This window comes from Epargyreus clarus, unplaced genomic scaffold, assembly GCF_041222505.1.
Source record: "Epargyreus clarus isolate Ecla_fem2 unplaced genomic scaffold, WU_Ecla_fem_2.2 ptg000010l, whole genome shotgun sequence".
In the NCBI taxonomy this organism is placed as follows: Eukaryota; Metazoa; Arthropoda; class Insecta; order Lepidoptera; family Hesperiidae; genus Epargyreus; species Epargyreus clarus.
The window spans coordinates 2,091,584-2,210,700 of NW_027332218.1; the positions used below are offsets into that span (position 1 = coordinate 2,091,584).

Genomic DNA, 119,117 nt, shown 5'->3' on the forward strand with positions numbered 1-119,117 from the left:
ACTTAACCACCAATATAGAACCGAATATCATTTTTAAAAATTTAGTATTAGATTAAAATTGCTGTTATTGTATATCTTATTTTCGTATTATAAGAATACACAATAATACTTTATTTTTAATAAAATTGAAGTGGGAAATGAACATGAAGATTTTGAAGGTGGTAGAACCCTTTGTGGTCCGACTCCGGTGGCACCACCGCCACACCTATTTCTACCTAATAACAGCAATGTTAAGCGCTGCTGTGTTCCGGTTTGAAGGGTGTGGTAAGGGAGACAGACTTTTTCGAGGCGTTCCAGCTTAGTCCTCAGGGGTAGCGGCGCATCTGTGGCCGACCTCAGGTAGGAATATCTAATCCTATCTGGGGTTGATTACAGATGTCCATGGGCGGCAGTAGCCACTTACCATCAGGTGGACTGCATGCTCGTCTGCTACTCCTATACTATAAAAAAAAAAAAAAAAACATGATCTACTCCATATAGTGTGAAGTCCTAAGGTGCGTTGCTAGCTTTACAGATTAAATTAAAGTCCTACCACTATATAAACGCTCAACGTCTATATAATCGCACCCGTTTGATTACATTAACACTTAACCAACAATACAGTTAAGTAACTTAAAGTTGTAGGTTAACAAGTTAAGTTTGGAGCAATTTGATCGCAATACACCGGTTAGGAGCGATCAATCAAAAAGTTAGCGCCATTCTATTGAGAAGGCTATCTAATTCAAACGAGGCTTTAGAGGTTGTATTCAACAAATTATAACTTACTAATTATTGAATATATTTTCATAAATATTTGTTACTGTATAACTTTATTTTTGGAAAATAATAATTAAATTCTTACGATTAATATTTTTGCTTTAATAACCCGACATATAATTATAGACCCCAAGACAATTACACACACTTAGACACACACACACATATAAACAGACAGAAATGAAAATTAAAATTAAGATTTTTTAGCTGGAAATCGAACCCAAACCTTGCGTGGTCTACCAACACGATGTAATCTCCAAAATAAAATCAATGTATCAATCATATAGTTTTCACACTTTCATAGGACAAAAGTAAGTAAGTACTCGTATATCGATGTTTATGTTTATGGCAATTCTACACAAGAGAAATAAGATTTCTCAAATCTGAGACCAGATTGCTATCTGAAAAAGCTATTTGCAGTTCGTCTTGCGAAAAACATGTCTGAACATACTGATAAGACTGAGACAAATTGGTATTTAGATAAAGTAAAATAACTCGTAAATGGTACAATAAAATTCAACGTCTATAAGAAGTTATAAAATAAACCGTATCCACACGCTCGGCATTTGCTGCACACTCCAAACCTCTAAACACAAATGTGTAGACGCATCGCAATCGCTCGCGGTAAATAGCATATACGAGTAATATAATAAAAAGCTCACACCATAGGATCGGCTACAAACGTTTGCTACATAAAGTTTATGTAGGTAGACTTGATTTATGTCATAAACTACACACTCCACTATAAAGTTTATCCACACGTTTTAGTTTTTTTACAATATAAAAGTAACAGACGAGCATCCAGTCCACCTGAAGGCAAATGGCTACTGGCGCCCATAGATATTTATGTTCAAACCCGATACGATTAGATTCTTACCTGAGTTTGGCCACATATGAGCTGCTTCCTTCTGAGGACTAAGCCGTAAAACTTCGGAAAAGTATGTCTCCCTTACCTTCAAACCACAATACAGCAGCGCTTAACACTGCTGTTATTAGGCAGAAATAGGTGGGGTGGCGGTGCCGCCAGATTCGAACAAAGGGTTCTACCACCTTCAAAACGTAGTAACGTAGTTCATTGAACTTTTAAGTTGTAATGAATAGATGAATAGATCCTTTACTTTTTACCGAACTAAATAGAAGTTGCTGAACAGTTAAGTATAACCGAAGTTCGCGTGAACTGCAAACTTGGATACAACTAACTAATTAAGCCACTATTTCTGAAACTATCAGCTGCTAATCTCTGCGGTAGAACTTTATCTTTTTCAGTCTTATATCTTCACCAGCTTGAAGTAAACTGTTTTTTTTTGTAAGTAATATAGAAGTAGGGAACGAGCAAGCTGTCCATCTGATAAGTAGCAACATCTGTAATCAACCCCAGTTTAAATTAAAGTTATTCTTGAAATTGACCACATGCATAACTTCCTTGAGAACTAAGTTGGACCGCCTCGTATAAGTGTCTCCCTTACCACACCAGACCAGAACACAGCAACGCTTAATACTGTTGTTATGAACCATAAATAGGTGTGACGATGCTGCCTTCAAAATCTATGAAGAAATCTAGCACCATTTACTGTTTTTGGGGAGTATTGTTCTCAGTAATTATATGAAAATACCTATGAAAATATATAAAAAGCAAGTTACAAAATATATTTTCTGACTAATGTAAAAATACTCTTAAAGCAGCTGTACTAATTTAACCGGAACTTTCACGAAATTATAGAAGATTTTACGGAAACCACGTATTTTATTTATAATATAGGAGTAGCAGACGAGCATGCAGTCCATCTGATGGTAAGTGGCTACTGCTGCCCACGGACATCTCAAATCAAACCCATATAGGATTAAATATTCCTATCTGAGGTCGGCCACAGATGCGCCGCTTCCCCTGAGGACTAAGCTTGAACGCCTCGAAAAAGTATGTGTCCCTTACCACACCCTTCAAACTCAGAAAACTCCAGTGCTTAACACTGCTGTTATTAGGCACAAATAGGTATGGCGGCGGTGCCTTCGCTGTCCAAACACAACAGGTTCTACCAACTTCAAAGTGTAAATTATTTAGACCGCTAAACTATTAAGTATAAAAAATATATAAGTATTTTACTTCGTAATGGCTAAAACCGCTCGGGTACTCGTTAAAAATATAACTTCTTTTTAATTAAAAAGATGTTACAGGAAATGAAGTTATCGGCCATTTTCCTCTTTCCTTTTCGATGGAAACTGGATGAGATTCCCTCAGGATTTTCATTCATTGCTTATTTTTATCAAATAGAGTAGAGCGATCACGCCTAACATTTAAGTGCCCGCTGTTACAGGGATATCTGTAACCAACTCTGTTTTAGGGTTCTGTAGTGAAAAGACAAAAAAGAACCCTATTACTTCCGCAGTCTGTCCGTCTGAGGCAATGTTTAACCGTAATAACGTGGCAAACAAGCGCGCAAACAAGTTGATGGTAAGTGGCTATTGCCATGAACAACTATAATCAACCCCAGATAAGATTAGACTTGAAGTTGGCAACAAATGCGTTGCTACCCCTGAGAATGTTTCAGATTTTTCCACCTAACAAATTAAGCCCACTACTGGGCGTAAAGTTTATTTAAATCCCGCTTAGCAGTGCGTTCCAGCCTTTTCTCCACTTATACTCGTATATTAAAAGACGCTTTCTACACTCACAGCCTCATACTAGAATGCCTTATATCATGGGTGCCGTAGACACGTACATAGATACACAAACCCACCCAGAACATAATTCTAAATTCATCATTTAATCTGTCTGCCCGGAATCGAACCCGGAACCCTCTGCGCGTCAGACGGCAGACCGGTATGGTGACCACTCCGCCACCGCGTTAGTGGTCCCTATATTCAAAATCCCGTAAAATATTTAAACCCTGAAACAAAACTCATATCAATCGAAACCCCGCACGATACAAACACAATATAAAACAATAAACAAAACAAACAAAGTGGAACAAACAGAGCTCATCTATTCGATTCACTTCTAAACCCCGATATATTCGCCATTGTGTTCATCCAAGAAAATGTATAGCCAAGGTGACCAAGTGTAAAGATTTTCTAGGATTTTCCCTGATAACATTAGTTCATAATTATCACTACGTTTTAAACTACGGTTCACGTTTTTAACTATCACACGTTTTGAACTTTGTGGTTCGACTCCGGCGGCACCACCGCCACACCTATTTCTATCTAATAACAGCAGTGTTAGGCGCTGCTGTGTTCCGGTTTGAAGGGTGTGGTAAGGGAGACAGACTTTTCCGAGGCGTTCCAGCTTAGTCCTCAGGGGTAGCGGCGCATCTGTGGCCGACCTCAGGTAGGAATATCTAATCCTATCTGGGGCTGATTACAGATGTCCATGGGCGGCAGTAGCCACTTACCATCAGGTGGACTGTATGCTCGTCTGCTACTCCTATATTATAAAAAAAAAACTTAGAATGTAAAATGACATCTGTAAGTTGACCATTTGTATTTCCCTCAGAAATTATAATTAAGTTGCAAATTTTGACCACAAATATTTTGACCCACAGATACTAACAGAGCAATTTTTTTTTCTGTCATAAACATTCACTGTCTTATTTATTTTTCTTTATTTAAATCTCACCTTGTTTTTTTTGTTTCATGTCAATGTCTATCTCTTAGTGTATTGTATTACAAAATGCTTATTTATTTACTCTTTATTGGCCATGTTTAAAAACAGTGTGGTACAAAAGGCGGACTTAATGCTAAATAGCATTTAGCAAATTAAAAAATATTAAAAATAAATTATTATCACAGTAACCATATATCAGGAAAATTCATTGCCAATTTGACAAGGAGGTTGTATTTTAAACGTCTCAAAAATATGCATGGATTTCATGATACACAAATACACAAATCAGAGCAATTTTGTCCTAACTGCAGTCCTGTATTTTACAACAAAACCTGGTGCTAATACATCAGGCGATAAAAACTCGATTATGGCGGTCGCGTGCCGCGCGGATTCTCGAAATTGTTATTATTACCGTTACACTACTCCCTTAGTGATTGGAAACGGTTGAAGAACGTTATATACATGAAGATGGCCTGTCCCTGTAGCTCATAGAGCTATGATATCCCCTGTTGTAAGAGGCAACTCAAAGGGGCTACCGAGCCAGAGAGCGGTAAGAGTGTGAGCTCGAATTGTCATAGACCCACGGAGGACGATGTTATGTCTGTAGTCTGTACCCTTACCAGGAGTTTTTACGTTTCGACAAATATGACTGTTTTGGTATTTGTTTACGTATTTGCCCATACAAATTCCAATCAGCGCCCCTAGCGGATTATGTCAGAACTAGGAAATCGTATTGGCCCATACTTATACAAATACCAAAACAGTCATATTTGTCGAAACGTAAAAACTCCTGGTAAGGGTACTGGTTACATAGGGTTGTAAGTACCTAAAGTTGTCGGATAAGCGTGATGATGTCCTGGGCAAAGCCCGACAGGGCTGAAGCGCTAAATGGACTCCGGCTCATTCCGGTGGAGATCTCTAAGCTCTGTAAGCCCTGTATATAGGAAGACCATCGGGTAGAATGAAAATTGACGGACGAGATTGACGGACTACTTGTTTTTTTTTATATATGGAATCAAATGAAAGGGGTTTTTGAGAAGACTTCAAAAATAACAAAATGATGTTATCAACACCCAACAGCTCGTTCTTTAAGACTGTTTTAAATTTACCTAAATGTAAACAAAAATAAAAACAAAATATTTCAGATTTGTTTGTCTAACAGAACGCTATGTAGGATGTCTCTTTAACCACAGTTGAAAGACAATCTTAGTATTATGACTAAAACATACTAAGATTGTCTTAAAACTATGCGGTTATAATAACACAATGTAACGATAATCGCTCAATTTCCTTTCTGTCCGTTAACCCTAGCGAGATAAGTCACGACCGTCGCTTGTTTGTTCGTCATTATCTCCGTAATTAAACTGTGATTGCTTAGTGGTTATGGTGGAAATTCAGTATTGATCCGAGTTATAAGTCTATGTCTGAGAAATAAGATATAGATGCGGTAACTATGTGCACGAACGCGGTCAATATATGGCCCCGCGCAGTACGTTTGTGCACACGTGATAATAAATGTAAATATATGCACGTATGCAGTAAATATGTAGACGAATGCGGTAAATTTTAATATAATATTAACCAATCTAGTAAATGTACCACGATGTAATACACAAATGAATCATATGACATGTATTATTATTATCAGATGTAGTGCATACTACTATGGTACTTCAATAAAAAAGTCTAATATACACTAATATTTTCTAATTATCATTTAATAATCATAACTCAATTTCCTTTCTGTCAGTTAACCCTAGAGAGAGTAGTGGTTAGAAATTCAGTATTGGTACGCTTTCCAATCCTGTATCCTTTACATCTGAAAAAGCAGTAAGTTATGCAGTAAATATATGCACGTAGGCGGTAAATATGTGCCCACGGTAAGTATATGCACGTATGCAGTAAATATAATGCACATACAGTATATGACATAAATATATGACAAATTCAGTAGATACATGAACGAATGCGTTTTGTTACTCTTATCTACATAAATAAATAGTCAATTCTAATTAGTACATGGCTAGTAGAATATCAATCTGAATTTTTTGTATCAATGAATATTGTCAATACTGCCTATTTTTGAGAATCTCTGTACGATTAATCGCACGCACAGATATGATATATGGTCAGATTATATCCGCTCGCCGTCCACTGTCCTGGGTCCGATTAGCCGCAGGTAAGCCGTCTGGCTGTTCGCTTGTTTATTTGTTATTATCTCCGTAATGTATATTTACATCGTACATTACAACTGCCATCATAATACGATCTGATAAAGATTTTTTTTAAATTAACTATAAATAAATAGAAACTCAACTGCTTTAAAATATACCTATGTCACTCCCACAATTTAGACAAGACATACATATATACATACATACACTCAGAAATAAGTATAATGCCTTAGTAATCGAATAAAAGAGCATCTTCACGACCAATGATCACGCATAAATGCGGTAAATAAGTCAAATTAAATCCGGCCGCTGTTTTCCGGGGTCCGATTAGCCGCAGATAAGCCGCGCCGCTATTCGCTTGTTTGTTTGTTATTATCTCTATACTTGGGACGACGGTCTTAGGAGTTAGTTCGTAAATATTATATTTCTTTGTGTTTGTTGTATTTATTTTCGTCTAGCCTGCAGTCGTTAGGGAACATCCAAACCCTTATTAGTTTTATTATTATTTAATTATGACTTTTCACTTGTTATTTATTTTACATACGCTAAATAATATTTCAGTACATTATTCTGCAGGCAAATACAGTTACATACTTAAAACGACAATTTTTTGTAAAAACAAAAACCAGACTACTTAAAAATATAATCTATGTCACCCCCGCTTGTAGGCGAATCCAACGACATTTTATTAAAATACGAAAAGCCAGGGTTGTAACTACTAAAAAATAAGACATAGATACATACACTCTACAAACATTACTCTTCACAATAAATAAGCCAAATTCAGTCCGGTCGCCGCCGTCCGGGGTCCGATTAGCCGCAGATAAGCCGCCCAGCTGTTCGCTTGTTTGTTTGTTATTATCTCCGTAATTGGGACGACGGTGTACACTTTGGGCTGAGGTCGTAACGTAAATATTATATTAATTGGGGATTAAGGCGCCTATTCTCGTCTAGCCTACATTATTATAAACAAAAGCTTAGTTTCATTTATAAATCTATCATGCTAAATATTTATTTATAATTAGAGGCGCTTTAAATTAATTTGTCAAAAAAACTGGCAACTTATGTATTTAGCAAACATGTACGAAAAGAAAGTAGTAGATGATGATGCTCTTCCTTTCCCGAGTATTAACTCATACATCCACGGGTATATCCCACACATACACATTATTTACCACGCTACAGTCTCTTCGCGACTCATACGATTTTTCCTATGAAACGATAGGATACAAATGACACACGTGTCCCACCTGCACATATAAACTGTATACACTCGTTGCAGTCTATTAGTCTTATGCGTGTGCGTATATAACGATAGGATTTAAATCACCACCATCACTACTATTACCGTGTTTAAATGGTAAGCATGCGAATGGGCAACAGGAAAAATGCCCTAAGACAAATTCAGTCCACCCGCCGCAGTCCGGGGTACGATTAGCCGCAGATAAGCCGCGCGGCAGTTCGCTTGTTTGTTTGTTATTATCTCCGTAATTGGGACGACGGTGTTCACTTTGGGTTGAGATTGTAACGTAAATATTATATTAATTGGGGCTTAAGGCACCTACTCTCGTCTAGTGTTTATATTAGGTCAGCTATCGTCATTGTATCAACTATGTATTTCACCATTTTTTTAAGTTAAAAAAGTTGTCCACCTATTACTGTTCCATTGTTGGACACGGGATTTTCAGAGTGAGGGGCTTTGGCCATAGACCACCGCGATGCCAAGTGTGACTTGACAGATTTTGAGAACTTTTTTCTAAAAAACTCTCACATGCCGAGATTTTCTAATGATTTTCCCCGTTAAAGAAAGTAATAATAATTTCAAAACACTATATACTTACTTTGTTTAAAAACAAAGATTCGAACTTCAGACCCTACAATTTTCAGGTCGAGTAAACCACTACGCTATAGCCGCTTTTACTGCAAGAATAGTAACACAATAATACTATTTTTTCATTAAGTGTATTACAACTATATCCTCATGTAAAGGTGTAATCAAACATATTATTACAGATATTACGACCACCGTCTACGCACCCTTCCTGAAAATATTTTTACAACCCTTTACAATTCAGCTAAAAGGGAAATAGATGTGTGAGCCGCAATGCGTAAAAAGATTAAGGGAACGTAAGGGCGGTGGTGAAATAATTATAATAAATTCAAATTCCGTGCATTTTCGAGCGTATAACGTGTTTGAGAAACAATTACTTTTTTTGAGAATTTTCAAACGACAGACAAATACTTCAAACCTGTTTTTATCGATAGATATTTCTGATCATATTTTTTTTTTCAAAATAAGTAACAGACGAGCACGCATTCCACTTGATGGTAATTGGCTACTGCCGCCCATGGACATCTGTCAACCAACCCCAGATAAGATTTGATTCCTACCTGAGGTCGGCCATAGATGCGGCGCTACCGCTGAAGACTAAGCTGGAATGCCTCGGAAAATGTCTCCCTTACCACCTTCAAACTAGAAAAAAGCAGCACTTAACACTGCTGTTATTAGACAGAAATAGATTTGACAGAAGTGCCGTCAGGGTTGAAGCGCATAGAGTTCTAGCACCTTCTTCCTGAATCACTGAAATCGAATATAATCTTTTAAATATCCGTTAAATCTTTTCTTACCTTAACCTTTCTTTTGTGAACGAACAATTGGATCAGAATCAAACAGAAGGAATGTTTGCCAGCTGACTCAGATTTTCAGATATTCCGAGATTTTCTTGCATTTCCACAGTCTAGTATTAAACGATTTAAAAAAAAAAAGAAATGAAATGTCTGCTACTTATTTTTAGGCTGGTTGAATTAAAATAGGATTGGCCCTGTGCTGTGAACACACAAAGACGCTTTCTAAACTCACAACAGCCCCGACTAGGATTCCTTGTCGTAGGTGCTATAGAAACATACAAAACAGAAATCTAAATTCATCATTCAGATATCTGCCTGACCGGGAATCGAACCCAGAACCCTCAACGCGTCAGACTAGATGCAGTCACAGTTGCTTTTGGATATCTGTCACCAGAGTACCCGCCAATGCATCGCCGGCTTTGAAGAAAAGCACTTTTTGCATCTTTCTTTAAGAGCCCCGTGTCACAAACATAAAGTTATTGAAGAAATAAATGTATTTTCCGCAGCATAAAAAATAACTTAATAAAGTTTTATCTGCAAAGTATTTGCACGATTCGATTCTAAGGATTTCGGATGCGGGCGCCTCGAATGTTTGCACAAACTTCGCCGTCGCTCGCCGCAGGAAATCCACCTTTATTTCCTAGTAAAAGAGTGTAGCATTACTGCATAGGTAAGTGTGTTGGATATATTCGTGATTATTCGGTTCAAAGCACTTCGTTCTGGACGGTAGAGGGCGCTACGCGAACAGCTGACAAAAGAGTGTTTCTGGTTTGAAACTTCAGTTTGTTCTACTTTTGAAGGTAGGATCTTATATCAGTAGAATCTGCGTGGCCTCCTCTAAAGAGACACTACTACATAAAGAGGTAACATTACACACTGTTATATTATTATAATACATATATGATAAGAAGGATATGAAAGACAAATACAATTTATCTAAGTTTTTAGAGTAGTAACGTATCTTCAGGTCTGCAGTAATATGTACGAATTTATTTTAAAGAGAAAGAGTTTAAGGACCACATTGAAATAAACCGCTACAATATGAAATATACCTCTACAGTTTGAAAAATACCTCTACAATTTGAAATATACCTCTACAATTTGAAATATACCTCTACAGTTTGAAAAATACCTCTACAATTTGAAATATACCTCTACAGTTTGAAATATACCTCTACAGTTTGAAATATACCTCTACAGTTTGAAATATACCTCTACAATTTGAAATATACCTCTACAGTTTGAAATATACCTCTACAGTTGAAATATACCTCTACAGTTTGAAATATACCTCTACAGTTTGAAATATACCTCTACAGTTTGAAATATACCTCTACAGTTTGAAATATACCTCTACAATTTGACGGTGAAACGGACGACTATTTCGTCTATTTAAAATTGACACCCCGCAATCTTACCGCCCGGGAGCTTAAATTGAGTTGCAAAGTTCTACATAAAATATAGGTAAAGTATATAATACAAAAAAACCTAATTTTGCCGCCCCCAAACCGTGCCGCCCGTAGCGCACGGCCTCCGGCACGCTACGCCTCAGGCAACACGGCTACGCTTTTGTGGGTATAAGCCCATAAGGTTACTACCCTTTTTAGATCCTACTACTATGCAAAACACTCCTCCCTATGTGGGAAATTAGTAATAGAAATGACTTCTTAGTGTCAAAACCCAAATAATAAACCATTCAACTTGTATACCACATTCCAATAAAATAATTTCAGTTTATCAAAACTACATCTCCAATAAAGTTCAAAGCCACCGCCGCAACCCTTACAAATGAGCATCAAATCTGCCCGCATTCGGTTTACATAGTTTCGTCCAGTTTGGCTATAAATGAGAAAACGGGGGGCGTGGCCTACAATCCTATTTCGAGGGTATTTTGGCAAAACAATTTACTCTGCCCACGAACGTCATATTCCGGGAAGTAGCTCAGGCTTAATAGCTCCTACTGTGGTTCCTCGATTGGTGCATTCAGGTTTTAGGATTCCGTAGCCAAATGGTAAAAACGGAATAAGACTTAGCTGTCTGTCCGTCCGTCTATCCGTCTGTCATAAGGCTATATCTCCGGAATCGTAATAGATAGACACATGAAATTTACAATGGATGCATAACGGTGGCAGCTATAACAACAAATACTAATTTTTCGATCTTAGTGCTAAACCGTACTAGGAAAACGGTTGAAATTTTTACAATCTGTTTACTGCTATAAATAGTTGAAAATAATAAAATGAATAAAAATAAGTAAAAATAATGGTAACTTGCTTGTACGGAAGGCTCCATGTGCGAGTTCGACTCGTACTTCGCGAAATATTACTCGACTGTGGCGAGTAATGTTTTTCGAGCATATATGTATGTATTTGTGTACGTGTGCATATATATATGCTATTTTTTCTTTCTGAGGGGAAAAATATAATTACGTACCATAGGGGTCAAGATGTTTAGGGCCCAGTATGTCGGGCTTGGCCTGGTAAATCGATTAAAAAACTGTCCCTTACGTCTCTACTATCATTACTCCCAATGGGATAACTGCTAAATACTAAAGGTCGAAAGTTACACTTTACAGTACTGATATAAGACTGGGTGATGATTTTGGTAGAAAAGAAGAATGCGGAATTATTTATTTAACAGCAAGTTAAAAATCAATAAATACTTGGATCTTCAACTAGTAGCGGTACTTGAAAGTGAAAAGGTGGTTCGACTTTACGCTTACTTTACTTTCGAGTTACATGTGACATCGGTGCAAATAAGAACCAGTAGTAGGAGACACCAAAACATTCGGTTTTCATTAGTAGTTCATATTAGTCATAGAGGAAGTGCCAGAATAGACTCCTAACAGGTGATGATTTAAGGAGAAAGCCATTATTGTTTCTTTATGAGGCATGGTCTCCCACTAAAAAGAGAGAAGATCTTAAACATGGTGACTCATTACTGATGATTAATTACTAAAATCAATTAATGACTTAAATTGAAGAAATACGTGTCTCAGATTCCAATCTTGAAACCAACTTGATTAAAATTTGAAGGTGGTAGAACCCTTTGTGTTTCGACTCCGGCGGCACCACCGCCACACCTATTTCTGCCAAATAATAGCGCTGCTGTGTTCCGTTTTGAAGGGTGTGGTAAGGGTGACAGACCTTTCCGAGGCGTTCCAGCTTAGTCCTCAGGAGTAGCGGCGCATCTGTGGCCAATCTCAGGTAGAAATCTAATCATATCTGGGGTTGATTACAGATGTCCATGGGCGGCAGTAGCCACTTAGCATCAGGTGGACTGCATGTTCGTCTGCTACTCCTATATTATAAAGAAAAAAAAATCTGAATATCGTGCCTCAGATTCTAACCCTGGACCCCTGGATAAACCGATTTTCTAACCAGTTCTTAATGTTTTTTGGGTTCCGACTTCGCTTAATTATAAATGAGTACGATGTTACACAAGCCGCGGAATTTCTCTGAAGTCGATTTCAACTCGATATCTCCCTCAGCATCCCTTATATGTAAATTTGTGTTAACCGCAAGTGTTCCAACTTAGTCTTTGTTTTGCCAATTTATTTGGGATTAACTTCTGGTTTTATTTTGGACATGATTGAGTGCAGACCAAAGCCGTGATAGGTTAGTAGTTGCAACTGTTTTAATTAATGAGTCTTAGGTTCAAATCCTAGGCATTTTTGACTTTTCAAAGTTATATGCGTATTAGAAACGATTACTTTATTTAACGTTGAAAAAAACCTCCTGAGGAAACCAATAGGCCTAAGAGTTCTGTATAAAAATGTAAAAATAATAAAATAAAAATGTATAAAATGTTTAAATGCCTTTGAAATCTACCATTACGCATTTAGCCAGCGCGGTGGACTTTGGCCTATACTCCTGAGAGAGTCTGAGAGGAGACCAATACCCTTACCATGAGTTTATACGTTTTGACAAATATGACTGTTTTGGTATTTGTTTACGTTGTCAAAATGGCGCTTTATGTTTTGTCTCTCTTTTTTGCGAACATGTGAGGCAGACAAAAAGACTTGAGCACTTACTTATTGTTACTTTACTCAGTCTACTGAAGCAAACGGAACATAATAATGTATTGAGTAAACGTAACGTAAAATTGTGGGATGTTTTGAAAACTCATGGTAAGGGCACAGTAGTGCCCAGCGGTGGAACAATATAGGTTCAAGACACGAGTGCAAAATAAAATAGACCCTAATGTCCCTAATATGACTATGCTCCTAGATTATCACATAATTGTAATTTTCAATATGTATTTCAAAGATTGCAACTTTAATAGTTAATACCAAATTTCCAGCTAGGTTAGCAGGTCATTAGCGATTAAATTCAGTCATTTGGTTGTGGCACTGGTACACAAAGTTCAATCATAATAAAAAAAATATTTCCTTTTCGCTGCACCCACAACAGCTAAAGCTCATACACAAAACGATCGGTCGATGGATCTCTTATCCTCATAACACGCCTTATTAACAAATCAATCTATCCACTTTGCCAACCAAAGATTGAAACTTAACAAGTAGGTACTAGTATGCAGAAATTGTCAAATCGACGGATCCTACGTATACGTTGCACCAGGCAAATGATTTTCACAACTTTACAGTAGAGCGATTTGAATGTTCTAATGCGTGTAACTTTAACATTATTCAACGTACATAGTTAAAATGGTATAATTGAATCCTTTTGAAAAAAAAACTGCATTATACGTGAATAATGTTAAAGTTAAGTATATCTTCCTTAGCAGCGCTTACCTGCTGTTATTAGACAGAAATAAGTGGCGGTGCCGCCGGAGTCGAACCAAATGGGTACAAAATAGTATTTTCGGTGTAAACTTTGAGCACCACTGCTCCCGTTGAAGCGTTAGTCACAATTAAGCGTCGGTCACACTGGTAATCCCACATCGCTCTATAGGCAGCGCTCGGTTTAATTAAAATGGATTACTGTGCATTGGAATTTCAATCAATACTCAAATTCATACTTTCATGTATATCGGTGGTCGACTATTACTGTCCCAATGCTGGGCAAGAGGCTCTTAGAGTGAGGGGGATTAGGTTATAATCCACCGATGTCCCTGTAGTCCCGGGAATAGAATAGTGCTACGGTATCCCCTGCCTGTCGTAAGAGGCGACTAAAAGGGGGTTGTCGGCATTGCGGGCGGCAAGAGTGGGAGCTCGAACCGTGCAGCAAGCAACCCCGGGAAGGACGGCGGTATGTGTGGTCGCATTCCGTCGTAAACACCAGATGGTGTGGGAGGAGCCAAAAGTGCTCCTCCCTGGGCAGAGCCCGATCGGAGGATCGTGCTTGGAGGACTTCGGTTGTGTTCCTTCGAAGATCCCGGAGTTCTCCAACAAGCGCTAAGGACGGCCAACGGGGGGTTTTTGTGCGGTAAAAATCCCACATAACCCGGGGTCGCTCCCAAGTCGTCGTGTACCTTTTGAAGGTTTCCCCCTCGTACACAAAAAAAAAGATTATAATCCACCGTGTTATCTAAGTACAGCTATTCCTATATTATAAAAAAAAAAGTTTGGAATCTTTACACACCTTTGGTATTTTTTCTTAACTTCTCCGTCGTCTAACTTCCTTAAATTCTACGATTTAATCTCGTGTCATTTAGTCTTAAGTAGATCTCATGGAAATCTATAATAAATCAGAAATTAACAAGGGGTTTACCAGAAGTCTATCACAGATGGATTGCCTGTCCTGTGGACTACGATGGTTACCTATACGTATTTCAGCCCTACACCCTTCCACCGAATACCTGCTCAGTATAATCACCATAAAAATTACACAGAACATATGTAAAAAATTCAAATAGCTTAAATTAAAAATATAAATAACTAGCTGACCCGGAAAACGTTGTTTTGCCATATAAATAAAAAAAAGTTAAGGGTGAACAACCCTTATCACTTAGGGGTATGAAAAATAGATAGTAGCTGATTCTCAGACCTACTGAATATGCATATAAAATTTGGTGAAAATCGGTAAAGCCGTTTCGTAGAAGTACGGTAACTAAAATTGTGCCACGAAAATTTTATTTATAACATTAAATTAAGACCTGTAAGGTTAAAAAATGTCCTTGTAAGTAATATGGCTTCTCTATGAAATTGTAAATAGATATACTTCTCAAAAAACCTTTAATTTGATACCCATATCACAGGGGTGCATTTTGAAGGTGGTGGAACCCTTTGCGGTTCGACTCCGGCGGCACCACCGCCACACCTATTTCTGCCTAATAACAGCAGTGTTAAGCGCTGCTGTGTTACGTTTTGAAGGGTGTGGTAAGGGAGACATACTTTTCCGAGGCGTTCCAGCTTAGTCCTCAGGGATAGCGGCGCATCTGTGGCCAACCTCAGGTAGGAATATCTAATTCTATCTGGGGTTGATTACAGATGTCTATGGGCGGCAGTAGTCAGTTACCATCAGGTGGACTGCATGGTCATCTGCTACTCTTATATTATAAAAAAAAAACAATAATTGATCGACTGATAAAATCAGCTAAACATGAATTGTCATAAAAACCAACTGTGTATACAAAGTTTCAGCTCAATCGGTCGTTTAACTGTTTTATAATTCAGTTGCAAGTTGCAACCTCACATACACTAAAAAGCAAGTTAAATAAACTTTTAAAAACAAATTAAGCACGAAAATAACTTGCGAACTAAATAGAATGATTTACTTTTTGACAGCATTTAACCGCATTGCTTGCTCCCCAATATAGCTTCACCAAGTTATTCAAGAGCCAATCAATTGTGTCAGGGAAATGTATATAAGAGATAAAATGGAAATGTATGGTTGTATGTAAAAAATATAAAGGTGGTAGAACCCTCTGTGGTTTAACTCCGGGAGTACCTCCGTCACAGCTATTTCTGTTTCTGTTTATTATCAGCATTTTTAAGCGCTGTCGTGTTTGTGTGTGTGATTTGAAGGGTGTGGTAAGGGAGACATACTCGTACTTTACACTTTATATTGTCCTCCTAAGTTCTATATATTCGAATGGAGCTCACGGACACACTGAAATCTGTATAAGCAGTAAAATAAGACATTTTACCTTTTAATAGTTTTGAATAGCCACACATTAGTATTCTTTGTACCGTCGATGCCATACACTCCCATAAATAAATAAACAAACCCGATCCAGTTAAGAATATATATTTTTTACAATATGGTGACGCATATACGCTAAACAACACCGCAGAATAAATCTAAATTCACTGTTCTAATGTCTACTTGACCGATTATAAAACCTAAATCGTACGGATTCGAGTACTTCCTATGCAATATGAAAATTCTTATACAGAGGCAAAACCTGGACATGAGCTAGTATACCAAAATGTATGAATAAAAGAATAAAGGATAACCCTAAAATCGTCACGTAACGTTTAATGGATGCATCTAATTGGCTTCGATAGCCAAATACGATCTATTTGAAATTCAGAACTTAGTTTGGAGTTCAATTCTGGCAAAAATAAATTCGTCTCGTCTGCGGCTGAGCTGATAATCAACGCAGTGGGTTAGGACTGTGTTCTTCGAAAGCTAAACGATATTATTGCTATAATTTAGAGGGTAAATCAGAACGCACTAGCTATACACCGCTTTTACAAGTTTTTTTTATAATATCTCCTATATTAGCAGACGAGCATGCATTCCACCCGATGATAAGTAGCTATTGCCGCCCATGGACAGCTATAATTAACCACAGATAAAATTGATTTCCTATCAGAGATCGCCCACAAATGCACCGCTACCCTTGCGTACTAAGCTAGAATGCCTCGGAAAAGTATATCATCCTGACCACACCCTACAAACCAGATCACAGCAGCGTTTAACACTGCTGTTATTAGGCGGAAATAAGTGTGTCGGTGGTGCCGCCGGAGTTGAAGCACAGAGGGTTCTATCACCAAATACACACATACGGTATAGTCCGCGCCAAAATTCTAGTCCGCTCTGAAGTTATTCCGTAACGTAAGGGCACACTAACGCAGCTATGTACCCGTGGGCGAGAGCGGGCAACGGACGGGTGCCGGGAGGGTCCCGACTTCCCGAGATCTGCAATTTGCTGCGACGAGACTTGTATCTATATTCGGTGCGGACTAGCATTTTAGCGCGGACTATACCACATAACTCATACTTCACTCTGTTCAATATATCACACTAATAGGCATCTAGTATAGTGATGACTTCTTAATCTTGATTCATATGATAGGACGGCTGTGATATTGACAGCCGATTAATTGCTCTATTATCTTTGACATAGGTCTGTACCACAATAAGGGTTAAGTGTACTTAACACTACGTGTACTCCTGTAGGACTACCATGAGTTTACAAAAGTATTACTCGCTAGCGACTGCGTAAAATAAATGTATGAAAAATTGTACAGCGCCTCTGGTGGTTACTCGTAGAACTAAAATCCGTAGTGACGTAACTCGATACGTAAAAAACCTATCGAAATCAAATCGCTAGCGAATGTCATTATGATCTATTGCCATACAAATTCGGTCCCATGAGTCATTAATTTGACAGACGTTGTCAAGAAATACCGTAACGATAGTAGTTATGTTATTCACTAGCAAAATGACAATAGTTTTCTATTTACCATTTCTATAGTGGCGTTTCTATGCCAACTCATGGTAATGCTACTGAGGCACAAGAGAACGTATAAGGATATAGGTATTATGCTCGTTTGTTTTATTTTTCAGAGGTAAAGAATGTTTTGGTACAATGGAAATGGCAAACTTGTACATACTCATTCATGAAAACATTGGCTTCAAAACTATGTAAACTAGAATTACTTATATTTGGTAATTTGCAGGTGCTAAATTGGTTGTATTTTAACCGAATGTAATAGCTAATGTTTTTCGAGCGTAGATATATATGGCTCATTGTTTGACACGACCTGCAACTCAAATGTCTTGACAAATTTTGATCTGACGCGTCGTTGGATTAGTCAAAATTATGGAAGTGTCATAGCCTATATTTTAAAGCATTCGTGATTTTTTTATGATGACGTTTCATTGACTTTCGTTATTTCTTTGTTTGTAAAATAATCCTTTATGATAAATACATTACATAGATTGATAATTAATAACAGGCGTAAGTTGGATGTCCTTTAATAAGTTACATAATATGTCTTTCCATCCTAAACTCACACACCAGACACCTCACAAAAACTAAACCGCGCATTAGGAATCCTGAAAAATCCAAGAGTTCAGAATCAGGGCCAGCGCATCAATTACCTGAGCTGGAACGATTTTAAAAATAAACTTAGTTCCCGGAGGACTGGGTCTGATTGCCAGGGAATTTCCGGGAATACGCCGGGAATGCGCCGGGAAGCCGGAGTTTGCGACGCCCGCTTGCGCCGCTGACTCGGCGATGTATGTCCGGTGTTACAAGTCTTAAGCTTAAAGCGATTTTACTATTGTAATATAAAATTTCATTCTTCAGTACTTAGATAAAATAGATTTATTAATAATGTGCTTTAGAATGTCTCAAAACCAATCGGTCGATCGATTTGTGTGTAAGAACCCTAATTATATAATGCGTCGGGATGCAGCAGCCAGGATACAGAAAGACCGAATTACTTATATATAGATATACGTATTTAATCAAAACAGAATATTACATGTTTTGGATTAAATCTAACCTAAATTAAAACTAACTATCCTAAGTGGTGACTTGCTGGGACAATGTTAGCACCCAGAGTGCATTCCCATGCTCGGGACTGTACGATGGAAACGGAGCGGTGGTGCGGAGTCAGCGTTTCCACGGCACGGGGGCGGTGCAGGATCGGATGTCTTTCTAGTAATTTTGTTTAAGGTGAATGCCTAATTGTGTGCGTTAAGGCCAATATATAACACCCTTATACATAGGTACATAGCCGCATTGTTGTATTTTTGTTCCTCATTTGAAAACATAGCCAATATTGATTTAATTACTTTTTACTTTGCCATTATATTAAAAATGTGTTTTTCTTAAATGTTTCTTTTTTTATATTACATTGAATTTCAAGTTTTTTGAAATGAAAAAGTCTAGTTGGCACAAATTGTTGAACTAAGCCTCCGCTGCCTGTTTGCCATAGGGCTCTTGATCCATAATAAATAGAGATAAGTGAAAATCTGATGTAACGGCACCCCCTGTGCAAGCTCGACTTGCACAAGGTCATTTTTTGTAATGTATTAATGTATCCTATTGCATAAATTTAAATGGGCAGAAAGGCAAATAGATATACCACTATTTTGGATTACCACTTTGATGCCATTTAATTCGTTCAAATTAAATTTGGCGCCTAACATTACTATTAGAAATATGACACACTTAAAAATGATTGACATAAAGTAAAAATTGTATATTATAAAAAGCGTCACGAAATATCCTCATATTTTGTAACTAGTCCACAAGTAGACGAAATAAAAAATAATAATATTGTTAGGAATGATGGTAAGAGTAAAGAAATTTAATTGTCAAATGCGGGTATTAAATAAAAGTGGGCGTATAAAAGGGCACTGTAGATCGTCTGTAGTGGGTCGGTGGGTAATTATTTTCCGATCTTTGTAAAAAAACGTTACTATTCCAATTTTGTTGCTCATTTGCGTTTAATTGTTTTTCTGTTAATTTATTTTGAATAGTTAAGGTTCTCGGCTCATAAAAAGCTGGTTTTTAAATAATTTCCTAACAATTTAAATAAAAATAATAATATCCGGTTACCGCTCATACTTGTACCACACGTGAACGAATTAGCGAACAATAGCGCACTGTTTACTTCAAAGTTGGAGTCTGTAATAATGTGAAATTTATAACGCCGAGCTACGAAAAGTAACGCAAAAATATTCAATACGCGCGGAACACGAGGCATTCCATCTTAGTTACTAGATTTTTGTATACTTAGTTAATCTTAGTTATTAGGCAGGCGGGCTACGTATCAAAGTAGTCATCTTCGCGTATGAAAATTTGCAACATCAGAGGAATACGGAATTAAAAACTAATATTTTATTTGATCCTACAATAATTTCATATAAGTTTATGTTGCAGTCGAAACTCTTAACAAGTCAAAAGTACGCGTAATTTTGTCTACTGGTATTGATGTCCATGGTCACATGAACGGTATTCTCTTATAAATATTTCTGCCTAATTTTATCTTTTAAAATTTATGAAAAGTGCCACCTTCATCTTCATATAATCCTTTATTTATAATTCATAGTTCGTCTATTCTATTCAATATTCTACACAAGAATACCGTCAATCAACAAAATTGCTTGTAGGAGATTACGATAAGTCACGAAAAGTCTGAAACGTTTCATATTGTGTTTATCTCAATATAAAGTAAGTACTAATAAAAATAGTAGCAATCTAGAAATTCTAACGTGATTTTTAAAGATTACCGTCATTCAACAAAATTTATCAAAGAAGATTACGTTAAGTTGAAAAATCTACGCGTAATTTTAAATTTTCGAAATAAAACTTCAAACAAACAGATTAATTTGTCAACACACGATAAAGGGATTTGTCAAGAAATGACAGCCGAATTTGTCATTTGTTTCATATATTTTATTTATATTTTCACACGAGTTTTAATGAAATGTTTACACATTAATGTTTCAATAAAGGTTGTGATCCAAAATAGTGGTATGGTATTTCTATCTCGATTATATTCTAATGTGTGACCGAGAAACATACAAAAGCCGCCATATTCTTTAGAAACATTTTATAATCCACCACATTTTTCCTTTTATTAGCGTAACTTTCAAGGGTTTCCAAAATGCATATTTTTTTATTTTTTTATAATATAGGAGTAACAGACGAGCATACAGTCCACCTGATGGTAAGGGGCTACTGCCGCCCATGGACATCTGTAATCAGCCTCAGATAGGATTAGATATTCCTACCCCTGAGGACTAAGCTGGAACGCCTCGAAAAAGTCTGTCATATGGTATAGTCCGTGCCAAACTACTAGTCCGCTTCTAATATAGAAACGAGTCGCGTCGCAATAGCAAATTGCAGATATTAGCGGGATGAAGATCCGCTGCCCACTCTCGCCCGCGAGTACATAGTTGCGTTAGTGTGTCCTTACCTTACGGAGTATATGCCTATGGTATATGCTAACTAAGCCTGCGAGCAACAACTTCAGAGCGGACTAGCAGTTTGGCGCGGACTATACAAAAAGTTGTAATAAAAATCTCTTACTTCAGCAGTAACTCAGACTACCTATTTAATAACAAATGAAAGAATAAACATTTAAAAATAACCTCTATCATTTAAAAACTGTAAGTTATTTATTATAAAAGTAAATGTAAGCAGACTTATAACATTTTTTATTTAATCTTTCGTTGAAATGTCTACTTTGATCGGCGCCAGTCCTATTAATTCGGATATATTTTGCCAATTCTTTGCATCTATGACTACCATTAGATCAGATTCTAAATATGCGGCTTCCACTGGAATCAAATAAATAAGTGTTGATTATAAATAAAATCAAAAATGAAAAAATAAAAAAGGCGCGGAATGACAAAGCAAAAATAAATCTTATTTATCTGTGAAACATATCCAAATAGGACAGGATGTATAGTCCGCGCCAAACTGCTAGTCCGCTCTGAAGTTGTTGCGAGCAGGTGTAGTCATACAATTTGGTATGGCGACGCGATTCATTTCTGTATTCAGAGCGGACTAGCAGTTTTACGCGGACTATAAATGGCCACTGCAGCTCATGACATCTGTTGTCTACACCAGATAGAATTGTAGTCCTATCTGAGGTTGGCTACAGATTAAGCTTTCCTTTAGAACTAAGTCGGAATACCTTGTAGAAGTGTCTCTCCCTTGCCAATCTAAACCAGAACACGGCAATGCCCAATACGAGTGTTAATAGGAAGAAATATGTTTACCTATAATAATGGACCACCGCATTTATTTCTAAGTAGTAACAGAAGATATAATTTACAACTAACCTCGCATTTGATTAATCTTATCAACAATCCTTTTTAAATTTGACAATTCTTTCTCAATGGCTTCTTTCGCCATGTTAAAGAAATCAGGATCATCCAAATATTCTGACAAAAAATTCGTTTTATCCATTTTTATCGCAATAAATTGAATATTTTATTACGCTCTAAGTTTCTTTTTAATTGCCACAGAATGTCTGAGTATAAAAGCAATTCGCGGTTTTTCTTAAGTCTTTATTTTTTTATATAAATAGATTATGACTTTTATATCATACTGACTTCGTAAAAACTTTAAGATACAAAATGATATTATTGAAATTTAAATAGCAAAATAATATTTTGGTACCTACAATACGACTTTTAAATAAATACTGACATATTTAATAGATTTATTTTTACACGCTTTTTATTAGCTTCACCTGTATGTTTGTATGTTTGTTTGTATGTTTGTAACCGACTTCTTTGGGCGCGATTTTGACCCACTTTAAACGGCCAGATTTTGTTCAAACTTTGTAGATTTATTTCACAATTATACTATTTACTGTTCCTTAATTGATTCCTAGATTCATTTAGATTTTCTACTTTTTAGTTAATTTTATCATAAAAACGTGTTTTTTAGTTTTTTGAACTATATTTATTTTTATGCTTTGAATTTAAATGTCATTCTACCGTATACGCTTAAGAGATTAAACAATACAATATTTTTTTACTTTACACAATTTACAATACCAATGGAAATGTTACGTATATTTTAAATATTTTACTAAAAAATATGCGCATAATTAAATGTTATGCATAAAACAATTAGTTACACAAATAGCAACACTGCAGCACTTAACAAAATCGTCACCAGTGAGTGGCGGGAACGTAACTTTTTAAATGGAAGTAGGTCGATCGATGCAAGCAATTGGCGGCAAACAGCCGAAAAGCACGTAGACCATTGAGAAACAGCAATAAAACGGTCCGTTCCGATAAATCAGTGCAAATAGTCGAACAATGATGCCAATCATCGAGCCGAGCGGACTAAATCTGTTTTTGGATGAGTTTTGGTATGTCGCGTCACTGACTGAATGTCATTGGATTTATAAATACGATCAGCTCCAGAAATAGGTGGCTACAGGTTTTCCAGGCGTACCGACTAAAATAAAGTAGCCTGGATTCGGTTAACAATATTATTGTCTTGGCTACGGAGCGATAGGCGGCGGTCACAGTGAGTTTACACTTGGTTCGCGTTGAGATAAAAACATAAAAATATTCATCGATTGTTTTTATTTTTGTGTCTATTATGGATGACGATGATGTTCAGCAGTTTTCGTTGCGCTGGCACAACCATCAGGTAGGTAAGTAGTTATTTTTTTTACACCCAGAGACATCAGGTACACTATTATACAACTTTTACGCACACATCCACGCTTACATATAAATATGCTAAACGCTAACAATCGTACTCATAACGTTATTTTATCGTGTGATTATTATAAATAAATAATGCTTTGTGTATTTCGGTTCTGTATAAAGCTTTTAAAAAGCTAACTATTTATACTTTTAGTAATAATTTAATATATGGTTCGCTTTTAGTTAAGTTAACTGTATTATCAAAGTAATTATGGTTACGTTAATTATGTTTAGAGCTTAATAAGCATTAATGTACACTTATGTACCCACTACTTACACAGCGTTATAATGTTTCATATAATACTTGAACAATGTAATAAAACACAATGATTAAACTCACAACATTTTATTTATGTGCTAATGCTAGCCGAAAATATTTATGGCTAATGTAATTAAAATATATATATATCGAGAAACATTCTTATCTACGACGCACACATAGGAACATTCAAACATAATTTTTCAAACCTACATACTCAAATTATAATAAAATTATTCATATTATATTGATGTACCTGTGTCTCAGATTTCAAAATACTTTAGCCTACCTACTGCCTTGCTACCGAGCCTATTTAGGCAGAAGATAGACCTATTTATTAAGTTATAGAAATTAAGCTGATTTCCTAATATACCTGCACATTAGGAGGTCAACTTAATTTCTTTACAAACCATTTGAAATTCTAATAACATACGAGACCCTACAACAAACCCATTGATATAAATATCGGACTTTACAGGTCCGGGATTCGAATCCCAGGGGCTCACTTATGTTATTTCAAAGTTACGGCAACCTTTTTATATTCCATCGCTGGACACACGTTTCCCTACAACTAGAACAATGCCTGTAACATATATTATGCCACTTGGTCTATCAAATTCTTCTATAATAGTACCTATGTCTCTCATAAGGTTTTGGTTAAGAAAGTTATAAAAAACTCTGAAGCATATAAGTTTGATTGACATATCTTACTTTACCTTTAGATGATTAATTTCTAATTAAAAATAAATCCATTGGAGCAACGTGGGAGAATTTGCTTCAGAAATCTCTAAACATGTTATTTTCCACCTAAAACATGATAACATTAATTACTCAAATTAATGATTATCATTTAACAAAAGAACCACACTCATTATAGTCGTACTTAGTTTCAAATGACAATTCTATTTCGAGCAATCAAAATTATTTACATAGCTTTACAAATAAATAATGATTGATGGAATCGTAGCAATTACAATCTCACAATTATTTTAATCAAATCCATATCGAATATGAAATAATGATTGTCCAAACTTGCCTTTTCCAATTATTCGAACATTAAAAATCCATTAATGTTAGGCCTCCACGCACTCTCAGTTTTATTATTTTTAGTGACAGTATTTAATATTGAAATTATTTAAGACTAGTTTTTGCCCGCGGCTTCGCCCGCGTTTAAAAGAAAATAATATGACATACTAACATACATAAAACTGAAAATTCGTAACTTCATTGGAATGACAGTGGCGCCATCTGGCGAAAATTGGTCGTACCAACTCTGAATCTTTCGTGTGCTCATGAACAACAACTTTGCTAAAGATTATCACTTGATCAAATGCATAGTTTACGATTCAATTCTTACTAATATCGATTAAATCAATTAAAATAATCGACTTTTTGATTCTCCGATTAATCGATCGATTCTCCGATTAATCGATCGATTCTCCGATTAATCGATCTTGGATCGCCATCCCTAGTTTCCGTGGGATTTCCGGGATAAAAACTATCCTATGTCCTTTCTCGGGTCTCAGACTACCTTTGTACAAAATTTCATTAAAATCGGTACAGTGGTTTAGGCGTGAAGAGGAGACAAACAAACAGACAGACAGACAGACATAGCTACTTTCGGATTTATAATATTAGTAAGGAAGTAAGGATTTACATTATCATACGCCTAAATCACGTAGGTACGTATATTTAGAAACTGGTAGAACCATTATAGTTTAACTCCTGTGGTACTACTGCCACACCAGTTTCTGCCTAATAACAGCAGTAATTATTAAGCGCTGCTGGTTTGATGGGTGTGGTAAGGGAGACATATTTATCCGAGGTATTCCAATATAGTCCAAAGGGATAGTAACGCATTTGTGACCGACATCAGGTACTTAGAACTCAAATTTTAATTAGGGTTAATTACAGATCCATGGGTCCAGTAGCCATTTCCTAGGAGGACTTCTACCCGTTTGCAACAGTACATTTAAAAAAAGAGCTTATACGAGTACGAACCCATACATCATGACACGTCATAAAAATTGATGAAGCATCTTACGTTATTTTTTGCTAATACAATCCCTATCATTCATGGAAATACAAAATATATCCATTTCTTTCCATTATGAGTAATGGAAGTCATTGTTAGGATAAATTAAAGCAGGATACCATAAATTTTCACAACGTCGTGACTTTTTACGATGTACGTCGTAGATTTCCACGACAACGTAGCAACGCATCTCGACATATCAAGCGACACTTCAGTCTCATTTATTATTTATGTCTATAAAATAATCTGATAGTTACCTGAAGGTGGTAGAACCCTTTGTGGTTCGACTCCGGCGGCACCACCGCCACACCTATTTCTACCTAATAACAGCAGTGTTAAGCGCTGCTGTGTTCCGGTTTGAAGGGTGTGGTAAGGGAGACAGACTTTTGCCGAGGCGTTCCAGCTTAGTCCTCAGGGGTAGCGGCGCATCTGTGGCTGACCTCAGGTAGGAATATCTAATCCTATCTGGGGTTGATTACAGATGTCCATGGGTGGCAGTAGCCACTTACCATCAGGTGGACTGCATGCTCGTCTGCTACTCTTATATTATAAAAAAAAAACACTTAAATACTTAAGGTGGACCGCATGCTCGTCTGCTACTCTTATATTATAAAAAAAAAACACTTAAATACTTAATTAATATTCTATAATGTTACCCAAAATAATTAAACTTTAACAAAAGCAAATCTTACTTAAACTCAACATCTAACGCTTACAAATTACTTTCTGATAAGAGATAAGTAATTACATTCAATGGTCTATTATATTCTAAATAATGTAATGAAAGCCAGAATTATTTAAACACTCGACATCGATAGACTACAAATTATTTCCGGTACTCAAACATGTACGAGTAGGTAATGTCGCGGCCATACTCAAATAGAAAGTCTTTATTTTGGCAAAAATAAAATACCCATAAGAAAAAACGGAAATTGATGGCTTGATAATTAATCAAATCAAATCAAATACTCTTTATTGTACCCCATAAAAGAAGATACATATAAAAATAAACAACTAATTTAAAATACAATACAAAAGGCGGTCTTATCGCTAACCAGCGATCTCTTCCAGACAACCTTTAGGTAAGGAGTTATAGTAGGGATGAATAGAAAAATAGGTAGGGTTCAAATAATAATAATAAATATAATTATAGGACTAAGATAGCATAAACATGTTGGAATAAATAAAATATAGCATACACTAAGCACCAGTAAAAGAAGGAGACTAAAATAGAATGGGAGAGATGATTGAAAAATAAAATAGCAAAGGAAAATAATAATAATAATATTAAAAAATAAAAATAAACAAAATTAAGAAGAAGTAATTATTAAAACCAGAGTTATAGTTGTAAGTAATTAATGTAATAATTTCACTTGTAACGGAGATCACTGCTATAGAAATAGCCTTGCTAGAAATCTTTCTGAGAATCGGGCAATATGACAATATGACCAGTACCCTTACCATGAGTTTTTACGTTTTGACAAATATTAATGTTTTGGTATTTGTTTACGTATTTGCCCATACAATTTCCAATCAGCGCCCCTAGCGGATTACATCAGAACTATAGTGTCAGTAACGTTACATTAAATGTCTAAATTGTCAAAATGGCGCTTTATGTTTTGTCTCTCTTTTTTGTGAACATGTGAGGCAGACAGAAAGACTTGAGCACTTACTTATTGTTACGTTTACTCAGTCTACTGAAGCAAACGGAACATGCGCTGTCTTCAAGAAACTGCAATATCGCCGCCGTACTGTGATGGCGGCAAGCATTGCACTAGAAATTGCCACAAAACTAGCCTATTTACGCGTCCTTCTGTACTTATAATAAATGTACATATATTCATGTACATATAATACTGTACATATAATAAATAAATATAAGTAAATCTTGTCCTTTTCGTATAGCTATTTATTTATTTTGGTTCGGTTCGCATAATTTCCGACAGGATTCTGTGTGTTGTTTACAACACCCAACCATAGAAACATAAAGTACATAGCCGCCTAGAACAGGGTTAATTTGTTATCAGGGTGTTTACGTGACCTGGAATTGCACATACAATAAAGTAGACAACCGGCAAATATATTACACCTCGCTTCATTTTTATTGAATTATGTCAATAATCTTTACTTAAGTTAACCAACTTGAATAAGTAGCAGTTTTTATTGACAAAACCTAACTTAAATTTGCGCCACAACTCTAATACTAACTCTAAACCTGACAAAAACTTCTTACAGTAAGATTAATTATTTATTGCTTGTTCATATATTATTATTTTTTATAATATAGGAATAGCAGACGAGCATGCAGTTACCACCCACCTGAAGGTAAGTAGCTACCGCCGCCAATGGACATCTGTAATGTACCCCAGATAGGATTAGATATTAAGCTGAAATGCCTCGGAAAAGTATGTCTCCCTTACCTCACCCTTCAACTCAGAACACAGCAGCACTTAACATTGCTATTATTAAGCAGAAATAGGTGTGGAACCACTAAGACCCCTAGCAACAAGTTTAATTAGTTAATCATAAATTATTGATTACTTGATTATAAATTATTTAGGCATTTCAAATATCAACCGAACACGATGGCTGCGACATGCGGTCGTCAAATGACAACAGTAGTAGAATATTTATAGATCCATTAGTGCTATTGTTAGTAAACTATGGATTAGATGAGGTTGGTAGTAATCTTACACTAATGAGAACTTATAATTGGTTCAATAAAGAATGTTATCCAGAATGACGGTGTTTCTATTTACGTCGTCGTTTATAACGTGTGAGTGGAACATGAGCGACATTATGAGTATCAAGTTTTATTGGACCAAGTTATATGTAGATTCTGTTAATCATTCCGTTTGAAAACAAAAACTGTTTGGTGAAGATCATCATTTTCTGCTACTAAACATTAGTTAATATTTTTAAAATTAAACTAACTATATAAAGTACTTAAAATCTGTATTTTTCTGTATGCTCGCTATTTTCAGTTTTTTATTTCCTAGATTTTATTCTAAAACTAAAACACACGGACATATACATTTACTTATTACCAGAACCGGATTAACCCTGTATGGGCCTATAGGCAATACAATTTTCGGGCCCCTTTTCTTTACCTACTCGGACTGACTAAATCATGTGATGTATTGTTTTGCCTTCTACTTACATTCCTGAATACAAATCCTGATATAGGCACGGATGACGTCCTAAGAGCGGGTTCGGACATACTCAGGCTCTATGCGTGCTCAACGCGCTCACGGACTGGATGGCTGCGTGTTAGTACAGAGTAACCCGCGCACCTCACCCGTAGAATACGCGTACGTTTGATTCCGCCCTAAGTCTAGGTGTTTTCTATGTATACATAAAAATACATTCAGCGGCGCCTACTCGCTGCGTTCGGAATTTTTTAAATACTTTTGATGTATGTGAAAATCGTAAGTCTTCAAACACGGAGCACTCCCATTTTTTTTAAATTAACCTTACAATCGCAAAACTCACATATTGCAATTAACGTATTTCGAAAGCTTTGGAATTATTACGTTACAAATTATCATCACGCTATGGAAGCTTACAAAACGCACCCAACAAATCGGGGAGTCCCCCAACGTGAATGAAGTCCAGCTGCATTCCGAAGGATTATATTAGTTCTAATATTAGATACTAGAAGAGTAGATGGTTCTGTATGTATAAAGTGTTACATGCGTTGAAAAAAAAGAATAGTATTGTTGATTATCATTTTCGATCCATAAAACTTTTTTTTGCGGACTGCAGTGGGCCCGTGTCGATCCTGGGCCCCTAGGCAATTGCCTACTCTGCCTTAAGGTTAATCCGGCTCTGCTTATTACATATATTAAGTATACAATAAATGCTTACTACTCTAATAAACTATAATTTTCTATATTATACAATGATAAAATAAAAGAGACAAAAGAACAGAAAGTAAATACATATTTAAAATCACATGGATTTTTTAAAATTGCTTAAAATAAGTACATACATATACAATTGCATACATTTACTAACAATCCTAGGACATAAGATAATTGTAAAATATTTGGGATAATTAAAAAAATTAAACTACTACGTAATATATAACAGCTTTATACATAAAGTACATAAGGCGTATAAATATTTGCTTTAAAATAACAAAATGTTCAGCTTATTAAACTTAAATTAAATCGTTCTACCGCATTTATGTCGTTAAATTTGTAAATACGTAAAAAATTAAAAGCAGAGTAGCTAATAAGGTAATAAATTTGATTTTAACCTAATTTTTACTTTAAGTATATTTTCGGTGCATTTTTTACATAGGTAACAACAATATAATCACGTGTAACATGATAAACGATCATAATCATATAGCAAAGCGGTAGGAAATCGGACGGGTGACTACTTCATACGTACTTTAACATTTATTAACAGCAGTAAAAGTACCTTTTTTATCGAGGGGGAAACCTTCAGAAGGTACCCGACGACGTAGGAGCGACGCCGGGTTATGTGGGATTTTTACCGCACTAAAACCCCCCCGGTGGCCGTCCTCAACGCTTGTTGGAGAACTCCAGGATCTCCGACGGAACACAACCGGAGTCCTCCAAGCGCGATGCCCCGATCGGGCTCTGCCCTAGGGAAACAGTTTTCGCTCCTCCAGCAGTAAAAGTACCTAAAGTAGATGAAACTTCTAGGTTTCATCCCAAGCTTCAAGGACGTTTAAAAACACACAAACATAGGGTAACCATAATTTACTCCTCCGTGCATGGTGCATGGTGCAGAATGATACTTTAGGTCTTATACATGGAGAAAATACTTAAGGCCTACTATAGTTTACCCTCCCTCAACGTTTGCACCGACACAATTGCGAAATTTAAATGAAAATGAATAATATGCACCGAAAATATACGTAACAAATTCGTGATCAAAGAAAACTATAGAATCCTAATATCACACTACATATTTCAACAGAGCAGTGTGATTGGCGCTTTGGGCCGTATGCTCAGCACTGGTGCCCTGAGTGACGTCACGCTCAGTGCCAGTGGCACTTGCGTCAAGGCTCACCGCTTAGTGTTGGCGTCATGCAGTCAGTACTTCGCGCAATTGTTTAAGGTAACCAGAGTAACCTCACACTATTGTCCTATCGCTACGCACGAGTTTCCTCTCAGAAAAGAGTTTTTTTCATAATCCACCGAACTGGCCAAGTGTGAATGGGTAAACTTTACAAACCTTTTGCAAACTTAAAAAAAAAAGAATTCTCGAGCGTGTTGGTTTTTGCAACATGTTTTACTACAAAGTATATTTTTTACGCACTTCGAAAACCAGAACCAGAACCAAACCAGTTACCTCTTAATTCTCAATTACCTCTTAAGAAAGTTTGATTGGGGGCCCAATTTTCAACCCCTAGGCCATCACCACCATGTACAGAGTGCCTATGCCAGAATGCCTGACGTAAAAACAGTGACGGTCCGATAATCATATGATAAAACAAATTATGTGACATGATCCTCAAAGATGATTTGCGTCAAGGCTCATTTCGTCTAAGCCTTTTTTCAGTTCATAATTCGCAATTGCTTAAACTAAGCAAAATCTACATCGCATAACAATAATTACATGGAAAAATAAATTATGTCATTATTATATTAAACCAAGCACTAAGATGCTAAGTGCACTTCCTTCAAGACTCTTCACTTAGACAGGTTCTTGCAATAAGTACTTGGCAGAAGTTTTAATATATTAATTACATATTGCACTTCTGAGCACTCTGTTTAAAGTTCTGACATAAAAATAAAGTTAAAACAAATTATTATTACTGTTGTAGTTTGGAAATTGGTGTTTTATTGCCTTTATCTTTTTATTGTATCGTAAATCCCAGCCAATTTCTTACAAGCATTATATGTATAGGGATGATATTTAGTTTTTTATCGAAGTAAGACCCTAGTCAGAAAACTCTTTAATAGTTAAAAGTCCCTATAACGTCCTAAGAATTATTTTCATGACAAGAAACCAACAACCGAATAATTCCATAATAAACACTAATCGGCAGGAAATCGAAACGGAAAACAACACGCTGGTCATCGTGCTAGGATGCGAGGCAGTCGAGCTGAACCTCCTCCTCACCTTCATGTACACTGGAGAAGTCACCGCCTCCAAGAAGAACCTGCCTTCCCTCCTCAGACTCGCCCAGACCCTCAAAGTATCAGGATTGACCGACTCCAACACAGTGAGTAGGTTGTTTTAAATTTTGAAGTTTTGATACTAAATTTTGATACATCAACCTATTACTATCTTACTCCTGGGCCCAGGTAAGAGACCTCAGAGAAAGATAAGTTGAGCCATAGGTAACTGTGGCCAAATGCGAATTGGTAAACTTCGCACACCTTTGAGAACCTCGGACCCCAAGATTGAGTACCTAGACAATTTCAAATCAATTCATCTGAGTAGGCAATTCATCTCCAGTATGAAGAAGTGAAGTTGCTTAAATGTATTGCTATTGAGACCTAAGTGCGGTGGAGATTTCTCATTAATTACAGATTACCATTACGTAGCAACATGCCATTAGGTGCAGCATGTTTATTTGTTACATTAACTTCATAAAAACTAACATCTAGCTCCTTAGAAATAATTACCAAACTTGATGAGATCTCTCACTCTAAATTATAATAAATATTTGAATTTCCCATTTCAGAATTCCACACTAACCCCAACGGAGCCAGACCAAACTGACATTATCGAATCACCCACAATCTTGGACAAAGATGAACAACCAGATTTCCTCGCTTCAGAGAATTCTGACAGCAATAAAGTGAATTTCGAAACGCAAAATGAGATACGGGAACCGGAATATACTGACACAAGAGTCGAAAAGGATAGGCTAAGCAAATTGCATCAGATCGTTCAGAATTTGTACAGCACTCACAAGATAGGTAATGTAGCGGCTGCTGTTTCGACGCCTACACATAATCTAGACGGTAAGATGTTTTCATATTTTTCTAATTAGATGATAAAAATAGTAAACTGTTATGTAGCTCACTGTCTACCTGATATTAAATAGTCACAGCTTATCGACTACAGTATGTCTGTCATCGATATCACGACATGAAACTGGCTCAGGTTGATAAATAATAGATGTGTTGCTTCCTGCAAGGACTAAGCTAGTATGTCTATTTTGCCACAGGCCAAAACCAGCAAAACAGTACACTAACCTACACTATGTATTGTAATAAAGAAACTGACATGGGAGTAGGTACCTCCTCTAATTCTTGGTTGTTTTTTGCTACCCAAAACTATACAATTCTTTGTTTTAAAAATACATACACCTGCTGCTGTGTTCTGGTTTCAAGGGAGACGTAAGGGAGACATTCTTTTCCGAGGCATTTTAGCTTAGTTGTCAGGGGTAGCGGCGCATCTAAGGCCAACCTCAAGTAGGAAACTAAACTTATCTGGGGTAGATGTTCATGGGCGGCAGTAGCCACTTAGTAGCACCATCGTGGACTGGATGCTCGTCTGCTACTCAAAATAAATAAAAAAACATTTGTTTCTGGATTTGCCACTAATTTATTAGATTTAGTATTAGCCAAAACAAAACAATTTCAAATAAACACTAAATTGTATAGTGTGTGTATTAAAATTTTGAATAAAACATATATTCCAGAATTAACCGAGTCGTACGACAGAAAGTGGCGAACCAACAGCTCAGTGTGCACTATATGCAACAAGCGGCTCAGCAACCAGTACAACCTGCGCGTGCACATGGAGACGCACGCGGGGCGGCGGCACGCGTGCCGCGCCTGCAGCCACGTGTCGCGCTCGCGGGACGCGCTGCGCAAGCACGTCGCGTACCGGCACGCGCCACGGGACCGCCGGGACGTGTGATGCGTATGATTTAGGCTGCCTGGCTACTGTCGCTTGAATAACTGATAGAGTCCGCGCCAAACTTCTAAGCCTGGCCACACAGAACGCGTATCCTAGTGCCGCGCTAGAGCGTTAGTCCTAGAAGTAAATCCTTTTTTTTTTGTTTTGGTTTACGAGGGGGAAACCTTCAAAAGGTACCCGGTGTCGTGGGAGCGACGCAGGGTTATGTTGGATTCTTACCGCACTAAAACCCCCCCGGTGGCCATCCTCGGCGCTGCGTAGAGGGCTCCGGGATCTCCAAAGGAACGCAACCGGAGCCCTCTTAGCGCGTTGCCCCGTCGGGCTCCGCCCAGGTGAGCTTGGCGCTCGCCACACTCGCGGGGCGCGCTGCGCAAGCACGTCGCATACCAGCACGCGCCGCGCGACAGGCGGGACGTGTAATGCGGGCGGTGCTGCCTGGCTACTGTCGCTTGAGTAACTGATAGAGTCCGCGCCAAACTTCTAGTCCGCTTTGAATATAGAACAGTCGCGTAGCAACAGCAAATTGTAGATATTAGCGGGACGAAGACAACGCGGCACCCCTCCGGCACCCACCGCTGCCCGCTCTCGCCCGCGGGTACATAGCTGCTTTAGTGTTTCCTTACGTTACGGAGTATATACTAATCAAACCTGCGTGCAATAATTCAATAAGTGCAATAAGTACAAGCGTCATTCAATCCTTGTAATGACGCTTGTACGTAAATCTGTAAAAAATATAACACTCGGCGACAAGAACCGCGACAGCCGTGCGCGTACGCGCCGTAGTAACTCGGCGCTAAGTGCGGCGTCAGGATTTTCTTCTAATGGTAATGCCTAGCGCAACGTTGAAATACGCGGTCTGTTTAGCCAGGCCTTTAGGCCCCTCAACACAGAGATCTTTACAAACTACGCGATTGACGCGAACCATAAGTCGACTACTGTTGCTATCCATTTATACTCGTACCTATGTACAATGTACATATTCGTATGGTTCTCATTCATACCTATGGTTTGCAACTCGGCCGCTTAGCTTGTAAATATCTCTGTGAGAGAAGGACCTAAAGCTGCCCATTGGCTACTATCGTCTGAGAAACTGGTAACTTTAGCAATAGATCCAACAAATGCTGCTAACTTGTCGCTTAAACAGCAAATTCGGGCACCCCCGAATCGTAGCGACTTCAATTGTCCAGTCGCTTAAGTGATAAAATTATAGTCGATTTCAAGTGATAGTAGGCGTTAGCCGGTCAACTTAGATAAATACACAAGCATTATAAAAGACATAGGCCGTACACGCTTCACTATAGTAACCCACCAAGAACTAGAGTTTTCGAGAAACATATTTGGTTAAAAAACATGGTTTTTCTTCGTCCTTTTCACCTAGGTATATATAAAGATTTTTACGAGGATTACTTTTGATTAGAAATTAACGTGTGTATGGCCTTATACAAAATTAAATATAGTAAATGTAGCTCAAATATTATATTTGTTAGGTGTCAATGTTTATAAATGTTTTTACAGTCTGTACACTTATGTTCAAAGAAAAATGTTCTTCCTTTCTTTTGCACATATTTTACTTACTATAATGCTGTCTTCTTCTATCTCCTAGAAAAAGGTGAGAGGGCAAGACGTTATTTGTGTTGTGATACTCCAGAACTGATTCCCAACTGATCCGCGAAAAATTAAAATATGGTTCCCGAAGTAATTAAAATTTTAATTAAATTCGTTTTGTTATGATGCCAGAAAGAAACAATTTTTCTGGACCAATTAATTGTTACTTGTTTTTACGGTGAAGGAAAACATCGTGAGAAACCATTAGAATCTTCCATAAGCTTAATAATAACGAAACGATTTTCGGTTGTTTCGTGCGCGGACGAGAAACCGCCAAACGCATAGAATATAAAAATACAAGTAAAAATGGTAGCTATTTTCGTGACTCGACTTATTTAAAAAATTAGCTTGTCTTCACTAACAAAGTCTATTTTTATGGTGAATACTGGATGACGCGACAAAAAAGTAAAAATGGGATAAAAACGGAAAATAGCGGAGAAAATAAACATCTTTTAAAGAGTTGCTAGAGTTGGTCACACTGGTTCTCACTCTTGTTCTTTTAAATTCTTAAATAATGGTAATACACAAAAGGACTACAAATCCACACTTGGCCAGCATGGTTCCTTAATGAAATTGTAATTGAGTAATTGAATGAAAAGTACCTAAAGAAAGATTAAGGGGAAAGTCAGGTATCGATAGCGATATGCTTAACACACGGAGTTATATTATTAGATGTTGGTATGTGTGACGTTCCAAATTAGTCGTCAGCGCGAGGAACGCATCTGTGATCAACTTTAAATAGGACTCGTGTCCTACTTGAATTTGGTCGCAGGTCATTGTCTACTGGCAGTTTACCACTAAGAATAGATTAGTACCACCAGTGGAAGGTATAACTACCCATTTAATACTTCGTCAATCGGTTACTGTCTCACTGCTGGGTGCAAAAATTAAAATTCAAGCCACGGTCTATGCTGGCCAAGTGCGGATTGGTAGATTATACACGGCATTGAAACATTTTAACACAAATTACATCGTAAATTTCCTCACGATATTATCCTTCACCATAAAAGCTAGTAATAATTATTTCGTACACACGTAACTTTGAAAATTGAAAAATGTCTGGAATTAGAATCTCACAGATTTAGAGGCAGAATCTCAAATCATTGACTAGCTTAATTTGCTTGTATTTCATAAACGTGAACATTGATCAAAAAAAAGTTGGGAACCACTGCTCTAGAGAATTGCGGGATTAATTTATAGTATGTTGCAATGACATTTTATACTAGTATGTTGTATATCCGTCCACCAATAATCCGCCGAAAGTAATATAATATTTATATTTTTAATATTAACTAAAAATCAATAATAAAGATAGTGCTCATAACCAAAAAGACATTTTAAAAACATTGAAGTAAAATAAAAATTCAAAGTAAATAAAATACACTTAGCTGTAAGCTCGCTTTAAGGAAATAATTTTTAGTAACTTATTATTTATTTGAAAATAATAAAAAAAATATAATTCATATTACTTATTTACAGTTTTAGAAATCGTAGTCTTTAATAGATATTTGCACGATTTATGTATATTATTTAATATAATAATACCCGTAATTTCCCGCCGAAATGATATTATTATTTTTTCTACTTTGTCTGTGGTCTGTGTATATTTATTTCTCAAAGCAAAAGCTCTTGACCTGAAAAGCCAGGCGTCGCTGTAAATCCGAATTTAAGTCGGAAACAGACAAGATACACTTAAACTTCACCTTGAGGTTGTTTTACGATATTTTTCAGTTTTTTCTTCAGTTCTAAGAATAACGAGAGGTGTAAAATATTAATTTTTATTTGATGTTTCTTATCCGTAAAAATATTTTTTAAATCTTCGAATGAGTAAGATAATCATTAATAGTAGGTAATCATTGTTTATATTTTACAAAATAATGTTGAAACTATTAAAAACTAAAGAAAATGTTGTTTAGACCATGGATTAAGATATTTCTCTATGATAATTAAAACATGACAACAATTTATAACCGAAATATTGTTTTTGTGCCTATATAATCAATGTTAATTTGTTATGTATAAGTAATTCTGCATTGAATTTGTTGATTTCCATTTCATTAGGTTCACAAATTATCAAATACGTGCATGACTGAGTTTATAATTATTAACATCATCCTGTTTGGAGTTCAATGATATTATTTACATTGCGTAACAAATGTGAATTGATTTTTAATTTGTTCACTCAAACTAAAGATAAAGTTTACCTCACGAACTAAATACTAATGAACGCCACATCAACATGCAGTGTTTAATCACAGTATATCCTTATACTGTGGTTTAATGTACCTACACGAATTTTACGCAATGATACTTACAAATAAATGCACATTGTTTTGTAACAGAATCTCGTTATAAACCGTTGCATTGTTGAAAGATATTCTCAAAAAACCGTGACTATGCAGTGAATATATTGTACGACTTCATATTTAAAAAGTTCACTTTCACAACTTTCTTGAAATATTTTTTATTATTACTATCCATCATAGATTAGCTATCCACCTATCCGATAAAAACGGGCGCAAAAACGAAATAGTGGGCTAGACAATTCTTGTACATTTTTTGTGTAGTAAGAACATCGTGTGATCTGTGCTATGCGTAAAGTATGTATGCGTCTCTGTTTATACGATAGGATATTATATGCTGCGTTCTTATTAGTGATCGAAGTATGCTGCACAAAAACGTGCAGTGCAATGCCCACATGAACCCAAAAAACAAAATATCCTGTAACTGTGAACAAACAAAATAAATTAAACGGATTAAAAAAAATAGGCCAATTTATTTATTATTTCGTGTTTAACTTTAAGTTTAGACTTATTTTATTACACTTATTTATTTATTTAATATTGTTAAGAAAAGACATGAAAAAGACAACTGCATATTATTTAATAAAATTTTCTTAATCAATAATTGTATTTATTTTTATCGCTTCCCTTATTTTTGGGCCTAATTATCGTGTTAAATGAAAATCTTTCCTCTCTGAAAAATAAAATGTTAGTTATTTAATCTGTATGCATTATTTTTTTATAATATAAGAGCATAGATTAGTAAAGATTACTCACTCCTAACAAGGAAATGTACCCAGTTTTGATAATTGAAATAGTTGCGTAAAAAAGTTTTGCCACGTCTCCGTGCTAAAATGTCCCTAAAATATTTGAAATAAATATTTATTTATTACGAAAATTACGCAGTATTAGTAATTTATTCGTAAATTTTCTCTAAAAATGTTTTTATTTGTCAAGAATTCAAAAAAAGAACTTACTAAAATAAGCCGTTTGTGGTTTATTTCCATTTCAAGGCGGCGAAGTATCTTTACTAATTTATGTATAAGAGTAGCAGACGAACATGCAGTCCACCTGATGGTAAGTGGATACTACCGCCCAAGATAATATTAGATTCCTGAGGTCGCCCACAAATGCGCCGCTACCCCTAAGAACTAAGTTGCAAAGTGTGTCTCCCTCACCACGCCCTTCAAACCAGAACACAGTAGCTCCAACAATGTCTTTAGGCTGAAATATGTTTGTATGCTGAAATATCTTACTCGTATGTTGTGCTATAGCCTCCAGAGTCGAACCACGAAGGACTAACGTTTTGTTTTAGTATTTGTATAGGTAATCGATACTAATATTATAAAAAGGAAACCTTTGTTTGTTTGATTGATTGTTATGAATAGGCTCAAAAACTACTGGACCGATTTTAAAAAATCTTTCACCATTCGAAAGCTACATTATCCACGAGTAACATAGGCTATATTTTATATGAAATATATTTGATAAATAGATTTTGAGGCGGTACAAAGTTTGCCGGGTCAGCTAGTAAATAATAAATAGACAATTATACAAGTGTACACAATTTATTCGTCTTACAATCTTAACTTTAGTAGTAGAAATCGCGTAAAAAATCGAGAAAATCCTTCAGAAAATTAGATATTACAAAAATACTGTTCACAAAGTCAGTTTGTTACGAAGGGACCGACATCAATTCAATATTCAATTGACGTTACTTCATTAAGGGGAAATAATTAGTGATAAAAATACTTATTTGCTTGTTCTACAAATTTAAAGTGCATCTGGAGTCTATTCTGTACGACAAACTTTTCTGTGCGTGTGTCAGGGGGGGTACCACTGGCCATCATAAGGTTGTCAAAACTACTTGAGAAGTGCATTTTAATTAAAAATAACATCTAAAAACAATGTTAAAAATCATTAATTTTCACAGATAACATAAGTTCTTATAAATTAAAAAAAAAATACCCAGTGTAATTGTAATTTACTATTTTGTAATTAATTAAGATAATTTTATGTTGTCATGTGTGTGTACAATGCATTACGTAATAAAGTTATTTCTTTCTTTCTTTCTTTCTATTAATTACTATTTCTGAAAACAGCCACACGCAAAGAAAATATTGTCAGACTATAGAATTGTTTTCCAAATTAGTTGCAATCCCTGAGGACTAAGTTGGCACGCCTCATATATGCTCTCCCATTCTTCAAACCATAACAGCAGTTATAAAGAATATAAAATAGCGTTATTTTTAAACCAAATTAAAATATTGTTTAAAAAAAAAACTTCGCCTAAAATGACAATTTACAATAAAAATGAAAATACTGTAATTTTACATACAAAAGTAGTTTAAAAACATGTTTTAATTTATATTCATCTTGATTTATGTGCGATGTGGTATAACGGACCCAAATATTTTTTTAAGTTCATTACATATTTTGCAACACTGTCGTACAACCAAGCTTCATTTAACCAAATTAATTATTTTGGTACAATTATCTTCGATCACTAAGTTCTTATTAGTGAAGAAGACAATTATGTAATTTATAAATTTTCTTTTTCTTTCAACATGACTTACATTTGGTCATCCAGCCTATCAATAGTTGTACACGACCATCATAACGTTGGTTGTACGACCATGTTTGCATTTAATGTAAAACCATACTTTTTCATTTTTTTTAAATATCTTTTAAGCATACACATTGTTACATAGAATACAAAATTAAAAAATAATCTCCCAATCGCTTGGCGAAAAATCTTTCTTTAATGCCTGTTGTTTATACTCAATCTGGATTGAAGATCGAAATTTGACAATTTCTAATATGAAGTAACTGTCAAATGTTGATTTTCGGTTCGCAAAACCAAAGAGTATAGTACCTATGTACCTATGGGCAAAACACTGGATAGATTGATAATTAATAACCGGCGCAAATCTTTTACAATTATAAGCAAGTTCGAAAATGTTACAGAAATAGACAGACATTTTTCTATGTGTGTTTTCATTTCCTTTGAGATCAAAATAGCCAACGTGTAACCAGTCAGTTTGAAAACACCAAGAATTGTGAATAATTTGGTACATTTTAAAAATTATTTTGATATTTTTTTGTGACTATAAGCACGAATTACCATTATTTAAAAACTGCAACTTATAACGATCTCCAAATATACCATTTAAGATGGTAAGTGGCTATCACCCATAGAAAATAATAATCAATTTTAGATATAATTAGAGTCCTACCTGAGATCAGTCACAGGTCTTTAAGCGTTGTTACCTGTGAGGTCTAAGTTGGAATGCCTAGTGTAAGTCGAGGCATCCCTATTTAGTCCTCAATACTATTAACTAAAACACAGCCACAGACTTAACAGGGCTATGGTAAGTGAAACAGTGTTGTAACATTATTTAGCAAAATATTCCTTTTTTATATTACCTAAACGATGAGGCAGAAGGGCTACCTGATGGAAAGCAGTCACCGTCGCCTATGGACATTTGCAACACCAGAGGAGTCGCCAATGCATCGCTGGCTTTAGATAAAAGCTCTTTTTACACCTTTTTTGAAGACCCCCATGTCCTAGCGCTCCGGGAATACCTCAGGAGGAAGTTCTTACTTATTATAAGTCATCGGTACTAGTAATTCGTGCTTATATGACGTATTTAGTATAAAAAACGTATTTATTAATAAGAAAATGCACTTTTCACTCCACTCGGTTAGTGGCTTATTAAACAAACCAGCTTCAACACTTCTAACTTATAGTAAGCGAAAATAAATATGTTAGTTATTTTTTATATACGCTAATAAACTCTCGAGTTATATTATTAATATTATATTATTACACATTTATTTTAAACTTTTACACGGTACTCTTACTGTATTACCAGATTTTAAAAACGTGAAAAAAATATTTTATATTTAGATTACAAAATTTTATAATTTAGATAATAAACTGTGTTTTCAGGATTACTACCGCAATTTCGATTAAGTTTACTTTCAAAAATTATTTTTTGTCAAACTTGATGTTAACCAAATACAAAAATTGCTTAAAATATATCCAACAAAAATTTTTTGTATCTGAAAAAAAATAGTACGCACGTTTTATTAAATTTTATAGGTGTACTAAAATTTCATCAGTTGATGACAATACTAGCATTTTTAGTACGTTTGAAAATCAAGATTAAATAAACGTTTCTTTAAAAAAACTCAATTAAATTTGGCACAAAAACATTTTGGAAAATTTTATATATTTTTCGTTAAGTGCATAACACTGAACAACTGAAATACTTCCGTTACATTCGACAACTAAAATAATAATTACTATATTAGTTTCATAAAACATACATATATACGGTCGAATTGAGAAACCCCCTCCTTTTTTGAAGTCTGTTAAAAAGTTCACCAAATACGCAATCAATTAAAAAATGAAAATTTCATTGAAATTTCACAAAAAAAAGGTCTCATTAGGCTCAAAATTTATATACATTTCATTTCAAAAACAAAACTCACTACACTTTTATAAAAAAAAGAAACAAAATATGACAGTACACTGAACGAACAGCAATTGATTTTTATATATTGCAAGAATAATGGCACAACTCGAAATATTTTTTTCTGTTAAAGATACAATTTAATCCCAAATATTTTAATGTGTTCTGACAGTACCGTGGTTATATACATAACTACTTATATTGTATTTATCATTACTTTAAAGTTAAAGTGTCATTTATATAAAATATTTCGAAACAAAAACATTGTTTAATTTTAAACCGACTCTCCTGGAAAATTCGCTTTTTACTTGTGCCGTTATTCTTGCAAAACAGCGATATATAGATTATATAAACAAAATATGAAAGTACCCTCATACATCAACACAGGGGTGTAATGTAATACAGTAAGAGGTCCGTGTGTGTCTAGTTGGGGAGCGTCCAGATGCGGGTGTTGGCGTCCTGCCCCACGGACGCGAGGGTCTCGCTGTCCAGCCACGACACACCCGTTATCTGGCTCTGGGGGTGGGCATCTGTGGACAATTAATATTAAGGGTAGAATATTATACTATTTTACTTACTTTTAGTTAAATTTAACTTATTTTGTATTATATTTTTATTATTATTGTGTTATTTAATAAAAGTATTTTATGGTTTAAAAAAAAAAGAGTAGAATACTATAATTTAAGATGTGGTAGAACCGTCTGTGGTTGGACTCTGGCGGCACCGTCGCACCTATTTTTGCGTGTTCTGGTTAGAAGGGTGTGGTAAAAGATATACTTTACAGAGGCATTCCAGCTTAGTCCTCGTTCATTTTTTTTATAATATAGAGGTAGGTGAGGTCGACCACACATACGCCGCTATCTCTGAGAACTAAGTTGGAATTGGTCGAAAAAGTATGTCTCCCTTAACATACCCTTCAAAGTGAAACACAAGAGCACTTAACACTTCTGTTCTTACACGTAAAAAAGTATGGCAGAGGCACCTCCAGAGGTATTTACTCTTTTTGGTTCGATACCGGTGTGAACACCGGTTCTACCACTTTCATCCGAAATCCTAAGATATACTTATAAGGTATACTAACTCTTGATGATAGTGTGCTTGGCCGGCTGGTCCACGCTCCAAATGATAATAGAGGTGTCGAGCGAGCCCGATGCGATCCGTTTCGAATCGGGACACCACGACACACAGTTCACGCGGGCTGTATGGAAGCCCCATTCTTTGTTGTGCGCCAACTGGGAAAGGAAATATTTCATATAAATAAAGTTAAAATAGTATACTAATAAAAAATAAATTTCGAAAATGTCCTTACAAACATTTATTCCAATCATACCCATGAATACCATAGTAATTTTGATATGGTACAATTAATGTTATGTTTAAAAAATCCTTACAAATTGTTAATCATTCCTACCCCTTTTTCAAAAATATTAGAATAAACGCTATATTAAGAATACCTACATTTACATCTTTGGTTTGCTTTTAAACCAGTACTAATCATATGACAAAAATATTAGTTCAATGATACGCAATGACATAAACGACGAATAACATAACAAATGTTATGATTAAAAATATTTTTTTGCAAAACTCTCAGTACTTTAGTAGTTTTGCTAACCAACTTTATGTTGTCGAATTTGTCAAAAAAACAGAAGTTGTTAAAGAAGTATTACTTCATAAAATTTGTATATCCTGGATAAAGCCTCTTTTCTATCTATGAATAAATAAAATAAATAAAAGTGAATGATTATCTGTATGTGTAAAATCGTAAAGTATGCATTTGATGTTTAGCAAAGTTGTTATGCATGAGCCCACGAAGGTTTCCGAGTTGGTACGACCAATGTTCAACAGATGATGACACTTTCATTTAAATATGGTATAGTCCGCGTAAAACTGCTAGTCCGCTCTGAATATAGAAATGAATCGCGTCGCAATAGCAAATTGTATGACTATACCTACTCGCAACAACTTCAGAGCGGACTAGCAGTTATGCGCGCACTATACAAATTTTCAGTTATATGTATGTCATGTTATATATTTTAAACGCGGGCGAAGCCGCGGACTATGCACTTGACTAATTTAATTGACACCATTCGCCGAAGGATGAAGTTCCATCCACATCAACTTGACCCGTGGCGGTCCTCCACGGTTTGGTTTGCACGGTCATTTTTGCCGCGTACGTGCAAAATGTGGAATGAACTTCTTCCTGAGGTATTCCTTCAGAACTGTGACATGGGACTCTTCAAGAGGGGTGTAAAAAGAGCTCTCCTTCAAAGCCGGCGATGCATTGGCGACTCCTCTGGTTAGGTTAAAAATGAAAAATAAAATGTTCAATACAAGCCACTTACCTTATATTCCTCGGTTGAGTAGAGAATGAGTTTCCTGTTGGCATCGCTGGCCACCAGGTAGCCAGAATCCGGACTGTACTTCGCATCAGTCACCGCGCCGAGATGGACCAGCTCAGTCTTGGGAGTCAACGAAGTACCTTCCAATGTGTAGATGTGGACTTTGCTGTCAGCACCTGGTAATAAAACAAACACCATTAAAGTAATTAAAGTGGTAAAGCAAGGTGGTAGGTAGGTGGTTCCGAAGATGGTAGAACCCTTTGTGGTTCGACTCCGGCAACACCATCGCTACAACGCCACAGCATTGCTGTGTTCTGGAGTCATACTTTTAAATTAACTTTACGTAATAAAAAAGAAACACATTTAAGGGTAAGTGTAACTTCTGTAAACAACTCTTTTTTATTAGTTTTTTTATAAAATAAGAGTAACAGACGAGAATGCAGTCCACCTGATAGTTAGTGGCTACTGTCGCCCATGGGATGTCCATATAATCAACCCCAGGTAGGATTATGGACCCTGAGGTCGGCCACAGATGCACCTCTACCCGTGAGGACTAAGCTGGAATGCCTCGAAAAAGTGTGTCTCCCTTACCGCACCCTTCAAACCGCCGCCATGGTGCCGCCGGAGTCGAACCACAAAGGGTTCGACCACCTTCAAACACAGGTATAGTTTACATACTATTTGTTACTCTATAGGATTGTTGGAAAGTCATGTCTCTGACTTACATTATTCACATAGGATCCCATATCTTCCTATGAGTAAATTCTTACTAATATTATAAATCCGAAAGTAACTCTGTCTGTCTGTCTGTCTGGTTGTCTTTTCTTCACGCCAAAACCACTGAACCGATTTTAATGAAATTTTGTACAAAGATAGTCTAAAACCCGAGAAAGGACATAGGATAGTTTTTATCCTGGAAATCCCACGAGAACTAGGGATGGCGATCTAAGATCGATTAATCGGAGAATCGATCTTTTGGACCAAAAAGTCGATTATGTTAATAGATATTAGTAAGGATTGAATCGTAAACTATGCATTTGATCAAGTGAAAATCTTTAGCAAAGTTGTAGTCCATGAGCCCACGAAGGTTCCAGACTTGGTACGACTAATTTTCGCCAGATGGCGCCACTGGTATACCAATGAAGGTACGAATTTTCAGTTTTATGTATGTTAGTATGTCATATTATTTTCTTTTAAACGCGGGCGAAGCCGCGGGAAAAAAACTAGTATGTATATATTGAAATAGGCGCAGCGGTGGTGCCTCTGGAGTCAACTAGTGTAATTTTCAATTTTAGTATATTGTATCCTTTCTAATACAATGCTTACCTCCAACAGCAACATGTTTCGTCTTGGGGTCGATAGCGACACACGCCGGCTCGTAGTTGATCGGCAGTGTGGACTGTTTGCTTCCACCCGATATGACAATAATCTGCAATCGTTTATTCATAATTAGTAATTTCATATTTTTTAGTCGATGGTTTTACGAAAATCATGTTTCAAAATTTCTAATTTCAACTGTTGCAAAATTTTATGTTTAATCCATGGCTTTAAACCTTAAATAAGGGTTAGTTTTGTATTGACTTGATCTGTTATTATTACTACGACTTAGGATTGAGAAACACCTTCAGGTCAGATGACACCTCCACCTTTATAAAATAAGTGACGCGGTATTGGTAGTAGGTAGTTTTACAACTAATCACGGTACTACCACCTTCGCAATATGTATTTACCTCTTTAACAGTAGCGACGATGGTGAGATCCTCCTCGATCATATGGTCCATGGCGCGCGGCTGGGAGCCGAGCGGCATCGCTTCGTCCGTATACGCCGTCACAAGGCCTGTGGAAACAAAGTTGGTAATTTACTTATTATATGCCTAATTGCACGGACGTTCTTGCCACGGACGTGCAAGATGTGGAATGAACTTCCTTCTGAGGCTTTCCGCTATGATATGGGGCTCTTCAAAAAGGTGAAGGTTTGAAGGTGGTAGAACCCTTTGTGGTTCGTCTCCGGCGGCACCACCGCCACACCTATTTCTACCTAATAACAGCAGTGTTAGGCGCTGCTGTGTTCCGGTTTGAAGGGTGTGGTAAGGGAGATAGACTTTTCCAAGGCGTTCCAGCTCAGTCCTCAGGGGTAGCGGCGCATCTGTGGCCGACCTCAGGTAGGAATATCTAATCCTAACTGGGGTTGATTACAGATGTCCATGGGCGGCAGTAGCCACTTACCATCAGGTGGACTGCATGCCCGTCTGCTACTCTCATATTATATAAAAAAAAAAAAAAAAGGTGCAATAAGAACTCTCATCCTAAGCCGGCGATGCATTAAGACTCCTCTGGTGTTGCAAATGTCCAAAGGCGACGATGACTACTACTCTCTCTGCTCTACTACTCTAGATGTACGTATCACGTCTGCTTAATCGTTAGGTTAAAAAAATAGGACCCCCCTCCTTTAATCCCCTAACCCTTCCTCAGCTTGAAGGTGTACCCCTGCTAAGTCCGGATATTTTTTTCAAAACTATGTACTCATTAACCAGCTTCTATCTGTTTCCCAATACCCGGCATACGCTTCTCTTAGTCTCCTTTCGTAATTGACGAATTTATCTCACTCATTAATTAATCTAAATAAGGTCTTAAAAACGAATACAGGGCTGATGATATTGGTGTGACATGAGTACCCACCCTCGCCGGCGGCGATGCGTCGCAGCGTGTCGTCGATGCCGCACGTGATCACGGAGCTGTTCTTAGCGGCGCGCATACCATTCACCTGGTTCCCATGACCCTGGCCGATCACGTGGACACCTTCACCTGGAACCATGGAATGAAATATATATTTATTTTGTATAGGCCTACGGTGGCACTTACGAATTGTCAGTTACAATAATAATAGACCTGTATCTGAATAGATGACACATGTATCTTCATTTGTATGAAAACCAAGCGTGCCATTTTTTCCGATCGACTGATACTTGTCAAGGATGTTTTAGAGATGTTCATTCTTCGAGCGAGAGAAAAGCGATTCAAAAGCTCTATCTCGATTCATAAGTGTCGTAAAAAATCTTCTATAAAAACGATTTTAAATTTTAAAAAAAAGTTATATTGTTATCAACCAATTTCCTTTTTTAGTATCCGACTATGGAAGGCGATGTTTTTCGAGCGTGTGTGTGTATGTCTCAATCTTTGGCATGCCCTACAGCCCAAACAGCTAGACGGATTTTAACAAATGATGAGTAAGTGAGTGTCCTTGGGCTCATTTAAATTCTGTGACAATATGTCTGGGACATCACTAGCTACACGACTCACCGGTGACCACGTCCCACTGCGTGACGGAGCCGTCGTGGCTCGCGGTGTACAGCAGCCCGCGCCCGTGCAGCGCCAGGCACGTGATGGGCTTGTTGTGGCCGGCCACCACGCGGAGCGGCTCGTCCGGGACATCACTAGCTACACGACTCACCGGTGGCCACGTCCCACTGCGTGACGGAGCCGTCGTGGCTCGCGGTGTACAGCAGCCCGCGCCCGTGCAGCGCCAGGCACGTGATGGGCTTGTTGTGGCCGGCCACCACGCGGAGCGGCTCGTCCGGGACATCACTAGCTACACGACTCACCGGTGGCCACGTCCCACTGCGTGACGGAGCCGTCGTGGCTCGCGGTGTACAGCAGCCCGCGCCCGTGCAGCGCCAGGCACGTGATGGGCTTGTTGTGGCCGGCCACCACGCGGAGCGGCTCGTCCGGGACATCACTAGCTACACGACTCACCGGTGGCCACGTCCCACTGCGTGACGGAGCCGTCGTGGCTCGCGGTGTACAGCAGCCCGCGCCCGTGCAGCGCCAGGCACGTGATGGGCTTGTTGTGGCCGGCCACCACGCGGAGCGGCTCGTCCGGGACATCACTAGCTACACGACTCACCGGTGGCCACGTCCCACTGCGTGACGGAGCCGTCGTGGCTCGCGGTGTACAGCAGCCCGCGCCCGTGCAGCGCCAGGCACGTGATGGGCTTGTTGTGGCCGGCCACCACGCGGAGCGGCTCGTCCGGGACATCACTAGCTACACGACTCACCGGTGGCCACGTCCCACTGCGTGACGGAGCCGTCGTGGCTCGCGGTGTACAGCAGCCCGCGCCCGTGCAGCGCCAGGCACGTGATGGGCTTGTTGTGGCCGGCCACCACGCGGAGCGGCTCGTCCGGGACATCACTAGCTACACGACTCACCGGTGGCCACGTCCCACTGCGTGACGGAGCCGTCGTGGCTCGCGGTGTACAGCAGCCCGCGCCCGTGCAGCGCCAGGCACGTGATGGGCTTGTTGTGGCCGGCCACCACGCGGAGCGGCTCGTCCGGGACATCACTAGCTACACGACTCACCGGTGGCCACGTCCCACTGCGTGACGGAGCCGTCGTGGCTCGCGGTGTACAGCAGCCCGCGCCCGTGCAGCGCCAGGCACGTGATGGGCTTGTTGTGGCCGGCCACCACGCGGAGCGGCTCGTCCGGGACATCACTAGCTACACGACTCACCGGTGGCCACGTCCCACTGCGTGACGGAGCCGTCGTGGCTCGCGGTGTACAGCAGCCCGCGCCCGTGCAGCGCCAGGCACGTGATGGGCTTGTTGTGGCCGGCCACCACGCGGAGCGGCTCGTCCGGGACATCACTAGCTACACGACTCACCGGTGGCCACGTCCCACTGCGTGACGGAGCCGTCGTGGCTCGCGGTGTACAGCAGCCCGCGCCCGTGCAGCGCCAGGCACGTGATGGGCTTGTTGTGGCCGGCCACCACGCGGAGCGGCTCGTCCGGGACATCACTAGCTACACGACTCACCGGTGGCCACGTCCCACTGCGTGACGGAGCCGTCGTGGCTCGCGGTGTACAGCAGCCCGCGCCCGTGCAGCGCCAGGCACGTGATGGGCTTGTTGTGGCCGGCCACCACGCGGAGCGGCTCGTCCGGGACATCACTAGCTACACGACTCACCGGTGGCCACGTCCCACTGCGTGACGGAGCCGTCGTGGCTCGCGGTGTACAGCAGCCCGCGCCCGTGCAGCGCCAGGCACGTGATGGGCTTGTTGTGGCCGGCCACCACGCGGAGCGGCTCGTCCGGGACATCACTAGCTACACGACTCACCGGTGGCCACGTCCCACTGCGTGACGGAGCCGTCGTGGCTCGCGGTGTACAGCAGCCCGCGCCCGTGCAGCGCCAGGCACGTGATGGGCTTGTTGTGGCCGGCCACCACGCGGAGCGGCTCGTCCGGGACATCACTAGCTACACGACTCACCGGTGGCCACGTCCCACTGCGTGACGGAGCCGTCGTGGCTCGCGGTGTACAGCAGCCCGCGCCCGTGCAGCGCCAGGCACGTGATGGGCTTGTTGTGGCCGGCCACCACGCGGAGCGGCTCGTCCGGGACATCACTAGCTACACGACTCACCGGTGGCCACGTCCCACTGCGTGACGGAGCCGTCGTGGCTCGCGGTGTACAGCAGCCCGCGCCCGTGCAGCGCCAGGCACGTGATGGGCTTGTTGTGGCCGGCCACCACGCGGAGCGGCTCGTCCGGGACATCACTAGCTACACGACTCACCGGTGGCCACGTCCCACTGCGTGACGGAGCCGTCGTGGCTCGCGGTGTACAGCAGCCCGCGCCCGTGCAGCGCCAGGCACGTGATGGGCTTGTTGTGGCCGGCCACCACGCGGAGCGGCTCGTCCGGGACATCACTAGCTACACGACTCACCGGTGGCCACGTCCCACTGCGTGACGGAGCCGTCGTGGCTCGCGGTGTACAGCAGCCCGCGCCCGTGCAGCGCCAGGCACGTGATGGGCTTGTTGTGGCCGGCCACCACGCGGAGCGGCTTGTCCGGGTTCTCGACGTCCAGGTAGTTGATCTCCCCGGATAGGGACACCGAGATGAGGTGCTTGCCTTGCCAGAGGCATGATACCTGCAATTTTTAAACACGTGATACATCATTGTATTAAATATTAAATTTGAGGATCCCTTTAGAGCAGCGGTTCCTCAAAGATCTGAAGAACCCTGATTCGATCTTCCGCCAGACACATATCTCAATTATGAATTTGGTTATCTTTTCTGGGTCTGAGCATTTGTGTATTTGTCTATGTGTGTGTCCATGGCACCCACGACACACGACAAGCGTATAGAAAGCGTCTTTTTTTTAATTACGCTATGATTATAAGCGACAATAAATTACATAAAAATTGTAACAATTTATATGTAATTTTTTCAAAATCTAAATTTCAAGTGCATTGACAATATCAACTGCGAAGAATAGTATTAAGTCCTTGTCACGCCCTCTGACCTAACAAACTTAAGAATTGTGGGAATCACATACTTTAAGCAAATATATCCTACTTTAAGAAAACCTTTTCTTTGTTTTTTTTTAATCTACTTTAAATTACACAATACTATGAATAAAACCAAAAGCACCATATCACCTGTTGGTTCTCGACAGCGTTGCCCATGTTAAAGGTGACCGCCCGTTGCATGGTCTCGATGTCCCAGGTGGCGCATGTTTTGTCTCCCGAACAGGAGAGCAACTGCTTGCCGTCCGGCGACCACGCGATGCCGTACACTCCGCCCTTGTGGGCTGGGGAACCGATCTGCGAAGTATATTATATTATAATTACATTGAAATATAAAGAATATCATATCATATTTGTTTAAACGGCAAAGTAAATATGCGAGGAAATGTACACTTGTGTCTTTAAAATTATAATCTGTCATATGAGTGTGTGTGTCTTATAGTTCTAGCTTGGTCAGCACGATGGACTGTGACCTTAATCCCTCTTACCTCGAAAGGAGACCCATGTCCAGCAATAATAGGGTCAATGACATAATAAAATGTAAGGTCATTTCATATATCCACACCATCTGCCACACACAATGGCAGTACAGCACAAGTGTATTCTGATTTGATTTGAAGCTTGGGGTAATACACAAGTACGCTTCAACTTCGACAAATTCAATTTAATCCTAAATTTCCGATCCGATATGTAAGTTCAAGATCCTCGCCTTTAGGTAGAGCTCTGGTCAGAGAATATTAAAAGAACAAGAGTCTATGGCATATGACAGATTTCTTTATTTTACAGCATTGCGATGTGACAGAAATGTGAAATCATCAGGAAATAGCCCAAAAAATGTATCATAACAAACCTCTCCCTTCAATTCGGAGGTAGCACCATCATACAGATAGATCTTGCCGTCGAAGCCGGCCGACGCGAACAAGCTACCGTCAGGACTGTATCTCACCGCTTGTGCGAAACGTGTGTGCTCCTAGGAAATAAAATAATGATTATTAATATTAAATACAGCAAAATATGAACATTAGACAAAGCAAAAAAAGAACATTGCTATTAAACGCAGCAAAAAATTAACATTAATATTAAATGCAGCCAAGAATGAACGTTACTATTAAACACAGCAAAAAAGATTACAAATATTAAACACATAGCTAATTTACAAATAGGTCAATCATCTTAGTCCTCATAAGGGGCAATGCATTTACAATGCGTTTACAAACCCTGTTCTATATGGAATGTGTTATAGATAGCCATGAGCTGCAGCAGCTAATATAGGAGTAGCCGACGAGCATACAGTCCACCTTATGGTAAGTGGGTACTGCCGCCCATGGACAGCTGTATTCAACCCCAGATAGGATTAGATATTTCCACCTGAGGTTGGCCATAGATGCACCGCTACCCCTGAGGACTAAGCTGGGACGCCTCGGAAAAGTCTGTCTCCCTTACCACACCCTTCAAACCGGAACACAGCAGTGCCTAACAATGCTGTTATTAGGTAGAAATAGGCGGTGATGCCGCCGGAGTCGAACCACAAAGGGTTCTACCACCTTCAACATGTGATTATGTATTGTAAAAAAATACAATAACATACAAAAAGAAAAAGATACAGTCAATATAGTTCTATAGTTTAATTTGATGGTTTGTGTATTTTTCTTCTTGTATATTATTCTTAAATACTAATATTGTCTGTGTTAGAAGGAACAACGAGTACACAGAATGCATAAATGACTGATTTAATGATTTAATGCTCAATAAATTACTGGCTGATATATGCACTGTCTTTCTGACTGATTTACACACAAAATGACTGTCAGATTTATAAACTGCATGAATTAATGAATGACGACCCGTATGGCGGAGCGGTCATTCATTTATTCGCTCAGTTGGTCAGGGTTTGATCTCCAGCCAGATAAAGATCAAAATAATGTGTTTAGACATCTATTCTGAAATGAGTGTTTTGTATTCCTTTTTACGTGGATCCATGGCACCCACAACACAAAAAAAATACAATTATTGACTAATTATTACTTTCTTGTACGACTGAACGAATGAATAGAGCATCATTCACCTGCTTAGTGCACTTGAACTTGAACGGCGGCCCCTCGAATACGGCGATAGTGTTATCCTCCGACGCGGTGACGATACGGAACGGTCGTGTCGGTCGGAAGTCGACCGAATTGATCGGCTTCGACTGACCGCTGATCTCGCCGACGGATGTGCCGGTCTCCGACATGAACACGTGACCGAATCTGGGGATAGAGGGAAATGTTAGTGTATTATTATTTTTCCAGTCACATCTCACTGATAATGTACGTCAGTAACACATTTCTTTTCCGCAGGTTTGCTCTAGTCACTTTTCGTCTGGGCGCGCAAAAATTTCACATTTCTGTCTCACTAATGAACATGGATCGCCTCTCAGAGTGAGAAATTTAGACCGTAGTCAATCGTGCTGGGCATGATAAACTTCACACACCCTTGAAAATATTATTTACGAACTCTCCAGCTTGCTGGTTTCCTCACGATGTTTTCGTACACCATTTAAAATGAGACTTGAACCTCGGTCCCCACGAATGAAAGGTCGAGCCACTTAACCGTTAAGCTAGCACTACTTAAACTTCCTTCCTTGCTGCCTTAATAATAACTTAATGCTTCAGTATTAGATGGAATTCAGTACAGATTTATGGTATCGACTTTATCTGTATGTTTGCAAAAAATCTGATAATTTTTCCCAAGCGCCCCAAAAGTAGTATAACTTCCATAAAAGTTATTCAAACTCAAAACATTCACTCTCATAATTTTTCCAAAGCGCCCCAAAAGAAGTATAATCCGTAATAGGTAATCTCACCTCTCCCTCCCCTCGCCGACCACAACCATACGCTGGCTGTCGGCGCTCCACGCGATGTCCTTGATAGGACCTCCGATCGGTTGGAACTCATTCTTCAGGATGTGCTCCTTGTTCACCGTGTCCCAGATCCTCACCTTGCCGGACGCGTCTGAAATGAAGGAAGCGTTTGAAGGTGGTAGAACCCTTTGTGGTTCGACTCCGGCGGCACCACCGCCATACCTATTTCTGCCTCAAAACAGCAGTGTTTAAACACTGCTGTGTTCTGGTTCGAAGGGTGTGGTAAGGGAGACACTTTTCCGAGGCATTCCAGCTTAGTCGTCAGGAGTAGCGGCGCATCTGTGGCCGACGCCAAGGAGGAATATCATATATGGGGTTGTTTACAGATATCCATGGGCGGCAGTAGCCACTTACCATCAGGTGGACTGCATGCTCGTCTGCTACTCCTAAAGGTATTATGAAAAAAATGAGTTATTAATTTATTCAACATTACTGTTTGGCTACCCTGTATATGCTTTTCACCTTTAACTACGCTTTTATTAGTTTGGTCTGTATGTATCTGGGTATATAAAGTAATCTTTGAACTCGATTTTTAAACGGTTTTATTTTACCCATTTTGAACAATCACATTAATTCTGAATTTTGAACAATTATTTATCAAAAAACTGACACGCTCAATTTTGTTATAATATAGTACCCCAGATAAGATTAGATTGCTACCTAAGGTCGGCAACATGTGCGCTACTACTTCTAAGGACTAAGCTGAAACGCCTCGGATAAGTATGTCTCCCTTACTCAACTCTTCAAACAGTACATATCACATATAGCCTATGTCAATCCCACAAATTAGACAAATCCAACATCTCGTATGTGAAAACCCGTCAAGCTAGGCTGTAGACCGTGCCAAGGCATGAAACATATGACAGAACAGAACAGAACAAACAGAATATATATGTACATATACCTACATACACTCGAAAAACATTACCCCACCCCATAGATTCATATTTTATTAATCTATGCTCCACGCAGATGATATATTCTAGTACTAGGTTGAATAGCACCGGCGACAGGGCATCCCCCTGCTTAAGGCCAGTTACCACTGCAAATTGGTCAGTTAGTTCCCCGTCTACCTTGACATGCATTAAGCTAATTCTTGTGGCTGCCTTTACCAGATTGATCAATTTCTTTGGTATTTTAAAAACGGCAAGTATCCTATACAGCTGATTCCTATCTATACAATCATAGGCCTTGGTGAAATCTATGAAAAGAGCATGTAAACTTTGAGCATACTCCCACCGTTTTTCCATCAATTGCTTAATCAAAAAGATTTGATCTATGGTGCTACGGTTCCTTCTGAAACCACACTGGTAATCGCCCAGAATTTGTTCCGCGTATGGTTCCAGTCTATCCAATAGCACATAGGATAGTATTTTGTAAGCGGTGGGAAGCAGTGCAATCCCTCTGTAATTCGTACATTTTTTCCTGCATCCTTTTTTCAGTATGGGGCAGATCACACCAACATTCCATTCGTCTGGTTGCTGTTCTGTATGCCAGATATTCAAAATTAAACTTATTAATGATGAAATATGGGATTAATCTAGGTGGAGAGCACAAAGTGACTGGGTATGCTGATGATATAGCAATTCTTGGCCAAACAGAGCGGGAAATCCAAGCAGCAGCCGAAACTCTAGAGCGAGAGGCTAAAAAGGTTGGGCTCCGAATAAACAAGAACAAGACTGAGTACCTTCATATGAAACGGTATAAAAACACACGAGAGAGTCGGAAGAATCTTACCGCTGGGGGATCCACTTACAAAGGAGCAAGCAAGTTTAAATACCTTGGATGCACCATCACAGACACACACTCAAGGGAAGAAATTGATTCAAGGATACAAAATGCCCTTAAGTGTAGTGCTGCACTCCATAAAGTCTTGGCGTCCAAGCTTCTCAGCAGGAAAACCAAGATCCAAATCTATAAAACGGTTATTCGTCCGGTCTTGACATATGGCTGCGAAACTTGGACACTTACGCAGAAAGAAGAGAATAAGCTCCTAAGAGCAGAGAGGAAGATACTCAGAGTTATTCTTGGCCCAACAAGAGGAGAGGATGGCCGTTGGAGAAAACGTAAGAATCGCGAGATAAAACATCTGGTCTCCGAGCCTAACGTCATAGGAGAAACGAAATCAAGTAGGCTCCGATGGCTCGGACACGTAGAGAGAATGGGAGAAGATCGAGCCCCGAAGCGCGCATACCTAGGTGTTCCTGACGGGCGAAGACCAGTTGGACGGCCTAAATACCGCTGGAAAGATGAAGCAGTCAGGGACCTCAGGGAGCTAGAACAACACAACTGGCAAGAAATTGCACAGGATCGGGAGAAATGGCGACTTCTCGTATCGGAGGCCAAGACTCACTTCGGGTCAGCGAGCCACCGGAGTAAGTAAGTAAGTATGCTCCACGCAGTCAGGCAAAAAGATTAACTAAATATGTACATAACTTAATAGTTACATGAACCATATACACTGCGGCTTATGTAGTTGGTATGTTATCTGTAAAAGTAGTCGGGGCGATCGTGCGTGAAATGGATGGCGCTTCCGTACTTCGGAGAGCATATTAATTATTAAGCCATATAAGCTATTAATAGATAACACTGAAATCTTATAGGATTTTGAAGACAACTAATACTGAACGAATATTTAATGTGATATAGGGGCATATTAAAAGTACGATTATTTTTATCCTATCCTACTTAGAGCTATGATTTTAATGTCTACTGTGTTAGCACATATTATCTATAGTTCTTAGAAACAATATGCTGCACGTATTCTATATATTACTTAGAAACAATTAAACAGATATACACGACTTGTCAAAAATTTTTCGGAAAAGCAAAAAGATGCGTTTTTTTTTTCATTTTTTTATACGCTTAAAAGCTTTTAAATAAGACCTATTTTGTATTTGTACGACTTCTACTTTGGTACAGATTACTAAATTAAAACATGCTGGGAGTATAACTTAGATAACATAAAAAATATACTGGCTTCCATTACATAATGGTTCGAGAAAAATAAAAAATAACTTATAATTTGTCGATAAATTTGCCTGTATTTTAACTCATTAAATTCCTCCGTTCGAAATACGTGAGATGAATTTCGGTTTATGTATTTACAGTTCTGGGTCTGGGTGTTAGTCTATTCGTCTTTGTGTGTCGATAGCAACAACCACGGGGAAAACCCTAGTGTGAGGCTATAAATGTAGAAAGCATTATCATAAAAACACACAAGTAAAAGCGTAAAAAACTACACTGCGCACGCGCACAAAAAGTCGCGCATAATATCATAATAAAACCTAGAGAATCATGTGTGGTGGTAACAGTAATCGCGATACGATACGAATGGCTCTTAATAACACACGTTTGGATTGCCGCCAAGTGGGGCGTAGACCTTATTATTCTATGTTTAAACACGGTGACGGTGCACACGGAAATATATAAACGAGGAAAACTCTAGTATGAGCATGTTTAATTAATTCTGTATCATCGAGATTGTTTACGCAATTACTGTACAAATCCACGGGATTCGAATTACGGATCGTTGATTTTTAGGCGCAAGAAAGAGTTTTCGAATGGTGAAAGAAAACGTTGTGAGGAAATTTATGTAGGTTCCAGAACTTTCTGGAATGTTCTCCAAGATGTGAGAATTTTCTAGAATGTTACTGCAAGATTTGCGAAGGTGACCAATATGACAAACAAAATCTTATCAAAAAGTCTTATGTTAAACTTCTGTAATCGAGATTAAACATAAAATCTGCTGAGCCGATATTGATTGGTAGTAAAAACTAATAAAAACAGGGCACAGTATTTGAATTTTCAAGTCCTATATTTAAAATGAAAAAAGCCTAATTTATGATGGTTTCCGGTATTAATTGGAGGTCTAATTTGCAGTTATAAATGACATGAAATAAGAAACTAATCAATGTTTCTTTTTTTGTCTGTGCAGCTGATCTAGATTTTATAAATAGAAATCTTAATAACTAGTTATAATTCTATATTATTTAAGATAAAAACTCTTGGTCTGGTGGTCAATCAACCTTGGATCATTAACAATTGTTATACAATGTTTGGGTAATCTACCAGCAAATCAAATCAAATCAATTTTTTTTATTCAAAATAGGTTCTTTACAGAGCACTTTTTGAATGTCAAACTACCACCACTTCACAAGGTGTTTCGTTATGGAGAAGAAGCGGCGAAAGAAACTCCATAACACAATCAATTTTTTTTTGCATATGATAAAGATAAATAATTATCTATTATATTAAATCTATTCAATTTCCATTTATTTCTGATAGATGTATTGTTTGGTGCATTTGGGAAAAATTATGAGTGAATTTTTATCACCAACATCGATTAAATCGATACCATACAATTTGTTATTAATTGACGAAAATTTTCCTAAAAAGGCTGCCCATAAAAGCAATTACTAACCACACTGGCCATGTATAAATTGTCAGACTTCACATTCATTTAAAAACTTTTTAAGATTCATTAGGTATGCAGGTTTTCTCACAATATTTTCAGCATTTAAGCAAGTGATAATTAATTTCTAATATGCACATAACTTTGAAAAATCTAGGCTATCAATACTTATTTACTAATCAGTATATACCAAGGTCTCAAAAAGAGAAGAATTTTAACCAGTCTCCTAATGGTAAAGTGTAGACTTAAGAATAAACTCATCAAATATTCATTTTCATTTTTGCATTTCCTTTGCTACTGAATTATAATTTGGAAGTGTTATGTATGCTTGTTTGTTGCCTCTATACTATAAAAAAAATACTTGAGAATAACATTCGGGGTTCATCTTTAAATTTCCAATTTCTAACTTAGAAAAATATATGTATTAAAAAACTTAGGTTTTAAATAAACATCTTACAAAAAACGCTCACAAAATACATATGTTACACACAATGTGAATACTAAAGAAATTAGTAAGCATTTATTTTTAAAAATCATAAACATTATGATTCAACATGAATGAATCATTACTGTTTATCAAATTTATCACTGTGTCCACATTCAATAACAATTTTATAGTAGCCCTGATAAGAATTGGCAATGCAGCAATAGGCCCTACCTTGCGAATTACAAAAATAATTATTATTTTTACTTGAACGGGAGGATAATGTTTTTCAAGTGTTTTCTAAGTTTGACTTAGTTTTTTGGCACACCCTGTAGCACAATCTCAATCTCACAATCTCGACAAGTTTTAACATATGATGTGTTGTTAGATTGGTCTAAATTGTGGAAGATATAAAGCTATAATTTTTAGGGTATAGGGTTTTCATTTTTATAATAATTATATTTATTTAACTACATATTGAATTTATAGGTAGAAGTCTTCTGGGTAAGAATGGTTTTAAAGCCACTACCTACAATAATATACCTTGTACTTAACATCAACAATCTTGTGAAACGTTACGATGCGTTACAGGGGCGGGAGGGGGTCTTCCGTAATACACGTTACGTAACATTTTTTAATAAAAAAATAGGGAATTAAACCTCCTAAATTGGCAACCCTTTTCATTTACGTTTTACGGGAAATCCCTTGAATGAGCTGGTTCAGCCGAACTAAGTCCTGAGTATTCTGAGTTAGACTAAGTATAGTACAGTATAGCAGTATGTATGCTTTGACTATACTTAAACTAACTTAGAATACTCAGGAGACCTAGTTCGGCTGAACACGCTCTTTGTATAGTCTGGTTGTCATTTTTAATTTGTTCTCGCAAGTTGGCAAATCTTTTCGTTCATATTTCACGGGGAATCCCTAGATTGTATTGTACGTCATTTAATGTTGTTTCCATTGTCAGTATTCGTTCGTAGTGTTTATAGACAAGTAGAGATGGGTTGTACTAGGTAAATTTGGGACTAGGTATGCCTGTTCCTAGTATTTAAAAATACGTGATTCAGAAACCTGTTCCACCTAGTCCCATAAAGTCTCATTAGTTAGTACAATTTGGTGTGCTAGGTACTTATTCTTGGACTAAGAAGCTAGTTCGTTCATGCCTTGCATCAATACGTAAGGGCGGTAAGGTTTTCACGCGCACTCACTAGTAATAATGAATTGTAATATTTCCTTCATACTTTATACAGGCATAGGACTATCGACGTTAGATTTATCGAAATAGTAGTTTGATTTATCATTAAAAGGTTTCGTGAGCCGGCGCGGCGTCCACCTAAATGACATTCGTATAGATTCGGAATAGATGCACGACTGAACAATTCCGAATTATCACACATTTGACATTTCGTACTTAATTCGCATGGAGTATCTGTTTGATCCGACAGCGACTAGGTGTAGTTAAAAAGGACAAGTATATTTTTGCCTGCTCATGAGTTGATGTTTTATTAGTTTTTACTGTTATTCGCATTAAAAATCTCTTGTTTTATTTCTTAGTATTATAAAGTAAGTAATATGTAAGTAAAAGTATCCCAAGGATAAAAACTATAACATAACTTTTTAGCGAGTTTATGGTAAAAATTGACACTTGAGTGTTACGTAACGTTAGGGGGGGGGGTATAGAAAAACGTTACGGTGCGTTACAAGGGGGGGAGGGGGGGTCAAAAATCTTCAAAAATTGCGTTACGTAATACTTGAACGGCCCCTTTCACAATATATGTGACCAACAATAGCATAACAATCAAAAGAAATCGCAAAAACAGTAAAAAGTAAAATAGCAAAAACAGTCATAGGAAATCCCCAAGATAATGATGTATATGGAGTCTCCCAGTTTATTCCACAGACACATTTCTATGCATAACTTACTTACATTCACAATTGCTTCCGCCATCTTACTTATTTGGGCCAGAAGATTGCATCTCTGCAATAGTGATCTCTCACTACATGGAGATCTCTCATCTCATCTAATAGATGGAGGTATGTCATGTATTAAACAGGCTCAGATTTTTTAAAATGATTAGGACACTAGTTTAATTTACAAAATACTTATAGAAACTCGCATACAAATCTAAACGGTATACATCATTGGCTTATCGGTATTATCTGCCAATTTACATCAATAAAAATGCAACACCAAAGCGAAAATAATGAGTCAGGGGAAAACCAGGTCACAAATACCATCACTGACCTCCAGACGCGATGTAGAACCCGCTGGGCGAGTATTTGGCGACGTTCACTTGACAAGAGTGCTCTGTATACACATCCGCTATCGCTGGGTTCTCTATATCTCGTATTATCACCGAATTTCCGTTAGTATACAAGAAATTCTTGCCCTTAGGGTCTCCGCCGAGAACTAACGGCGTGCCCCGTTGTGTCCTCGGCAACGCCGCGAGAGTGTACTCTGAAACAGATTCACATCACTGAACACGTAAAATTAGGAGGCACATCCAACCACTCAGTATGACACATGCCGCTGACCATTTTAACTTAAAAACCGCGAACGAAAACTTACTATTCGAATACGACATCACTATATCACAATTCTACGCCTACTAACTATACTTTATACGCTAAAACTAAGTTTCTTTCAGTACTTTTACGTTTATTTGTAAAAACAAAATCAGCCGCTAGCACTCCATATCCATAGCCTCCCAAAAAGTGACGTGACGTATGGCGCTAGTGATGTCCTTGCATTTTTGGTTTTTGCACAAAAAATCCGATTAGAATAATATTGAAATTTTAAATTTAAGCTCATTGTGCTCCATTTTGTTTAATCCAACACCTCATACGATTGAATTAGTTCAAATAATAAAATAATTTTAGGAAACGATTTTGTTCCTTTAAAGTATGGTAAATTAATAAGAACGGAATAACGGAATTTCGTTACATAAGCGTTTTCTTTTGTAAACAAACGATGGTAGTGTAAATAAATACCAGTAAGTAAGTAGTCTCGATTTTATCGTATTTCACAAACACATATTAACAATAAATTTACATACATACTTATGTGTCACATTTTTATCAAAACAAATATTTTGCTTTTAAAATTAACCATCTTCCAATAAAATGTCGGAAAATAATGATAAGCTTTCCAATGATGTGCCAGATAAGAATGAAAAATGCGTTTGCTTAAAAATAATATCAATGAAATAAACATCGATTTTTCTTGTGTTAAAAATAGAAAATTACCGATTGCAGAAATCACTAGTGACATTTAATTTTATGTAGTTATGTTGGTATTTCTGTGGATTCAACACTTCATTTCAATGCCCATAAAAAGGCATTTTGGAATCAATGACCTTCATAATAAAAGCAATGACCTCTAATTTAATTCACTGTTACTTTTATTTATCTAAACAATAAAATAAGTTTCTAAATATTTTGAATAAAATTAAAGTTTCAATTTTGATTACAAACATCCCCATTAATTAAAATAAAACAGAACTATTTGTATACTTTACAAGAACCTTATTACAATTTTAAATAATTGCAATGTAAAAAATAACTCGAAACAAGATGTAACTATTAATATAAGCAATGACAGTTAGCTTGCTATAACATTAATTTATTTTTTAATGATTTTATAACATTAATTTATTTTGTAATTATATTGAATATTATGGATGTATTATGTAAATACTTTTGCCATAATTTCCTAAGTAACGATGCTTGTCACTTCGTCTTGGCTGTCATGATTTCAATGTCATTTCATGACATTTCTTTCATTTCGCATTTTGTTCACGTTGAGATTGTGTTTCGAGCAGTGTCAAAAATGAGTCGACCATTGCATCATGTTTAAAGTTTTCAGTCCGTGATTATCCTGAATATTTTCTGAATACAATGAGAAGAGGGATGTTAGCATATGAAGTAGTTAATTATTGTGTTTTTGGTCGACTGGTTATTCTCAATAATTATTTTATTTGACGTTTGTTTCCACGTGGTGACTGTCAGAATCGGTATACGTGTTAATTCTTTCGAATTGTTCCCGAGCTTTGGTCACGAAAATGGAGACGCTGAATATGTCGAAGTTAAACCTATCGAGTGTTAGAAGCCACGTAGGGAACGATAACGGCCCGAAGCCCGAGGCGTCCGAAGTAAAGATCGAGACAAACGTGAGTTCAACAGTAAGATTTGTGCAAGCTGTTTGTGAATGGAGACAATAATTTTCCCGCGTTAGCTCCCCATATAACACAGCACAGATAAAAACATTAGCTAGAACCTCCGTTTTATTTAGACATATTAATAACCTAACCTCGGTATTTTTAGTTTTTCATCCGTGATATCACATGTACGTCTAAAATACAGTACTTCAAGATACGCTGTCAAAATTCAAAAATAGAAACTCAGTTTTTCGACTTTGCAACATGCCTGCTTGATTTCTTGAGTTATTCTGCCATGTTATATACTATGTTTTTTTTTTTGTTTTAGTCCATTACTGACCCAGATGATGAATACCACTGTGAATATAGAGAAGAAATATGGAAGAACCTGCTGGAACAGGATGCTGAGAAACCAACAATCCATCTTCAGTCGCCACAAGTGAGTTATGGTATAATACATTGTAATTTATATATTTATGTTTATAAGTACAAATTGATATTTATATGAATTATATTTACAATATTTATTTACAAGCAATTTTAATAAAAAAAAAAAATTTCTCACCTCAACTATTGTAAAATTACTCAATTGACAACTAACACATGTAAGTTTAGGGCAAGTAAATGAATAAATATCAAATTAGGTAGCAATAATAAGTAAAAACACTGATGATTATAATTAATTTGTAAATAATTCTTTTTACTACAGAAAAAAAATTATAATTGTTACTTATGTAGGTTTATTTACGATTATAAACCAGAATCATAATTAACATGTTTAAAAAGAAACCATAAGTGCAAGACAATGAACTTTTAAAAAGTCCAAAAATATTTTAAACATATGACTTGGTAATGTTTTTGTTTTTGGTTATTTATTTGATACAAATATATTATTAACAATATAACATTGATAATAGGTGTACTCTCTTTATCTTAAAATTCTTATTTTGAAGAAAAACTGCAACATTGTATATCAAAACAAATTGTAAACATTGATTATTCTCCTATATTCAACTGTCTACTAATTATATCATTTTTTGTTATTGTTTTATGCATTATGACATTTAATTATCATTACAATATATCAGCTATGCATGTATTTATTGATAATTGGTTACATTCAATATAAAATAATGTTACATCAGCCCAGCCCCTGCTTACAGTGGTGTAATTTAAGTGATGTCTTGCGAAATTATGGTGAAATTGGTAATGAATTGTTGCATCATTGTTTTATGCTTGTAAAGAGCATCCATTCAACCATATAGTATTATTCCCAGTATTAGTATTAGTATTTTGGAGGCTAGAACCCTTTGTGGTTTGACTTTTTAGGAACCACTACCATGCTTATTTCTGCCTAAAACAGCAGTGTTTATAACTGCTATTTTACAATGAAGGATGTGGTACATGAGACAAGGCATTGTAAAGACAGACATGCGTTGCTAACCTCAGGATGAAATATAATGTGGGTTAATATTTGGGGTTGAATACATATATTCATGCAGTGGCCACTTAAAATCAGGTTGACTGCATATTCATTAGTAGTATAATATTAATACACAGGGATAAGAAACTAAAATAGATCAGATGCAAAAAGAAACATTGGCTAAAAAACAAAAACATTACGAAAACATTCAAGAGTGATGCTGTTTTATGAGCTGTTTACACATGCAGCATGGTACATATATGCAGACTAGCTGTATGCATTTTTGTTGACTTAAGATCATAGAATAGTAAAGATGACTCACTCCTAACAAGAAAATTGAAGAAATTGACAATTGAAATTGTCACTGTCATCTATTTTAGTGTTTGAAAAATATTTAAAAAATGTAGTTTTATACTTGTATATACTTATCTATGCTTAACATACACAAAAACCCCCCCAATTCAAGATACCCAAGCAACTGGAAATACCTACAGAGTATGAATTATTTAGAGGTCACATAACAATATCACAGATTGATTTGAATAAATTTCCTCATTTCTTTTTTTTAGTCACCTATAAGTGATAATATGTCAAAATACAAGGCTCTCACTAATTACAAATATGTATTTGAATACATACATTTGTGCACTTTTAAACTTACAATGACTAATGCAAAATATGTCCATCTAACTTATGTATGAGTAAAACTTACTTTTTTAAAGGGATTCGAATCTGGTGGCACCACCGCCATACCTATTAACAGTAGTGTTAAGCGCTGGTGCATTCTGGTTTGGAACGTGTGGTAACATAGACATACTTATCTGAGACTTTTCAATTCGTCCTCAGGAGTAGTAATACATCTGTTGCTAATCTCAGATAGGCATGTAATCTTATTGGGGGTTGATTCCCGATACCCTGTTGCAAATGATCTGTTGCCAGCCTCAGATAGGCATGTAATCGGGGGTTGATTGCAGATGTCCTGATGCAGCAGTAGCCACTTGGTGGACTACCATCAGATCGACTGCACAATCATTTAATACCTCAACCTCAATCTCAATAATAAAAAAAGAACAAAAGACACATTTCTGATTCAAATGCATTTGTCTCGAACACACGCTATTTGCACTTACGCCGTTGTTATTCTAAATGTACCTATGATTAATCTTTCATCCCCAGTTGGAGTTCCGAGGCGCGCTAGTACAACAGCTGCGCGATGTGACCAAGAAACTGGGCCTTTCACTGGCCACCCTTCACTCTGCAGTGGCTCAGCTCGATCTCTTCATGGACGCGCATCGCTTACGTGCTGATCGACTGACCCACGTCGCTTTAGCTTGTTTGAGTCTCGCTGGTAAGACATTGAGTATCTTTCTGAGTATTTTGATGTTGGTAGCTTCTTTTGTAGTTCGACTCCGAAGGCACCCACTTAAAAAGACGCTTTCTACACTCATAGCCCCCCACTAGGATTCCCTGTGTTGCGGGTGTCATGGACACACAAAAAGTCAAATACACAAACATCGAGTCCCAGACATAGATATCCAATTCAATATTCAGTTCTTTGTATGGCCAGGATTCAAACCAAATATGGTGACCGCGCTTTACGCGTCAATCCAATATGGTGACCGCTCCGCCACGCTGGTCATCTTTTGTAACTGCCCTCCATCCATGTAATCCATTTAGTACTTTGAATTAAATGAAAATAGAACTCCTGCAATACATATAAGACGAGAATTAATCTATTAAAATTATGACAAAAGTATAATGAGATGTAATTCAACCTTTGTATTGAAGATATGCTTCAGGTTTGATGACTTGATGCTTTCGTTTGCGGTGTCGAAAACGTGCTTTTTCAGTTTTCACTTGCATTGCATTGTAACTGTAAAAAATAGTTATGACCGACGTACATACGGTTCTAATGTGTGCGGCGTGTAACGTTTAATCACTGCATCTACCTTTTGAAATGCAGTCTAATCGTCGATCATTGATGCTAAATGTAATATGTCTGCTGTTTAAGATTACAGTGTCATGGTACAATAAGTGCAATTATAATTCCATTTAATGTCCACAGCTAAAAGCGAAGAGAAGTTCAGCCGGGCTCCGACTCTAAAGACACTATCCAAGATAAGCGGAGTCCAGCTCTGCGGAAAGACATTCAGGCAGCTAGAGTGGATGGTTGGTCAGCATGTACGGTGGAGGCTGTTGGCACCGACCCCGGTGACCTTCGCGGCCCTGCTAGCTCAATACGTGGTGACTGATAGTGACCTGACTACACGGCATCCGAAGTTCGTGCGGCGGTTCAAGCGGGATGGAGCTAAGCTGCTTGAGGCGTATCTGGATCTTACTTTGTCTGGTGAGTGAGATTAATTGTGATATGTTTTATATTCAAATCCTGAACATAATTGGTCCATTAAACCATTCTTGGTCAGTATAGAAAACCAGCATTAGTTTGCAGCACTAGATTGCAGTAGAGGCCTAAAAAATGTAATATCATAAATATTTCAATGGAGATAAGTCAAGAAAATACAATTAATGGCTTAACTTTGATGTTTTTAAACTTGATACAACAAACATGTGGCAATATATCAGGTTTCATATTATACTAGATGACCCGGTGAACTTCGTACCACCTAATTATGAGTGACTATCTGTACCTCGTGGTTTCACTCGTGTAATTTATGTATTATGTCCATAAACTACTGGTAAATATTAGGAAATGGCCACAGGAGAACAGGAAAATAAAAAATACAATTAAATAAAATTCACTCTACCTCTCTGCACTCTGTTATTTTTTTACCGACTTCAAAAAGGTTATCAATTCGGCCGGTATCTTTTTTTTATGTATGTACACGAATTACTCCGCCGTTAGTGAACCGATTTTAATAATTCTTTTTTTATTGTGTTATTTTTTATTGTAGGTTCTAATGAAATTACAAAGTCAGTTCATCATTGACTATTTAAGGGTCTGATAATGTGGCTCGGAGACAAAATATGTAACTCCTCAACCGATGGGGATATTTGAGTTGTGTTTGAAGATATTTGGTGTAAGTTCTAACGAAATTGCAAAGTCAGTTCATCATTGACTATTTAAGGGTCTGATAATGTGGCTCGGAGACAAAATATGTAACTCCTCAACCGCTGGGAATAATTGAGTCGTGTTTGAAGATATTTGGTGTAGGAGGTTCTAATGAAATTGCAAATCATTGACTATTTAGTTAGGTTAGGTTGGAACTCATAAGACAATATAAAACTAAGCGGGCAGGGCGCGGAAGCGCCCTGCGAGCGGGCGGTTCCAATCAATGTAAATTCAGACCGTACCTTAATTCATGATCACGTTTATACAATTTTATATTGTATTAATATAAATGTTATTATGTCATCACTAAAAAGGGTAAAAAAAATTTTAACAAAAAATACAACCGACTTCTATGTCACTACATAGTAAAAAATAATTCAAATAAATGTTGGTTTAGTACATATTTCTGAAGTCGGCGCTCAATATATTTCGTTCGAATTATTTTTTACTTTGTAGTGACATAGAAGTCGGTTGTATTTTTTGTTATTTTTTTTACAAACACGCGAAAAGAAGTACCTATAACTTCAATAACGGTTTTTTTTAAAGAAAGTTTATTTACTTATAGTACTCTAATCGGGTTGTTGAATAGCTAAAAATGCTGAAACAGGTGTGTAAATAGAAAGGCGATTTATAACAGTCTTAAGGGTTGATCTAAAAAAACAAACAGTGACTCAGATGCTTCATTATGTCTTATGATAATTTTCTTAGTGCTCCAAATTAACGAATATTAAATTAAAGTTCCATACCCGATTAAACGACCCTAAAGGTTGATTTTCCAAAAACGGTGAAAAATGTGTTCTATTATTTTGAATCAAAAAGCTAAATTCCAATTTTCATAGACTTTGCTTCAAAATCTGCCGATTTCTAAACGAAGTGTCTTCTAAAGCCAAATGCAAATTTTTACAGTTTTTGCTTCCAAATTAACGGATTTTAATATAAAATTCCAACCCCTACTTAACCAACTTAAGGGTTGATTTTGCAAATATCGTAAAATAGATATTTAATTACTTTCTATCGAAATCCTATCAAATACCAATTTTCATATAGATTTGCATCAAAACTGGGGGACTTTAATACAAACTTTCAACTCTTATTTATTCACGGAAACGCGGTCGAACAGGATAAAAAGTATCCTATGTCCGTCTCCTGGTTCTAAGCTACCTCTCCACCAATTTTCAGTCAAATTGGTTCAGCCGTTGTTGAGTTATAAAATGCTTCACTAAAACGCGGTCTAACGGGATAAAAAGTATCCTATGTCCTTTTCCTGCTTCTAAGCTACCTCTCGATTAATTTTCAGTCAAATTGGTTCAGCCGTTCTTGAGTTATAAAAGGACTTCAAGGAAACGCGGTCGAACGGGATAAAAAGTATCCTATGTCCGTTTCCTGGTTCTAATCTACCTCTTTACCAATTTTCAGCTAAATCGGTTCAACCGTTCTTGAGTTATAAAATGACTTCAAGGAAACGCGGTCGAATGGGATAAAAAGTATCCTATGTCCGTCTCCTGGTTCTAAGCTACCTCTCCACCAATTTTCAGCCAAATCGGTTCAGCCGTTCTTGAGTTATAAGTGGAGTAACTAACACGACTTTCTTTTATATATATAGATTATTTTTTACACAATTTAAATTAAGCGCGAAAACGCTCGCAAATGTCATGACGTCCGCTGGTGACGTCATCCCTCGACACTGCATAAAAAATTAGAAAAGGTCAATCGATACGGTGACGCGACACGCGTGCGAGGCGTGACGTCATTCACTCTTATTAGCCTTTCAGATAAAACTAACTGCAGTATTTTATATATTTATTTAATGGAAAATAGAAATCTTGAAGTATATATTAAAAATTTAGTAATTTTTTAGAATCTTTTTTTATAATATAGCAGTGGCAGACGAACATACTGTCCATTTGATGGTAAGTGGCTACTGCCGCCCATGGATATCTGTAATGAACCCTATATAAGATTAAATTCCTGAAGTTGGCCACAAATGTACGGCAAGTCCTCAAGAGTCAGGACTAACCAGAACATAGCAGCATTTAACACTGTTATTATTAGGCAGAAATAGTCTGGCATCTTACATTTAAATATTCGTATTATGTTTATGTATACTTTTTAGAAGTCTCGACTCAGATGTAGGCGAATCGGTAGTAATAATGGCGTTCACGGGCTTACACCAAGTGAACGTCATAATATATACGAGTATCTATTGTTTTTATATATTACTTACTAGATGACCCGGTGAACTTCGTACCACCTAATTATGAGTGACTATCTGTACCTCGTGGTTTCACTCGTGTAATTTATGTATTATGTCCATAAACTACTGGTAAATATTAGGAAATGGCCACAGGAGAACAGGAAAATAAAAAATACAATTAAATAAAATTCACTCTACCTCTCTGCACTCTGTTATTTTTTTACCGACTTCAAAAAGGTTATCAATTCGGCCGGTATCTTTTTTTTATGTATGTACACGAATTACTCCGCCGTTAGTGAACCGATTTTAATAATTCTTTTTTTATTGTGTTATTTTTTATTGTAGGTTCTAATGAAATTACAAAGTCAGTTCATCATTGACTATTTAAGGGTCTGATAATGTGGCTCGGAGACAAAATATGTAACTCCTCAACCGATGGGGATATTTGAGTTGTGTTTGAAGATATTTGGTGTAAGTTCTAACGAAATTGCAAAGTCAGTTCATCATTGACTATTTAAGGGTCTGATAATGTGGCTCGGAGACAAAATATGTAACTCCTCAACCGCTGGGAATAATTGAGTCGTGTTTGAAGATATTTGGTGTAGGAGGTTCTAATGAAATTGCAAATCATTGACTATTTAGTTAGGTTAGGTTGGAACTCATAAGACAATATAAAACTAAGCGGGCAGGGCGCGCAAGCGCCCTGCGAGCGGGCGGTTCCAATCAATGTAAATTCAGACCGTACCTTAATTCATGATCACGTTTATACAATTTTATATTGTATTAATATAAATGTTATTATGTCATCACTAAAAAGGGTAAAAAAAATTTTAACAAAAAATACAACCGACTTCTATGTCACTACATAGTAAAAAATAATTCAAATAAATGTTGGTTTAGTACATATTTCTGAAGTCGGCGCTCAATATATTTCGTTCGAATTATTTTTTACTTTGTAGTGACATAGAAGTCGGTTGTATTTTTTGTTATTTTTTTTACAAACACGCGAAAAGAAGTACCTATAACTTCAATAACGGTTTTTTTTAAAGAAAGTTTATTTACTTATAGTACTCTAATCGGGTTGTTGAATAGCTAAAAATGCTGAAACAGGTGTGTAAATAGAAAGGCGATTTATAACAGTCTTAAGGGTTGATCTAAAAAAACAAACAGTGACTCAGATGCTTCATTATGTCTTATGATAATTTTCTTAGTGCTCCAAATTAACGAATATTAAATTAAAGTTCCATACCCGATTAAACGACCCTAAAGGTTGATTTTCCAAAAACGGTGAAAAATGTGTTCTATTATTTTGAATCAAAAAGCTAAATTCCAATTTTCATAGACTTTGCTTCAAAATCTGCCGATTTCTAAACGAAGTGTCTTCTAAAGCCAAATGCAAATTTTTACAGTTTTTGCTTCCAAATTAACGGATTTTAATATAAAATTCCAACCCCTACTTAACCAACTTAAGGGTTGATTTTGCAAATATCGTAAAATAGATATTTAATTACTTTCTATCGAAATCCTATCAAATACCAATTTTCATATAGATTTGCATCAAAACTGGGGGACTTTAATACAAACTTTCAACTCTTATTTATTCACGGAAACGCGGTCGAACAGGATAAAAAGTATCCTATGTCCGTCTCCTGGTTCTAAGCTACCTCTCCACCAATTTTCAGTCAAATTGGTTCAGCCGTTGTTGAGTTATAAAATGCTTCACGAAAACGCGGTCTAACGGGATAAAAAGTATCCTATGTCCTTTTCCTGCTTCTAAGCTACCTCTCGATTAATTTTCAGTCAAATTGGTTCAGCCGTTCTTGAGTTATAAAAGGACTTCAAGGAAACGCGGTCGAACGGGATAAAAAGTATCCTATGTCCGTTTCCTGGTTCTAATCTACCTCTTTACCAATTTTCAGCTAAATCGGTTCAACCGTTCTTGAGTTATAAAATGACTTCAAGGAAACGCGGTCGAATGGGATAAAAAGTATCCTATGTCCGTCTCCTGGTTCTAAGCTACCTCTCCACCAATTTTCAGCCAAATCGGTTCAGCCGTTCTTGAGTTATAAGTGGAGTAACTAACACGACTTTCTTTTATATATATAGATATACGTATGTATATGTAGTATATATGTATGTATATGTAGTATATTATATATGTATGATTATAAATATTATATCATAGTTTATATTTATGTATATATTATATTATGCTACTTAATTATTATATCCATTATCTGTATCTAACTGTAGAAATTTCCGAACTAACCGACATGTATTTAGGATTGCAGCTTTTTGTAATGTAATATAAGTGAACTTTGGTAAATCTAATATTTTTAGTGCTTGGCAGAGCTGTTTTGGTATTACACCTGTCGATGAAATTACTATGGGAACTATTGTTACAGTCTTCATTTTCCAAACTCTTTTAATTTCCTCTTGCAATTCAGTATACTTTCTATTCTTTTCAACTATTGTATTTTGTATATTATTTGTATTTGGCACCGCTATATCTATTATATATGATTCGTATTATTATTATTATATTTTCTTGACATGTGATTATTTAATCTTATTATGCTTGATGCTTATATAATTATTATTATTAATCGACTAATGGCATTCAGGTATTATAATTCAATTAGTAACAAATTTTAATTTATGTTTTATATAATTTTGTTGAATTTTTGCAAACCTCATACAGGTAGAATACACTGGACTGTAATATGTACATAATATCTGTGTAATAACTGTGTTCTAGCAAATAAAGAATTTGAATTTAAAGACATTTATTTCTCATAAGATCTACAAAAAATCACTTACAGAAAAAAATATAAAAAACAAACCGATTTAAATGGTTTAGCGTAGTGTAATTGTGGGTAGATTTATTAATCTTTATATTTTTTTCTATTTACTTTTTTTTCACCAATGTCTTTTACTATATCATATTGTTATTAAACCAATTGTGACGTCATTTGTTCCAGACGTGCGTCTGAAGGTGGTCGGTTGCGTGGACGTGGGTTGCGCGTGCGTGGCGTGCGCGCGCGCGGAGCTCGGGCTGGGCGCGTGGCCCGCGTGGCTGGCCGCCGCCGCCGGCCGCGCGCCCGCCGACGTCGCGCCCATCGCGCGCCTGCTGCAACGGTACGTGGACACGCTGGGACAAGCTGGGCCTCTGTGTTTTTTTGTCTTTTCTTTCTAGGGTTTTTTTGTTCTGCAATGATGGGGAATAGTGGACCATGTTGTGCTACTGTGTTTTTTCGTGTAACAACAATGAACGATATACAGTTGTTTAATGACATTCGCCAATCGCGCTATTCCTGCAATGGTAAGGACTACTGGGCCACGCTGGGCCACTGTTTTTGTTTTGTAGTGTGAGATACATGCTGTCCTATATCGCGCACCAGCTGCAACAGGACGTGGAGAATGATGGATCATGCTGGGCATGGTCGCGCCTGCTGCAACGGTACGTGCGCGCTGGGCCACGCTGGGCCAGCGTGTGGTTTTGTGTTTTTTTAGGGCATTTTTTTAGATAAGAGTATGTGAGTGGGACATGCTGGGCCAGTGTGTGTTTTTGTGTTTTTATATATTGTTGTTTTGTATGGCCCAGTGTGTTTTGTGTTTTTATAGATTGTTTTTTGGTATAAACTAGTATCTAGTCGTTGATGGCGCGCTTTTAGCAAACCTACTGCAACAATACGTGGAGTGTGATGGGCCATGCTGGGCCAGTGTGTGTTTTATTTCTTTTTCTAGAGTTTTTTTGGGAAAATATTGTAATTGTGCGTTGATCGCGTGTGTCCCGAATTGATAGGGAATAGTGGACCATACTGGGTCATTGTAGTTTTTCGTGTTATTATAATGAATGATATACAGCTGTTCAATGAAGTTACGTTTATCGCACTAAAGTTGTCATGGTTAGGCATATTAGGCCACGCTAGGCCAGTGTGTCTTTTGTTTTTCTAGGGTCCCTTTATAGGTAATTGCGTGTTAATGGTGAGTTTCCTGCGATGATGGGGAATAGTGGACCATGTTGGGCCACTGGTTTCCGTTGCCACACCATACGTTGCGCGTTACATGTGTTTGAGATATAGTAACTACCTACCTCACTATATATTTATTGATTCCTTACTGCATTACAATTTTAAGGGTCTATATGTCTACAGATAAACACAATTTTCACAAGTTAATTTCTTTTTTTTTTATATTCATGATGAACAAAAAGGCCGAAAAGACGCTCTAACCGAGCTCGGAAGTCGATATCCCAATCTGGTTGATATCCTTCCACTATGGTTTTAAAAACGAAGCGAATTACTGAACTAAACACCCTTACTCAACCCTGCCGTTTTAAAAAAACGTGAGTCTAACTTGTCAATTTGTTCACAGGATGATGCAGATAATGAAGTCACGTGACACAACGGATTCCGAAGTTGATCAGGGGTACAGCAGCGCGAGGACGTCCCCCAACCTGACCCCCTGCACGTCCCCCCGTTATCACATATCACCAGCATCGAGCACCTGCAGCACTTCATCCAACTACTTCAACGTGGACACTTACCGCCAACGTCCTATCAGGTCAGATTATGTACTAGACTTAGATGACAACGTAGCACCGAGTATTAGTCAGGATTACTACAGGCTGCCGACAGCTGTTGACATGACCTGTCAAAGGGTCGATAACCCAGCCGATTACAGATTCTGTAGGTCCAACAGACTGGTAGAAGCCAGCTTAGAGACAGTACAACCATCAACCAGTATGGCGGTTAAACGAGGGTTAGATACCAATATAGATATCGATAGGAAGAGGTATAGATTAGCGACTCAAATGTCGCAAGTCGTGCTATGATCGATGATGTCGTCTAGTTTAGCTGGTCCGTGGTCTTGGATACGGCACTGTTATGTTTCTGGTATCACAAACATGAACAAACACAAAGACAGACACGCAAACATGGTCCAGGTTTGACTTATTGCATCTTTAATTTTTCGATATAATTTGACAAATAATTTCTCGAATGTAATAAAACTAAATCTACGTGTCTGATAGTACTCGATATTATTATTACTAGGATGCAGGCGTTAGTCTGACTGGCTAATTGAGATTATTAACTTTGCAACACATTTAAAGTATGGAAAACTTTCAAGCATGTGGATTTCCTAACAATATTTTCTTGCATACATTATAGCAATAAAAGTGCCTTTGTAGAGTATAAAAGAATGGTTGGTTTCATGATAAGTGTATATGTGTGCTAAGGGTATAAAGAAACTATCGAATACACAAATATCTAAACCAATACACACATTCATCTTGTTGGAAGTCGAACATAAGATGTTCTATAAAAAAAGTCTATGGAATAATAATTTTATTAATTTATCTATGTCCTTTACGTATATGACTGTCTTTGTAGTTATTCATACTTTTCGTAGAATCCATTTTCTTTTCGAAATCAACGACATAAGTGCCTCATAACTTCATTTAATAGAATATATAAATAATACATGTGCAAACGGAGTTAAGAACGAAATGACATTTAATATCATTCGTTCATTGAACGAACGGATTGATTTTAACTGTCATTTTGTTATTCATTCTTTGTTCGCGCTGATATATTTTTCATATGAATGTAGATATTATACGACATTTATATAGTGCCGGTGTCCACTGATCACGGATTTAATTTTGTTACTGACAGTGCTCGATTTTAGCAATGGGGATTGCCAATGTAGGTGGCGCTAGTGCTGTTTGCCAATGAGTATACGGTACGTTCCATTTAATGCTCATAATGATAATAACACCCTTTGTTCCTTTGTAACATTCCACCTAAGGTCTGTGGTACTCGCAAGCGATCTTTTAACGAAATAGATGACGTTAAAATTGTTCGCGATCGCCGCTTGATATTGAGTTTATAGTAAAATTTTACCAAAACACCCGCGATCTTTTTACGATAGTGGAACTGGAGATTAAGGCGGGTGATCTCTCGAACATAAAAATGCCGTATCCTCGGGGTGTCACTGTGGTGAAGTGGCAAGTAAAATATGTATGTCAAAAAGATTTAAATGTAAGCAGAAGTATGTATGATATGGCCATGGCGCGCAGCAGTGGCGCCATCAGCGGCGGAAATTGGCAACCAATCCCCATTGATTCCGCGCTCGACGTATCACAAAATACAAGCTTAGTTTAAACAAATGCGAATAAACAGTAAATTAATGTATGCTTAAATTATAATTATTGTATTTAGACGAAATGCGGGAAGGGATAATGTTGTTACACACCTGTTAAATGTTACATACATGTTGAATAATGTTACACACATGTTACACACCTATTTGAATGGAGATTTAGTTGGGATGTGATTGTTATGGTGTTAGCAACGTTATTCGCTCTCTTTATAGTATAGTGACGTTATAGCTAGAGTGTTAACGTACTGGCGTTATTTCTTATTAATGTTGGACGCTCAAATAGTATAAACAAGCTAAGTTATAGCTCTTCAGTGTTCTGTCACTCATAAGTTCAAAATGGATTTATATCACTTGTGACTCTATATTGAAATACCTGACAGTGTGACCCCAAATACCTAACTGAATATCTGGTCCCAACTCGCTTCTTTGATGCTAAATCTGTCGCTCTACACCCGTCTGCAACCCCTTAAAAATTCCATATACCTGATTTCACCCCCCTTCCTATGCGGTTCACCTACTTCTGACTGTTACCCTTTCATTCTGACCATAATCACGTAGATGACAATCCCATAAACCGTAGTGTTTTATACTTAATAGTTGATTTACGTCCATTTTGAAAAACGCCAGTGCGGTGATACTCTAAAATCTGATACGTTTCAATTCCCTCCAACGCGTTGAGCATAAATAGTTGTTGAATTTATTATTATTATAATAATAAAATAATACGCCTGTCAAACGAATTTATTTCACATATAAGTTCAACACTTCGCCACCAGATGGCGGTTATACAAAAGTTCCTAGCAAAGTGCAATAGACTGAATGTTTATGTTATTTTAAATTATACAGAACTTTTAAAGGGTTTAAGGGTATGGACTGGAAATACAAAATATATGAAATTTCGCGATCTTATTGTCGAAATTTTGTCACTAACGGCATCTATGTGTTACGATGTGTTACAGACATTTTTCCGAGATAATATATTATGTTCATCTTATGAATTTTTAAAATTACATACGTCTGTTATTATTAATCAATCTATCCCATGTTTTGTATACCAAAGATCAACATTTGACAGTTACTTAATATTAAAGATTGTCAAATTTAAATATTTGGTAGGTATAATTAGAATAGATTGAGTATTAATAATGCCTATTAGGAAGTAAAGATTGTATTTCCAACCTACTTAAGAAGCCCACAGAAGAGCATAGGCACCATTTACTTATCACCTAGTAGTGTGATGAGTAGATAGAGGCATACTTCTCCGAGGCGTTCCAGCTTAGTCCTCATGGGTAGCGGCGCATCTGTGGCCGACCTCAGGTGGGACTATTTTATCCTATCTGAGGTTGATTACAGATGTTCATGAGCGGGAGTATGCACTTACCATCAGGTGGACTGCATGCTTGTCTGCTACTACTATATTATAAAAAAGTGTCTTGTAATTCTGGACTACAGGTCCTACAGGACCTCAGTTCTCTTGTTGAGAGCCAACTATGCTCAAACTGTTATAACATATTATACTAATTTTGTAAAATGGCGTATTATTTTACTTATCTAAATGACTTTGAAAGTCTTGAGCTGTGATAATTCGCTCAATGCCTTGCGAGTTGTGATTTATTTGTGAACGATGCTTATTACATGGTATGTGATAGAACTTAGTATTCCCTCTGGCACTGCCGTCACACCTTATTGTCTTATAGCAACAGCGTTATTCTGTTCTGTGCTAAATATCAATACCTTAATTCGCAAATCAGCCAACTCTACTTTTTATCAAAATGTTTTTTTTTTTATTTATTTTGATTTCGAACAACGCCATTTACTATCAAAATAAATAAAAAAAAAAACATTTTGACAAAAAGTGGAGTTGGCTGATTTGCTATTTAAGATTTTAACCCTATATGAAGTTGGGTACAGTTGTCCAATGTTCATGGATTGTGTTATAATAGACAATTGATAAACTCCATCCTGTCGTTTCGGTGTGACGGTAAGCAATCGCTTATAAAAATGCAATAACTTATATTTTTATATGCTATGCTCTTAGCATCTCTCATAAATATATTACAAATTGGAACGTACCAGGTGCTATTCTAGTTTTATTAACATATATCAGAACCACGGCTTCGCCTGTACGATATAACTTATTGAAAGACTTCACTCGATATTGTTAACCTCAGTTAGAATATTTTATACGACAATTGTATGTATGTCGATATTAGATAGTTATTAATCAATTGATCTTTACCGCAATCTTAGATATTTTAAGTGTTTTTTACCAAAAAAAATACAGTAGTGAAATTAAAAAAAAAAAACAACTCTCACTAAGCTAGGCATGGTTATTACATAATAGCATCTTTAGTAAAAGTTTTTTGTTTATTTTACAAACTTTCATATTATAGTCTTTTAGTTGTTTCTCTTTGGAAAAATATTAAAAATGTCCATTATAGTGATAAAAACTGTATTAATATTGGCTCAGTAACACCTAAGTTAGCAAATAACAGCAAAGAGCTAAAAATGCCCAATCAAAAGCCATAATGTGTCAAAGATAAATTATTATCTATGGTTCAGTTATTATCTGTACTCTATTATTATTCTTTCTGGCAGAATTTCTAAGATTGTGGTATCGATATTGTACAGCCCAAGTCAACGCAAAGACATTATTACAATAGCTTTAAAATTGCATTTTATGTAAAAAATATATAAGAAATGAAAAAAATACCGAACATAATTTATATGTATTGATGTCGATGCGTTCGACTTTGGTTGGATGTTAAATGATAAGTATTGTTAACGATTTTCAATATTGTTAAACATTTAAATGTCACTATATTCATGGGTAACCTTTTCCAAATATTAATTTGTTCGTAAGAGCGCTCCACTTAACTTTTGAAATGACTGCGGTCTTCTCTCTTTGCCTTAATTTAATATATAAATAGTTGTAGCGGGCGTTAAGTGGAATTCTTGTTTGTATTCGACAGATTACAAATGATATGATAATTCCATATTAATACAGATTATATAAATATTCGTGAAAATAGTTACATTTGAATGTTACAAAGAGATGATTGTCATAGCAATATTTAGATGACTTGTTTCCTAATTATCTACTGCAATTACTTATATACTTAGTTAATTTTATTTCTAGTTCACTATGTTTAATATTAAGGTGAATCGAAAAATATTATATACAGTTTTCAAGATAAGTTGTTTAAGATTTTGTTAAGTTTTGAATAAAAACTTTCCAAATGGCGAAGTTTAATTCTTCTTTATCTCGTTCATATAAGCCGTATCTATCTATTATATCATCTTACTTTGCATTTAAAAGTGAATAAAATTGTAAGCAATAAATAAAATACGACTTATTTTAATTGTGTTGTATAAAATATTTTGATATGCACATATATGCATATGTGCCTTACTATTGGTGAATAATTGCAAAACTTTTAGCGTATATAATGCAAGCTACAGTATATTACAAATTGGAAATTACATTATTACATATTTAATAAATTTAACAAATTGTAATTCAGGAATGATTCGAGTTAATTTCAAAACTTAGTATAGTCCGCGCCAAACTGCTAGTCCGCTCTGAAGTTGTTGCGAGCAGATGTAGTTATACAATTTGCTATGGCGACGCGATTCATTTCTATATTCATAGCGGACTAGTAGTTTGGCGCGGACTGCACGTCTCTACAAAAAAATGTAAATGTTCCATTAATTTTGCAGCTTCTTCTACGTTGTATTGTACTGTAAGCTTATTATTGTTGATTTTATTAACTTTAATTAAAAATCCCATTGTATGTCAATTTTACACATTATAATTATTTTTCATAAAGTTTCAATATCAGTTTTATCTACATAATGTTTTGTTCCGTTCTATCGCAATAATTCGAATGTAAGAGAAAAGTAGATAGCATACAATAGCTTATATTATTTTGTTTTAATAAATGAGGATTTTGTTCTATATATTGTTGAATACGTCACCTTAATATAAAACCATTGTTGTTCTGTTAAACATGCAGCGAATCGAATGCGTGGCAAAAGCGAACTAAGACGCAATCTTCCCTGAACCCCGAGAACTGAAACCCGTCTCTAACTGACTTCAGGTGGGAATCCTATCTGAAGTTGGTTGCGAATGTCCATAGGCGGCAATAGCCACTAATATCAGTTGAAATGATGCAAAATGTCTTACTTGCGTCTCACTTCACTCTCTTGAGCCGAGTGTAGCTTATTATCAATAGGTAAAAAGTTAAGAATGACACTTTTCCTGCTTAAGTCCGGTTATTACTACTACTATAGTCGGATTCATAATTAGGTGTCCAAAATGTAAACAAACAAATGTCACTGTCAAAATTAACAAGAAACAAAAACTAACAAACTCAACAAGAAACGAATACTTTACAATTATTCACAATTTAACAAACGCGCTATGAAAACGATTATACATTCGAGTTCAATCACAATCACGAAAATGAATAACATCAGCTACGAAACTCAAAAATAACGGCACAAGAAATGGTCTGGGTTCCGATTGTGTTACCATTATCAAATTTTAATTTTCTACCATAAACCTTTTTTTTATTATTATTACTGTATGGAACGAAAGTGAGGTAATATAAATATTAGAAAATGTGAATTGGTCTTAATTTTTTTAAGTTATTATTTTATTATTGTTGTATTAGTTTAATATTGTCAAAAGTAAGAAACTACCATTTGAAACGAATTTTCTTGATAGGTCAACACCTTTGTTTACATTTTGGACACCTAATTATGAATCAGACTATATATAATAAGGTAAATAATCTTCGGTCCCTCATTCTTTGTGACAAGAATCAAGATAAAAGCAACACGGTGCGTTACCATATAAAAATATTGCCACGTGTTCGCTTCGCTGCCTGTTTCACAGAGCCTTATAGTTTAATTTTTCTATACTCTTTGAAATGTCTTTGACAGCTTACTAATTAGGACAATCTGTATCGCGGATACATTTTTTTTATTTTTATTTCTATTTTATTCGAATGCTGTCCAATGACGGTGGTTGTGATTAAAAGTTTGTTGTTTTAATTTATTTTTTTGGATTTTTCGGCGCCAACTGTCCAGTATTTTTGTTTTGTACTTTTTAGTTTTACATAAATTGTCTTTTTATGAGGCGGTGGATGTTTTTAAACTTTCAATTCTTTGTAATCACAATTTGTTGTATTGTAAAATAATTTCAACGTAATTAAATGTTTAATAAGAACCGATATGTAACATTTACCATTATAATCGGAATTTTATCTACCTCGTATTTTTATGTTATTTTGGTAGCACGATTTTTGTATTTATTTTAAACTTTGTAAATTTTAAGTAAATCCATCGTCTCTGAACAATGTTACTTATTTTTTTTGTGTTTCCAAATTGTCATGCGGGTCTGTTGTTGAGTTACTGCGTATGTTTTTTATGAATAAAACTGCCAACAAATTTGAAAATTTGTTTGAATAATTTTAAAACCCTATTTGTTTAGGGCCCACACTAGGTATACCCCTAATGAACCCTATCCTATCCATCCCTATAGCCCTACTAAATTAATCATTATGTTTGTGTAGACGGCCGGATTTGGACGCGTGGAGGCCTCTAAATATTTGACGAATTAAAAGATTTTTTTTTTCAATAAGTGTTTCAGGTAATTACCGCCTACATACCTGCCTAATATAACGACACTGTTTGGAAAAACTTGAAAATATTGGCCTATCGAAATTTGATTTTATTTCTATTGTGGTGGCCATGGGGCTGTAGCCCCACTTGCCTACCCTAAATCCGGCACTATGCGGCGACTTTAAATAAAAACATATTTTTTTAATTAGATTATGTAAGCACTAGTTACTTAAAGTAATTTTATACAATGTGTATAAATGTATTTATAAATGCCGTAACGCGATCTAGCAGACGCTGGCAGTCCGTGTTAAAATATTGCATAAAAAATATTTTTTTGTATGTTGGTATTATATATGGGCCCTTAGGGAGCTTAGAAACTAACCGCTCTTTATATATTAAGTACTGCGGTCGTGCTGTTTTGTTAATCCATATAAATAAATTACGCGAGGCACTGTTATAACCGCAATGCGGCCAAAAGTTTATCATAAAATTGAATTGAACAACATTACTACACTTAAATCGCGAAAGCCATCACAGTGAAGGTAAGCTAAGTGGCTATATATAGTCCGCGCCAAACTGCTAGTCAGCTCTGAAGTTGTTGCGAGCAGGTGAAGTCATACAATTTGTTATGGCGACGCGATTCGTTTCTATATTCAGAGCGGACTAGCAGTTTTACGCGGACTATACCACCACTATATAGAAATGGTGCTGCCGTGACCTGAGCCACGAACCTCCCCATCTTATAAAAAGTTCTACAACAGCATTGACGTTAAGAAAGGAAATATAATACAATAGGTTTTGAGTTTGATATTGTAGTAGGCGTCTTCTGAAGCATTCTTTTATTACATAAATCTATAGAACTCGACGGAACGCTTGTATTGTGCTTGAGTATTTTCATTTTTTAATACTGGGACAAAGATATTTTGAATTGAGCGGGAAATTATACTTTAGGGCCATCTTATAAAATTCATTCTTCGGTAACAATCTTCCAAGGTCAACTGATTTTCAGTTTAACTGCGGCATAGAAAAATGGTTTTTAAGGTTTAAGAAGTAGAGCGATTTTTCCATACATTGATAAATCTATTGAATTTTAACTGAAGTATCATTGTTAGCATTTAAGTAGATGCCCTCAAGATGAAAGATACGCCTCCGTAAATGTAAATTCATTGTTAGAAATGTTTGCTACATTTTTAATTAGACGATTCTAGTTAATTCAGTAAAAAGTTCTAGAAGGTATACACATTTCTGGATTACGGCATTATATTTTACTTTCATACACTTTCGTCAGTGAAAGATATAATAAGAATTTATAAAGCCGTTTGTCAAGGATGCCTCTGTTGATTTAAAAAAAAAAATCTTTAAAAAACAAACGCACGGGAATTGTGTTGCCAGTTCTAAGCAATTAATATGTAGTATAAATAGATGTTTATTTAATAATAATGACTTATTAAACGTAAATGAAATTTCATGAATTATGATTTCCAAAGTATACTCTTCAAGTAAAATATTCTAAACGTTAATAAGAATGATCTAGCCCTTCATCAATCGAAAGACTATTCCACTACGCTGCTACATCATTTGTTCTTTTTAGTTACTATTATTATAATATTCCCAAGTAAAATGAAACAAAGTTTTGATACTAAAATAATATTTATTGGGTAGGTATATGCACAGAATAATGTGTATTAAGCCACAGGAGTTTTAATGGAAAATATATTTTTCTTGCGTATTTAGTACAATTCCTTTAGTAAATCTGTTAATTATAGAAACATTTTATATTGCTTGTTCGTGCTGATATGTTTCTAATACGACAGGTACAACTAACATATTGCATTTTATACTGTTAGTAATGTAAACTTGCTAATACTCTCTATTGATAAAACACCACAAAATATCGTTATTTACATAGTATTACTTAATAGTAACGTCACTCTTAAATGTATTTGTGCCAATTGTAAAGGATCCACACGTTAAACATCTGATAGGAATGCTAAGCCAGGCGATAAACCGAGGTGTCATCAGGGGAAAGGGTCGGCAAGCGTGGAGGTCTGCGTGGAGGACGGCGGCGGCGACGAGGCCTGCACTCACAGTGCAAAGCGCACAGTCCTATTCCAGCGCATCCAGATAAAAATAGAGGCAACGCAAGGGTCCTTGTTACCATAGCCACCTGTTCTCCTCTAGACCAGCGTGGTACTACAACAGTCGTATCAGCCCGCGACCAATAACAAGGGTATTTTGCTCCAACGTAGCCATAACTGGTTGTGAAGTTATCGCAGTCCACCGCTGGCGGGTATCCACATCCTTTTATGTTGACATACAGCACTGCAGGTCTCCAGTCCTCCGTGAGAGCTTTGTACTTAACGTGGAGCTGAATACATTTATATGCGTCGCTGGTACACCCTTCGCGACAGGAAGCCCAAGTGCAGTTATCCAAACCTAATCTGTCGTCGCGACGCTCCGTCACGCATTCGGCCGGGGTTGGGTCGAAGTCGGCCGCTAAAGCGCTTAGGGCTGGATCCGCATACAATGGCACAAGGAAGAGAAGAGCTGAACTGCCACCACCGAGGATCGCTGCTAGCATAATAGTTATGTACCGAGTTAGTTTCGCGCGTGTCTCGCCTCTACGGCGAGAAGGCCGCACGACCAGGCGCTCCGAACTTCCCCCCTTCATTTTTTAAAGCACTGCGTCAACCCATGCTGGTTTGTAAGCCTTGTCCTAAATAATATTCTGCGAAGAGATGTAGGCATGCGCTAAGTTAAGACATGCGCACTACAGTTACGCTTGATCTAAAATTTTCAATTATTTAACGTTCAATTATTTTATATATAAAATTGTGTTAGGTGTTCAGAATATTAATACAGTCATATTTAGGAGATCAAGTTGTAAAATTATCTATAAAGTAAAATAATAGTGTATTTATTGTCCTTTATAATATCTTTCAAGACTTATAGAGAAATAAACGTATAAATGTATTTTATAGTATTCAATTATAATAAACTTAAATGTAAATTGTTTAATTATTCAACCTTCAATTAATACTAAAAGCAGAGAACATCCAGAGAAATTAAAAATATTTTTTGGAGAGGCAACAAATTGTGTTTGACAAGTTGACAGTTGACTGCTAATTTGACTTTGCTTGACAGCTTTTTAGTAAAAATTAAAATGGTTGCCTGGCGTATTGGCACAGTGGTTATTAATGTGTGATTATTATTTGTTTTCTGGACAAAATTAGAGAGAAACTTGTCAAAACGGTTACGTAATTTTGTTGTAGGTATGTCAGTTAGATTATTTAATTTACTAGTAAGTTCACTGAGACAGAATCTACCGAGATATCCCGTTATAAATAAAGGTAGATATAATTATTATTTTATACACGTGACGCACGTGTTAGAAGTTTTTTCTTATATGTTATTTCACTTAATTACACAAACAAATATTGTTCATTGTTATGTTAATAGTTACAATCTACTGTAGTAATTTTACTGTCTGTGTTTGTAGTCAAAATTAGTAGATTATTAAAAAATAATTTATTATTTTTAATTTATAAATTTTGTGTTTTTATGTATTATTGTTAGTTATTTTTGGTTAAGATCTGCTTCAGTGATGTTTGTCTTGCGTGTCTGTCTTACCACATAAATTTATTACTGTGCACTAGTGGGCATAAGTCTTTCAAAGTAAACCCTATACCTTTCATAGAAATGGTAATAAAGGTGGTGTTTGCAAAGTAAATAGTGGTTCCACATTCATTACTGTAGCGGCTAAGCGCTATTTGTGTATAGCCTACGAGGCTTATGATTTGGTGTATTTCAAACTGTAAAAATTTGGTAATCTTACATATAGACAGGAAACTTTACCTTCAGGTGGACTAAAATTAGTATGATCAATTAAAGTTGACTGATAACCCATGAGTTTGATTAAGAACCCAAACCACTTTTTACCCCAACATGTAGGCATAAAAATTGGTGACTTATAAAAAAGTTCGGTAAAACATATTTAACTTGACAGTACAATTAATTAATTATTAAAAATATATACTATAAAAAATATTTAAATAATGAGTGTGAAAAATTGATAAATTTTAACATATGAGGTGTAGTTGAATTTGACCAAAATTATGGGCAATATTACTATCCATTTCATTTAATTATTTTTATGCAGTTAGGGTTTTTGTTGATTTAACAATCATAACCTAATATTAGTCTTATATTTTCAGCTATACAAAGCCGATACACAGCCTCAATGGAGGTCATCACAGAAACAATGGACCAAAGCAACCCAGATTTGGTCAAAGACAAGATGTTTACCCGTTATAAGAAACGGTTCATGAAGAGACAGTGGGAAGAGTCGAGTGGGACAGCAAATGAGGAGACAGATGGGAAACGGGTTTGTGATAAACCCTTTGAGAGGATCAAAAGGAAAAAGATGGCGTTACTGTTGGGGTATAGTGGTGTGGACTACTATGGTATGCAAAGGTAAGAAACTTGGCCATATAGGAATGGGAAGTTGATTGAATATATTATACATTTTTACCCAATTAGGTTAGATAATGAGTGATGCAAATGTGCATACAATATATCAACACTAACCATATCTGGGGTTGATTACAGCTTTCCATGTGTGTTAATGGCAACTTACCACTAGGTGAAATTATAGAAATATTCTAAATAAAAAAATATTTATTTTTAATCTTATGCTAAATCTTATGTCAGTTAAAATGTATGATAGTAAAAAAAAATTTGTCATTGTAAGGTTTAATCTATGCAAAGATATATTTATTTCCGTTTTTTACATCTCAAGCTGTTTATGACATTCATTCTTTCAGAAACCCTGGCGTGCCAACCATAGAGGAAGATTTGTTAAAGGCATTGCGAGATGCCAAGTACATAACAGAGGAGGACTTTGCCAATCAACAAAATGCACAGTTCCAGAGGAGTTCGCGGACGGACAAGGGAGTTTCCGCTGCCCGACAGGTGGTCTCACTTAAACTACGTTAGTATTGTTGTATTGGCTAAGTATTTTATATTGTTATGAATATTATACTTGTGTAAGAAACACAGTATAGACATTCAATAATAATTTGATGATGTCTTAGTTATGTTGTATTAAATACTTAAGTTGTCATATGAAATTAATTTTAAATATAACATATCAATAAGTTCTTTGTACAATTGAATGGCAGAACACTCACACTACACTTACAATTACTTTAAAATGTGTCTTTTTTTAGAGTTGACACAATACCAATTTTTAAAATCTTTCACTAGTAGTTCAAGAGATAAAGCTCTCTTTATCTCTTGAACTTCTGAATAATGATTATTGTAAATATACATGTAGATTAAATAGTATTGTAGTTAACATTTTGAACGGTTACATTAATTGTGCTTAATTAATATATAAAACATTCTTCTTAGCTCTGGAGATAGACATAGAAGAAATAAACAAAAGGTTACCAGAGTCCATAAAAGTGTTTGGAGTTAAGAGAGTTACAAATAAGTTCAACTCAAAATCGAAGTGCAACGCACGGACATATAGCTATACTCTTCCAACATATACATTTGAGCCAAGTGCAGATGATGATGTTAAGAGGAAGGCGTACAGGATAACAGCGGAGAAGATTGCTACTGTGAATGATATACTAGGTTATTACAAAGGAACGAAAAGTTATCATAATTTTACAGAAAAGAAGTAAGTGTTTATTTGTTTAGTAACAGTACAGATTTTTTTATTTTTATATTTAATTGAATGGTATGTTGCATATGGTCCATTCATATCATATTAAGTGATGATTCCTAGCCAAAAACAGCCTAAATATGTAATGTTAATGGAATATGATTTATAAGAATTTTTCATGTTAAACCCTTTTATTTTCAAATGGGTGATATTAAAAGCGATGTTATAATTAAATGGATGAAAATAAAATTAATAGAACTATGGTCAAATGTGGTCACCCTATGTCAGCAGACAGACTGTGTTTAATGTTTCTGTGTGCTAGTTTGAAGGATAAGCCTGGAATAATTTATCCCCAGGGAACAGCAGCACATATAATTAGGATTGACCTTAATTATCATGCTAATGTTATCATAAATTATATCATTTGTGTGATGAATACGAAATCTTTGTTTCAGACATTACCAAGATCCATCAGCAAGTAGGTATATGATGAGTTTCACTTTGGACAGAGTATTTGTTGCTTCCGATATGGAGTTCGCTGTTTTATTAGTTAAGGTAAGTTAAAAGTCATGGCTTACTTCATAGAAAGCCAAATAGATGTGAATAAGTTGTCTTTCTCAAATGAATGTGTAATTTGTTTCCATAAATAATGTAATTTGAAAATTGCGGCATAAACGCATAAGTCATCATCATCATCATCAACCGATTATCGTCCCACTGCTGGGCTCAGGTCTCTCATAATGAGAAGGATTAGGCCATAGTCCACCCGCTCTGGCCAAGTGCGAATTGGTAGACTTCCCATGCCTTTGAGATTTTTTTTTTATAAATCTCAGGTATGCAGGTTTCCTCACGATGTTTTCACCGTTTAAGCAAGTGATAATTAATTTCTAATACGCACATAATTTTTGAAAAATCAGGTGCGTGCCTCGGATTTGAACCTCGAACCCCTCGATCATAAGGCCGAGTTTCTTAACCACTAGGCTATCACTGCATGCACTGTGAACGCATAAATAGATTTAAACTTTCCTAATTTAGTGCTTAGGGATAGCAATGCATTTGTAGTCAATCTCAGGTAGAATTAAACCTATCGGAGTTGAATACAGATGTCTAAAGGCAACAGGTGCTACTTATCAGGTGCACTGCATGCTTGTTAGCTAATCAAGTAATCTATACTTCTATACTAATATTATAAAGAGGAAAACTTTGTTTGTTTGTTTGTTCGATTGTAATGAATAGGCTCAAAAACTACTGGACCGATTTTAAAAATTCTTTCACCATTCGAAAGCTACATTATCCACGACTAACATAGGCTTTATTTTATAGGAAATATATTTCATAAATATACTTTGAGGTGGTATAAAGTTTGCTGGGTCAGCTAGTATAATATAAAAAAGTACAGAAACGAATTATTCTGACCATTCAAAGTCGTTAAAGATGGAGTTCAAGTTTCCATTATGTACATACATACATACAGGTCAAGCTTATAAAAGCGTAGTATAAAGAAATAGTATAGAGCAGGGGTTCCCAATCTTTTGTAACCCGCGGCGCAGTTACAAGTTTGATATTCTTTCACGGCGCCCTGTGCCCTATCCTAGCTAACTATTTGAAGAAGACAGTCGAAAGAAATAGGTAACTACAATAATAGTAGTTACCTTAGGTTGATCGAAACGAAATTTAAAACACCACAATATGAAATTGTACAATACGTTATTATAAAATAATTTAAACGGAAAACAAATCAAGAAAGACTTGAGGATAACAAAAATAAAATACGATATTTATTCAGTCAAATCAATGTGAAGGGTGAGCTAAGTGATCTCCGCGCAGTGATTTCAAAGCGAGGAATATCACTTGACACTGCTACTCTAATTTCTTGCTCCACATTGATCCTTAGCGATATTTGTTCTTTATCACAGCTACATCTGATACATACTGATACACCCAGCTTCACATAGATATGATGTTGCAAACGGAATGAAAATTTTTAATGCTTTGGATGTTAAATTTGGATATTCATTTTGAGTCGATGACCAAAACGCCAATATTTGTGGTGTCCAATGATTAGAGGATCGACTCACGGCGCCCCTCTTTACTTTCTACGGCGCACCAGGGCGCCGCGGCGCACACTTTGGGAACCCCTGGTATAGAGCTAGTAGAACCCTTTGTGGTGTAACTCTGGCGGCACCACCGCCACACCTATGTCTACCTAATAACAGCAGTGTTAAGTGCTGCTGTGTTTTGGTTTGAAGGCTGTGGTAAGAGAGATATACTTTTCCGAGGCGTTCCAGCTTAGTCCTCAGGGGTAGCGGCGCATCTGTGGCTGACCTCAGATAGGAATCTAATCATATCTAGGGTTGATTACAATTACAGATGTCCATGGGCCATCAGGTAGACTGCATGCTTGTCTGCTACTTTTATATATAAAAAAATAAATAAAAACTGAAATGTTTTTCACAGGGACAAAGTTTTATGCTGCATCAGATAAGAAAGATGGTGGGTTTGATGGTGGCGGTCGTACGTGGGCATACAGACAGATCGATAATGGATAAAGTGTTTGGCAAGGAGAAGGTGATGATACCCACTATACCTGGCTTGGGATTGGTTCTGGATAAGGTAAGACAAATACTAGTTGCCTAGTAGTGGTCAAATTTTGACGATAATTTTATTAAACCCATATAAAAGGTGGTGAGATCCTTTGACAAGTTGAAGATAGAACCCTTTGTGTTTATCAATAATGAATTTACCTAATGTTTTGCTTACCAAAGATCGTCTTTTCCATTTTTGCAAACATTTCTTATTAATACTCAATCTGTCCAAGTGTTGTCTACGTCAAATCGAAATTTCTAGTAAAAAGTAGTTGCCAAACGTCGATCTTTGATAGGCGAGACATTAGATAGATCCATTATTAATTACAGCTGACATTAGAAAGTAAAATTTGAGTACATTGATATAATTAATAAATAGGCGTTAATAATAGCAGTTTTAAGCGTTACTGTGTTCTGATTTGAAGGGTGTATGAAGGGAGACATTGATTACAGACGTCCATGGGCGGCAGTAACCACTTACCAGGTGGACTGCATACTCGTCTTCTAGTCCTATTATTAAAATAATAAAAACCAAAATATAACAATTTAATTGTTCTCAATTTAAATATATATATTATATGTATTTTATTTTGTATAAGATACATGAGTCGAAAATAGTTTTCTAAAAGTCTATTTGTGTATTTTTTGTCTCTTTCGAATTATTTAAAATTTAAGAAAAATGTTTTTATTGGCTAGGCTGCATTTAAAAGCAATAACGCGTTTTTTTAACATACACATCTACTATTGTCTTGACATCCAAAATTTCAGTAACATACCACTTAAGTTCTTCTATTCATAAGCAACTTTATCAATTTGGTTTCTGTACATTCATTCTTCCTTGTCGAGGATGTGATGCATCAGGTGGACTGCTCATTTGCAGTTTGTGTATTATAAAAAAAAAGGAAGTATAAAATAATTATAATAGTAGTTACAATATATTTCAGGTGCATTATGAGAGGTACGACGCGAAATTCAAAAGCAGTCACGATAGCCTCACGTGGGACGAGCAAGAAGAAGCCATAGAGAAGTTTAAGCATGACCAAATTTACCCCAGCATCGTCAAGGGGGAGGTTGAGGGCAACTCTATGGGAATATGGCTCGAGAAACTGAACAAACATTCATATGAGCCATCAGATGATGTGCCGGAGGATAAGGGTGCTAAACTAGAAGCTGGAGGTGATGATGATGACGATGATGACGTGGTTGAAGATGATGATGATAAAGGAAAAGATGACGAGGATGATAAGGGAAAAGATGATGGTGAAGATAAAAGAAAAGTTGATGGTGATGATAACGGAAAAGGTGATGATGATGATAAAGGAAAAGTTGACGCTGAACCAGAAAGTAAAGTGAAAGTGAAAGAAAACGTCGCTGAAGTGACAAATGAAGTTGAAAGTGGTAAAGTGAATGTGAGTGAAGTTGGTGTGAATGAAATGGACAAAGTTGAAGATGACAAAAGCATTGAAAGGCCAGAAAAGGTAGTACAATGATAGTATGAGGTATATCAATTTGCTTGAAGCATTTACTACTATACTAGTATGAATAAGTTGAATAAACGGCAGAGCCAGACTATTTGTTTCTGTTTGCACCATTATCCTTAAGATATTAATGTTATTTATAACTGCCTTGAAGCAGTGATAGCCTAGTGGTTAAGAAACTCGGCCTCCCGATCGAGGGGTCCGAGGTTCAAATCCCAGGCACGCACCTCTGATTTTTCAAAGTTATGTGCGTATTAGAAATTAATTATCACTTGCTAAACGGTGAAGGAAAACATCGTGAGGAAACCTGCATACCTGAGAGACTTAAAAAAAAAAAAATCTTAAAGGTATGTGAAGTCTACCAATACGCACTTGGCCAGCGCGGTGGACTATGGCCTAATCCTTCTCATTATGAGAGGAGACCCGTGCCCAGCAGTGGGACAGTAATGGGTTGTTGATGATAACTGCCTTTAGTAGCACTGAGGTAAGCAAAGATAAATTATGATTATTAATTGTGAGTTTCGGTCATTTGATTTTAAGTAGTCATTGTTGCCCGTGGATGTGTCCATGATTTCACTATAACAATATCAGCAGAATTATTAATTATTATTATTAAAACTTACAATGGGCTACTCTTTAGCCAAAAAATGTAGAACCGAAGTCTTTTTAGTTCAATTGTGGTGGCACCACCATAACTTAACCACCATCTTATAACTTAAGTTGTGGTTTAGAAAGTTATGCCGACATATTTACTTGTGTTATTAGTTCTTAGATATATACCTCTTTACCAGTCGACATTAAGTATATCTCCACTTCTATTTTGGGTTGATTACAGATACCATCATCGTTCGACTCCAGAGGTGTCATTGCCACACTACCTTTACCTGTTTAAATTTTGTTAAGCATTGCTGTGTTCTAGTTTGAAGGGTGTGGTAAGGAAATACGCTTATATATTATGAGGCATTCCAACTTAGTCAAAGATAGCAATGCATCTGTAGCCAACCTCAGGTAGGACTCTAATCTTATCTGGCGTTTATTACAGATGTCCATGGGCGGCAGTAGCCACTTACCATCAGGTGGACTGCATGCTCGTCTGCTCTATACTACTACGCTCTCTATTCTTATACATGTTATAAAAAACATACAAAATTCGATTTATTTTAATTTAATAATTTTTAACAGTATGAAAATTTTATTTTTTTATTTAACGTCAGTATTTAGTGGTCCCTCATCTTCTTTGAAATCTTCATCAAAGCTAAATTAGATTTCTTCTTTATATTCTACTTCGGCTTCCTGTGAATAATAATGATTTTTAATTAACAATAAAAAATAAATTTATAAATAATTGTCATCTTAAGCAAGGTGGTCAACGAAAAGTTTTAGTCTTATTAGACTCAAACCTAATTTACGAAGAAAGTCTCGGTGTTTCTTGGCGGCAGAACCCGAAATCAGAATCAGAACCCGTTGCGACCATGTCATTATTACAGCCTTTAATCAGCAGTGGGTTCATTCTTTTCCTTTAAAAGATAAACATGGGAGGGACATATAAGCCACTGGCGCTAACAGCGCACACTACTGTTGTCGTGACACTGCGTTCTCCGCTTGTCGCTTTTCCTATTTGTTTCACATCTTTTGGAGCCAAAATCGTGTATTTTTTTTTAATAGTGCTTATTCCGGTCTCGTCAACATTAAAAATGCGATGACCAGGTATGTTGTGCTTTGTCCCTGTAGTTCCGGGACTAGAATAGGACTACGGTTTCTCCTGCCTGTCGTAAGAGGCGACTAAAAGGGGGCTTCCGGGGTCGCCGGCGGCAAGAGTGGGAGCTTGAACCGTCCGTAGAGCAACCCCGGGAAGGAAGGTGGCATGTGTGGTCGCAAGCCGTCGTAAACAACAGGTGTGCGGGAGGAGCGTAAAGTGCTCCCCTCAGGGCAGAGCCCCACCGGGCCATCGCGCTCGGAGGACTCCGGTTGTGTTCCATCGGAGATCCCGGAGTTCTCCACCAAGCGCTGAGGACGGCCACCGGGGGGGTTTTAGTGCGGTACAAATCCCACATAGCCCAGCGTCGCTCCCACGTCGTCGGGTTACCACCTTATGAAAGTTTCCCCCTCGAAAACAAAAAAAAAAAAATAAGTATATTGTGCTTAGCTTGGATCATTTTTAGTTGGTCAAAAAACAGGTTAACTTCAGTGGCGTTACAAGCGGTTATTCTGTGAAGAGAGGTAGCTTCTGGCATACGTAAGCTGATAGATGTCTAGCCATGAATCCGTAGTACCAATCTTTCCCTGCTAGCTGCGTGGTTTTGTTGAAATTATGTTTCAACTTATTGGCCTCAGCAAAACGAAAAGCAATTCGGCGCAAAAAACTTGAATAATGAATTATGTAGGACTACAGTGTTTAAAACTTTAAATTGATAACTTATTAATTATGTATTATATCAAAATTACAATTAGTCTTACAGTAAAACTACAATCTAGCTCAATATTAGAAGTTAGAATGCACACTTAATATTCTAGACAATATTGAATTTCGCGGCTGCCGTGGGAAAGCGAAGCAGCGTTAACGTGGGACACGGGGTTATGTGGGATTTTTATCGCCCCCCCCCTCTCCACCCACGAGGGGGAAACCTTCAAAAGGTACCCGATGCCTTGGGAGCGACACAGGGTTATGTGGGACTCTTACCGCACTAAAACCCCCCCCGGTGGCCGTCCTCAGCGCTTCGTAGAGGACTCCGGGATCTCCAAAGGAACGCAACCGGAGTCCTCTTAGCGCTTTACCCCGTCGGGCTCCGCCCAGGTGAGCTTATCGCTCACCGCACCGTCTGGTGCGTACGACGGTATGCGACCACACATACCGCCGTCCTTCCCGGGGCCGTTTGCAGGGCGAAAACACTGCGCCTATCACTGTCATTATTGCCACGATGCTATATATTACTGAGTAGTGATGGACGTCATGGTAGGACACCTGACTAGTTAAGGGTTTGCTCTTCTTCATGATATTTATTTTTTCTTCTAATTCTTGCAGCTGTTTCCGGTAATCTTCTCGTATTGTCGAGTTTAGACTATCTCGGAAAGTCGAGGAATAGATATATTAACTACATGATTTATAGGAGGTATTTTGAGTAACTCTAATTCCGGAGTGATAATAATCGTGTTTGCAAAAGATTGACGCTGCGAGTACCAATGCACCTACTGTACCTGTCCAGGCGATCGACACCACCCATGTGGGAATTGTAGTCTTTAACTATTTGTGGACAGTTAATTCGATTTTTTTCTTTTTTAGACTCGTCATATCTACTTAGGTTGATAACGACGTAACAATTTTGTTATCTTTCCACATAGTAACAGATACATCAGTCTCTTTGTAAGTTGTCATTTGTTCCTCAAAAGATCCCCTTGGTACAGATTTCTTCATAAAATATTTTGGATCTGGTAGTTTATTGTTGGGCAGTCTGTTTATTCGGACAGTACCCAAGCAAAGATTTTTTTGTTTATGCAAATAGCAAGCCAATGGAATTGATGTATATTAATTATCAAAGTAAACAATGTGGTTCAAGTTTCGGGGTACCATCCTTACAAGTCTCACCACAACATTTCCAGTTACGCCCAGATCTGGTTCAATGGGATCTTGAATATTATTTTCTCCTACGTACACTTCAAACTTATGGGCATAACCAGGAATGCTGCACATCAAAATTGTCCGTTACATATTTATTTATTAATTTTGCCAATAAATTTGAAACTTTTTTTATAATATTGGATGCAGACGATTGCGATATTTGCAGTAAATCGCCGCAAACGATGTTAAAGAAAACAGTTCTTTTATAGCTTCCCCTATTTGAAAATAGAAAATTTTATGAACTTGTGTATAATGGTACTTATATAAAATATTTGCTTACATACCTGAAAAGATGTTGTAGCGCAAATCCTTAATGTTAAAGCGAAATGATAGCCCAACGTCCTTGAGAATTGAACACGACACGGTAGGCAGTAAGCGGCCAGCGATTACTGCCTCGCGCGCCCGCGCACTCCCCCGAACGTCAAAGAGTATTTGAAACAGATGCGTTCGAAGCATTTTTGTCACCTATGGACCTCTATCATAAAACGATTGAATGTAAGCTGACCTCAAATATTTGCAGTGCTTATTTCATGAATAGAATATTGTTTAGTAAGTACAGTAATTGTTGTAAAAGTGAAATTGGAGATTTTTAATATCTTTTTGTATCTTTTTTCTTCAACATTATCATAATAGTTTAATTTACAAGTACATTTTTTTACTTCTGTTTTTTTTACTGGAGCTTGACATTTTTTTTTTTTTTTTTATTATATTATAAGAGTACCAGACGAGCATGCAGTCCACCTGATGGTAAGTGGCTACTGCCGCCCATGGACATTTGTAATCAACCCCAGATAGGATTAGATATTCCTACCTGAGGTCGGCCACAGATGCGCCGCTACCCCTGAGGACTAAGCTGGAACGCCTCGGAAAAGTCTGTCTCCCTTACCACACCCTTCAAACCGGAACACAGCAGCGCCTGCACTGCTGTTATTAGGTAGAAATAGGTGTGGCGGTGGTGCCGCCGGAGTCGAACCACAAAGGGTTCTACCACCTTCACTTCCGTATATCTTCTTCATTTTATTTTCCTACAGTTTTTTTGTTTTTTGTTGTGGCTTGCCAGATTTATCGTTATTTTCTGTACTCGTATGTTTTCGCTTTTCTTTATATATTTTTTTCTTCGATCGCGCTTTGAACATATTGATGATTTCTTATTTTCGTATTTCGTGGGAACCTGGTATGGACTAGTTCTGGAAGTAGACATTCTGAGTAAAATGTGCACAATTTTTCCTCCATTTCGTTCGCCCAGAAATTATCGTCTTTGAGAATCAATTCTGTTCGTAAAGGCCGATCCTCTCCCGTCCAAATGTCAAGCAAACCTTTTGATCTTTTGGTTATATGCAATTGTTCCTGTATTTGAAAATGCATGCGTTTTGTTTATAACCATCTCTCCTTTAATAATTTTATAGATTTTTTTTTCTCTACAGCTTCTCTGACATTTTTATTGTATGCTGTTATAGGGCATTTAATTTCGACTATAGTATCAGCCACAATCAAGCCATCGGGTGTGGCTGTGGCTGGAAAAGATACAGATTGGAGGGATGCCATTCCAGTGAAAGTGCGTCTGGCAGTAACATTAAGATATTTAGGTGATAGCTATAGAAGCTTGCATTACCTGTCACCATTACCATTATTATCCGTCATATTTCTATAGCTTTCTTAATACATTTTACTTGTTTCTGGTACAAGTACTTCTTGTGAAATAATGTTAACCACTTCGGTTTGTTGGTTCACCACATTTTCTGGTGGTGACTGAAATGAATAGGGGGAGTCATCTACGTATGTAGGTGACGGTGTTGATAGATATATGCTGTTGCTCGTGCTAGGTCGACTGAGTAGGGGAAGGTAGTACGAGACGATCCCCTTAAGGGGGAATCGCTGTAAAGTGAATATTTTTCGAGGTAGACCAAATATAAAGGCGATTACTGCTAGTATATTTATCTAATTCACACTCCACATATTCAAAACCAAAAATTAATTGATGTTTCATTAAAATATTTCTTTGTTTTTTAAACCTTACAAAGTAATCATCTTGTACACCCCTATGGGTAAGATGATCCCTAGGTGGAGGTAAGATGATCATAAGGATCATCTTACCCCCATTTCAAGTAGATAAACATTTATTTGAAGAAAAAATACACAAGAGTGACACATAATCGACACATATTTAGAATACATCTCTTACATATGTTATTTTTTTTTTGTTAAGTACTCGTAACGTAATAAAATTAATAAAATCAACAATCAAATGACTAAAACAAACAAAAAATAAAAACAAAAATAAATCAGTCTTCTAACTTAGTGATTGATTTGTACCAGTTACATAAATCATAATGAGATCAATCTAAATATAAATCATTTAAGAATGAATAACGAAAATTCCTCACTTATTGCCCCTCCTTACAGATTTAAACGCTTCTTAGCAGATGCTGTGCTGCAAATATCACAAATAAATTCAACAGCGTCACCACTCTCAATCCCAGCACATGCCTCATGCCCCCATTTTCCACATGCACAACATTTTATCCACCCTTCTCCCTTGGTATCCCTTGAAAACATTTCTGTGCAGTACAAGCACTCAGTGTCATCTTCTTCAGACTCAGATGTATTGTATGAAGTTTTCTTTCTTTTATTTGACTTCCCTTTACCTACTCCTTTGCCTTTCTGTGTTTTTTTAGGTGAGGTCTTTTTCTTATTCTGATTTTTTTTATTTTCTTTACCTGTTTTTTTGTTATTTTCTTCTTCTAAATAATTTTTGTACGGTGTCCTTGTTAAAACAGTCGTATGAGTAGTCTTCTTTTTCAGCGTGCTTCTTTTGCCCACAATTCGTGGCAAAGGTTTTAATGTAGCAGGTGTAATGGCAAAATTTACTATATTATTATTAGTAAGCGATGTCTCAATGTTGATTGTACGGCTCATAGATGGGATTGGCGACAGTGGACTGCGAATTGGCTCTGATTCATTTATTAAGGGCGAAGGAGTTTTTTGCGTTCTAAGGGATTCCAAATCCAATTGAGTAACATTAGTAGCGAGCAGCCGCTGCGTATCTGGACTAACAGATCTCCCAATCTGCGAAGGATCTTCAGGTCAATTCAGTGTCTGCATTAACAGGACCCCTTGGTGGTTCCGGCAAGTCCGGTTCTTCTTCGTCCAATTCATTTTCTGTAGTTGCAGCCGCAATAAAATCAACCTCAGTGAATACTTCTGGGTTCAAGGGGCATATTCCTGTTTTCGCAAATCCATTAATGGCATTTGTTGGGATTGCAGCTTTCAGGTAAGCCTCGCTAAAAATTTTTACAATCTGAAACACAGTCACTAGTCTTCCCGGGTTATTGTTCATCCATTTTTCCAGTGATTGGTTGTGATAAATACTCAAAGGATACATCACACTGACATCTAATGGTTGCATTTTGTGTGTGCAGTGTGGCGGCAAACAAACAATTGTTACGTGGTTCGTTCGTGCTTTCAAAATGACGTCTAAATTTTTCGTGTGAGATAGGTGACCGTCTAAAATCAATATTACTGGATCCTCTTCGGATGGCTTTGTGTGGCGAAGAAAATGTTCAAACCACTGGGTAAAAACTTCCAGTTTCATCCACCCTGATGCATTACAAGCCCAAGTAGACCCTGGGGGTGCCCCCTCCATGAGCTCAATCTTCATACGAACCCTTCGAAAAATAAACATGGGTGGAATGAAAGTTCCCGAAGCAGACATGCAAATAACAGCCGTTGTAGTGACTCCTCGTTCAGCGGATGTGACCCGTGCCACTTGTCTTCGTCCAGTTTGTGCAAACACCTAAGTGTTTTTACTTGGAACTGTACAAACACTCGTCTCATCGACGTTGTAAATTCGATGTGCTGGGATCTTCTTCGCGTCCTGGACGCTTTTCAACGTAGAATAAAACTTGTCTACTATAGGTTTATTAAAAGCTCGTGCTCGAGCAGTTGAAGTGGATTCGGGAGCACGAAGGGTGATATCTGGATGTCTTTGTCTGAATCCTTTCAGCCAGTCATTACCTGCTTTTTCTCCTTGAAATGAATGGGGAATTTTATTTTTTTCAGCCAGTTCATATGCTAAAGATAACAGTTCCTTTTTTGTTAATCCATACATTCTTGTCTCCATGTCTTTAATATGGTCCACGAGTTCGTTTTCTTGTTCTTTAGTAAAAGTAGTTCTTTTTCCTCCTAAATATTTTACTGAACCAACAGCTATTTTATTTTTTACTTTGGCCCTTCTTTTCAATGACATTATGGGCACTGAAAATTCTTTACTTGCTTTTTTAAACGCCATGCCATTTTTCACAGCATCAAGAGCGGCTGTCATCGATTCCTGCGACCATTCGCCTCGAGTGGTTTTCCTTTCAGAATTATAAACATAAATAATACAATAATCCTGAAGACAGACAAAAACACAGACTAACTGACAGATATAAGCGGGCGACGTGTATCGTTTACAATATTCGAGATTTAAAATGAAACAAAAAACGGAATTAAAATTGCATTCATAATAAAATCTATATGTACGAGATGATCCTCGGGGATCAACTCGTACATATGGAAAGGAATCATCTTGACCCAAGTCCTACTTTTTCATTTAATGGTTGCTAACATAACCTACAAACACGCGACTATTTTCACGTAGCCCAAATATTATAATTAAGCAAATTAGAAAGCCACAAACACAACAGTAATTACCTTTATCAGCTGTACACAAAAATATTATATAATAAATATTTTTTCTTGTCAAAATCGACGTATCGCTCACGCTGCCATTACGAATTGACTTTGGGGGGGGGGGGGGCACAATCGTAAAGGATCATCTTACCCGAAGGGATCAACTCGTACTACTTTCCCCTATAACTTGTGAAGGAGAAGGAACAGCATATGATCTACCCTGCATCGTGTTGTAATGACTACGTCTGTTCATCATAACACCATGAAGCTCATAAATTATTTCTTCCCTTTCAAGTTTTGGATACTCCTTTATATGTTTTGCTAACATTTTACAAAATAAATCACATTCGTCTTCTTCTTTTAAGCTTTGTTTGTTAGCCAATGCGTTATTTAATGTGGTAAAAGCAGTACTCATTTTTTACTGACTTCTTGCAATTCGGGTGGATCCTTAGCACGACGTTTTTGTGACTGAATAATTGGTTTGTTTTGAGAGGTAGTAGGGATGTCAGCATCATCATGGTCTTCGTTTTTAGCGTCCGGAAGATTTTCAGTAGTCTGCATGTTCGAAGTGCTAGCATGTTCATAGAAATCAGGTTGTGTCTGGAAAATAATAAATTTAATAAAATAAATTTAGTATATTAAAGTGTAAATAATATGGTGTTATTGATTTAATAGCACTTAATGTATTATGCATATTAGGTATATTTTCTTTTTTAATTTGATTCATCCGTCTAGTAGTAGTAGGCCTTTAAAGAGAGGTCTTTGTCGTAGTTTGGCCTATCCTTTCGCCTTAATAACACAAACATGTGAGGAGAAATTGGCAAGCCACGATTGTCTATTTTCACTACTTTATTTTCAATTAATGAAATAATATAATGCAGTGATTCTTGACGGAATCTATACCTTTTTTGGAATTTATTTATAGGCATTTCAAAGGGATTTTGAGCGTCTCTTAAATACATTTTCGGTAACTGAGAACTATAGCGACCATCAATATTATCGTAATATTCATGATAATTGTAATAATCTATTTCGTCTAAAATATTTTCAAAATACGCGGCGACACGTACCTAAACGTCGACTCAAGTCAAGGTCCGACTCAGCTAATACCATCTCAAAACGCATCTCAGGAGGTACTTGAGACGTGAGTTTGATTTATTAACTAGCGAATGCGATGACAGGTCTCAAGTGAGAGCGCGTTTAATGGTTGTAACTTAAGTTTTGTTTATTATTACGATTACTAACTTAACCCTCTATCACTCAAAAACGTAGATTTTTCTAATTTATGGAGCCGAGTTTTTAGCGACAAAATAAAATACACGTGTTTCAGTATTTTTCATTCATTAAAGTATTTTAAAGTTATTTAAAGAAAGGGAGTGTTGCAACACGCAGGGAGTATTGTAAAGCAACACTAGGCCATAAGACTAAAAATGTATGTTCGTCGACCATGACTTTAGAAACCTTTTTCAGAAAAAAAATTGATAAGTAAAAATTTCTGATACAATTTTTGGTTTTGGTATAACACAGTGCTACCCCACATTTCTCACACATGTTATAAGTAAATCCAACGCACTTAGGAAGCTTGCACCTCATTTTTTTTTCAGACCATTGAGGCCAGTGGCCAATCTGGTCTTGGCGTACCGCCATTGGCGGTACGTATTGAACAGGTCCTTTGCGCTTTTTAGCTTGAATCTCGATCTCTAGTGAACGCCGGCCAGACATACCAGACTTTGTACCCATTTTACATAGGGTCACTGCAACCTCCTGACGAAAATTTGCTGCTGATAACATGCTTGATGCTAGAAGATTATTGTATTTTGAGACTGTTCTATAAAGTAGCCATGTCAAGATAATGGTAAAACAAGTGGACCTGCCATCGTTTGCTACGTAGCCATATCTTGTAGATGCCCATGATGCTGTCGATGAGGTCGACCCCACCCATGTGGCTATTGTACTCTCCAACTACATATGAATTTCGTCACAAATCCTATCTGGGGTTGATTACTGATGTCCTTGGGCGGCAGTAGCCACTTACCATCAGGTGGACTGCATGCTCGTCTGCTACTCCTATATTATAAAAAATCCTAAATATTTTCCCCCCTTTCGGGTGTTACCAAATCCAATAGTTGAGCTTTTAACATCTCTGCTTGGAACGAGACAACTTTTTCAGTTAATCAACTTTGTGTCTCTTTTTTTAACATTTCGTAGTTTTTTTTACCAATTCATGGTGTTGATAATAAAAAAAAAAAAAATTAATGCCAATTGAAATATTTTATTAACAGAAAAATTATAAAAGATTTTCAAAATGATCTCCCGTTTATTGTAAACATAACGTCCAAAGTGTTCTTATATCTAGAACACAGTTTTCCACTCGTAAGAAGATCTTCACTGTTGATAGGGATACTGTAAACCCGTTGTTTCATAGTACCCTATATAAGAAATCAAAGGGCATCATGTCTGGGGATCGCACATGCCATCCAACGGGCCCTTGTCGGCCGATCCAGCCATACAATATTTGTTATTATAATCTCCGATCGCTCTAAAATAATGTGCAGGATATCCATCCATTTGCAAATACGTGTCTCTGCGTATCGCAAGTGGTACCTCTTCCAAATTTAAAGGAAGTTCGTCGCTTAAGAGTTCTAGAAATCTTACGCCAAAGTTGTTAGTTACTTAGTGGTTGACAGTATGATTGGCCTAACCAAAATACCAATTGGAGCTGCCTACACATAAATAGAAAATTGTACTTGAAATCTGGAAGATTCGTTTAGATTTTGTCCTTTTGGACACCACTTGTGCAAATTGTGGGAGTTCGTTATTCCTCATCGCGTAAATTGTGATGCCACAAAATTTTCTTATAAAACTGGATCTACCCGGTTTTTTCTCAGAATCCAGGCTGATATGACGCATCTAGGATTGCCGCCTGTTTCGTGCATGTGTCGAATTTGTTGATTATGATATGGGTGCAATATATCCTTTTTCAAAATACACCACACCATCATTTTAGATACGCCATGTTGCAGTGACAAGCGTCTAGTACTGATAGTCGGATCAGCAAACAAATGTTGTAGTATAGCTCGATATGGCACTGATGTGGCATCAGTAATAGAGAGTTCACGGCGATTTCGGCTTGATGCAAGTCCCGCATTTGCTAGTCTTCTGTGTATTTCTTAAAGTTGTTGGGGGTTTTGGACATCAAATCAAAATCTCTCATCTCTTATTCTTCCAATATATTACCATAACCATCATACATTAGTAGCATCAAATACTTCACAAGCTGGTTACGACTTAACTACTTAACTAAAAACTTCTATATTTAAAGAATTTTGAAGAGTATTATATTTAATTAAACTACATAATAATTGCTTTTTTTGTCTATTGCATAAATGTATTTTTTGTACGGAAATAGCAATAGGTCTTCCTAAGCATTAAAGCTATTTTCTGCAACTACTTTGGCTACACGCTCGGTAAGTGACACGGCCACAGTCGAGCGCGCTCCTTTAGGGATTCGCTTGACCACCCCTACATTATGTTTTAGACTTGCCAGTCTCAGATATAATGGTTCGTTATTACGAGGCCTATCTGAATTATTTAAGAAATTTGAAACAGAGGTGGTATTAACGTGATCAATTCGTTGGACATGAATTCGGCTGCAGTGTATCCTTAAGCCTCGTTGTCCTTTGTAATATTTATTGTCAGCACAAATGGCAAAAGCAGCGTAATAATGAATCATTAGGCATTTATTAATGTAAAAATAAACAAATACTATAAGTAATCAAGTGTACAAATAATAAAACACATAATTATAATTATTTCTTATATTATATCTTAGTTTTATTTAAAATACAAATAGTAGGTAAATAATAAATACTTATGTACAAAATAAAACAAACTGTTTTCTTGGGAAATAGTAAAAAACGCACTTTTAATTGTCTGGACACACTATGAAACTATAACAAATCTTAAAACCGAATATAGTTTGAACGATGAGTCCGAATTTTTTTTGAAGAAACCAGAGCACTCGATTAGATTTTTACGTCGTATTATCCTCTTTTTGTATATAAACTACTCAAAACAAAATAGGGCCCACCCCACGATCATCTACAAATTTGTTTACAAATATTTAGCACGGTTATCGTAACTTGACTCAAGTACTTAAACGTATAGTTGACATGTTTATGAATCTGTGCCAGCGTTTCTACCGATAACTTTAACATTATTCTTAAGTAGGTAGTCAAATAAAATGTAGGGTTAAAGAAAGTGATTAAATGCGTATTTTTGTCGCTCGCGTTCTCAGTCGTATTCTAAACGTTACTGTTGAAGCTTATTTGGTAAATCATTTCCTTTGATTACGGCGTTAGTTCTAATCAATATGCCTGGTCCTCGTCGTCATATGAACATGGAAACTGCAGCAAGAGCAGTTGCTATGCTTCAGGAAGGGCACTCCCAAAGATTTGTTGCAATAAGCATCGGTGTGTCCCGACGAGCTATCCGAAACCTGTGGGAACGTTATCAAGAGACCGGAAGTATTGATAGGAGATCTGGATCAGGGCGAGCGAGAGCCACAACGGCTCAGGAAGACAGATATATCAGATTAACTGCCCGTCGGGACCGTACAATCACCGCCCGAGCCTTACAAAATCAGTTACGGCAGTCTACTGGAAGACAAGTGAGCGATCAAACTATTCGAAATCGTCTCCACGAAGATGGCCAACGTTCCAGATTGCGTGTTGTCCGGCTCAAACTGACAAGAGCTCATCGTGCAGCACGCTTAAGGTTTGCGCGTGAACATTTGGATTGGACAATGGATAACTGGAGATCCGTACTCTTTACGGACGAAAGTAAAGTCAAGTTTTATAGTGACGACAGACGAGTACGTGTGTGGAGAAGGGAAGGAGAACGTTTCTCAGAACCATGCATCCATGAAACTGACCGTTTTGGGGGTCCAAGTGTTATGGTTTGGGGTGGAATAAGCTTGCTCGGTAAAACAGAGCTGGTAATTCTGGATGGAGGTACCGTAACCGCCGCTAGTTACGTCGAACGAGTAGTCCGTCCTCATATTGTTCCATTTTCACAAAGAATTGGCGCTAACTTTGTTTTAATGCAAGACAATGCTCGCGCTCACACGGCGCGTATCACACAGACTGCACTTTCTGATGCCAATATTTCAGTTTTACCTTGGCCAGCCATGAGTCCTGACCTCAACCCCATCGAACATTTATGGGATCAATTGAAAAGAAGCCTCAAAGAAAACTATAGCAGCGTGAACAGTCAAGAAGAGCTAATAAACGCACTAAAATTGTGTTGGGAGCAAATACCAGAACAAAACATAGTGCATCTTATCGAAAGTGTTCCAAATAGACTCAGGGAGTGCGTACGGAGCAGAGGAGGACCCACACGCTACTAAACTTAGGACTTGTGAACATATGGTCCCAATACAGTGATAAAATTTCAATTTCATTAATCCCATTATTTTACCAAAATATCGCCAAAAACTGTTCTTTGTGTTTAAATTTAAAAAAATAAACAAATTATGTAATTTGTTAAGCTCACATAATTTATGAATCCCTACTTCAACCATATCTAATTAGAAAAACTGAATAATTGTAAGCATTTTAAAATTAATGCAAAAAAACGTTGTGGGCCCTATTTTGTTTTGAGTAGTTTATAATATCGAAACATTTATTGTCCAAAAATGTTGATATTGAGCTGACAACAACGGTTAATAATTTCCAATCTTAAGACTGATTGTAGGTGTTCCAACACGTGATAAAATTTACATGGGCACTCAGAGCACTTTTTATTATAAAATAATTTAAGTATTATCACATCACCAACTTATATTTTAATATTTTATAGAAAAAAAATTACGGAGCTTTTATTGTACCGTGACAAAATTAAAGTCAACGCTTTTGTAATAAAAATAAAATTTGTAATGTATTATTAATAAAACTAGTATGTAAATGCTAAGTGGTGGCGCTTCAGAAAATGCGACTAGTGATGCGATTTTTTTGGAAGCTTCCCTTGAAAATCATACCTATCAGTAGTAGATAATATCACTAAGCTACTGTATCTCATTTTCAATTTGTAAATCTTCTTGATTTCGTCTTTATGGTTGTCGAAATCATACTTTTTGAAATGGTAATTTGTTACATTGAACTCAAACAATTTTTCATTTCTGATATTGTGTGCAAGGTATAATCCGCATAAAACTGCTAGTCCCCTTCATAATCAAAATGCCTTCTTTTACGTCGTCTTCTGACTTCTTTGAACTGTCTGTCAATATCATTTTCCTCGACTAATTCTCTCGCTGTTACAAGCGATGACTGAAACCGTTTCTTCCATAACTTCCATAACATAATCGAGCCAATTTGTGAATGCGTCTAGGTGTTGTATAGCCACATCTAAGTGTATGTTTTCACATTTCTTTGCCACATTTTACTTATAACATATATCTTTGTAAGAATGTCATACCATATGACAAGCGAAACTACAATTTCGTAGGTAGTTATTTCCTTTTCTATAGAATGGCATTCACTGGCCAACTGACAATCTGTTGTATTTTCTGCTAAATCCTTGAAATCATCACATATATCGCTTTGTTGGCATTTAACGGCCTTCACTGATGCTACTCTGCACTCCCATCTAGTTTCAGCAAGTGGTTTAGCGCTAACGATTTTACATGAGCATTTAAAATAGCCCACCTCTGACTTGAGCCAGCATACAGAGTGTAGTGTTGTAGAGTTAAACTAAAATATGTGTGTTCTTATGTGGTATGGAAGGATCTAAAGCAATTATTTCGTTTATTATAACATAACGCTACTCCGCATTTTTCGCAATTTTTTTGTGATACACCCAGTAACGGACTAAGGTCGTCGGAGGCCCGGGCCGGAAATGAATGGCCCCCAAAAGTGAAAAAAGAATGTTATTTTACAAAATGACAAATATGTCATATAATTAATTGCTAGTGATTCGGTTACCTTACTTCGGTTCTGACGAGCTGTTTTTTTGCAACTGTGTTTGGAGGCCCCCCAGAATCGGAGGCCTAGGGCGGAACTCCCCTTCCGCCCCCCCCAAAAAGCCACTTCATATAATGCTAGAGGATACACTATCTTTTCTATCCAAATCGGCCAGTGCCCAATTTGAGCCTGCCTTAGTGCCATTGGGGGAACATGTTGCGCTGGCCCCTTGTATTTTTTTGCTTGAATTTCATTTTCAATTGACCTTCGTTGTCGTCATACTGTACGAACGGATTTTGCTGATGTTCATTGCTAACATACAATTTGCGCATTCGCGAAACATTTAATATCAGCGGAGGTTCCCATTCAATTTGACTATGTCGTCTTAGCTTGAGCTAAGCTTATTCTCACTCCGCTTATGTCTATAAATTCCAATTTCAGAACGCTCAACATAGTCTTAGCCAAGTTCCTGATATTAAACTCTTTCTTAGTAATAGTACAAAAAAATTACATCACAATAGCCAAAAACTGGGGGCATAATTCAAAACTTGGTAAGGATATCAGATAAAAACAATACAAATGTAGTTTAATTACATGTATTAAGTGTCTTCTGGAGTACATTTCTACCGGCCCTAATCGCACTACATATAAAACAACGGATGTGATTATGAGGTTGCAAAATAGGTCGCTCATCGACTCGAAACTAACGCGAACGCACAAAATGCCACTACAAGTGACGAGGGGGAAGTAACATATTTTAAATACAAGACACAACACTAACCGTCCCTGACGCAAGAATGGATAGAGGCAATCCAAACACCAATGAAGGCTTACTATGGAATCCCAACAACGAAATGTCTAATTTCGACGAACAAACAAATGAACTTGGTAAATTACAACAGAAAAGATAAATAATGAAAGTACTTAAAATTAATCTACAATTTTAAATTAAAAAGATAATAATAACAAAATTAACCTTATAAAATAAAAACGTCGTCCCAAAACCTTTTCTTGTGGCATAGTGCCCAGAACACTGGCAGCGTTACCTCGCTGTATAGCGAGGCTAATTTTTTATGCGAAATAACTTTGTAATGAACAAACAGAATACCATTCAAGGGAGACAACAAAAGTGGGAAAAAAATTACAGCAATACGCTCATTGCACAATAAAATCAAAACATTGTGCTGCACCTTTGAATTACGAATGCCTGCATAGTTACTTTTCTATAGAGGTCACGTTTCGCAGTCACAGTAGTAGGTAATGTCTCATGTGGGGTTGCGGACGGCAAGAGTGGGAGCTCGAACCGTCCAGCAAGCGACCCCGGGAAGGACGGCGGTATGTGTGGTCGCATACCGTCGTAAACACTACATGGTGTGGGAGGAGCGAAAACTGCTCCCCCAGGGTAGAGCCCGTTGGGCATCGCGCTTGGAGGGCTCTGGTTGTGTTCCGTTGGAGATCCCGGAGTTCTCCAACAAGCGTTGAGGACGGCCACCGGGGGGGTTTTAGTGCGGTAAAAATCCCACATAACCCGGCGTCGCTCCCACGTCGTCGGTTTCCCTTTTGAAGGTTTCCCCCTCGAGAAAAAAAAAAAGGTAATCTCATATAATTCACGTACGTCATTATTGTACTAAGTAGAGTTATACAGTAATCGTAAAATTCTTGAGGGGATCTATTAACTTGGGTAGCCAGTTAGAGGTCTTTGTAAAGAGTGGTTTCGTCACGCTGGTCTGAAAAATTGTTAATCAAAGTAGCACGGACTCCTATCCAACTATCTGGGATTCCATTGGAATTTATTGTGTTGTTGTTGGCTGTTCCTGTGATCTCGTTGAGGATGCCGATAACAAACAAGACTTACTAAATTCGCTACCTGGTGCAGCACTTAGATATTGTGTGGTCACATATTTTAATAAATCTAGTCAATACGTTAGGATTTCCACCGAACTCTGGAACAAGGTAGAGGGCCTTAAAGAGAGTATCCGGATCGTGAGACATTATACTTAATTTATTACAAAAAGAATCTGACTGGTTATCTACGTTTGAATTTAAATTTCTTATACTATCGCTAACACTATCGCGGCGAGCCTGACGAGATTCAGACCGCCGGATCCTATCAGATCTCGGGTGGAAAATGGTGAAGGGTACTTAAGACAAAAGGAAAGCAAAACGAGAACGATTCAAGTGCACTTACAGGTGTTTCATCTGGTTTTCTCTGGTCCTTCGATGTCTGGAAACTCCTCCTGTGTCACAGCAGGTCCGTAGATTCTGGATATTCGATGACGGGGCTGGATAGCCACCCGGGTGACTCGCGACGCGATCTTCGATATTAGAAGTCCTAGCTAACGCGAACCGACCCGCGAGTATCCTACCGACTGCGCCAATTCCGTTTGCTGCTCTCGGAGGCTCCAATAAAAGCCAGATTTACTTTAGAACTAATTTATTTATACTAAAATTACAATAAAACTTTTATATCTAAGCCTAGTGATTCCTTTCGAAGTTGGATTAAGAATACACGTTTTAATGTTACAATGTTTAAAGAAAATATTAATTGGTAATTGCGAAATTGCTAATCTGCAATAAACCTAGGTCTAAAGTCGGTGACTCGCCAATACACGTGTTGGTAGCGTCAGCGATCCTCTTAGAACTGCTAGCTGCTGCTATACGTAATTTATGTCAAAACAAAGCTTTTGACGAAAGAAAAGCTCAGAAACTTTTATGTGGAAACGTGTTCTCACAAGACCTGGCGTTGTCTTGGAAAATGTGAAATCTGACACTTTGGAAATAGCAAAAGTTACTTTTTTGTCCTTGGGTATTCCTTTTTGCCATAGGAATCCACAGCCAGCACTAGTTTCTTATTGGGCCACCATTTTTTTATGTCTATAATATCTTCATTTAAACGTTTCCGTGTCGGACCGTTGCAGTGCCGAATTGCTTCGTTTGTCGTACGGTGAACGGACGGACGTTTGTTTTCAAGTTGAGATTCCATGCTGATAAGAATGATGTAATTCATTCGTACTGCAACCTGCGGATAAATACCTGCAATAATATATTTTATTTTTATTTCATCATTGGTACTTCAAAAGAAATGGAGGCATATAAGAGGCATATGCATTGCAAGAGACTTGAAAACGCAGCGAGAATCAAAAAGTGGATCAGAAGCAAAAAAACAACGAAAATATGTTTATTTTGATCGGTTGCAGTTTTTGTCGTAACTGTATGAAATAAAACCAGATTCAAAAGAAAAAAATAAACAGATTTGTGACGATCCTACTACTTCAACATCGAAAAGTACCTAAAATTAAACGTTCATGTGCCGACGATAACAATGAAACTAATACGCTTTTAAAAATACTTGCAGAAAGATTGCAAAACAAAAAAAATGCGAGAGAAGATCATTCCGAAGATGGCGATAGATATTTTTTATTGTCCTTATTAAACGACTATAAAAGGATCCCGGACAATCGTAAAATGGATGCCAAATACTATATTATTGGAATTATCCGAAAATACGCGACGCCACAATCGTGTGCTCGAGATTATCATAACTTAGATTCAGAATTTTATGAACAACAACGCGGCTACTTTACGAATCTATCTCCAGGATCTCAATCACAGACATCTAATAACCCGTTTCAGTCAACGTCAGACGAAATTGCAGCAATCTCATCGGTATCTAATTTGAGTGAAGATTCGCATGCTTCTATATATAATGATCTACATTATTTATTCACTTAATATAGCTTCAAGCAATATCGTCACTTCACATCAACGTTAGAAATATTAGACGTACATTTATATCAACATTCACAATAACTTCTGATTGAATTCTGTGAATAGTATGAGTGGTGGTATGATCTACTAATCCTTCTATTTCATATCTTTGATTTAATTTAGCATTAACTATTACATTGGTCTTCATTTCGTTAAAACGGCAATCGGCATTAGCGGTAGAAGTATCTGCAATGTCTCGATGTGATTGGATTTCTTTAACGACAGCATTTATTTTTTGGACATTAGATTTTTTTGCCTTACTTATGATATGAACTGCTATTTTTCTTTTTATTTTGATATATGTTTAACAAATCATTGACACTTACCGATTTACCAGACCCTATGAATAACTTTTTATTTGCAATTTTTTGTTGCTGGTAAGGTGGCGTCCTTAATTTTTTCAAATAATCGACAAAGATCTCGTCATAAGAGACATTTGGTCGGGGTCTACGGAAATCCGGCAACTTTTTCGGCCTTTTCCGATCGATATATTCCTGCAGCACGGAATCCACTAATTTTTTACTTTGCGTAAGTTTTGTGACATGTAACAACATATTTATTAATTCCGGAAATATCTGTTTATTTAATATATTTGCGCTTGTGTCTAAGTTTGTAATCCAATGAAATTCTTCTCCATTCTCTCTTCAATGGGCCGAAAAACGCCACATCGAGAGGTTGAGTTGATGTGTGGAATTAGGTGGCAGGAAAATAATCGTATGTTCTTGACATTTAGTTATTATACTTATTTTCATATGTGTTGATAAATTGTCTCCTATTAAGACCTGTAGTTTTCTCTGCTCATGGATGATTATGGTATTAAACCAATATTCAAAGGTATGCAAATCAAACCAGCCACATTTGGTTTTATTATATCTCGCACTTACAGGACCTTCGGCATACCAATTTGTCCACTGATTATTAGCTTTATACACCACATACGAAGGGAAACCTTCTTTAGTAGATGTAGCCGCGAACATTACAGATATTGCAGTTTTCAGGCCAAAGGTTGAAGATGCATTGAAAAAAAATGCTTATAATTATAGTAGGATGAACCAGCATGTGGGGGATTTTTAATTCTACAATGTTTACCGTTAATGGCTCCTACACAATTATGAAATTGCCATTTAGTGAATTATTTATCAGCAACTTTATTTAATATCTCTACAGTAGGTACTGGCAGGTGTACCTGTTGGAGGTTTGACCAAATTGCAGCGCAACATGTATACACAATTTTTCTTACAGTCGTTTTGCCAAGACGAAAAGAAAACGCTAAAAGATATCCCCGTCGATAAAAATCTGTAAACAAAACAAAACATTAAATCAATTTACATTGTATTGGCTTATGATTTTTCTTCCTAGGTAACATATCAGTGATTTAAGTTATGTTATATAAAACAGTATAATCATTTTTTTTTCAGTTTCTATGTCGAAGAAGCGATGGAAGAATTTAAAGGATCAATACCGTAAAGAACTCAAAAAACTCCCTGAGCCTAGATCAGGTGACCCAGGCGATAACGTCAAGTCTACTTGGCAGTTTTTCTATCAAATGATTTTTTTGCGATTTGAAATTATACGTGATACTTCAGACACAAATTTAAGAACAAGCGCAAATGTTGGTCAATTATCAAATACATTGTCTTCAGCGGACACAGAAATCAATTCACAGGAGAATGTAATTATGGAAACAGATGTTCGTTCACCTTCAGATACTGTGAATATGCAACAACAACTGAAATGTTAGAATTAGAAAAAAAACGTTTATTGTTATTAGACAAAGACTTACAACAGAATTCTAATGCAACACAATCAAGTGAAAATAAATCGGAAGACTATCATTACTTGATGAGTTTATGACCACAAATGGAATCATTTACTCCATTACAAAGGTATCACGTAAGAAATAGAATCAACCAAATAATGATGGAAGAAATTTGAAATTCTATGTATGGGGATTCATATAGAGGGAATCCTGGAGCTAGCTGGTCTCATGGGTATACAACACGAACACCTGAATAATTGATTGACCTTGATAATTGATTGATATATTTTAAGTAATAAAAGCGATATAATACATATTTATAGAGTTTAATTTTACTTACCTTAGCGTTAAAAACAGTTTTTCTTCAGGTGTCACGAATGCCAAAAATAACAGGTTCCAAATTGCTGCTTATTTTCTCTAAAATATAATCAAATGTGTGTAAACTCATTCTTGTATAGTTGTAAAATTTTGTTGGATGGCACCTTAGCTCGTAATAAAGGGTAGAAAATTCGCCCCAATTACTCCTTGTTTTATTTATTGGATGAACACCATCTTTGTGTAATAATAACTCCGTTCTCATTAGTAGACTAGGCTCCAATAGTTCTCTTCGACGTAAACTTTGACGTTGATGAGACATGTTGCATGCAACACTATTTTAGCGCGACTGACCGATCGTATGTTTCGTGCCTTTGCGAGCATTAGCAGCAGTCCCACTTTTTAGATTTTACTTATTTTTTTCTCCCGATTAAAACAGCTGCGCAAACCTTTACAACGTTTTTGAAATTGTACAACTGAAAAAATAAAACTATTATTAATTTGATCAAAATCATTTAATATCGAAATCCTACCGATAGTTTTGATATTGTCACAGGTATTTGGCATCAGGGTGCAGCTTTGGAGATTTAGAACAAATGTTTGGACGCGGATCGTCCACTGCAAGGAGTATAGTTTTAGAAACTTGTCAAGTGATATGGAACAACTTGAAATCAGACTGTATACCAGCACTAAATGAAAAATTATTTTTGAAAATAGCTTTGAAATAAAAACAAATTTCCCGAATTGCTAAGGAGCAATAGACGGAAAACATGTTTCCTATTTCCTATAAAAATTATGAAATATCATGTGAAACCAACTCAAACATTTAGTGATTGATATTTGATATAATTAAATTCGGTTGAAAAATCTACGACCTTTATTTTGTAAAAATCTACTTTACATAATTTTTCCATTACCTTTTCTATAAATTTCCTTTACCGTTCATTGTGTCATTAACAAAATAAGGAAACTGTGACCTGACATATTTTGTAATATAATAAAATTGCAAACTTATTTAGGTTCAATACTCATTGAATAATAAGAGTTCTATTGTTTATATTAATAAAATATAAGATTTTATTTTATACTGTGCCCGCGACTTCGTTCACGTTAAAAAAATTAGATCTTCAATTCATCATTTCAGAAAAACCAAGGATAATACTCTCTGCACAATTTAGTACATTATTTATATGAACTACATTGATCAATGTACCAACGCTATCTAGTGGCAAATTAATGTAACTTATTCCGTTTGCTTAGGTTTCAGACTATACCTGTATCATTGTGACGTAGTGTGTACGATTAAAACAAATTACTACTGTGTGCCTTTTTTCAATTCCGCTGACCACGTGGTACAATGTTGGATAAGTTCCATACAAACTATAGATTGTAAAAACTTTTGATAGAGGGGGGCGATTTAAATAAAGTATAGCCTATATATGTTACTCAGACTTAGGGAACTATGAATATGTTTTGGTCAGACAAACTTGGTAACTAAAAATATATAACTAACATAGCCCAAAGCGACTCCAGATACTTACAGAAGGCCGTGGTTCTGAATTTGTTGTTTCACTTGCTGGATAAGGCGACGATGTGTCGATATACATTGAGTTTTGAGTCCTGTGAGACTCAAAACTCAATGTATATAATGTATGTGAGGAGAGAATTTGTCAGCCAAGAAGTTAAAGTGGTCATATGCGACCCATTTTGATATATATACCTCATTTACACAGAATAAAAAACATTTTTAGAGGTAGTGAAATGAGTATAATGTAAAACGAGTAAAATGAGTATAAAATAAATGACAAGAAATGTACAACTAATTTTCAAAAAAGCAATAATTTTTAACCTGATTCCTTGACGAGACTTTTTTATGGCGAGATTTTTCCTTCCGAAATGATCCACAAAGGGAAGTAATTTTATTTTTACTTCTGAAACGTTTCGTTTCGTGGCTTATTATTTTCCATGAGTCTTCTTTTAATTGCTTATTATTATAATGCGGTGAAGTTAGATCCCAAAAATGCCGGTGGTTTACATACAACTTCATTAATTTGATACATTTCTGATTATCCATTTTGCCGCGTACCGAGCACACGTACGTCCGTCTCCATTGAATGCACGCCTCACACTGAGGCGTCCTTGAGCATGGCCATTTACCGACATGATTTGGCTCGCTGCGCGGCCGCCTCGTTTGTTTCAAGTCGCGGCAAGCCTCGACTCGCGGCACGGTCTCCACTAGATCTGCCTTGGGTCGAGACAGCCGCTCGGCCCAAGGCTGCCTCAAATAGATACCCAGCTTAAGGTAATTTGTTTATTATTTAGTGAATTATTTAAAAATCAGAACATTTTTAAGATACGAGAGATTTCTCGAAAAAGAAATTACTAATGCATTTTTCAGATAGAAAAGGTACGGTGATGTTTGGTAAAGTTTCTATAGACACAATGGTGATAAAATAGCGTTGTTGTTAACTATCAACGCCACAATCTAATATGTTAGGCAAAAAAAAAATAGGTAAAAAGAATAATTTTTCTTCAAGTTTTCGTACCCTTTATATCTGGAAAATGGTAATACTTATTCAAAATTAAGTGCATTATCAGAAACTTCAGTCGAATAGTTCGTTTGTCTTAACAGATATGAGTTACTTGTATCTATGGACGTATAGCAACCTTGCATAGTTGGATTGTCTGTATTCGAAACTATATGTTTAGTTGTATGGGACTTTGTTGTAATCAACTGTTGAACTTTCTCGGAATTGAAATGAAGTACGCGGAGCAACTGATGATGGTGTGTACGTGTATTGGGGAGTAGTATAGCGAGCCACTCTTGTTGGTACAGTCAGCGTCATATAGTACGTAGCAGTCAAGATTACCAAATACATGGAAACATTCAGTATGACCATTAAGAATGGCTCAACCAAAGCAATCAAATTGTTCAGACCATCCTCCGTGTACAAATATACCGGAGCACGCACAACACCGAATACTTGATAACATCCAAGTCGGCATTAGTACCGTGACAACCATAACGCCACTGGTTGCCTAGCAGCCAAAGTGTTCAAAAGTATGAAGCAACCAAAGTATTCAAAAATATATAGGACCCAAGTAGCTAAAAATATAGGAACACAATAAAAATGGACTTCATATGACATGCAATAAAGTTCATTGTGCATAATTTTTTCTGATAAGTAAATTGATTAATTCAATGTCAAGTGCAAGTCATATATGTCAAATGAAGTGGTGCTTCAATGCTTGCTTTGATATATTTAATACAAAAGCCATCACATCGGATCCAGATAGGATAGCGAACTAATGTCAAATAATTTCAATTGCGATTGCTTTTAAGTTAGACAAAAAGGGCGCAGTTTGTACAAATTGGGCGGTCCTATCGCTAAAAAAAACAAAACTCATCGGGTGTTAAAAAAATATTTTTTTAGGTTTCATTATATTTATTTCTTAATTAGAATCGTGTGTAGCCACCGTCTGCTAGAATTACATCAGAAAGACGTCTTCGCATGGATTGTACCGCATTGTAGCAAAAATTGTCTCCTCTCATGGACTCCCAAATTTCTTCAACATGAGTCCTTAAATTTGCGGTGGTTCGCGCTCGAGTACTGTCCCACACTTGAACCATTTTGCCCCATAAGTTTTCTATCGGGTTTAGGTCGGGGCTATGAGACGGCATCGAAATTAACTCTAGGTCTCGGTTACCTTCCAAGTAATTTTGAAAAATTCTGCAGTTATGCACGGAACTGTTATCTTGAACAAATCTAATCCTTTCACGTGGAAAAAAGTCCTGGCGGTTGGAAGCAAAACGTTTTCTAGGATGTCTTTATATCGGAGACCAGTCATTCTTCCTCCCACCTCGACTAGCTCTCCCGGTCCGCTTTGGGTCATCCATCCCAAAAATGTGATGCGACCACTGCGATTGTTAGGGAGAACATTTCTTTCATCATACCTTGTGTTCGATGTTCGGTATAGAGATTTCTATCCTGAGTTGTACTTGTTTTACGTGGACGACCAAACGAGACATGGTTACGCACTGCACCATCACTTTGCCATCTTTCTAGCCAACGGTATACGGTGTTTCTCTAAAAGAAAGAAAAAATATTTGAATAGATGGGAATAATTCGATAGGTAGGTAACTCATCTAAAGCGATACTTACGGATATTCCCAGTTCATTTGATATATCTGTTACGGAAACACCTTCCTCCCTCAAATATAAAATTCGATGTTTTGTGGTTTCATTAATACAGGCAGGAATTAATATAGGCTCGCATGCCTCTTTAAACAGATTTATGAAAACTTACAATAACATCAGTTTTAACAGTGATGTGGACATTTTCCACTCTGACAACATAAATAAATTTATAAATCATTGTTGCATGCATTTACAATAGTTACAATAGTTGTTCGTTTTTTGAATTCCAACTTAGATGTGAAATTACTAATTTGATATTTTCTATTTTAATTTGTTTTGTATTATTCAATGTTATATTCTAACCTAACCTACACTTCGTTGTTAAGCTATAATACGATGAGTGTTGTATATACCTGTAATGGCGAATAACACTGAAACAATAATATTAATATTAAGGAATGTCTAGTGATAATTTGATGGTGTATCTAAATCAATAAATAAATACGATATGTAGCCATATTTATGCATGAAGCACTAATATTGCATCAATAGATATTATTTGTAACTTGCCTTAGTATTAAACTTGACATTGATTTGAATTATAGATAATGGCATACAATGATAGATAATAGAACTACATGCCAATAACATTAGGTTGCCTAAAGAGGTTTTCATATTTGAGAAACTGTTTATTTCTATAACAAGTAAAGTAGTTTATTTTTCTAATGTTCCATATTTTTGAACGCTTAGAATACTTGGATACCATTGGAGAGATGACTGTAACTATGTTTATGGTGTTTAGACTGAACCGATGTATATGGCATATTAAACGTCTCGGCCCTTTGAGCGACTATATTGTTGTCAACAATAAGGAACCTTTGCTTGTACCGATATTATCGACTTTTTGGTTGCGTCTATTTATTTGAATATCCTGAGTGTCTCTAACTATTTGACGCTGACTGTACATATGTAGTGTCTTCAGTATTATCTACAGTATATCCAGTAGCAGGAACTTTGATTGAAGAACGTGATTCATCAAGAGGTGGAGTTGGATTAATATCATGTTTAGCGTAAAATTTCAATTCCGCATCATTTACTATTTTAAATACTTCTCTCTTTATTTGGGCCTGCATTTGCTGTGGAAGACTTTTTACAGTCGTAGCCATTGTCTTAAAAAAATTATCTACAGGATCTTCAGATTCCTTACTTAGGAGATATTTTTCTAGAATATCCGATGCACGTCCAAAATTCTGCCTCGGTTGTGGATAACATGATGTTGGTGGGGAGTCATTGTCCTGACTAAAAGTATCTGATGTTTGTGTGTCTTCTGGCGATGAATCTAAATTCGACTTTTGTTGTCTACGCTGCAAATGTGGTTTGAGGAGCTCCAACTGCCTTTCATACTCTATTGGCCGACGCTTACCACCAACAGCACCACTCTTGTATGTTCTTAAATTTACAGCCTTTCTAAAATTGTCCCGTATTGCCTTCCAATTTCTTTGACAATTTGGAACTTGGAATTAATTAACGATAGATCAAATATTCCTCGACCTAAGCAGTTGCCAGATGCAGACAGCGAAATACCATGCGTATTTGTTGCTGATGAAGCTTTCGCCTTACATCAACACGTACTTCGTCCTCATGTTGACTCAATAAAAAAAAAAAATACGCGAGCGCGACGCTAATGAAAATAAATGAATGTTACTTACCAAAATCATTTTTTTCTTTCTCGGGCAACGTTTCAAAACCTTCATTTAACGCAAGACAAATTTCCCTCCAAGCGGCACAACTCAACTGTCTATTTTTGTAGCATTCTTGAGTTTTGTCCCACAGTACAGGCCTATTTTCAACATATGTAGTTATTAAAAATTCCATGTCAATATTTTCCATTTTTAAGAACGCAGGGAGACGGCACCTATTTAACGAAAAATCGGCAATACAACCGGCAGCGTCAACACGCACCATTACACTGACGTGGATGACCGCTCTTTCTTACGCCGGACCGGTATCCGTCGCGCCGAGGGGAAGCGGTGGTGCATCCGGCGTAAATTGTCCGCCGGACCGTTATCCGGTGCATGTACACACATTCATTATAAACCATACACCACCGCGAATCCGGTAAAAAACACGGTCCGTTATCCGGTGAAAAAAACTGACATCTACAAGCGCTCTTAGTTTTAATGAAGAATATTGCAAGTTATTAAAAATCACATGTGGTTCCAAAGTAATCATTTGGTTTGAATTGATTGTAACAAATCATCCAAGGATTGTGTAGAATCTTGACTGTTTTCTGGGCCAGTGCTAATATTATCGATGGAAGTGGATGGACTTGGTGCACTGTAGTATCCTCTGAAAGCACCGGCAACATTACTAGGCATGTCTCATATTGGATGGCCAATCATACTCTCCTATGGAAGCATGGAACAAAATATTGTTGATATGGTATTGCGCGGTATTTCGAGCACTAGTATTTTTTATTTGTCTAAGTTTTGTTGCCACATATTCTCCAAAAATATCAGTTTCGTCTCTGTCCCGTCGATTCTGATACATGTCTTTTAAAATGTTCAATGCTTCTTCAGATGTTCTGTCTTCTGTTACATGTGGCCTGTTTCTTTTACAAAATGTTTTCGGGGCAGAAAACGCATTGACATTCAAAAGGCAATTGGAAGTGGAAGCGAATATTATAACTACAAAGGATTTTATAGTGTCGTTCTTTTAGCATTGGTCGACGCAGAATATAATTTTATATATGTAAACATTGGATGCCAAGGACGTATAAGTGATGGTGGAGTATTTGCAAACACACCGTTTCGAAAACAATTATTTGATGGTGATTTGAATTTACCAAGAGATTGTCCACTTCCAGGAAGAACCACGCCTGTTCCTTATGTGTTTGTAACGGATGACGCATTTCCGTTAAGAAAAGCATTTACTAAAACCTTTTACAGGACCCCAGGATAACAATATTAAAGAGAGAATATTCAAATATAGAACAAGTCGCGCAAGAAGAACGTTAGAGAATGCATTCGGTATTTTGTCAGCCAGATTCCGAGTATTACGAACTGTAATTTTATTAGATCCACAAAAAACCACTACGTTAATTATGACATGTGTGCTTCTACATAATTTGTAACA

General features: G+C 36.9%; 5 protein-coding genes across 9 annotated transcripts; 3 read left to right on the plus strand and 2 right to left on the minus strand.

Annotated features, from left to right (window-relative positions):
* The first annotated feature begins 22,957 nt into the window (after positions 1 to 22,957).
* Positions 22,958 to 37,070, plus strand: LOC140745287 (uncharacterized). 3 transcript variants are annotated; one of them, XM_073077057.1, is made up of 5 exons: positions 22,958 to 23,140; positions 30,734 to 30,874; positions 31,809 to 31,985; positions 32,451 to 32,733; positions 33,417 to 37,070. In XM_073077057.1, the coding sequence occupies exons 2-5, from the start codon at positions 30,761 to 30,763 to the stop codon at positions 33,635 to 33,637; spliced, it is 795 nt and encodes a 264-aa protein (XP_072933158.1). In that variant the 5' UTR covers positions 22,958 to 23,140; positions 30,734 to 30,760; the 3' UTR covers positions 33,638 to 37,070. The 3 variants fall into 3 exon arrangements, with proteins under 3 accessions (XP_072933158.1, XP_072933156.1, XP_072933157.1); XM_073077055.1 differs by lacking the exon at positions 22,958 to 23,140 and adding an exon at positions 23,251 to 23,427; XM_073077056.1 differs by lacking the exon at positions 22,958 to 23,140 and adding an exon at positions 23,275 to 23,431.
* Positions 37,071 to 42,033: 4,963 nt separating this feature from the next.
* Positions 42,034 to 61,101, minus strand: flr (actin-interacting protein 1 flr). The gene is made up of 13 exons (XM_073077069.1): positions 60,951 to 61,101; positions 60,627 to 60,839; positions 53,487 to 53,634; positions 52,710 to 52,890; positions 51,495 to 51,614; positions 50,777 to 50,941; positions 50,061 to 50,265; positions 47,024 to 47,149; positions 46,075 to 46,181; positions 45,671 to 45,773; positions 44,348 to 44,520; positions 43,084 to 43,234; positions 42,034 to 42,532 (listed from the first exon to the last, which is right to left on the minus strand). The coding sequence occupies exons 1-13, from the start codon at positions 60,964 to 60,966 to the stop codon at positions 42,426 to 42,428; spliced, it is 1,815 nt and encodes a 604-aa protein (XP_072933170.1). The 5' UTR covers positions 60,967 to 61,101; the 3' UTR covers positions 42,034 to 42,425.
* Positions 61,102 to 62,137: 1,036 nt separating this feature from the next.
* On the plus strand, positions 62,138 to 80,855 carry CycJ (Cyclin J). Of its 2 annotated transcripts, none has more exons than XM_073077058.1 (6): positions 62,138 to 62,562; positions 62,867 to 62,977; positions 65,138 to 65,309; positions 66,027 to 66,308; positions 72,207 to 72,363; positions 73,603 to 80,855. In XM_073077058.1, exons 1-6 carry the CDS (start codon positions 62,443 to 62,445, stop codon positions 74,060 to 74,062), a joined length of 1,302 nt encoding a protein of 433 aa, XP_072933159.1. In that variant the 5' UTR covers positions 62,138 to 62,442; the 3' UTR covers positions 74,063 to 80,855. The 2 variants fall into 2 exon arrangements, with proteins under 2 accessions (XP_072933159.1, XP_072933160.1); XM_073077059.1 differs by having other exon boundaries at positions 62,138 to 62,550.
* Positions 80,856 to 82,652: 1,797 nt separating this feature from the next.
* Positions 82,653 to 83,763, minus strand: Teh1 (tipE homolog 1 phospholipid transfer protein). The gene has a single exon (XM_073077062.1). It carries the CDS (start codon positions 83,690 to 83,692, stop codon positions 83,012 to 83,014), a length of 681 nt encoding a protein of 226 aa, XP_072933163.1. The 5' UTR covers positions 83,693 to 83,763; the 3' UTR covers positions 82,653 to 83,011.
* A 368-nt stretch (positions 83,764 to 84,131) lies between these two features.
* Positions 84,132 to 90,846, plus strand: Pus1 (Pseudouridine synthase 1). Of its 2 annotated transcripts, none has more exons than XM_073077061.1 (7): positions 84,132 to 84,293; positions 85,236 to 85,494; positions 85,845 to 86,011; positions 86,434 to 86,707; positions 87,148 to 87,247; positions 89,150 to 89,305; positions 90,222 to 90,846. In XM_073077061.1, the coding sequence occupies exons 2-7, from the start codon at positions 85,262 to 85,264 to the stop codon at positions 90,765 to 90,767; spliced, it is 1,476 nt and encodes a 491-aa protein (XP_072933162.1). In that variant the 5' UTR covers positions 84,132 to 84,293; positions 85,236 to 85,261; the 3' UTR covers positions 90,768 to 90,846. The 2 variants fall into 2 exon arrangements, with proteins under 2 accessions (XP_072933162.1, XP_072933161.1); XM_073077060.1 differs by having other exon boundaries at positions 84,184 to 84,371.
* Positions 90,847 to 119,117: the final 28,271 nt, after the last annotated feature.

Excerpts from the sequence above, each read along its gene's own strand:
- LOC140745287 (XM_073077055.1), top strand. The coding sequence starts at position 23,377 with ATGGATGACGATGATGTTCAGCAGTTTTCGTTGCGCTGGCACAACCAT. Across the intron at positions 23,428-30,733 it reads TGCGCTGGCACAACCATCAG|AGCAGTGTGATTGGCGCTTT; the intron begins GTAGGTAAGTAG and ends ATATTTCAACAG. Across the intron at positions 31,986-32,450 it reads GATTGACCGACTCCAACACA|AATTCCACACTAACCCCAAC; the intron begins GTGAGTAGGTTG and ends TTCCCATTTCAG.
- flr (XM_073077069.1), bottom strand. Across the intron at positions 50,942-51,494 it reads CCTCCGAATTGAAGGGAGAG|ATCGGTTCCCCAGCCCACAA; the intron begins GTTTGTTATGAT and ends TATACTTCGCAG. Across the intron at positions 43,235-44,347 it reads ACTCAACCGAGGAATATAAG|TTGGCGCACAACAAAGAATG; the intron begins GTAAGTGGCTTG and ends TTCCTTTCCCAG.
- CycJ (XM_073077058.1), top strand. The coding sequence starts at position 62,443 with ATGGAGACGCTGAATATGTCGAAGTTAAACCTATCGAGTGTTAGAAGC. Across the intron at positions 65,310-66,026 it reads AGCTTGTTTGAGTCTCGCTG|CTAAAAGCGAAGAGAAGTTC; the intron begins GTAAGACATTGA and ends TAATGTCCACAG. Across the intron at positions 72,364-73,602 it reads ATCGCGCGCCTGCTGCAACG|GATGATGCAGATAATGAAGT; the intron begins GTACGTGGACAC and ends ATTTGTTCACAG.
- Teh1 (XM_073077062.1), bottom strand. The coding sequence starts at position 83,692 with ATGAAGGGGGGAAGTTCGGAGCGCCTGGTCGTGCGGCCTTCTCGCCGT.
- Pus1 (XM_073077060.1), top strand. The coding sequence starts at position 84,296 with ATGTCAGTTAGATTATTTAATTTACTAGTAAGTTCACTGAGACAGAAT. Across the intron at positions 85,495-85,844 it reads GACTACTATGGTATGCAAAG|AAACCCTGGCGTGCCAACCA; the intron begins GTAAGAAACTTG and ends TCATTCTTTCAG. Across the intron at positions 86,012-86,433 it reads GGTGGTCTCACTTAAACTAC|CTCTGGAGATAGACATAGAA; the intron begins GTTAGTATTGTT and ends CATTCTTCTTAG.